General features: G+C 40.1%; 1 protein-coding gene and 1 long non-coding RNA gene across 2 annotated transcripts; both read right to left on the reverse strand.

Moving 5' to 3' along the window:
- Window positions 1-341: 341 nt before the first annotated feature.
- On the reverse strand, window positions 342-10,674 carry LOC131203480 (uncharacterized). Its single transcript, XR_009156403.1, has 3 exons — window positions 10,571-10,674; window positions 5,716-9,807; window positions 342-2,900 (listed from the first exon to the last, which is right to left on the reverse strand). It is a non-coding gene; the product is annotated as an uncharacterized LOC131203480 (long non-coding RNA).
- A 44,164-nt stretch (window positions 10,675-54,838) lies between these two features.
- On the reverse strand, window positions 54,839-120,464 carry CXXC4 (CXXC finger protein 4). Its single transcript, XM_058193413.1, has 2 exons — window positions 119,270-120,464; window positions 54,839-60,454 (listed from the first exon to the last, which is right to left on the reverse strand). Exons 1-2 carry the CDS (start codon window positions 120,413-120,415, stop codon window positions 60,410-60,412), a joined length of 1,191 nt encoding a protein of 396 aa, XP_058049396.1. The 5' UTR covers window positions 120,416-120,464; the 3' UTR covers window positions 54,839-60,409.
- Window positions 120,465-144,179: the final 23,715 nt, after the last annotated feature.

Raw genomic sequence — 144,179 nt, forward strand, 5'->3', positions numbered from 1 at the left:
GTGAATCTATGCCTGATTTGTATCCTTCCCACCTACATAGCCCTTTTAATGGGGAAAAAAAAAAAAACCAAGAAAGATTATTTTGGCTGCCTTTTCTTTTGCTTATTTTCTTTCCCCTTGTCTTTTTTTAAAGCATATGACGAGATTGCAATAGTATAATGGCAAATTGTTCTGAAAGCAGCCTTAAGATCTCAAAGATACAATCCTTTGATCAGACACCACCACCACCCGATCACTTCCTCTTTTCTTCACAATCAATATAAGTAAAAAATTACAGAAGAGTAAATTAGGATAGGTTGGATTCAAATTTAGGTGCACACAAATGGTTGGAAGTAGCTTTGCCCACCCTACCTGTGACTCCAGATGTCCTTTCCAGAGCTGAGTAGAGCAATGATGATATCATATTGCACAATAAATTATGCTCTTGTCCATGGTGAATATTGATGAATTCTTCTTAAGAAGGCCACAATGGGCAAAATTCTGTGTCTCATGCTGTCTACTTTTTGAAGGTAACTTAAAACCAGGCACTTTCCCCTGCACTTTGGTAGGATAATCATGTTCCCGGGACACAACATTGAATAATAAGTTTGAGAAAGGATAATCAAAATAAATATTTGTCATTTATCATTGTCTACTATTTTTATTGTAGGGTGGTTTTTTCCCCAAAAAACTATGGAGCTTTTGGGGTTCTTTAAAAGATAGAGTAGTATATAAAAATATATTATCGCGTTGTCTTTGTTATTGTGCCAGATGCTTCCTTCTTTTTGCTGTGACATCTAGTAGGATACTGGAACTGCTATGGCCTTTCCCTCTGCACTCTCCAAAAGTTGCCATCCCTTCTCACATGTATTATGACACACTCATAGCTAACTCACCCTCCCAAAACAACAGGCAAGGTTGTGGAATGGGAAAATTGAGGTGTAGGAAAAAAAGGAGAATGCCTGAAGATTGACAGGAGATACCTTCTCAGCACATAGTGAAGAATGAAGCAAGTATGAGCAAATGTGTTTATCTGATTGCTCTGTTGTTTCACATTTCATAAAAGCGGTAAATCCATTTCCAGTTTGCCACATCTTTACATGAGTTTATAGTTGCAAAATAGTTGTATTTTCTTTCAAAGGCTACTTTTAAAAAACATTTATTTCAAAATTAAATTACAACTCTGAATTAATTTTTATAATAATAATGATTATACAATTGTATTGCAAATTTTGGAAAAGGAAAAACAAAAATCCATGTGGTAACTATCTTCTGGGTTATTTACAAGATTTGGGCTTAATTCAGGCTAGAATTTATGAAGATGGCAGGTTTCATGTTGGATTGGTTTTTGGTATTTTGTATTCAACAATTTCTAAACTTAATTACAATCAGTATCCATTGCATATGCTGCTATAATTTTGCATCATTTTATCTATTACAAATAGCACTGGCACACATTGGCACATATGCATCTTAATTCACAGCATACAAGAAATCTTGATTTGATTGCATATTTCTTTGTTTGCATTTTTTTATCTCCATGTACATGTGCAGTGCACATCGATTGTCTCCAAGAAAGGAAAATAAAACTCAAGCTAAATTTGAGCCTAATTCTGTGTGCTCAGTGACTTGAACAAAATCCTAAAATCAATACATGGAAGAAAAAGGCTAGCATGTTGATGATACCTCAAAGTCATGATCTAGTAATTCAGAGCCTTATCGTGCAAAGGAAAAATAAATGAAATTGAATATTATTGTCACCAGAATTATAAGCAGACCTTACATAGACCATATATTATTTGTGACCATTTCCCCAGAAATGTGTTAGGGGCAGGCAGAAGGCAAAGTAAACACTCTTCTAACCTGCGCAGTGAAGAAACTAAAGTTGGTATACATCTTCTTGGATAAAAGAATAGAAGAGATCACCCACCTCTTTGTTTATAATTAAAGACGTCCTGATTCACCAAGCAAAACCTATGATATTACCAAGCATGTATGTGCATTTAAAATATGAATTTTAACATCAACATAATTCATGCATACAGGCATACAGGCAGAAATAAAATTATAGTGCATGTAATTTGACTTTGACCCATTATACTAAGAACTTAGGTCAACTTTAGATTGCTGAAAGCTTTGGGGATTGGTGTATATAGATTTTCGCAATGCCCCAAACCAAAGATTTACAAGATTTATTATTTACAATAATATTTTGTATTATTCATAGTATAGCAGTGAATTCATTAGTAACCCAAACACTCTTGATAAATATAAAATATAAGGTAGAGTTTTTTTCTGCAGTTTCTTAGTTTGCATTTTTAATTATTTAATTTATTTAAAAATATTTAAGATTAAAGATGTTTTGTTAATAAGTTATGTGTGCATATTTTAGATGCAGGTTCAATCACGCTAAAATCAGAAAACATCAATACCAATTTTCACAATACTTCACTGATTAGAGAATAGAAGTTAAATGTAGTTTATAAAATGACCAAAAATACTTCTGCAAATTTTGGTTCAAATCTGGATTTTGAGTTCTAATTCTCTAGTACTAAGAGAAGGGATATCGGGACGCAGTGGCTCAGTGGCTAAGACGTTGAGCTTGTCAATCAAAAGGTCAACAGTTCAGCGGTTTGAATCCCTAGTGCTGCGCAACGGGGTGAGCTCCCGTTACTTGTCCCAGCTTCTGCCAACCTAGCAGTTTGAAAGCACATAAAAAATGTAAGTAGAAAAATAAGGACCACCTTTGGTGGGAAGGTAACAGTGTTCCATGCGCCTTTGACATTGAGTCATGCCGGCCATATGACCATGGAGACGTCTTCGGACAGCGCTGGCTCTTCGGCTTTGAAATGGAGATGAGCACCGCCCCCTAGAGTCGAGAACGACTATCACATATGTGCGAGGGGAACCTTTACCTTTACCTTTAAGAGAAGGGATATAAACTTAAGAATTATGCAGCAGCATCAACACACAGTTTTAAGTATAACATGGCATGGACACATTCTATGCTTTCTCACATTCTGTCTAGATATACTAATCCCGACCCCTGATTTGGCATAACTCTTCCTCTTCCTCGTCTTCTCTCTTAAATTCCACCAAATTCTCCCAGACGTATTACTTCTTCATTGTGGTTTTAGTCTCTAACCTCTCTTAGTCACCAATATTTTAAAAATCCAATTCAACTGCACTCTGAATCTCTGAATTATCTGTCACTTTTCTTCAGAATCTTGTAAGTTCTATGATTGTTTTTGCTTTTCCAGATAGAGTCAGAAATAACTGCCATGAACAATAGGAGATGAGAAAAGTTTTTTTTTTACAAGCCATACTGTTACATCAGAACGACTTTCTAGGTCTTCAGCAGCACCCAGATATCATACAAGATATCCAACAAGAAAATCTGCATCTGGATTCAGAGACCAACATTGATGCCACACTGTATAGAAAATGGGTCAACTCTTTTCAGCTGGTGGGAGCTCATTTGAAATGTGGAGACCATGTAGAGAATTCTCTCACAAAATGGATGCTAGGGAGAAATTGCCCATTTATAAAATGGCTCCCTGGTAGAGAATTAACTATGATAAAGTATTGATTGATGGGAATGCTATCTATCATTTCTTCTAGTTTCCTGTTCTTCTGCAAATTTATCCTGATTAATTGTTTTATTTAGGTAGGTAAACACTTTTCCAGACTTAAAACTGTAGCACAGTAGTTACCATTTATATATTATAGTATCCCTTTGGTGCTCAGAGGAATTCTTGGAAATAAAAATGATTCTGGAGGTTGTTTTTCTTTTTTATTTTCAAACTAAAAGCATCTCTTTTAAATATTAAAAAACAGAAGGGGCAAGGAAACTGGTGCTCATTGAAGTGAGTACTGAAAGAATCATATAGTCTCATAAACTACATTGGGAATCTCAATTATTAGAGTTAACCAATGATAGTTAATTGGGAAAGAGGGGATGACTTGCAAAAAATTAGGACATCTTCCCAGCCTTTCTCAGAAAACAAGAAAAATGCACCCCTTTTCCTCATCTTGATGGGAAAGTAAAATTAGAAATTAACCACTGTAACCAATATTTATCGTTAATATTACTCCTCCTCCTCTTCCTCCTCCTCCTCTTCCTCCTCCTCCTCCTCCACCTCTCCCCTTCGCCTTCCACTTCTCCCTCCCCTTCCCAGAAATTTAAGTCCTTACATTGTTAAAAAAAATTAATGTATTTAAATGTAATTTAATGTTTTATTGGCTAATCTCCAATCAGCAATATAGTGAGCACTAACAGTAAATTTTGGTAATTCTGTTGTCAACAGATATACTTCTGTACTAATTAACTTTTTTTTTCTTTTTCCCTTTTGCTTGCTTGTTCACTTCTTTTCAAAAATTAATCATTCTGTTATGAGTGGCAAAAATATCATTCAGCTTCCAAGATATTCAGGCTTCCTATGAACCAATCCAGTCCTTTCAATCCTGTGACCAAGTACGTGTATTATTACCTCATCCACTAAGTAGTTGAAGGAATCTTATCTTTACTCAGTTTTTTATTCTTACAGCCTTAAACTCATTTCATTTCTGCACCAGTGTACTAGTTTTTTTTTTCTAAAGAGAAGCGGTTTTCTACACTACTTTTAAATATACACTATTGTATCAGTGTTTTCTAATCCCCATATTTAGTGCAAATATTTTCCTTGATATAGCACATTTTTGCATATTATTTTCGCACTCTTCTAATATATGCCTAGTTGTTAAATCTGTTCTTGTTTTTCATTGAAAGACCTGCATCACAAACCTTCAGTAGTGTAACTACTGAGTTACATTTCAGTTAGCCTGCTGGTTTGAAAAGTGAGCATTTGGTGATGTGAACCTATGCAATCGGTCCCCTATCCCTAATCCCAGCTGCTGAGCTAGAAGCCATTGTGCCATCTCTTGTGTGCTGTATTAGTGATGCTTGAATAGCCCTGAAAACAGGCCAGCAATTCTTTTTTTTCCCTAATAAGCTGCCCCAATGATGCAGAGAGTAAAACATCTGGGACTGGAAACTGCAAAACATAAGAATCTCCTTCACAATTTTTCTCAAAATTGTCCTGATAGGGAATTGTCCCCATCAGGACAGGTGAGGAAACTTCAACTGCCTTGCAGAATTTCTCAAATCACGCCCATTCTCAGAGTTAATAGAATAACAGAGTTGGAAGAGACCTTGGAGGCAGTGGTGGGATTCAAGTAATTTAACAACCGGTTCTCTGCCCTAATGATTTCTTCCAACAACTAGTTTGCCAAACTGTTCAGAAAGTTAACAACCGGTTCTCTCAAAGTGGTGCGAACTGGCTGAATCCCACCACTGCTTGGAGGTCTTCTAGTCTAACTGTCTGCTCAAGCAGGAAACTCTATACCATTGTAGACAACTGGTTGTCCAATCTCTTCTTAAATCTTCCAGTGATGGAGCATAACTTCTGAAGGCAAGCTGTTCCACTGGTTAATTGCTCTCTCTCTCTCTTTTCTCTAGACTACACATATATTTATTTATTTATTTATTTATCATACTTTTATACCGCACCATCTCCCGTAGGACTCAGGGTGGTTCACAGGCATATTAAAATAAGACAATATAATAAATAAGCAATATAAAACCCAATTAAAACTAAATATTATAATAGCCAAATCACTAAAACGGTAAAAACTGATTAAAAACCAATTAAAATTTAACTAAAATATTTTATTCTTAGGCTAGTCCAATTCTTATACCTGTTTGTCATATGTTTTAGTCTCCAGTCCCCTAATCATCTTTGTCGCTCTTCTCTGCACTCTTTCTAGAATGGTTGTCTTCTGAAAAATTTCCAGTGTTGGAGCATCTACAAGTTCTGGAGGCAAGTTGTTCCACTGGTTAATTGTTCTGTCAGGAAATGTCTGTTTAGTCCTGCGTTGGTTCTCTCCTTGATTAGTTTCCATCCATTGCTTCTTGTCCTCCTTCTGGTGCTTTGGAGTATAGGATGACCCTCTCTTCTTTGTGGCAGCTCCTTAGATATTGGAACACTGCTATCATATCACCCCTAGCCCTCTTGTTTTATTAGACTAGAAATAACCAATTCCTGCAACCATTCTTGAAAACTAAACATCCAGAAAGCACTCACGAAAAAGTTACTCTACAGCATGGGACGATGTGCACATCTTGTCCACGTCCTCTTCTTCACCTGTAAAGGACTTCACAGCTAGTAAGGGGAATAGTTCTTTATCTCAATCCACATAGACTGACTGGATCCTTAGTACATTTGGAGAGGATGCATGGAATTATTTCCAGCCTCAACCTTTCTTTCTGAAGGTTGGGTTGCAATACCTTTGGTTTCACAGAAATTTAGCCCTTTTTGTGGAAGCTCATTTCATTATTCAGTGAACCCTTTGCCGACCCTTGGATCCCCACTATATAATTTATGTTTCTTGATATAATTCAACAGCATCAGCTTCTGATTTATGTTGCTTCGTTTCTAAATTTGAGCATTTGGTTACAAAAGCATGTTTCTCCCCCTTGTGATTTATGTACTTTCACCCAAAATGCATGGTCTCTGCTGCAATAGATGCATTCCTATTACGCCTCTGATGACACCTTTCCTGGGAAGAAGGTGAGAGAACCCAGCCTGGGGCCAAGTCCTGAGGTTAATTGCAATCAATTCACCTTCCATGCAATTACACTTTCATCTGCGCTGCCTGTGAAGTGAGCATGCTTAACATGCTATCAGCAGGGAAGCAAATGTGCCTTTTTCTTCCCCCTCCCTTTGAGCCAATAAAGCCAGCTGAGGTATACTATTACATACGGAGGGAGAGGGAGGTTTTGACTCCCTGCTTTTTAACACGTTCATTGAAAAGGCACTGAGAATAATTAATTACATCCCCATCAGGCCCCATTTAGCGCCAGGCTGATTACTGCACAATTTTGGAACAATATCGAAAATAGCGGGTAAATAAATACAAAAAGAGAGGTGACATAGCCCTTTGACTAAAATGAGCAGCTTGCTGTAAAATAGCAGGCATGGGAAAGATCTGCTGGTGTTTTTTTATGGAAGAACTTGGGGAGAAATGCTTAGCATCCATTTCCCCATAGGACTGATCTATGATGATTTTCCTACTCATCTTATTTCTTATACTAAATAGTATCCATATTAAGAAAATGTTTCAGGTTCTATTGACTTTGCTTTCTGGGTATGTGTGTGTGCATCTGAAAGTGGAGTTTTTAAATTTCTATCTGACCATTTCCTTATTTTATCCCAAACTTGGACAAGAAATTAATGCAGTGAGATTTAATGCAGTGAGCAAAAAGTCCACCAAAATTCTCCATCAAGCTTGAGGACAAAGAATTTCACTACAGAATTTCCAGGCAGTTGGACTCATTATTATTTAAGATATGATTACTGAAACACTTGTCAAGCACTGGATGAAGTAGATGCGTTGCAATTATGAAATATTATGAATATCTTATTTTTGCAAAAATATTTATAATAATCTGTTACCAAATTTAAAACCTGATGTAAATCTTCTGAAGGAGGAAGAGGAGAAAGAATATTCCTAAAATAGATGATTCTGTTCATCATTGCAACCTTACTGGTGCAATGTAGCTTTATTGACTAGACTGAAATATCCATTTGGTCTACTGGAAACGTTATTTATTTATTTATTTACTTTTGTCGACTTCCCTGAGAAAGGGTTTTTTTAGTTATATTTCTGAATAGAGAATTATTTTTAAAATATTTGTTTATCTATCAAATTTATATAGCAGTCCATCTCACCGAGGGGCACGCACAACCATTGGTAAAAGGTATAAAAACAGCAACTTGAAATATTTTTTAAAAAACCCTAATAATAAATATTCTAAAAAGTCTAAAATGCAATCAAAGTGGAGGGAGAACAAGAGATGGCCCCTTTAACAATAAGCCATCTAGATAAGTCTCTAGCTCCATGAGAATCCCAAGCTTGGTCACATATCCTGGTCTTGAGGGCCTTGTGGAATATTAAAAGGGATACACTTAATCTAATTTTGGGGAAAGGATGCTCCATAAGGGGTACAGCACAGCAAAAAGGCATGTCTATTGGGACCCACCAAATGTGGATCCAATGGTACCTGCAGCATGCTTTCTGATGGGGCAGGCTAATATAAGTGGAGAAACATAGTCTCTCACATCCATGCCATAAAAGACTTTAAAGGTTGAAACTAGCACCTTGAATTAGACACAAAAGCAAACTAGCAACCAGTCCAAGTTTTGGAACAGAGTTGTAACATGCACTCTTCTAGGAGCACAAATAAGACCCTGCATGGCTGTGTTCTGTACAAGCTGAAACTTCTGAATACTCTTCAAGGACAGCTTCATATAGACTGCATTGCGGTAGTTCAATCTGGAGGTGATTAGGGCATGATTGACTGTAGGCAGGGTCTGCTGATCCAAGAATTGGTACAACAGGTGAACAAGACAAAGCTGAGCAAAGACCCTCCTAGCTACAAATGCCACCTGTTCATCAAGCAGGACTCATTAGTCTAAAACAGGGGTCAGCAACTTGTGGCTCTGGAGCCGCATGTGGCTCTTTCATCCCCCTGCTGCAGCTCCCAGTTGCCAATAAGGCTTTCAGTTAAGGCCAGGTAAAGGAAAAAGGATGCCATGTTAGGCGGAGACTCTATGGTGGGGAAACTGGACTTCTGGTCGGCAGAGGAAAAAGGACGCTGCGCTAGGAAGAGACTCTATGGTGAGGGAACTGGACTTTTGGCTGGCTCCAGAATTGAATGGGGGGCTTTGGTTAGGACCTTTGTGGCTCTTTGGGTGTTTAAGGTTGCCAACCCCTGGTCCAGAAGGACCCCGCCCCCAAAGTGGCACATATGCATATACATATATTTTGAAGCATGTGAGAATAGGTTAATAAATAAAACTGTATTTCTTCAAGCAATCAGAATACATTGATAGCTTTGGTAGGGGCTCCAGGGGTCTAATCTAAGGCATTCTATGGTGAGCTATGATACCTGAGCCTCAGGTTTACAACCCTGCTTCAGTACATGGCCTAGGCCTAGGTTATCAAGTCTCCACTTTCAAATTTCGTCTGATATTCTTTTAAAATATTGAACCAATGTGTTTGCTGGAGAAGCTGCAACCTTATGATCAGATCACATACTAAAAGGTATCACATAGATATCATGCTATAGCTTCCCTCTAGAGATAAAAAATATCAGAATAATTATTACTTCTCAATAATAATTGAACCATCTGAATACCACCTTCCTTTCTTCCTGTTCTTACATTCATTTTCAATTCCATCCTAATCATCCCTTCCTCCACCAATCCCAACGTAACTCTTCATTGTTGTTGTTGTTGTTAGTTGCAAAGTTGTGTCTGACCCAACATGACCCCATGGACAGTGTTCCTCCAGGCCTTCCTGTCCTCTACCATCCTCTGGAGTCCATTTAAACTCATGCCAACTGCTTCAGTGACTCCATCCAGCCACTTCTTTCTCTGTCATCCCCTTCTTCTTTTGCCCTCAATCTTTCCCAGCATTAGGCTCTTCTCCAGTGAGACCTTCCTTCTCATTAGGTGACCAAAGTATTTCAGTTTCATCTTCAGGATCTGGCCTTCTAAAGAGCAGTCAGGGTTGATCTCCTCCAGGACTGACCGGTTTGATCGCCTTGCAGTCCAAGGGACTCACAGGAGTCTTCTCCAGCACCATCATTCAAAGGCCCCAATTCTTTGGTGCTCAGCCTTTCTTATGGTCCAACTTTCACAGCCATACATTGCAACTGGGAAAACCATAGCTTTGATTATACGCACTTTTGTTGGCAGGGTGATGTCTGTGCTTTTTCGCGTAACTCTACACAAATAATTAAATGAGAATGAAATTTCACACTATGCTGGGAAATCTGTGTCTGTCTTCCAAAGGCTATGTGTTTGAACAAAAAGCAATTATGCAATGAGACATAGCTGCTTCATTCATTCAAGAATGCAGAATTTTATAGATATTGATTCCTATTACTTGTCTGTCTTGATTTTGCCCAACACTACAACACTCAGGTACTTAGATGGAGGGAGTATCAGGGAGACAAAGAAAAGCTTATTTTAAATATGATTTGGGGGAAAGGGTTAAAGATACTTCTGTTTTTGAGTCTTTCCTCATGCAAATCAGCACCCTTTATCAATGGATGCAATACATTTAGAGTCGGGATAATGATCAGAAATAACCTAGAATAACATACCATTTGAATCTGAGGAGAGATTGTATGGGAGAGATTTACTGATAACATATGAATCCACAAGGTCAAAGATAAGAAATTCCTGTGGGTTATTTTTTTTTTTAAGCTCTGCTAAAGACAAGGGAAATACACGGTTCCTATCAGTAGCTTCCTTCATACAATAAAAATTGAAAAGCTGTTTTACCAGTTTGCTGTCTTTACTTGTCAACACCAGGATATGCACAGAGGGCAATTCCAGGGTATCTCGGTCACTGATCTTGGTTAGACATTTAGTGCTTTTAACCGGTTGTCTTTTTCCTCAACAACTGCACAATATCCATTAAAGATGATTGGATGTTGTCTGCATAATCCATTTTACCGGAATAATAGACGCCATAAATTTACCTTAGATTATCGACTGTCTTCCAGCTTGTTCCAATCACTCAGATCCTCTGAGACTGTAAAAACATATGGGAAGTTTCTGTGTTGTTAGGTGCAGTGCCTCTTATCACAGAGGACACAAAGGTAGGAATGTGCAGGTGGTTTCCCATTCAGCTCCTAAGCAGCTCAGACCTGCTTAGTTTCAACAAGGTGAATCATATATGCTGAGACCATGCCCATAAAAAGGTGAAGCAAACTCATGCAGGATGTTTACCCATGCCAGAATATCTGATTGTGTCAACAAGCCCAGTTGCATTAATATGAGTACCTTCTACATAAAGCCTTATTGCTGGTCATGGCAATAACAATTGCATTTAGACCTATATACTGCTTCACAGTGCTTTGCAGCCCTCTCTAAGCAGTTTACACAGTCAGCATATTGCCCTCAACAAACTGGGTCCTCATTTTACCCACCTTGGAAGGATGGAAGGCTGAGTCAACCTTGAGCCTGGTGAGATTTGAACTAACTGCCAAATTGCAGTCAGCCATCAGACAGCAGAAGTAGCCTGCAGTACCGCACTCTAACTTCTGCGCTGCCATGGCTCATATATGATAAAAGTAATTGGATAATGAAACTATCCAATTGACACTGAGGATCAGAGATCCTTTTGTGTTCTTCAGCCAATGGAAAATAAATTTTCTTCTTCTTCCTGGTTTCTTCCTCAGAGGAAGGGTATTCAGTTTATGTACATGACTCTCCTCTATAAAGCCTATAAAAAGAGCAAACTCTTCTCAGGTTCATGAAAAATTCTTAGAATATAGTCCCGAGGCCAAATTCTAAAGCCTTTGGGGACTGCACTTGACAGAGATAAGAATATACAGGTAGTCCTTGACTTACAACCATTGGTTTAGTGACCATGGAAAGTTACAATGTCACTGAAAAAAGTGACTTTGACCATTTTTCACACTTACAATGGTTGCAGCATCCACATAATCATTTGATCAAAATTCGAAGGCTTGGCAACTGGCATGTATTTATGATGGTTGCAGTATCCTGGGATCATGTGACAATCTTTTGAGACTATTTGATAAGCAAAGTCAATGGGGAAGCCAGATTCACTTAACAACCATGTTATTAACATAATTGCAGTAATTCACTTAGTAGTCACGGTGGCACTGTGGGCAGGCTACTTCTGCTGACTGCCGACTGACTGCAATTTGGCAGTTTGAATCTCACCAGGCTCAAGCTTTCTATCCTTCCGAGGTGGATAAAATGAGGACCCAGATTGTTGGAGGCAATATCCTTGCTCTGTAAACCACTTAGAGAGGGCTGTAAAGCACTGTAAAGTGGTATATAAGTCCAAGTGCTATTGCTATTGATAATAACTATAGCTTTCTATCCTTCCGAGGTGGATAAAATGAGGACCCAACCCAGATTGGTGGAGGCAATATCCTTGCTCTGTAAACCACTTAGAGAGGGCTGTAAAGCACTGTAAAGTGGTATATAAGTCCAAGTGCTATTGCTATTGATAATAATTATTGGAAGAAAGTTTATAAAAGTCACTTAATAACTTTCTTGCTTAGCAATGGAAATTTTGAGCTCAATTGTGGTCATCAAGGACTACCTGTAAAGCAGTTATCCAATCTCATCACTGGGATTTCACAGAACTGTAATCCTAGAGAGCAACATTTTAGGGGAGAGTAATCTAACATCTAATATTATCGATAAAATCATCCTATACTCTAGTCCATCTACATCTGTATTTTAATTTTCTGAACTCCACCATCCAATATTATATGGCTGCTCCTTAAACTTTTAACTGTTTCCTAAAATTGTATATCACCAGTCATCTTCAAATTCTTCCTCAAGCTCAGCTTTTCTACTTTCCTTCCGTTTCTCAAGATTTATTTTTTATTTATTTATTTATTTTATTTGTCACAACAATATATATGCTACTGTATTTCATCTAGCACTTCATCTAAATAGATTTAAGAGCTAGGCTAAACTAAAGATTTCACTGGCACCAATAAAGAGAACTGCATGGGGTCATGTCTTAAAATGTAGACATATAAAAAGCAGAAGTAAGGACTAAATGCTTATAGTTTTGTGCACGGTAGTCCAAAACTGGTCTCAGCTACCACAGACTAATAATTAAGTGCAGAAAATAACAAAATGGAGTTGTATGATGCAAACTTTGTGTATTGTATTTGGTTTTGTCCTAAAAGGACGTCACATGACTATTTTGTACCCTGTGTCTCTTTTTGTTAGCCCTTTGAGGTAATCCAGACAAAAAAAAAGAATACTAATTCTCTCTCCCTTCCACACACTTTTGTTTTACCCCCTGGAAAACTGGGTGGGTCTCTTTTGAAAGGCTTTCCATGTCCTCCCTCCTTCTGTGGACTGAGATATCTTTTACATGCTGGTTGTCTAATCTGTAGCTTTTCTTTCTATTTCCCAAGTCATTGCCACAAATCATTACACTTTTTGTTACCCTTTCTTTATGCTAAATTTCAGACTCTTAAGCTCTTTGGACTGTACTCTATCTTCTTACACTTTGCAAAGCACCGTGTACCCTGAATCATGATTATAAATAATGAATCCAATCCAATTCATCCAATAATGAAACAACCAAATTTTGAGATCTAGTTGGCAGCAATTCTCAAGGTAGCTTTTTTTCTGAGGAATTTCTCAATGGAGAACCTGCTTACCATCCTCTTCCTTCTCCTCTCACTCTAATTGTCCTTTGTGTCACCCAGAAATGATTTTCACATCCTGTTGTCTATATTGAGGACCTATATTGAGGACTTGTATACTGCATGAATCAAGAAGAGGGCCATGAAAATATTTACAGATCCCTCACATCCTGGACATAAACTGTTTCAACTCCTACCCTCAAAACGACGCTATAGAGCACTGCACACCAGAACAACTAGACACAAGAACAGCTTTTCCCCCGAAGGCCATCACTCTGTTAAACAAATAATTCCCTCAACACTGTCAAAGTAGTTACTAAATCTGCACTAAATAGGAATCACTATTAATCTTCTCATCGTTCCCATCACCAATCTTGTTACGTTCGGGCAATGAAGAGACAGGAGACCAACGAGTAGCAACAGCTCTTTAGTTTATTGTGACCCAGCAAAAGACAACCGGCAAAAACCCCTCTTTAAATACTCTTTTGGCTGCGGCTTCAACCAATCAGCAACGTGCAATTTCCCGCCCAAAATTCCCTCTCGAAGTTCAAAATACATTACACTCCTTCCCTCCCAGAACGCTTTGTACCTCTATTTACATAATCTTTACATGTTATCTCTCTACGTAGTCACGCAGGTAGACAGGGCGTCTCCTAACTCTTTCTGACCTGCGCAGTTCATTTTCTGGGAGAGAGTCGAGCTGGTCGGAGGGACTGTTTGTTCCTCCCCGCTCCTCCTCTAGGCCGTCCGGCCCTGGATTATTGGCAGACTCGTTCCTGTTGCCTTCAGGAGGAACCGGTTGGCGTCGCTGGACTTCATCGGAATCAGATAAGTCCTCCGCTTGCCTCGGGTTTGAGTCAGCTGCAGATTCAAACAATTGGTAGTCAGGGCCTGGTTGTTTGGTTTCTAATCTGGTTGGTATACGTTTTCTTAGCTGGTCTATGTGGCGTTTCCATACCCGGCCGTCCTCCATGTCGACTACGTATGATTTGGGTCCGGTTATGCCCAAAATTTCCCCTTTTAACCATGTTGGGCCCTCGCTATAGTTGTGTGCCCAAACTAGGTCACCCACTGTCATTTCTCTGGTTCTTTCCAGACTACCCTTGTACCCGTCTGGGGTATAAGTTGGGTTTAGTCGGTCTAGCGGGCACCTAAGTTTCCTGCCCATTAAAAGTTCTGCTGGGCTGCGGCCAGTTGTTACACAAGGGGTCCTATGTTGGACGGCCAGGAAAGTGTCTATTTTCGTTTGCCAGTCGCCTGGACTTATCCTGGATAGCGCTTCCTTGGTGCTCCGAACGAAACGTTCTGCAAGTCCGTTCGTCGCCGGGTGGAAAGGCGCCGAGAGGACATGTCTGATACCCTCTCCAGCACCATCGTTCAAAGGCCCCAATTCTTTGGTGCTCAGCCTTTCTTATGGTCCAACTTTCACAGCCTACATTGCAACTGGGAAAACCATAGCTTTGATTATCGCACTTTTGTTGGCAGGGTGATGTCTGTGCTTTTCGTAACTCTACACAAATAATTAAATGAGAATGAAATTTCACACTATGCTGGGAAATCTGTGTCTGTCTTCAAAGGCTATGTGTTTGAACAAAAGCAATTATGCAATGAGACATAGCTGCTTCATTCATTCAAGAATGCAGAATTTTATAGATATTGATTCCTATTACTTGTCTGTCTTGATTTTGCCCAACACTACAACACTCAGGTACTTAGATGGAGGGAGTATCAGGGAGACAAAGAAAAGCTTATTTTAAATATGATTTGGGGGAAAGGGTTAAAGATACTTCTGTTTTTGAGTCTTTCCTCATGCAAATCAGCACCCTTTATCAATGGATGCAATACATTTAGAGTCGGGATAATGATCAGAAATAACCTAGAATAACATACCATTTGAATCTGAGGAGAGATTGTATGGGAGAGATTTACTGATAACATATGAATCCACAAGGTCAAAGATAAGAAATTCCTGTGGGTTATTTTTTTTTTTAAGCTCTGCTAAAGACAAGGGAAATACACGGTTCCTATCAGTAGCTTCCTTCATACAATAAAATTGAAAAGCTGTTTTACCAGTTTGCTGTCTTTACTTGTCAACACCAGGATATGCACAGAGGGCAATTCCAGGGTATCTCGGTCACTGATCTTGGTTAGACATTTAGTGCTTTTAACCGGTTGTCTTTTTCCTCAACAACTGCACAATATCCATTAAAGATGATTGGATGTTGTCTGCATAATCCATTTTACCGGAATAATAGACGCCATAAACTTACCTTAGATTATCGACTGTCTTCCAGCTTGTTCCAATCACTCAGATCCTCTGAGACTGTAAAAACATATGGGAAGTTTCTGTGTTGTTAGGTGCAGTGCCTCTTATCACAGAGGACACAAAGGTAGGAATGTGCAGGTGGTTTCCCATTCAGCTCCTAAGCAGCTCAGACCTGCTTAGTTTCAACAAGGTGAATCATATATGCTGAGACCATGCCCATAAAAAGGTGAAGCAAACTCATGCAGGATGTTTACCCATGCCAGAATATCTGATTGTGTCAACAAGCCCAGTTGCATTAATATGAGTACCTTCTACATAAAGCCTTATTGCTGGTCATGGCAATAACAATTGCATTTAGACCTATATACTGCTTCACAGTGCTTTGCAGCCCTCTCTAGTCAGGGCCTGGTTGTTTGGTTTCTAATCTGGTTGGTATACGTTTTCTTAGCTGGTCTATGTGGCGTTTCCATACCCGGCCGTCCTCCATGTCGACTACATATGATTTGGGTCCGGTTATGCCCAAAATTTCCCCTTTTAACCATGTTGGGCCCTTGCTATAGTTGTGTGCCCAAACTAGGTCACCCACTGTCATTTCTCTGGTTCTTTCCAGACTACCCTTGTACCCGTCTGAGGTATAGGTTGGGTTTAGTCGGTCTAGCGGGCACCTAAGTTTCCTGCCCATTAAAAGTTCTGCTGGGCTGCGGCCAGTTGTTACACAAGGGGTCCTATGTTGGACGGCCAGGAAAGTGTCTATTTTTGTTTGCCAGTCGCCTGGACTTATCCTGGATAGCGCTTCCTTGGTGCTCCGAACGAAACGTTCTGCAAGTCCGTTTGTCGCCGGGTGGAAAGGCGCCGAGAGGACATGTCTGATACCTCTCCAGCTAGATACCCCTCAAATTTCTTTGCCGTGAATTGCGGGCCGTTGTCAGAGACTAGGGTGTCGGGCAGGCCGTGTGTTACGAATAGATGCCTTAGGACTGTGATTACTGCTTCGGCCGTTGTGCTTTTCATGAGGATTATTTCCAACCATTTTGAGTAGGCATCTACCACAATTAAAAAGGTCTGCCCATGGAACGGCCCCGCAAAATCTATGTGAATCCTGGACCATGGCCCCTGGGGTTTCTCCCACTCTCTAACTGGGGCTGTAGGGGTAGCGGCCTCGATTCTTGGCAGGATTGGCATTTCCCTACCCTGTCACTAATGTCCTTATCCATTAAGGGCCACCATACATAACTCCTCGCTAAACTCTTCATTCGCACAATCCCTGGGTGGCCCTCATGCAACAGTTCCAACACATGTTCACGTAATGTCTCTATATGATGCCCTAGCCACCTGCTTGGATGTGACTGGGCCAGAGTCCAAAGAGTCGATTAGTAAGACGGGTGTTCCCGGGGTGGGGTCCTCAATTGTCTCTGGTAGAGGGCATCTGCTCAGAGCATCCGCATGCCCTAAGTCTTTTCCTGGGCGGTAGAGCAATTTGTAGGAGTATGCTGCTAGGAAAATAGTCCATCGGGTCAGCCTGGGGGAAAGTGCCACGGGCGTAGGGCAGTCACCCGCTAAAAGCCCTAGAAGGGGTCTGTGATCCGTGACTATCTCAAAATTTCGTCCGAATAAGTATTCGTGAAATTTCTTAACCCCGGAGACTATGGCCAACGCTTCCCTATCTAACTGGCTGTAGTTCCTTTCCGCCGAGGACATAGTTCGGGAATAATACGCTATAGGGGCTTCTGTTCCATTTGGTAATCTGTGGCTAAGCACTGCCCCCACCCCGTATGGTGAAGCGTCGCAAACTAGTACTAGTGGCAACGTGCCATTGTACTGGATGAGGAGGCTATCGCTGGACAAAAGGTTTTTTACCCCTTCAAATGCCCTAGCCTCTTCTTTTCCCCATGACCACAAAGCTTTCTTTGCTAGCAATTTATAGGAGTATGCTGCTAGGAAAATAGTCCATCGGGTCAGCCTGGGGAAAGTGCCACGGGCGTGGGGCAGTCACCCGCTAAAAGCCCTAGAAGGGTCTGTGGTCCGTGACTATCTCGAAATTTTGTCCGAATAAGTATTCGTGAAATTTCTTAACCCCGGAGACTATGGCCAACGCTTCCCTATCTAACTGGCTGTAGTTCCTTTCCGCAGAGGACATAGTTCGGGAATAATACGCTATAGGGGCTTCTGTTCCATTTGGTAATCTGTGGCTAAGCACTGCCCCCACCCCGTATGGTGAAGCGTCGCAAACTAGTACTAGTGGCAACGTGCCATTGTACTGGATGAGGAGGCTATCGCTGGACAAAAGGTTTTTACCCCTCAAATTGCTTTGCCGTGAATTGCGGGCGTTGTCAGAGACTAGGTGTCGGGCAGGCCGTGTGTTACGAATAGATGCCTTAGGACTGTGATTACTGCTTCGGCCATTGTGCTTTTCATGAGGATTATTTCCAACCATTTTGAGTAGGCATCTACCACAATTAAAAAGGTCTGCCCATGGAACGGCCCCGCAAAATCTATGTGAATCCTGGACCATGGCCCCTGGGGTTTCTCCCACTCTCTAACTGGGGCTGTAGGGGTAGCGGCCTCGATTCTTGGCAGGATTGGCATTTCCCTACCCTGTCGCTAATGTCCTTATCCATTAAGGGCCACCATACATAACTCCTCGCTAAACTCTTCATTCGCACAATCCCTGGGTGGCCCTCATGCAACAGTTCCAACACATGTTCGCGTAATTTTTCTGGAATAACTACCCTATCCCCCCATAACAGACACCCCCCTTGAACAGACAGTTCTGATTGTTTTTTCGCAAATTCTTTGAAACGCTCGCCCGGCACAGCGGGCCAACCCCTTTGCATCCAACCGATCACAGTCCTAATTGTAATGTCTCTATACGATGCCCTAGCCACCTGCTTGGATGTGACTGGGCCAGAGTCCAAAGAGTCGATTAGTAAGACGGGTGTTCCCGGGGTGGGGTCCTCAATTGTCTCTGGTAGAGGGCATCTGCTCAGAGCATCCGCATGCCCTAAGTCTTTTCCTGGGCGGTAGAGCAACTTATAGGAGTATGCTGCTAGGAAAATAGTCCATCGGGTCAGCCTGGGGGAAAGTGCCACGGGCGTAGGGCAGTCACCCGCTAAAAGCCCTAGAAGGGGTCTGTGATCCGTGACTATCTCGAAATTTCGTCCGAATAAGTATTCGTGAAATTTCTTAACCCCGGAGACTATGGCCAACGCTTCCCTATCTAACTGGCTGTAGTTCCTTTCCGCCGAGGACATAGTTCGGGAATAATACGCTATAGGGGCTTCTGTTCCATTTGGTAATCTGTGGCTAAGCACTGCCCCCACCCCGTATGGTGAAGCGTCGCAAACTAGTACTAGTGGCAACGTGCCATTGTACTGGATGAGGAGGCTATCGCTGGACAAAAGGTTTTTTACCCCTTCAAATGCCCTAGCCTCTTCTTTTCCCCATGACCACAAAGCTTTCTTTGCTAGCAACTTATGTAGCGGCTCGGCTACTGTTGCTTTATTCTTTAAGAATTACCGCGTAGAAATTAACAAGCCCCAAGAATGCCTGTAATTCTGTCTTGTTTTTTGGGGCTGGGGCCTTTCTAATGGCCCGTACCTTGCTCTCCGTGGGGTGGATTCCTTCCCTGTCTATCCTGTAACCTAGGAATTCTACGGATTTCACCCCAATCTGGCATTTGTCTAGCTTAACCTTCAGCCCCGCTGACCTAAAAATTCCCAACACCTTTCTTAGTTTTACCCCGAGTTCCTCTAAGTTTTCAGCTGATACCAATACATCGTCGAAGTATGGTACCACTCCTGGTAGGCCCTGTAATAATCGCTCCATTAGGTTCTGGAAAAGCCCCGGGGCCACGCTAACTCCGAACTGGAGTCGCGTACATTTGAAAGCCCCCCGGTGCGTGACGATTGTCTGCGCCTCAGCTGTGCTGCTATCTACAGGTAGCTGCTGGTAGGCTTGGGCCAAATCTAGTTTGGCGAAGACCTGCCCTTGCCCTAAAGAGTGTAACAGATGTTGCACCACTGGAACGGGGTATGCACTTTTCTGCAACGCTTTGTTAAGCGTTGCTTTGTAGTCAGCGCAAATTCGGACCGAACCGTCCGGTTTGACTGGGGTTACTATGGGTGTCTCCCATTTTGCATGGTCGACGGGGACTAATATTCCCTGGCTTACTAACTTGTCCAATTCCCGGTCAATTTTAGGTTTTAGGGTGAAAGGGACCCTCCTAGCCTTTAACCGAATAGGGGCAACCTGGGGGTCGAGGTTGAAAGAAATAGGGGTCCCCACGTACTTGCCAAGGCAATCCCTGAATACGTCCTCGAACTCATTCAGTAGTTCGTCTCTGAGGATGATGCCGCTCCTGTGGACCCCGGTCACTCCCATACCCAAAGCTCGGAACCAGTCCAACCCTAGCAAACTCGGTAGGGTTCCGTTTACTATGGTGATCGGCAGGGTCTTTGTGAATTGTCCGTATTTGACTTGGACAGATGTAGCTCCTCGAACAGGGATCCGATTCCCCTGGTAGTCCTGCACCCTCAACTTCTGGGTTTGTAGCTGACGTTTAGCGATCGCTGGCAAGTCTCTCACGATGGTGTCCCAGGACATAATTGTGATTGACGACCCAGTGTCTACTTCCATGGGACACGGCACCCCTTCAACGTAGACTTGGGTAAATATCTTCTTCTCTAGTCGTGTCGATGCGTGGCCCACTCTCACAGTGGTCTGGTTTAACTTCACGCCCTTTTTAAATGGACCAATCCCTGGCCGCTTCGCTGCTCCCGCGCTCTGATTGGTCGGTTTAAATTTTTGGCGGAAAGGTTGGGGGGCTCGGCATGCCCGGGCTATGTGTCCTTTTTTTTCACACCGCCGACAAACCGCATCCTTGAATCTGCAGCTTTGCCGTTGGTGTTGCCCCCCACAGCTCACACATTCGTCCCGGTCACCTCTCTCCAGCCTCCCGGTGTGGAACACTTCTTCCTCTTCCTCACCGTCCGATTCGGCTTGGACTTCCTCGCTATGGACCGGTGTAGTCTTTGTCCCGGCACCTTGCGCGTTTGGCTTTTGCAAGGTCTCCGCCGCCTTGGTGGACATTTCATGAGCTCTGGCTTCGTCCAGGGCTATCGCTAGGGTCAGGTTGCTTTTAGACAGCAGCCGCCTTTGTAGTCTGATGTCTCTGACCCCGCAAATGAGCTGTTCGAGTAAGGAGTCCTCCAAATCTCTGTACTCGCAGTGGTTTGCGGCTTTCCTCAATGCCGCCATGTACACACTTATGGATTCGCCTTCTCGCTGTACCCGTTGCCTCAGTTCGAACCGTTGGACGAACTTTGAGGGTACCGGTGCGTAGTGCGCTCGAAGTGTTGTTTGTAGTGTCTGCCACGGTACCGATTGTACCGGCGTTGGTTCTGAGAGTGACTCTGCCGTATCGAAGACCTCTGGACTGCAGTGGCTCAGGAAGTACGCCCGCTTCCGATTGTCCGAGACTCCCTGTAGTTCGTTCGCTTCGAGGAAACACTCGAAACGAGCCATGTACGACCCCCATTTTTCCTTGGCTGGGTCGAATGGCGCTGGCGGCGTGTAGCTGGACATCGCTATTTTCCGCCTCCGCAAACTGGCTGGGTTAAGGAATTCCTGGTTCCTTCAGCTCTTCCTTTGGATCTCACTGCCCCAACATCCCACCTTCGTCGCCAATGTTACGTTCGGGCAATGAAGAGACAGGAGACCAACAAGTAGCAACAGCTCTTTAATTTATTGTGACCCAGCAAAAGACAACCGGCAAAAACCCCTCTTTAAATACTCTTTTGGCTGCGGCTTCAACCAATCAGCAACGTGCAATTTCCCGCCCAAAATTCCCTCTCGAAGTTCAAAATACATTACAAATCTCTTTCCACTTAATGACTGTATGACTAACTTTGTTGCTGGTAATCCTTATGATTTATATTGATATTGATTGTTCCTGATTGCTTACTTGTGCCCTATGATTATCATTAAGTGTTGTATCACTAAGTGTTAAATTGTACCCTATGACCATCATTTGTGTTGTAAATGTTGTACTTTGACGAAGGTATCTTTTCTTTTACGTACACTGAGAGCGCATGCACCAAGACAAATTCCTTGTGTGTCCAATCACACTTGGCCAATAAAAAAAAAATTCTATTCTAATTCTATTCTATTCTATATGATCATCCATATCGCAACCACTGTGTAGCCCAACTCATTCTCATCTTCCTTCCCTCCACAACATGAAACAGCTGGGGTTGCCTGGATGTGCCATAGGGAACCCCAAATCTTTCCAGGCCTGAGATCAGCCTCCTTTTACCCTTGCAGATAGATTGGAAGCTCCCTTCACTTACACTTATCAGAAGGATTTAGTGGCGTTTATTTTATTCCCAATGCCTTCGGTCCCCCTTCATCCCCTACCATCCCTCTCCTTTTTCTTATGTCTGGTAAAATGAATGAATGAATGAATGAATGAATGAATGACTATAGAGCCTTGTCATCAAAACACCAAGAGAAGAAAGGGAGGGGGGCATTCTCCAAAAGGTCCAAGCAAACAAACTCTTAATGCCATAAGCATCTCTCTGCTCAGCCCTGCTCTCTTTACATGAAGCTTGGGAAGTATTTTTCTGAACTGCCTGAAAAAAAAGGCAATGTACAGCTGAGGGATTGAGGGAGTTGGACTCCAGGAAGGCACAAGATTGTTGTGCTTCCCAGAAAGGTTGAGTTGTACTCCCCCACCTGCTTTAATGAGAATGCATTAAGCCTTTTTCTTAACAGCTCTGGTGCTTTTTTTTTTCCTCTTCCTGCAAAAAAGCCATTGAGCTGCAACTCGTGATGCAGACTGGTGATTTGGAGTGTGAGATATATTTATGTATAATAGGAAGGAGAGATGCCTTTTTAGACAGTGCAGACAGGCTCTCCCTCCTGCACAGCAGGAACTGAAGTGGGTCTACTTCTCCGGAAAGTAAATGCATGTTTGTTGGGCTATGTCCCCCCCCCACAGCCTTCCCCACCAGCACAATTTTCCCTTTCTTGCTTTTCTTTATAAAAGCACCTCTATAGTCTTTTGGTGGTAGATACTGCCAGCCTGTAGATCTGCAGACCACACACATAACAAATGCGCAAATATAAATCCCTACGCAGTTGTGTATGCTCTTGCATTTTATTTCCACGAACACCAAACTCTACAGCATCCTAAGAAGAGAAGTAAGAGTAGCAATAGTAATATTGGAAATCATAATATACCATGAAAATTAAACTATTTTTTATGCTGCTATCTAAAGATGAATACTAAATAGGTGTAATGGATTACCACTTCCCGCCCCAATCATGATATGGAAATTTCATGTGACTTCTTATTAAGTAGTCCGGTTTATTCCTTCATTTTATCCATAAAAATTATTCAACACTGCTGTGAAACGTGGATTTTTCTTGTACCATTAATGCATAATGCTCTCTAGTTTTATTTCTGTACTACCCTGAATTGGAGATTTATCAAAGTTGGTTGATATCACCGAAAGTTTTGTTTTGTTTTACTTGCTGAAGGTAAGTCTGACTTTGAATAATAAAGTAAAGCAAAGTAAAGACATAGGGCTAGAAATTATGAGTTCTAGTCCTGCTTTACGCACAATGCCAGCTGGGTGACCGTGGGCCAGTAATTGTCTCTCAGCCCTAAGAAGGAGGCAATGGTAAACCATTTCTGAAAAATGTTCCCAAGAAAACTGTAGGAACTTGTCCAAGCTATTTCAGAGAATTGGACAAGACTGAACAGAAGAGGAAAAAGAAAAAAAAGTCTGATTTCAATCAAGGTCTCTTTATTCTTTAATGTTTGTTAATTAAAGCTGTTCTGGGTCAGGGATAGGCAACTTTCAGGCTTATGAGTTTTTTTAAAAAAAAACAGCAACACCACCTACAATTCAATGGAAAAGAAAATGAAGCGAAGGCTTGTGAGCCCAGTAAATAATTTTGAGTACTGAAACTAATCCCCTTCATGGATTACTGCCTTGTCGTGGTGAAGGGGCTTGCGTAGCTCAATGAAGCTATGAGCTATGCCATGCAGGGACACCCAAGATGGACAGGTCATAGCAGAGAGTTCTGACAAAACGTGATCCACTGGAGAAGGAAATGGCAACCCACTCCAGTATCTTTGCCATGAAAACCCCATGGACAGTACAAAAAGGAAAAAAGATATGACGCCGGAAGAAGCAGTAGGCATGAGCTTAAATGGACTCCAGAAGATGTTAGAGGATAGGAAGGCCTGGAGGAACGTTGTCTATGGGGTCGCGATGGGTTGGACACAACTTTGCAACTAACAGCAACAACTGAAACTAAATGATGTTTCCAACCCTTTTCAACTAAAAATCTAATATAGTTTGCCTCAATTTTTGTATCGCTTAGTAAATATGTATTGCTTTTTGTTAAACTTATATGCGAATTCTTGTTCTCTACTACAAAACTGCTACAGTGCTGTTTCTAGATTTTTCTCCTGCTGACCTTAATCTAAAGAGGAAGTATTTTGAGATCCCGTTTTAATTTCTAGAATAGAGTTGGCAACTGTCTAAGAAAAGGATAGACAGATATTGTTTGGATTCCTTCATGAAAATGAGGTGCCAAGTGTGGCATTTTGGCTTTTAATCCCAATAATAAAGAGTAAAAAGGAAACTTCCCAAATGCAGCTATTTCTATTCAATTGATTTTACCCAAGCCCAAGCAGGGAACAACAATATAGAAAAGGTGCAGGTCTCAGTGAAAAATATTGCCCATTTCTCCCTCTCTCTCTCTCTCTCTCTCTCTCTCTCTCTCTCTCTCTCTTTCCCTCCCTCCCTCCCTCCCTCTTTCCCCCCTCTCTCATATACACTTGACAGACAAAATCAATACAAGATTTTATGCCACTGGAAGTGAGCCTCCTACCACTACCAGTAATCCTTGACTTACAATGACAATTGAGTCAAAAAATTATTTTGCTAAGCTAGACATATGTTAAGTGAATTTTGACCTATTTTACGACATTTCAGTTGTTAAGGGAATCATTGCAGTTGTTAAGTGGTTAAGTGAATCTAACTTCCACATTGACTTTGCTTCTCAGAAGGTCACAAAAAGTGATCACGTGACTCTTGGGCACTGCAACTATTATAACTATGAGTCAATTACCAAGCGCTTGAATTTTGATCACATGCCGATGGGGATGCTGAAATGGTCATAAGTGTGGAAAACAGTCACAAGTCACTTTTTTCAGTGCCATTGTAACTTTAAACGGTAACTAAATGAACTTTTGTAAGTTGAGGACTACCTGCGTATCTTCCGCTCTACCATCTCAATTATATGCTTATTTTGCTGCCTTCTCTTTCTCCACTAGGCATGTTTTGCTGGCTGATTTCTTCATTTTTCAGATTAGTGATAGTCAGCAAGGAGACAGTCTCCAGATTTCCAGAACTGTTTTCTCACTCAAACTGAATGCCCCAGCTTGCATTATGACTATTTTGCTATAACAATCGCAAAAGCTGATTAAAACATAAGGTATGTTTTAAGTTGCTTTAAGTCATGCTTCAAACATTTATGAGGTGCATTGCAGCAAGGTCTGACACAAGCACATTTGGAGTCTGGGACACCAACCAAATCTTGTTCCTTATGCAGGGGTGTCAAACTGGCAGCCCGCAGGCCAGATGCGTCACGCACAGGCCACGCCCACTCCAGCTCAGCAAATGGGAAAAAGTCATGAAACGTCACGTGACGGCAATGTGACGCCACGAGTTTGACACCCATGGAAAAAAGGGCAGTTGAAGTAAGCATTTTGGAGATCTGACTAGTAACATCTGAGGGCACTTTCTTACAACAGCAAATGCTATTTAACATGAAAGATTTATGGTTGTACCAAAACAACACTCGAGGCAGTAACTATGGTAATTTAGACACAGTCTTGGCAGCATGATATTGGTGAGATGGACTACCTGAGATACAAACTTATCATAGAGGTGGCCTTGTCAAAAAGAAGATGCTGTCAAATTGTGGTTCTTCACTGTATGATTAGCAAAGATATATTTCACATCCACACTGTGTTTTTGTGTACTTTGGAATAATGTGATAATCAACTAAAAGCAAGATCAGAGTGTGATAATAATAGTGAGTATGCATGTAAATATTAGACAAAAGCAAGGCAATGAAATTAAAAGTTATGTAGAGGAGCAGCTGAATTCATCTACAGAAGCTTTTTAAAGAAAACCCTCTTAATCATGTGACAGCTCTCAAGCTGGCCTTATTAATTATGCTGACCTTATTTATTGAAGTTCCTCCCCATTGTAGAAGTAAACTACTTTTTCTACTCCAGAAACATTTATCCTCCTAAACTTTTAAATATTTTTAGTTCCTTTTAAAAATATAGAAATTATCCTGGAATAATTACTATTATCATTTTAAATAATGCAAAGCAAATCATTGAATTGTTTAAAGATTTTATCTGAGATAGGAACAGGAAACAGAAGAAAGGAACTATTTTTAAAAAGGCTTTATCAAAATGGGCATCTACTTCAAAACAATACAATACAGAGCAATTTTATTTCTCCATCCTTAACCCCTAAAAGTCTCTCCATTTTTTAAAATAAATCAAAGTGCCGTTTTGCAACTGAAATACGCTGAGGAATTAGTAGCTCAGTTGTTGCTGTAAAGATTTGCTGCAGATTTTATTGTTATTAATTCACCCCTAAGAATTTAATTTATCCCTTCCCCCTTTTAACAGAGCAGTGGCACTGCCTGTCTTCTTTGCCTCCCTTCCAACTTCTTATATATATTAATATTTCATTTTAATAGGCAGGAACAGGTAATTCTTCCTGATATTTTGTTATTTCTTATTGCAGTTTATGATAGGAATAATAAAGGAAACAATTTCATTCTTTATGTAGTGTGTGTGAATGTCAGTGTGAGACAGAGAGCATACATTTTTGTTAATATTTTTTAATTACTTCCATCTAAGAAGTCATCTTCTCAGATAATTGTTTAGGACGTGATGTCCTATCTTTTTGCAGATAAACACCATGACAAATAATTTTAAAAATCAATATATCAAAATCCATACCCATCTACTTGTCTCCAGGTAGCCACTTCATCCATGAATTAAATGTCAGATGTTTGGAATAACTGGAAGCAGATTCCCACCCCCCACACTTCTAATTTTGAGATGTAGAACTCCTTCTTCCACCTTTCCCAAGAAGAGGTATTTCTGAAAATACATTGTCTTGATTTTCCTAATGCAGGGAAAGTAAAGACCTCCATACTCAAGCTGAATATTTTAATTGACAGGGAGGAAGAGAGCTGGTTATAAGGCTTAAATGGGATTTCCCTTCTTGAAGATCAGAGAGTTCTTATTTTTGTTTGCTCATTTGTTTAGCCTGTAAAAATTAACCTTTCCAAGGGCAGTATGTCTGACTTAAACACCAAGGGTTTGTGTGGATATATTTTTTATTACATGTCTCTCTTTAGAAAAAAATTTTTTAATTCCCTTTGTTGCCTGACTTCATTCTTCCATTAAAGTGTGTCAATCCAAGATGCACTCCTGGCATCTCCCAATCTTGACAAGTATCACTTTCAATGATAGAATCACAACAACTCTGTATAATAAAATAGTTTTTTTTAAGAAAACAAACAAATAAACCAGGGAGGTAATTAAAATCATTTGTGGTTGTTTTTTCCTGTTATGTTTGTTTATCCCATGTTCACCAGGCAATGCTTGCTACAGTAAAGCTTTAAGAAATCCGAAAGGCAAGTGGTTTTGAGGGTGGGAACAGGGCCAAACAAAGTAAATGGGATTTGAATTTCTAAGCATTAACTAGATTGGTGCATTTTCTCTGCACCCGTCCCTGTCATCTTAATCTCCCCAACACAAGGAAATCTTCCAGCTAGCTAGAATATCTTCATTTCAGATGACGACACCCCACCCCCACTTCCCTTCCATTTAAAAAGAAGGGGAGGAAAGAACCCCCTCTTGACTTCCCTTGCTTTAGAACAAGGGGCATTTCCTTCCCCAACAGCGTTAGCTCACTGAGATGCGGAGTTAAAAGTAAAGGGGAGGGGAGAAGCAAGGAGAGAGGACTCTTCCTTCTGCCACCCAGAGAAGGAAGAGCTGAACGGATTATAAAAGTTTAGATTAAAATGATATAAAATCTACCATTTGGCTCCAACACTAGTGTCTTGGTCCTCTGGAGCTAATCTGTATGCACCCTGTGACCTTCTCGCAGCGAACCCTGCTAAATATATTATTCCCATGGGGGCTTTCACTGCTGCTTGGTGTCAGAAATCAATATGTATGAGGCGCGTGGATGGGAATTTCTAATAGATCTGCCTGGCCCTGCGCTGCTTTTCAATATCTGCCTTGCACTATTAGTGCCGGCTCGGTGCCTGTGAAATAACCGAGATAATCTTTTAAGGTGCGCTGTTAAGGTGGAACCTAAATGTAGCTGTTTCAATTATCTCCCCCGCGCTCTCTCACGCACCCGTAGACAGGCAGGCCAGCCCCCTCGGCAATTAGAAAGAGGGTTCGCCTGGGGTGGGTCACCTTGGGTGCTGCTCGGCTTACTAATCACACCCACCGATCAATAAATTAATCGATCGATTGATGGTTTTAAAAGCACTTAGGGTTCAAATATATTAAGGGCACCCGCGCTGTAGGATTTGGCTTCCTGAAAAAAATGTTCTCTCTCTCTCTCTCTCTCTCTCCCCTCCCCCCTTTCTCCCACTCCCTCCCTCCCTCCCTCCCCCACCTCTTGTGGGCTTGTTGGAGAAAAGAAACCCACGTTTTAATGAGGGAGGGAACTTCATAAAAGGGAATGTCGAACTGCGGGTGTCAAAGAGTGTGGGAAAAAGATGGGGGAAGGGGTCCCAGTCCCCGGGTGTCAAAAAAAACCCAAACACCTCCAAAAGCTGCCACGTGAAACTGGAGAATCCATCCATCAGATCCGAGGAAGCGATCTGCCGTTTCTTTATTACTATTGTATAAATGTCCCATTTATGCTTTTTACAATGGCACGGATGAGATCTGCCCATCCCATTCCTTGCTTTGGAATATGGAGCGGAGGCGGGGTGGGTGGGGCGGGAGAGCTATCCAAATTAATACATATTTTTGACAGAATACATTTATTTCAAGCTCATCAGTTATAACCTCCCGTCTGCCTGGGTTTGCTCTAACGAAACCAGAATCGTCAATAATGCTCCCAACTACCCCCCCAACACACACACACACACAAAACGCGAGAATATCCGATTCTTGCTTCCCCCACCAACTCCCCCTTAGGTCCGGAACTGTTTGAGGCCTGAAAGGTTGGAGGGGGAAGAAGAGGGAGCGGCGCTTGGTGCTCTTTTCTTCCCTCGCTGGCTGGCTCCCTTCTCCTCCCTTTCTCTTTTCACTTCAATGCGTAAAGGAAGCTGTTCCAGCTGAATGCACAGAGGTGCGGCATATAAAAGCAATAACTTGGAGGCAGGGAGAGGATCTCTCTCTCTCCCTACCCCCGTTATTGGGAGGAAAGGAGGGAGGCAATCACTAATCCGCGCATACTTTTATCTGGCTTTTGATAAGCAGCAACTCAGCAGCCGAGTTGAAAATCCTTGCTGGAGATGACACGGAGAGCGAGAGAGGGAGGGAGCGAGCGAGCGAGCGAAAGAGAGGGAGAAAGAGAGGGAGAGAGGAAGGGGGGGAGATGGCGCTCGGCTTCGGAATGACTTTTCAGTCAGTCGCGTTTGGCTTGGTGTCCTTGTGAGGCTGTCACCCGACCAGAGGTTGATTTGGCACCCCGCCCTACAGATTTCCTCTTTCCCCTCCTTCCTTTCCTTTCCTTTCCTCTCCCTCCCCATCTCTTCTCTCTACACACTCCACTTAGCACATCACAATCCACCTGACAACTCTCAGAAAATCCCCTGCCTGCTTGTCTGGCCTTATTTAGTCTCGGTGTGCGCACACTATTAGCCAGGATGTGGCAAGCTAAGGACAAAAGGGCTTGAGGTGAGAGAAGAGCTGAACCTAAATAGAATGAAACAAATTGGAAAGTTTTAGGAACAGAATGCATCACCCTTCAAATTCCAGTCTCATCAGAGTGATGTTTTAGCTTTGAGGCGGATTTCCTATTTCACTTCTCAATCCCAAATATTTTCCCTTGAGAAATAAGAGCTCGCTATTCCAGAAGATGTGTATATATATGTGTGTTAGCTTTTCTCATGATTAGAGTTGGATTTATATTTGACAGAATGTTACCACTTGGCCAGGAATTTAAGACCAACTCTTTGTTATCGGTAAATATATGAAAAACAATAATGCATGTTAATGGGCCTCTGGTGGCTCAGACTGCTAGGACAGTCTGTTATTAACAGCAGCTGCTTGCAATTACTGCAGGTTCAAGTCCCACCAGGCCCAAGGTTGACTCAGCCTTCCATCCTTTATAAGGTAGGTAAAATGAGGACCCAGATTGTTGGGGGCAATAAGTTGACTTTGTATATAATATACAAATGGATGAAGACTATTGCTTGACATAGTGTAAGCGGCCCTGAGTCTTCGGAGAAGGGCGGGATATAAATGCAAATAAAAAACAAACAAAAAAATAACAACCAAATATCTGTGAGAGGAGGCAGAGTTAGTCAACCATTGTCCAGAAAAAGATGATGTTTTAAATTTTCATTTTAGAACAAACTATTCTGAAACTTGTGCTATAATTGCTGTGTCTTCTTTACTACCCTCTATGGAACTACACACATTTGTATGTAAATTTTCTACTTTGGTTCCTGTTGATGAATTGAACCTTGTTCTGACTCCTATTTTATCTTCTAAAACTTTGGTGTTTGCATACATACCTTTTAAGATTTATTTTTTTAAAAACTGACCGAGTCAAATAAAACCTTTTCTTGTTTCACTGGTATACTTATTTTAACTTGAAATTAGTAACATACTGTAGTAAAAGAGATCTCAAAGTGATGCAGAAATGGGAAAAACTGAGTTTAACATTGGAACTATGAGAAATTAAGACAAATTAAAATCGATCCATTCTTATTACCCATTGTGTCTAGAAAATATATATCTTAACTCTAATTATCTGATTCAGAATATAGGCTCTCTCCCCCCCCACACACACACACAACACATGACTGCATTAGAAAGCAAGAATGATTAAAGTTATTTTCTGGTTCAGAATGTAAAATAGATTTCTGTCTATCCGAAGTAGATTGCTGTAAATGCATCCATGAAAATTCCTTAGTACATCCCCTTATTCTCCGTGAACTCACAAATAAAAATATAATAAATCCAGCATTTATGGGGAATTGGATGGTTCAAGTTTGGTTTAAGAATTGGTTGAAGTCCTTTTAAGTACCAGGGTTTTGAAACCGTCCTTCAGCATCTAACCAACAAACTAAGAAGGAATAGGCTCATTTGATCAGAGCATCCTTATTATTAAAAAAAAATTGTCTTTTGAAATTATATATCAAATCATTTACTTAAATAAATCAGCATATATTGAATGTATGCTGATCTGTCATCTTTTTTTTTTTGTCCTTTTCCTGGGTGTTAAATTTGCTTTCCTGGGCATTGGGGTGTGGGTACAATGTCATCTTCTACTCGCCCTAGAGCAGTGGTTCTCAACCTTTATGGTGCTGCGACCCCTTTAATACAATTTCCCACGATGTGGCGACCCCTGAAGATCTCAGCGTGCCTCAGCAGCCGCAGAAGGGGAAAAAAAGCGGCAAACTGTTTTTTTGAATTTATCGCGCCTAAAGCCATATTGGCTAGCAATCTGAACTGCTTGCGATTGCCTTGAGGACAGAGGCATTAAAGTGGAGACTCCTCCCCTATTAAGTTTATTGCGCCTGAAGCCAGATTAGGCTAACGATTGGGAGTGATTGCAGCTGGCTTGAGAGGGAGACATCAAAGCAAAGATTTTTCTCTTTTAATTCATCGCGCCTGAAGCCGAATTCGGCTAGCGATTTGAAGAGCCTGCAGCTGGCTTGTGGAGTCAACCATTGGAGTGCGATTCTTCGACTCGCAAGTATACTTCCCATATTTCCGATGGTCTTAGGCGACCCCTGGCAAATCGTCATTCGACCCCCAACGGGGTCGCAACCCACAGGTTGAGTACTGCTGCCCTAGAGGGTAATGAGAAATTGTTTCCTAGAATCTCAATATCCTATATAGAAGCAAACGGCTTTTTTTCTAACTTCATCCTTCTTTCTAAAAGGTTCCTCTATACCTTTCCCTAGAACTTAAAACACTGGTTTCCTTTTCACCATTAGATTGCTTTTTCTATTAAGAGTCCATTGACCAGACTTGTGAACATTTCTCTCTCCTTCATGTTTCAACCCAGTTCTTCAGTAGTGAAAAGTTGCTTCTGAGAAGAATTTGGAGGTAGATACTTGCTTGCTAAGTTCCTGAAAGAGAAACCTGAGCCTAATGAAAACCAAGACAGATAGACAATAATGTTAGCCTGGTAACAAATGAAGTGAAGAAATTGGAGAAGATGAGAGTTTAGTCTCTTGAGGTAATGCTCCAACTGGGACATAAACCTTCTTCATAATCCAGCCCAAGAGAACTTTATTCTGTTCCTATCAAATAGATACTTTTCATATTTCTGCAGTTGGAACTCAGCAAGAACATTAGCAAAGCTGGTTGATAATTGTTACCACAATTTCCAGTGTTGAGTAGCCCAGTGGCATAATGTTAAGACATTTAAATTTAGAAGCTAGAACAGTGGGGTTGAACAATGGGCCAGAACACACAGTTATAGTTGGTTGGTTTGAGATTGCAGCCTCCTGCATGAGGCAATCCGTGCTGTGATTGGTTGCTTGGTTGGGGAGGGGGAGTTTCTCTTTCCCCCTGCCTTTTTCTTCTGTGCCCTCTGTGTGCTCTGCAATTTACCTCATGATGTAGTGATGTGCCTGACTATCCTATTTACTGTATATAGAGATATAAAATATATTTATTTATCTAAAGCTACAGGTTCATGTCAGTGTCCCTCATTCGATTTGGACACCAGCTGCGCAATTGTCATTAGTTAGTTCATTTAGGAACAGACATATTCTTGCCTGTGTGAAACCATTTTGAATTCTGCTTCCAGATGACTAAGGAAAAACAATGCTACTTTATTACTGTGCTGAAGGGCAATAATGTGAGAGCCATCCTTTTCATTGTCAAAAGATGTTGAGGTGGAAAGAGACTAGCTTTTGAATCCTAAACTTCGTGCAAATGTTTGGCCACTTTAACTGATTGCACTGATGCTTTGCATAGTTGGCATGTTTTATCCTAAGATTTGTGGTGTTAAAATCAGTTAAGATTGCTCAGTGCACCAATCTCTTGGTGAAAAGAATCTTGAAAAAATTCAGATGGCTTTCAGGACTTCTATTCTTTAACGCTAGTTAAAAGTGAATCTAGGGATGATTATTCAGCAGCCTGCAAGTCATATGAACTTTAAGTGATCTAAGAAATTGTTTTCTTAGAGATTGAAAACAATGTTAAAAGCAACAAACAGAGTGTTCAGAAGCTTCAGTTTCTCAGAGCTCCTGTGGGTTTTTGTCTCTGAATCCAGTTAATTGGGAAAGAGTTTATTTATCCAAAATAAGCCTGTGACTGTTTTGTAGTAAAACTGACCTTTTCTTGCCTTTACTGGTTGGGATTTCATGTTTGCATGACACATAGCTTCTCCTTTGACCTACTTATGAAAGTCATGTGAACAGAACCTATCCTATGAATCTTTTGTTAATCCAAAAGGCATTATTTAATCCAAATGGAAGACATGCAAAATCTCTCTCTCTCTCTCCCTCTTCCACTCCCATACTCCCTCACTCACTCATTAAAAGTAAAGGACTATGTCTCACAAGATATCACACTGTTATCACAGCAGCTTAGTAAGAGGGATGGCCTGGTAGCTGAAATCTTCTAGGCAGAGTGCTCTTTTCACAAATGACAGCCCTACTAAAGGCTGCATTCTCACCAGACCAGTGGTTTAATGAAAACCAGAATATCCTGATCCTGAGAAAGAGGTTAGTTTGGAACGGGCCCAAACTATATGTCCCTACCAGCTTGAGACTGCAAGTCTGGAAGCACAGCCACGACTTCCGACTGGCCAGTCACTTCAGCTTCCTAAAAATCCTGCACTTAGCCTGGAGGCAATTCTGGTGGGGAGAACTATGTAAAATGTTGTGCTACATGTACAACTATGACGATGAGGCCAGGAAAACCTCCTGGACTTCTCCAACAAGGTCCTGGGAGGAGATTGCTATGGATTTTATAGTTGAGCTCCCAGAGAGCAGAGGAAATACGGTCATTTGGACTGACTTATTCTTTAAGCAAGCCCACTTCACTTCCTGCTCAGGGCTACCCTCAGCCAGGAAACTGGCTAAAATTTTCATCAAGCAGATCTACCAACTGCACGGAGTGCCCCACAGGCTAATCTCAGACAGAGGCATTCAATTCACCACTAAATTCTGGAGGAAATTCCTGAAATACATCGGATCGATTCAAGGATTTAGCTCGGCTTTTCATCCGAGCATAAACAGGGCTGTGGAACATGCGAACCAGGGTAGAGCAGTACATAAGATGCTGTGTGGATTACCAACAAGAGAACTTGGCAGATCTGCTGCCTTTCACGGAAGTGGCTTACAACAACGCAGTGCATAGCAGCACCGGACTGACCCCCTTTCAAGTTACTAGTGCATGGAATTCGTTCCCATGCCCGAGTTGCCACAGGAGCCACCCTCATCCATGACTCTAGCCAACTAGATGGAGTTGTTCAAGCAGGGTTGGGAGAACACCAAGAAAGCACTAGTGGAGGCAGCGGAAGTGTAGAAAAAACAAGCAGATAACTGCTAATCTCTTCAACCCCCGTCTCGGATGGGAAATCACGTTTACCTGTCCACCAAATACATTAAACTGAAATTTCCCAGCAAAAAACTGGGCCATTTTCCATAGTGAAAGTAATTAATCCAGTAACAGTTCAACTTAACTTCCCACGTCTATTAGGGAAAGTGCATCCAGTCTTCCACAGCAGTTTACTGAAACCTGCTGTTAGTTCAAGACTGAGACCGCAAGACCGTCCAGTGCCTAAACCAATGGTAATGCCAGGGAAAACCCATTATGAAATTAAGAAAATTTTGGACTCTAAACTACATAGGGGTCCCTTGCAGTATTTATTCCATTGGAAAGGATACCCTTTGTCTGAGACTACTTGGATTAATAGCTGGGATGTGAAAGCAGATAGGTTGGTAAAATAATTCCACGATAAATTCCCTAATAAGCCAAAGGGTCCTTCTTGGGGGGGGGGGAAGAGGCACTTGGACAACTGGACTAACCTCCTATACTTATCTCGTTTCAGGATATGCTCATTGCCTGAGGAGGGGCAGCCTGTCAGCCCTCGAGGACATCTTTAACTTTGGATCTTCAGGGCTGCCACACTCGATGGATGGATGGGCATGCTGTGGGAAACAGGAGGGAGTTTGGATGGAAACAAGGTGAGATGTATAGCCATAACAACATTATTTTCCATGGGAGTCAAGGACATTCAGCCTGCACCTGAAGAAGCATGACTGGGAAAAAACTCCAGTTGGGATGGTTACCTGATTGGTCCATGTGACGAACATGTGGGTGCAGGGAAAGTGACTTTGACTTTACTTTGGGTGGGGAAAAACCGGGGCCTTTCAGATTCGGGTTTTCCCAGATGTGCCAATATGACATGATTGAATGGGGGGAAAAAAAGGACTCCGTAAGTCTTTCTGCAATAAAGTGAAAGAATAGGGGTCAAAACATTGCCATTGCAACTCTGTAGTATTTTGCCTCCTGGTAAGACCTTTTCTTGTGTTGGGAGAAATATCCATCTGGTTCAGTTCCAATCCAGGAGAAAGACACTGGAGACAAAATGGAGACTGATTGGAAAGGGGGTTTAATGATGAAAGAGAACTACCAAGCACATGGTTCTCTGGTGCAGTGAACACACCAAGTTGACTGTGTGTGTGTGGGGGGGTGTTATACATTCTCTTGGGCTTTGAACTTGAACTTCCGGTTCCTGTGCAAGAACATGTATTCTATTGGCTGTTGTCAGATTCCTATGGGGTCATGTTTGACTGAGCTCCCAGGCTTGGTTGAAATTTGCTGGGTGATGCAATGTCCTTAAGAGATTGTGCTGTGTGGTGAACTCTGCTGCTAGATGGGTTGATCCTATTATGTTCAGGAGGGTCATGTTGCTGAAGGTCTTATGTCTTCTAGATACCCTGTTCCCCCCAAAATAAGACATCCCCTGATAATAAGCCCAATCGGGCTTTTGAGTGCATGGCAATAAGTTCAAAAAAAATATAAGACAGGGTCTTATTTTCAGGGAAACATGATAGGATGGCCCAGTCTTTCTTAATGGACAAATATCTGCTGGGTGCAGGGAGTTTCTCTCTCCCTTAAGATTTTTTATTTCTCTTTAAGGGGAAATATTTTATCCTGCATTTTTAAAACATTTCTCAAAATATTTCATTCTTCTAGGAGGGGTGGCTTCCCTCACTTGTAAATACCATTGGCCTGGGTTTTGCTGTCATTTCTTTCTCTCTGATGTTACCAAGTGGACTGCTTTTGCACACTGTTTTTGAAGAAAGAGATCACTTGGCTCTTGATTCCAGCTAGGGCAATGAAGAGCCGAGGCTTTATAATGCTTTATGATATGGACCCTGGCATAAAACTCCAGTTCTAAAGCAGCTTACTGGAAAATGTGCAAATTACTCTTAGCTCAGCTTTGCAAGTGGACCCCAAGACATATTCTCTTCCTTGCTTTGTCAAAGTCTGTGTGGCTTTGTCAAAGTGTGTATTCCTGGCTCATATTGTAGGTATCATAAACAGCCACGTCATCAGTGTTTCCAGGTGAGGAGAAAGATAATGTGCCCAGCTGGATTCATCCGGTCCTGGAACTGCTCTTGTTATGTTACCTGCTTTCAAACCCTACCAGAGACAAAGAATAATGGTTTATCTTCTCGATCCTCCTATCTAAAAGTTTACAAAAGGCTTAACGTATCTCATATTTGCTTTAGACAGAATTTGAAATGTATACAGAAATACAGGTTTTGAGTTCTGTAAGATGGTCTTTCTGAAAATACTCTTAGAAGAAACTGCAGTTAGTTACAGATTTCTGACTTGATCCAGTTGACACAGCTTTCATTGCCGGTTGAATATTGTGCATTAAGTCTGAAAATATTCCCTTAGCTGCAGAAATCACAAAAATAAAGAATAAAATCTTAAAGCTGGAAGTGAACCCCAAAGATCATTTAATTTAATGCTTGGTTTCTGCTTGTAATCATATTTTAAAAGGATCACCTTCTCAGGAAAAAAGAGGGATATGTTATTAGTACATATGTCCTGTAATTTCATTCTGTAACTCTCTAGATGAATGTAAAGTTTAAAAAATCAGCTTGCTTTAGGCTAATAGACTGACTTATACAAGCTTGATGCAAGTGAAAAACTCCTATTCTAAAATTAAGAATCTAAGAGCTTTTGAATTTATATGAAATGGAAATCTAGCACTGGTGTTTCTTAGCTGCAGCCTTGAAGAGATTGTTTACATTAGGATATCTTGTATTAATCATTGGCCAGAGACATATAACTAACATTTGCAACTGAGCTGCATCTTTGATTTGAATCATATTTATTATAGCAATTGAAACACTCACTAGTTCAATTTTTCATAGGATTTATCTCATCCTAAAGTGGTCAGAAACCTTTCACAACAATGGTCCAATTAACCCTTCCTCAAGGCAGATAATAACAGAATCTTGAGAGTCTGATTGTTCTGTTACCTCCTCCTCTTTTTTATGATTTAGTAAAGGGAGAGCATCTGCCACATCTCTTAGTGGACTTAAAAATTGCTTCTGCTGCGTTTGCTTAGGAAATAGATCCTGCATATCTCTGTTAAGTTTATTTTCCTTGCTCCGTACAAAAATGCCTTCTGAACACCCTCTGGGTGGAAGACATCTCGATTTCATGGGGGACCTCACTGCAGAGGGAAAGTGCTCTACAGAGAAGGTGTGCTTCCCAGGCCCAAGAAATAACGATGTTTGAGTGAGAGGATCTAGAGTGCACCAACTTTGTAGGTTTTAACAATTAGGCAGAGGCTGCAGGAAAAAGTGGTGCCTCAGGTAATCGGGTCTCATGCTATATATGGCTTTATAAGTGATAACCAGTTTTGAATCACACCTACAAATATACTAGCAACCAGTGCAACCCATAAAGCATGAGCATGCCAAGGCTTATTCACCACTGCTTTGTTATTATGTTCTGTACCAGTTGAAGTTTCTGAGTTTCATCCATACGAAAGAGAATGCATCCAAGAACATCCATATGTCAACCACATTGCAATAATTGAGCCATGAGGAGACAAGGGTTTGAGTAACTGAGGATCACCCAATCCAGGTAGAGGTAAAATCGGTATACCTGATGGAACTGTACAAAGACTCTCCCTCCAAAAGGTTCCAAGAGGATCAATTGTCCAAGATGACCCCCAGATCACACACCACTTCTGAATGGGGAAGTGTAACTCCATCTAGAAATAAAGATGGAAAATACCTGAACCTAGACAGTCCCAACAATAACGTCAACTTGGTCTTGGTAGGATTGAGTTTGAGTCAGTTCTTCTCCTTACAGACCTTAATTACAGATCTCTCAACTGATTTTTTACAAAAAGTTCCCTAATGATATTGATATGGATCAATGATTCCGTGTTATTCCCTTTTTGGATTAAATGCCGTAGTATTCTTAGATGTCCTACAATCAAACATTGGAATATAAAAAGAATAAAGCAGAACTACCAATCCTGTAGATCTAACCTGCTCTATGCATTTTATCATTTTCAAACACACTTTGTTCAATGGCCATGGGCATTTTCAGTTCAACATCAATTACCTGATCAATGAATGGCAAAGAACTGTGCCCCTTGTATGACTGAAACTGGAATCTTGAGACTCAAACCCTCTGAACACCATGCTTTGTGGTAAGGAGGGAACGATTAAATAGGGTTCTACTTTCTGCCTATAGCATTTTTAAAATGCCTTTTAAAATATTTTTATTTCATTCTGTGAATCCAGGGTCCTACTGTATGTTCAGTACCATCCTGTTTTTTCCTTCAATATTGCCATACTTAAGCTCTTTGGAAAGAAATAATCTTGCTAAATGACAGAGTACATTCCCTACCATTTAATAGCAAATAGCATCTCCAGTAGATGGTCAAATTAGCAAATTATAGCATAGACACCAACTTGACAACCTAATTGCCAGGAAAAACAAAACAGGACTGAGTAATGTTTTGATGTCTGGGAACCATAATATGCTTTGGGGAAACCAAGGACCTCAGTCGGTTGGGGACATTATGTAAATGTGGTTGGTTTTGTTCCCTAATTTGTGTGGGGGAAATGTGTGTGGATTTATTTGCTTAAATGATTAGAGATTATTTTAGGGCTTCCTAATTTCAGTTTTTGAGGTTTGTTACCTCAGAATGCTTTTTCAGGATGTCATTTGCTATTGAAAAGGGCATGGCAGAGCTTTCAAAACTGATCAAAGGATCATGTGTAGCCCTGAGGTTGTATGTTCTTGGAGTAGACAAGGCTGGCTTAGATAGAGAATTGTAGTGATCCATCATCAGATAACTGTTGGGGGCGAGTTATTGGCCCCAATGGAAAGGGTGTGCAACTTGGGTGTCCTCCTGGATGGGCGGCTGTCGTTTGATGATCTTTGGCGGCCGTCTCCAGGAGGGCCTTTCACCAAGTACGCTTGGTCCGCCAGTTGCGCCCCTTCCTTGACCGGGATGCCTTATGCACGGTCACTCACGCTCTTGTCACTTCTCGTTTGGATTATTGCAATGCTCTCTACATGGGGCTGCCCTTGAAGTGCACCCGAAGGCTTCAGCTAGTTCAGAATGCAGCTGCGCGGGTAATAGTGGGAGCCACTCGTTGCTCCCATGTAACACCACTCCTGCGCAGCCTGCACTGGCTTCCTGTGGTCTTTCGGGTGCGCTTTAAGATTTTGGTTACCACCTTTAAAGCGCTCCATGGCTTAGGGCCCGGGTACTTACGGGACCGCCTGCTGTTACCTTATGCCTCCCACTGACCCGTACACTCACACAGTGCCGTCTCAGGGTGCCGTCCGCCAAACAATGTCGGCTGGCGGCCCCCAGGGGTAGCGCCTTCTCTGTCGGAGCTCCTACTCTTTGGAACGAACTTCCCCCTGGTTTACGCCAATTGCCTGATCTTCGGACCTTTCGCCGTGAGCTGAAAACGTATTTATTTATTCAAGCGGGACTGGCTTAAAAGCTTTATTAAATTTTAATTGGGGTTATTTATGAATTTTAGGGTTTTAAATTGATTGTTTTAAATTTCGGCCATTTATGTAATATGCTTGGTTTTAAGTTTCTGTTTTAATGTGTATATTGTGGGGTTTTATTATTTGGCTGTACACCGCCCTGAGTCCTTCGGGAGAAGGGCGGTATAAAAATCTAATAAAATAAAATAAATAAAATAATAATAAATAAACTTTTGTGTTCATTGGTTTAGCTTCACATTTTATGTATGAATAGTTAGTTGGAATGTATAAATCAGGCAAGATCTGCTTCCAATTTGTGATTAAATCCATGTTTGCAATTCATTTTAAAAGACCTAAGTCAACTGAAATTGCTTCAAGGGTTCAGTTCAATGGTATGATTCAATTCAAAGTATTTATCTAATTCAATAAGTATATGCCTATATATGCAAAAAAATCCATCTGATCTTTGAAAATACTTGAAAGCTCCTCATCCACTGTGAAGCTTCAAATTGATTTAGAGATATAATTAGAAAATTCATCCTGAAGGAATGACTTATTTGACACAGCTTCAGATAGAAGCTTTGCACAATTCTAGCAGCTAGAATGACACAGCATTTGTAACACCTAGCTAGTATTGGCTGATTAAATAAACAAACAAACAAACAGACCTTGACCTGAATAGTGCCTGGATGAAGAGACTTGCAAGACATTCTAGACTGTAGGATAGGACAACTTGCCATGGCCAACTTGCCACAGGACAAGAGGTACATTAATATTTTTTTACAATGATGGAATAGAATTATTAAAGAAGGGATGCCAAAGGAGGAACAAAATGAAATGTGAATGACAAAAATTAAAATAATTATCTTCAATTGAGCCTTTACTTTTACAAATCTATCACGCTATTCCCTTTGAAGGTAAATAACATTATTCAAATTGTAGGAAAAGTGAGAATTAGGGGGCATAATAATGAGATTTTTTTAAAAAACTAAAGTAAAATCTAAGTTACATAAGTACCTTTGCTATCTCCATAGCTTTCTACTTTGCAAATGATTTTTGCTTCTCATCCTTGAAATGTCAAGTTGACTTGACTTCAAAATGAGGTAAGCCAGTACTATTTTCTTTCAGAGTTCTACTGTTCATTTTTATTGAGCAGGTCTTTGGAATCTTCCCTAAAGTTGTAGCCTGATGGCATCACTGTGTATGCATAGAAAAAGTGACACATCATCCCTCACAGCAATATATATGGGGTTTTTATGTTTTTCCCCCCAATATGGATTTTCTTTTTCAAAGTAGGGTTATTCTCTCTTGCTTTCTAATATATCATTTTTCAGGGCTATCTAGGTGCATCTGGTAGTAAAGGATGATCAGCCTAGAACATTCATAAGGATTAATGTCAGCTGGTTTGGATAAACAGCAGGGCTTCCAGGCTTGTAAAGAATTTCTGTTTATCTTCATTCATTATAAAATGTTTCTAATAGCAGAGCAGTTGTGTCTTCCTGTTGCCATTTCTGTGAGAGGAGTGTTTAATAAGAGGACTAAAACTGGCTTTCAAGGAATAGGGGAGGGGGGAAAAAGAATGGGGGGGGGGAAGAGCATAGAAGCCAAAATTCTCTTCTCCTTTGAATGTTTATATTTCACAAGCCAAACCGGGCAGGCCCAGACTGAATAATTAATCGTAGCTTTGTTTAACCTCACACATCTGCAGTTTTAGAGTGAAATTGTCTGAAATTCCATTCTAGTGAAGGAGCCTTGACTTTTGAGAGGCTGAACAAATATGAAAATGAAAATAATAAAATAATAAAATGTGGGACTGGCTGTTTAGTATGTCATGGCCTGCATTTTGAGGAAACAGAGGCAGATCGAAGAAGATGGCTGGTAATACAGTCACTGATTTAAGTAAAAATGGAAGAGAAAGTTGGTTTCATTGTGCTTATTGTTTGAAATATCAGGGCAAAGAATACCATTGTTCTAAAACTACACAATGATTTTAGGAATGTTAACTTGGTCCTGAAAGCTTTTCACATGTTTCTTTATAGCCTCAATATCACACATTGAGCAGCATTAATATTTTCACAGAAAGGTTAAACAGAAATATAATATCTGTTCAAAGAATTTGCTTGAAAGTCCAGTAGCAAATATATTTACCACATGTGTACTAACTGAAGAACAGGGAAATCAAAACACTAGGAGAGTTGTATGATTTTGGTGTGAAGATTTACAGATTATTTTAACAGTCCAGTGTATGTTATAGGATTGTGATAAACTCATGATACCTGGTATAGAAATCTAGAGGGCTTGGAGAATACATCCCATGAAAAGGAGACTAATGCATGCCATCAAAACTGCCACAAAAATACATTTTATCTGAAGAATTGGTATAGAACAGCTGGTCACAACGGAAAGGAGAAAGCACTGTTCATTTAAGTTCCAAGTAAGCATGTAAAGGACTGAATTTCACATCCTTTGTTATTAAGGGGAAGTATCTCATTTCACTCCCATTCTGTCTTCTCTTATCCTTTCATACAGAGTTGTGAATATAACTGAATTAACATTAGGACATCTGAAGAACCAAAATGCATTGTTTTATATATACCAACCATTGTAATGCAGATATAGTTCAGCAACCATGAAAGCATATGTAAAGACTATTGACATTGCAAATATGTACATCATGATTTCTCTGAGGATTATTTCATTCTAGTGCCATATCTTTATTGCGTATATTACATAGATCAAATGATAATGACTAAGCCCAAACTGCCCACTGACTCCATAATACATGGAAATTTGATGTCTCTTATCTAAATCTAGCACTTCAACTAGTCCATTTCTATCACCTCCTTCAGCATCCTTCAATTTATACCCTGCTGTGTTCCATGCATGTACATTCAAGATGTGTATGCCCCATTAGTTCCCTAAGAGTGCATTCATTTTCATTTTATTCTTTGCAAACACAATGGAAAGTCATAGTGATTGACAGGAAGCACCTAATGTATGATATGCAGGAACAGAATCACATATAGAAAGTAACTCATGAAAATGTGTATATGTTCCTTCCCATTCCCCTCCTCGGGTAGCTATATATAGATGTACAGTAAAACCATACTATTTGGATTCCAATGAGAAATATGTTTTATTATTACAGCCATAGGGACTTGGGATGTGTTTGTAATTTTTGAAAAATATCCCAAAAACTTCACGTGCTTGTCTTTGGAGTGTGTTAACATTTATCAGGTAAAGCAGGAAGCCCTGCTTATTTTTTATGACATGGGAGTTCGGGCAACGTTCCCATTTGACTCTGTGATTTGAATTGGAATAACACTGTGTTTAGAATAAAGCAGCAGCACTGGAAGCATAAACTAAAGCTTGGATTAATGCTATGAAAGTTTAACCCCAAAATGGCAGAGACAATGTCTTATAGCACTATAACCATCTTATAGCTCTATTTGATTTACAAAAACATAATAGACCCTGTCCATGTGACTGACTCAATTTTACAATCTTTTTTTGTTGTTGCAATGGTTGTTAAGTGCATCACTATGATTGTTAAGCAAATCCTTTGTTCACTGAGGCACAAACATAAATCATGTGGGATGATGCAAACAACCGTATGCATGGTCCAGTTGCAAAGCATTTGAAGTGTGGTCACTTTACTGCGGTGGCCGTCAGAACTTCAGATGTATTTAGAAGGGGTTAAGATATGGAAATTCAAATGAAATTGAAATTGAATAAGATATTAATAGAAATTAAGAAAAAGATGATGATTAAGAGATTAAGATAATGTTTGTATCTGAAAAAGGTGGTGTGAAAAACAAACCTGAAGAAATATATTGTTTTTGGTAAAATGGTAAAATGATTAGTAGGGAAATAAGAAATGATAAATTGGTCCACCTTAGAAAATAATTGACATTAAGAGATAAATGTGAAATATCAAGCTATAATAAAAAAAAATAGAAACTAAGGATGGAAATGACTATGTTTAAATTAAAGGGTTTCAATAGTAAAAAGGAAATAAGAGAAAACAAATTGATGATGATCTACAAATGTGGTGATTTTGAGAAATACATGTGAGAAATGGAGAAATAAGATAATGAAATGGAATAAGATTAAGACTGGAGGTTAAGGAAGGTGGTAATATTGATTATATATTATATATTATATATTAAATAGAAATAAAAAATAAAAAAGTAGAAAAAGAATATTATTGCAGAAATTGAAATATATAAATTATATTTGGGAAATACTTATATTTATAAGCTGTATAAATTTTGATTCGATCAATACTCTATTGAGAAAAAATGTACTGTTTGTATGTTTGTTTGTATATATATATATATATACTGGTTTTCCCAGTTGCGATGTATGGCTGTGAAGGCTGAACCATAAGAAAGGCTGAGCGCCAAAGAATCGAGGTCTTTGAACTCTGGTGCTGGAGAAGACTCCTGCGAGTCCCTTGGACTGCAAGGCAAACAAACAAGTCAGTCCTAGAGGAGATCAACCTTGACTGCTCTTTAGAAGGCCAGATCCTGAAGATGAAACTGAAATACTTTGGCCATCTAATGAGAAAGAAGGACTCATAAAAGAAGAGCCTAATGCTGGGAAAGATTGAGGGCAATAGAAGAAGGGGACAACAGAGAACGAGGTGACTGGATGGAGTCACTGAAGCAGTAAGCATGAGATTAAACGGACTCCATTTTAAATGGAGGAATGTTGTCCATGGGGTCGCGATGGGTCGGACACGACTTCGTAACTAACAACAACAATACATATATATGTATGTGTGTGTGTGTGTATATATATATATATATATATATATATATATATATATATGTAGGTCTTTGGTTATTCGGGTTTTCTCCCGCGTAAAATTGGAAGTGTCTTGGCGACGTTTCGACGAAGTCTCATTCGTCATCTTCAGGCTTCAAATTCGTGCTTCTGGGAGCAATGTGTGACTGCAGCTGTTTCTTCCTTTTTAACTGCTAGTGGGGGTTTGAACTGATTGGGTGGGAGCTTGGCTGTGCTCTGATTGGATGGGGGGGGGGGGTTGTGCTCTGATTGGCTGGGAGTGTGTCCTGTTTGGGTGGGGGCTTGTTTGTGCTCAGTTTAGTCTGTGTTGCAGGGGGATTTGAGCTGGTGAGCTGCATTGCTGTTGTTTGGCTTTGTGGTCGTGCTACATCTTCATAGTGGGTGTCAGTCTGCTGCATGTATGGATTGGAGGGGTTTGAAATGGCTAATGTTGCAGCTGCGGTCTGGCTTCTGGTCCTTGGTCGTGCTTCATGATCAGTGTGGGTTTGGGTCTGCTTTCTGGGTGGATGTGCGGTGGTGACATCCTGTGTGGACCTCGTGAGTGTGGGTCTGGTGTCATTCCTCGTGTTAGGGACTCGTTTGTCAATAAGGGCGGGTTTCCAAATGGCTGGTAGGCGGAGGTATCATCTCGTTTGTTCATGCTGTGTGGGCGTTTTCTATCTCGATGGCTTCTCTGATTATTCTGTTGTTAAAGTGTTCAGTTTTGGCGATAGTTCTGGTCTTTTTAAAGTCAATATCGTGTCCTGTGACTTTAAAGTGTTGGACCAGGGAAGAAGTTGGTTCCTCTTTTTGAATGAGTTCTTGTGTTCTTCAATGCGTGCACTTATTCTTCTGTTGGTTTGTCCAATGTATGTGGTGGGGCAGGCGGTGCATGGGATTTCATATACTCCTTGATTTTCTAACTCAATTTTGTCTTTGGGGTTTCTTAGGATGGTGGATATTTTTTGGTTTGTGCAGAATGCTGTCTTGATGTTATGTTTGTGGAGGATCTTGCTGATTCTGTCTGTGGTGCCTTTTATATATGGGAGGAGGGCTGTGCCATTTTCTTGTTCTCTGTCTTGGGTTTTAGTGGGGGGTTCTTTTTGGATTAGTTTGGTAATCTTATTTCTCTGGAATCCATTGGATGTTAGTACGTTTGTGAGAGTGTGTAGTTCAGTTTTTAGGTGTTGTTTGTCAGCTAAGTGGTTTATTCTAGAGATGAGTGTCTTGGCTACGGAGTTGATCTGTGCTGGGTGGTGGTGTGAGAGTGCATGCAGATAGCGGTTTGTGTGTGTTTTCTTCTGGTAGATGGTGTGTCCTAGGGAGCCATTGGGTTTCCTGTAGACTAAGACATCCAGGAAGGGAAGTTGGTTGTTAGCTTCTGTTTCCATGGTGAACTGTATTTTGGGGTGTAGGCTATTGAGGTGTGTGAGGAAGTTGTCAAGTTTTTCTTTCCTGTGTGGCCAGATTATGAAGGTGTCGTCTACATATCTGAGCCAGAGTTTGGGTTTGTGATCAGATTTTTCTAGTGCTTGGGTTTCAAAGTGTTCCATGTAGAGGTTGGCAATGACAGTGAGAGGGGTGATCCCATGGGTGCTCCTTCTATTTGTTTGTATTTTTGTCCATTATAGATGACAAATGAGTCATCTATATTAACAAATATTGACAAACGAGTCCCTAACACGAGGAATGACACCAGACCCACACTCACGAGGGCCACACAGGATGTCACCACCACACATCCATCCAGAAAGCAGACTTAAACCCACACTGATAATGAAGCACAACCAATCCATACATGCAGCAGACTGACACCCACCATGAAGATGTAGCACGACCAAGAACATGAAGCCAAACAACAGCAATGCAGCTCACCAGCTCAAATCCCCCTGCAACTCAGACTAATCTGAGCACAATCAAGCCCCCACCCAAACAGGACACACCCCCAGCCAAAAAACCCCCATCCAATCAGAACACAGCCAAGCTCCCACCCCATCAGTTCAAACCCCCACTAGCAGCTAAAAGGAAGAAACAGCTGCAATCACACATTGCTCCTAGAAGCACGAAGCTGAAGCTTGAAGATGACGAATGAGACTTCATCGAAACATCACCAAGACACTTCTAATTCTACGCGGGAGAAAACCCAAATAACCAAAGACCTACATACAAACACCCGCAAAAACCTCAGAAAACAAATATATATATATGTATCTATAAGAACTTCAGAAGAGTTCCTTTTGGGGGAATCCATTGTAACTTCAAATGGTTGCTATGCTATGGGACCAATAACAAGTCCAGGACTGTCTGTATAGTTAAGAAATTAACCATGGATGCTCATATTGTTATTTTTCTTTCTCATAGATGGACAGATTCAGTGAATTTAGCATTCAAAACAAGATCCCAAGTTTTTGCATATATCATAATTAAAGATATAGGAGCTCATCATTTTGTAGAATTATATTAAAACTTGCTTGTAAGTTCTACATGAGTTGGGAATATTCTGTTATGGATCTAAATCTGCCAATAAAATGTACCACTATATAAACTAGACTTAGTAACCATATTTTTACAGGGTGGCTCAGGGGCTAGGATGTTGAGTTTGTCGATCGAAAGATCGGCAGCTCGGCGGTTCGAATCCCTAGTGTTGCCGTGTAACGGGGTGAGCTCCCATTACTTGTCCCAGCTTCTGCCAACCTAGCAGTTTCGAAAGCATGTAAAAATACAAGTAGAAAAAATAGGGACCACCACGTAACAGCGTTCTGTGCGCCTTTGGCATTGAGTCATGCCGGCCACATGACCACGGACGTCTTCGGACAGCGCTGGCTCTTCAGCTTTGAAACGGAGATGAGCACCGCCCCCTAGAGTCAGCAACAACTAGCACGTATGTGCGAGGGGAACCTTTACCTTTACCTTAACCATGTTTTTAATAACTGTTATGGAAAGCCATGGTTTTTTTTTCCAAAATCTGTCTGCAATAGTAAGATATCAATATCAATAAATCAATATTGCTAAGGTCATGTTACAAAAATACAATCAACTGAATGTAATATATAATGCTTTGCACGAGATACTATACCTGCAAGCAAAGTCATTATAAAACAAGTTGAATCATTGACAGGTACTATTGAAAGAATTGGAAGATCTGGACTGCTTTTCCAGATAAAACTCTTATTATGCAATTACTCTAGTTTTGTCTTTTCTTATCACACCCAAAAATATGCACACATATACCTGCCTGAGTTCAAACAATGGAATGTTTATGCAATATCTTTTAATTGAGATGATTAAAAGTCTATCAATTGAAAGTTATCATCAGGTGGCATATCCCTTCCACCAAATAATGTTTCCCTTCCCAACAACAGTTTATATCACACGGATGACCTCCATAGGGCCCAATTTTCCTAGGATTCATTCCAGTCCTTCCTTCTTATCCAAATAATTATACTAATAATTGTCTTTTAAGGAAGAGTTATGAATCCAATTAGAATTTGATTAGTTACCAAGTGAGAATTTAATGATGATCACTATCTCTGAGCAAGCATGTGGAACTGTGCAGGATCATGCTATTAATAATTGCTGAGAAGTTCCTTGGAGAAATGCTTCTTAGAAAACTGGCTACCAGTTAAATAACATTGAAGCAGTTCAGTTTTTCTTACAATAAATTTGTCTGGGCAGCCACCGAGTTCGTGTGAATCCATGGTGTTTTTCCTGATGTGCAGCTCAAGCATTATATTCTCTTTTTGAGAAAACATGAGATTACACTGAGAGCCAATCTGGTCTCATGAATAGCATGCAGCACACAGGGAATATTAGTTCAAATCAAAGGAAAGCTACTTGGGTGGCCTTGAGCTATTCACCATCTGGCTATCCCAATTTCCTTTCTGCTGAATAGAAATAAAGCAGATCTACCCATACAGTTGTAGAGAAAGCCACACACAAAGGTTATAGAGGACTCAGCACACCAGAGCCAGGAATGCCTTCTAAATTATAAGATGAGACAAAGCTCTATACTGTTAAAATTGTGTCTTAAAGCAGTGTTTCTCAATCTTGGCAACTTGTCAGAACCTCAGGTCCCAGAATTTCCGACCTAGGCTAGTTGAGGAATCCTGAGAGTTGAAATCCACATCTTAAAAGTTGCAATGGTTGAAAAGAAACACTCTAGAGCAGCGGTCACCAACTGGTGGTGGTCCATGAGAAAATTTTGGTGGTCCGCAGAAAAATTATTTGCATTTTTTTTATATTGCACTAAATTAAGGGTCCTCAAACTATGGCCCCTGGGCGGGATACGTGCAATAAACCTTTGTGTTCCTGCAGAGAGTTTCCCCTTTTGGGGTCTTTTTGTATGGGTTGGAGGGGTGCAGAAAATCCGACTCGGGGTCTGCTTCAGGCTCCTGGTGCAGAGCTTTGGGCAAAGGCTGGAAGAAACCATCGCTGGTGGCGAGGAGCTGAAGGGCTTTGTTCCAGTGGGACTGCAGGCCTGGAACTGGGTGACCATCTCAGCCTGCTGAGCCTCCAGGTGCAGGTACCTGGCCTTGCACTCCTGCAAGTCTTCCCTCTGCTTGGAAAGCCTATGCTTATAGTCCTGAGTGAGGTGTTTCTGCCAGTCTCCTTCAAATGATTTTAGGGGTTGAACCCTAGATTCACACAGGTGAATTGATTCATCATTGGGATAGTAAATTGGAGGCAGTCATTGGATTCAGATGCCTGGTGACACACTACCTCTTTCTTGTTTTTGTTAGTCTTCCAGTATAACAGAGGGGATGAAGCTTCCAACTGACCCATTGGACAATGCCTAAAGGAGTGACAAATCATAAACCCCTGTGGAATTCAGCCTCCTTGGGTTTTCCTACCTTGTGGGATGCTTGGCCGATAGTTTCAGTCATATGGAACACACAGGGAGGCTTTGATATGACATATGGGGAATGCCTTGTTATTTCTATCGGAGGTGGGTGACAGACATTGAAAGAGATGGTAATTTTTGTTGTAAGATACTGTAGTCTGTGGTGGTAATAAATCAGGAATCTGGTAGCACATCTTTTGACTAACACATTTTAACAAAATGCATAATCTTTCATGAGTTGTAATTCACATCATCAAATGTATACAGTAGCTAGATTAATGTATGATTAACACTGGGATGAGCCTGGAGGACAGGGAATTCTCACCCAAGGAAAGGGAGAATCTCACAAACAACAAGAAACATTAGGGCAACCATGTTTATATGGGAACTCAGTTGTATCCTATGCCCTCACATTTACTCCAACAGTACTATCACAGAGCCTGCAAGATTAGATGCACATTCACATTCTCTTCCTCTAATGTGATATATGGCATCGTCTGTCAGCAACGTCCCTTTGGATTCTCTGTAGGACAAAGGGGACAAACTTTGTGCAAAAGAATTAATGAACACAAGTTTGACATAAGGACCCAGAACAAGGCCAAAGTAAAATCAGAGCATTTCACCCTCCCAAGAACTCTATGGGGCAGATCTCAGGGTGACTGCTTTGACAAACTTGGGAGTTTAACAGCACCATTAAATGAGAGCTTGATGAACTCAAATACATCAAAATATTTCAGGTAATCCCAGAAGGTCTCAAGACACTTAACACATTGCACTTGTTAGTTGATCAGGTATGTATAAACTGTTTCACATGTAACCTGCATCTCCATAACCACCTTCCTTTCCCTTACCCTACATCACCCCAATTTAAATTCTACATCAGTGTAGCCATTTTATGCATCTGATGAAGGGAGCTGACATTCTTGAAAGCTTATGCCTGTTAACAAAATATATTAGTTGAAGAAGATGCAACGCCCTTCTGATTACTGTGGCAGATTAACCTAAACACAAAGCTTCAACATAAAATCTCAGCAGGACTAGAGATATGCACCCCAGGAAGCGATTTGACATTTAAAGCTTGAAAAGAAGTGAGAGGTCCTTGCATCCCAGTGTCCCTGGGGATAACTCCTCCTTGGTAACCAAACTGCTGATGTAAACCAAATACCATTGCTACCATGATGGCAAATGGAGAAGCTGGCATCAAGATCCTAATGAATGGTAGTCATCGGTAGTTCAAATAAAAATAATCATTGGCGATATAGCTCGGCGGGAGAAAGTGAAATGGGCAAAATAATGAAAGATATCAAAATGAAGTCAAGGGATTATTTGAACAGGATTTTATCTTTATTTTATTTATATTGCCTTTATTATTTTTATAATATTCAACAGTGAGCAAATAAAATAGGTATAAAATAGATCATAGAAATATAGCACATGTAAAATGTTGAAAGTTCTATGTCTCTAATTTGTAAGTGCATCCAACACAAATAAAGAAAGGATTGTTTTTATAAATAACTCAAGGTGGAAAATATACCTAATACTCCTTCTTCCTCCTATATTTTCCTCCAACCATACCTGGAAGATGGGCTGGGCTGAGAAATCATCCAGCTGGCTTTCCTAAGGCAGGACTGGAACTCACAGTCTCTTGGTTTCTAGGTTGGTGCCTTAACCGTTAAACCAAACTGCCTCTGATGCAATCATTAGTCCATTAACTATTTCTAAGGGGTTGTATCCTTATGTAAAGAGCTGGAAATATGGTCAAAGATTTAACCCAACTCCCCAAATCCATTCCTTGCTCCAGAATCAACTTTGGTCTTGAGACATCATTAGTTACATTTTCTGCAGTTGCCATAAGATTAAAAAAAGTCTGATCCTTTACCGTAAGAAAGTTGCCCATCTTCCTATAGGGCATGGTAGAACAGATGTTTAGCATATTTTGGATCCGGGCTCATTGTTAAGAGCTGTCAAGGGATATGAGCTGTGGTGGCACAGTGGATAGAATGCTGTATTGCAGGCTAACTCTGCAGACTGCCAGGAGTTCAATTCTCACCGGCTCAAGGTTGACTCAACCTTCCATCCTTCCAAGGTTGGTAAAATGATGAACCAGATTGTTGAAGGCAATATGCTGACTCTGTAAACCATTTAGAGAGGACTGCAAAGAACTATGAAACAATATACAAGTCTAAGTATTTAAGTCTGCTATTTCTATTGCTTGTTCGAAGGTGACTTGGGCATAAGTTTTAGGTATATTGTTTTAAGTTTGTTGGTATTGTGCCTCCACTCCCCCCAAAAAAACTGAAATAGAGATTTTTTTATTAGCACTGACAATTTCTCTAGATGAAACTGGCAGGATGTAAAGCATGGGTGTAAAGAAATGTTCCTGACTTGCACTAACCTCTGCAATAAAAATGAAACTTCAGACTATTCATACTTCACGCATCCTATAGTTTTCTTAATGTAGTCTGATCCAACTTGGCATTTTCTAGATATGCTGGAATTGGACCACATGGCTGGGGGTATTATAGGAACGGAAACTGATTACATCTAAAAGCAATAGATTCTGGAAGGCTGTATTAAAGGTTTTAAAATTAGTACCAGACATCTGCTTAACTACAAAATCCACCAAATCATTGATCCCTCAAAAGATTTGTGTTTTTGAGAAGAGTGTTATGGCATTGGATACTGCATAAGGGTTTTTAACTTGATGTATTTTATTTTTTGTGTTCCTGATTGTTAGCTGTCTGTCGTTATTGTAGATCAAGGGTAGTCAACCTTTTTATACTAACTGCCCACTTTTGTATCTCTGTTAGTAGTAAAATTTTCTAACCGCCCACCGGTTCCACAGTAATGTGCCGTGTATCGTTGTCTGCGCATGCCTCTTGCACATCGTGGATTGGGTTGGGGGGGTGCCGGCTACCAGCTCTGCTTGTCTGTTACAGCTGAGTGATGTGGGGAGAGAACCGCGAGCTATTCTGGGACGAGGCTCATTTGCTTGCGGTCGCACTATAGCGCCATTTAGTTTCACTTATGTAACGTGAACTAAACTTATGTGCAGGCGATACAAATAGTATATTTTCAGAAATTTAAATTGTCACGGGGAATTTTATGAAAACCTAATGAAAATGTTTTTAAATAATGCTATGAAATTTTTTTAAAAAGTCAATTAAATTAAAAAATAGAAAAGTGCTTCAGTATCGGACAAAACCCCTACCGCCCACCATGAAAGCTGGAACACCCACTAGTGGGCGGTAGGGACCAGGCTGACTACCACTGTTGTAGATGATACTATATGGGTGGCTATACAACATTTTCACATAAATACTTAAATATGCATTTATTTTTCTGAACATTTTTAAGTTCACTTCAAACACGTTGAGGGTTGAAGAAAAATAACTGAATCATGTTATCTTTGTCTAAACTTTTAACAACAAACAGTTGCTGCTTTTATTCAGTTATTGCTTGATGGGTCATAATAAAAATTAATAATAACAGATTGGTATAGTAGTTACAGCATTGGATTAGAAGCTGAGAGGCCATGAGTTTTAGCCCTTTATTAGGAATAAAGCCAACTGGGTGACCTTGGGCCAGTGATTCTTTCTTAGCCCCAAGAAGGCGGCAATGGCAAACTACTTCTGAAAAACTTTGCTTAGAAAGCTGCAGGGACAAGTACAGAAAGTGGCCAGGAATCAAAAACTCTCCCCCAGAAAGGGTGGGGGGAGAAGAACCATTTGCTGTCATTGGGTTTCAGAAGCCTTAAAGATATATCCCAAATTGACTAGATCACTTAGATCAGGGGTGTCAAACTGATGGCCCATGGGCCAGATGCATCACACAAGGCCACGCCCACCCCAGCTCCGTGCAGGGGAAAAAATGTCATGAAATGTAATGTGATGACAATGTGATGCCGCGAGTTTGACATCCATGACTTAGATCAAGGACTGTATGAAAATCTTAAAAACCATGTGAAATTGGTCCATGTGTTGGTAATGACTACAATATGGATTTATGAGGGGAAGAAACTGTTTTTTTCTACTTTTTGAAATTTACAAGCCAGCAAATGATTAGGACTTTGTACTAGGAAGCAGTAAAACAGATGCAAAGCGCTAACACTATTATTGGAATGGTGTCATCATTAACCAAAAGTATTTAAGAGGAAAAAATGCCAATATTTTTTTCATTTTTTATCTAAATACGGTAGCATTAACAAAAAGAAAGCCGAGTCTCTGCATATATATTGTGTGATTAATTATATGATACTTCTAACCATGAATCTGGATCAATAAATTCATTATGACTCAAAGATTTGTTTAAAACTTTATGTACTTCTTAGAAATCTTTTGGTGATGTCCCAAAGGTGCTTTTTCAGGAGGCAACTAGACTTTCTTGTTTTTTCTTTGAAGTCATTTTGATTCTCATCCAAGAAGCTTCTTCAGCTCTGACTGGATGGTGGGGAATGGAAGGATTTATATTAATAAACCTTTCAAAGAAAAAACAAGAAAGTCCAGTTGTCTCCTGAAAAAGCACCTTTGGGACAATCATGACCTGGATAACCAAGAATATATAGACTTTTAGCTATCCAATTTGGGATGAACAACTTTCGAATGGTGTGGGAGTATGAACGGATTTCCGGAGAAAAAAATGCAGACCACAGGAACAAGGAGCACTACTCAGTGACCCAGAAGACACAGATAAACCTCCAAGTACTTCAATGACCCTCAAATGAGGCAAATGACCAGCTATCTGTAAGGAATATAAATCCTTCTATTCCCCACTTTCCTGTCGGAGTGAAGAAGCTTCTTGGATGAGAAGCGAAAGGTCTTCAAGGAAAAAACAAGGAAGTCCAGTTGCCTCCTGAAAAAGCACCTTTGAGACAGCCATGACCTGGATGAGTGGATCTCTATAGACTTTTGGTGATGCAAACATCCACCCAAATCCAATAAACAGTAAAAATATTATACAAATATTGTACCACAGATTTCTTGCATTTTTTGAATTAGATATGAACCTTTTTTTTATTTACATTTATATCCTGCCCTTCTCCGAAGACTCAGGGCGGCTTACATTGTGTAAGGCAATAGTCTCATTCTATTTGTATATTTATATACAAAGTCAACTTATTGCCCCCCCAACAATCTGGGTCCTCATTTTACCTACCTTATAAAGGATGGAAGGCTGAGTCAACCTTGGGCCTGGTGGGACTAGAACCTGCAGTAATTGCAGACAACTGTGTTTAATAACAGGCTTCTTACAGCCTGAGCCACACCGCGGCCCTTTTGAGTTATTTTATTGTGATGGCCCTCAAAAAAATATAAAGTTGATTATTTAAGATCCTTACAACAAATCTGTCCAGTGGAAGAAAAAAGAGATTTTAGAGTACTAAATTCCTTTATTTAACAACACAGAAATATCACAAAAACAACTTTACTGGGCAAATTGAATGTTTTTATACAGTTTTGTACATGCCCCATTAGTGATTTGAAATAAATACACCATTTTCCAAAACTGCTTTTTCATAATTGCACAAGCATACATACACTTTACACAAGATCTATTAGAAAATTTAATAGATTACTGCACAGTTCAGAAATAGGAGAACAGTGTGAATGGTGAATGTTTTTGTGGTCTATGTTTCTGCGCACGAGAAAAAAAAGTAAACCTATTTCTCTGTAACTGTGAATATGGAATACTTTCTCACATTTGAGGTGTCTTTTATGCACCAGGAAACAGCAGACCTCAGTGTGAAACTGCCAAATTTAATCAAAACAATATCTGAAACATTTAGCTGTTACACATAACCAACAATTTCAGTATCACTATGCATCCAGCTATGATCAAAGGCCCACTGTTGATTTGGTTGGATGTATTTCACCCTGGATAAAATATTCATTTAATTATTTTTCTTATTATTAATTCATTATAGACATAGCCAATTTAAAGATTCCTTTTTACAGTTAATTTTATGAGGTACCTAAAGGGGTGGAGTGGAGGAAACACAAAAAGAAATATGTTATTTCTCTTATAGAAATGACTAATTCATTCTTGAAATGTCTGTGGATAATGGAACAGGTTTACCTGGGCTATGGTACAATTTGGCTTAACTGATACTCAGGTATATCCTGTTGACTACATCCTGAGCATATCAATATTGTTAGGCAGACACAGAACTCCTGCACAAATTATGTTATGCTTCCTTTCTCACTTCAGTAGAGTAACAATCTTGGCAATTCCATCACTGGTTCCTGCAGAGTTGTCCCTTTTTCAAAAGTAAAGGAGTACTCTGGCAAAAATATGAAATTTATTATTTAAAATATTTTACCCTGCTTTTCTACCACAAGGTACTGCATTTCATATCATATATTTTTTAAATTATTTACAGCATATCCTATTGAGATCTACTTAGAAGTTCCATTGATTTCAATACATTTTACCATCAAGTAATTGCATTCAGGATTGCACCCTTAAGGACATTGTGTGGTAAACACAAATAAGATTCAAAACTTTAACTATAATCAACATTGCAAATAATTTGTTATTACACAAAGAGGAAAAAAATCTGAAAACTTATTTCTTTTTTCAAAACGTTTGCAACCAAAATACTTTAATGCACAATGACATACAAATGCTGTTTCAGTGAAATGATTTTTTTTAATAAAAGCTGCAGAATTCTACCACCCAATTAAATGAAATTTGTGGGAATCAAAGTAATTGTATTTATATTTTTATGCAACTGATATTTTTAACAATTCAGATTTGACATGTAAAAAAAAATCACAATTACAATATACAAATTCATCAGCTTTCTAAAAATCAAAATGAAAAAAATCCAGGAAAAAAAGCACACTGATACATGCAACATCTGGATATTAAACAGTTAAGTTCATTGCTATGAATCATTGTACACCAAAAAGAACCTAAACTGATATTTTTGTCCCCCTCCTTCTTAACAGTAGAAACAAAAATTATTCAAAACAAGGCTAGCTGAACACCGAGGTGGCAAATGATGTTTCCAGCATTTATGATATTGAAACTTAGTTTTCTTTTTATTTATTTATTTTGAATGGGGGAGGGGAAAGAATGGCCCCATATAACTCAATTTTGCTCAATAATTAGCACAGAAAAACCTCAAATGACAAAAAAAACAAAAAGGAAAAACAACCATCATGTTGATTTCAGGTTCAAAGTACTTGAAGTCATGAGGTTGCATAATGAAGTTATTATCCTAACATTTTGGAATGGGGAAAAAAAAACTCATCTAGGATGATTTAGAACTAAGAAAGGGTACTATGTTACCCAAATGGACATTCCTATGAGTATTTTGGGAAGCCTACCTACTGCACAGGATATTCTGTATTATGTCAACCACAAATGTTGCAGATGCTAAATGTAGTCCAATATCCTCTCTTTGGCCAAGAGTAAAAGCTGCTGGAGCACACCTCTTGGTTTCTGTGGTGTAGCCAATCTGAAGAGCCAAATGCTTACCTCACAGGAGACAAAAGCATGGGTCAAAGAAGACATCAGGTGCAAATTTTAGGGATTAAGAGCTTTGAGGCTGTATCCTAAAGCTTCCTGAAGAATAGTAGCCAGAACATATTAAAGAAAATAAGATCAGGAATAAAATAGTCATATAATTAATTGCCTCACAGTAAAAATTAATTATTTTCTGTGATTATATGGTTAGAACTATCTATCATCTAAAAGATTTTTTCCAAATATAATCCCTTCTAATATCACTCAAACTTGGTTCGATTTTTATTCTGCTAACAATTCCTGCTAGTTCTTGGTCGTTCTCCCAATCCTTCACAAATCAGTGTGTACATATATAAGTATTTGCATGTGTTTGCATGTCAAAAGAAAAAAACAAAGAAAAGGTAAAAACCCTTCTGAAAGTTAAGGTATCTTCACTGAGAACATTCAAACAATTTCCTTGCGTTATAAATAATCTTTTCTTTTATATAGTAACAGATCTTCACAGAAACACTGTATTCATTCATTCAAACAATAGAAAACTCAGCTAAGATTTTCCAAAAAGGTAAAAAGTACCATTATAAAAAGAATATGAAAATTGCCTATAAAAATTAACATGATGTAAATCATAAAAATCTGTGCATTTAAAGAGCATCTTTTGAATATCTAAATTCTGCAGTTTCAATGGGATTTCCATAGATGTCACTTTCTCAATATTATACCTCATGCGCTTGCTATATAGGGGTGGGGTGGGGAGAATCAGATATTCTCTTACGGCTAGATCACAAATATTTCTATTTTAAGTTAAACAGTCGTAAAAATGATAAAAAGGGTATTTGTTGAAAACAAGTCAGAGAGGGAAATGATTCATAGTAATGGCCTTTTCTGCTCCTTTTAAATCGTAATACTTTGCTACTGGCCAAAGTATCTTCATGCTTGCTTTGTGATAAAATAAAATATAACAAACTGCTGAAAGAAAAATGCTATGTAGATATTTCAACTTATTACTATCTTTGTGTACATTAGAATTATGCAATGAACATTTCATATTCTGTGACAAGATGTTCCACAAGTGGAATAAATTTTGCAAAGTACTAAGCTTTGCATATATTTGAACCATGTATTTTTCTAATGGGAAACGTTGGAATATAGTTTCTGCAATAAAGATAAATAAATAAGTATAAAGACTCAATAAGGAACTGCACACAGAAAGGATAGATGTCCAATATGATCCTGTTTCTGTACTTAAAATTATGGGATTAAAAATATCTTCACCAATGTATTATGTGTTGTAATGAGAAAAATCTACAATTGTTAAATATGACAGGGCTATTATGAACAAATGAAATACCCAAAAGTATGTTGGGGAAAGTTAATGTCAGTAATAAAGAATATAAAAATTGGAAATGTGTATTCAACAAGTTCTATGTTCTAAAACTCTGGTAAACTGCCAGTCTGTTTTCAATCCCATCTTTCTGGCAATCACAAAAGTTATACAGATTTTTTTTTAAAAAATTATAAAAAGAAATTATTTGCTGGTAAATTGCAGAATCCTGAACAAGTTCTCTAGCTTCCCAAAATCCATTTTAGATCAATTGAAACCATGCAATTCCCTTAACACCGTACTCCTCCTATCACTTTTTTTCTGCCAATCAACTATTTTGCAAGCCTACATTTTGATGAGGTGGCTATAGTCATGAAGAAATCTACATAGAGATTTTTTTTAACTGTCCCACATTCATGTGTTATTTCTGAATAGGGTAATAATAAATTAAATGTCTGATCAGAGTAAAGAGAAAAAGATCACAATCTATTTTCAACTTTCAATTCTATTAAAAGTGCTAACATTTGAGAACACCTTAAAAGACATTCTGAGTTTCATGTCTTTGAGACAGAAGAAAAGATGTAACCTCACCTACATTTACAAACTAGTCTAAGAGCTAAATATTATAAATTGAGAAAAATAATTTCAGGTATCTTTTTCCCCTAATAAAAGATCTATAAAGCAACCTCTAGAACAGAGATGGGGAATGATTTCCCCTTTATAACTTGTGGACTTCAACAGCATGGCTGGCTCAGGAATTCTGGGAGTTGAAGTCCACAAGTCATAAAACAGCCATTATTCCCTATCCCTACCTCTAGAAGAAAGTAAATACATTAACTGAGAGATTTCCTGTTCCTCTCAACATACGAAATTGTTTTCATTTTGTGTAGCAAACCATTCTGCTGTAGCTCTGCAACATTGAAACTGTACTGTATGTCTGTCTCTACTTTAAATCAGAGGTGGGCAGCTAGAGCCCCTTTATGACCTGTAAACTTCAACTCCCAGAATTCCTGAGCCCAGGAGTTGAAGTTCATAGGTTATTAAGGGGTCACAGTTGCCCACCCCTGCTTTAAAAGCCATTTTATAGGAAGTGCAGTTTACTGACTTTTGTTAAACTTTTCTGAATCAATGGGCGAGCATAATTGTTCCTATAAGATAACGCTTATGACGATTAACTGTTACTGCCTGTATCTTCCCTGTCATACAACACGGTGTCCTGGGAATATCTGAAAGAGACATTATTAAATCTTTTTTTGAACAACTTTGCTCCAGGTAGTAATAGCAGAGTGTATAGTAAGAATACACCTGAACTGGTGCTGATGATGATACTGGACAGCTGGCAACAAAAAAAAAAGGGGGGGGTAGATGAGGAAGATTCTTAATGCTTAAATTTATTGCTCCAGATTTAATTTGCAGAAACACATTGATGTGAACAAAGGGTTAATCTCCATAGTTGGTCAGATGTGATTGTCTCCTCGTGTCTAAACACACAAAATACAAGCGGCTATCTGTACAGTTTACAGTACCAAAACACATATCATTGGAAAAATGAAGTAGAGATATGGTACTTTGTCAAGATACATTATTTTATAGCAGGGGTTTACCCAAAAGTATAATTTTGTTTTTAACAGCCACTTTAAAAATAGACAACAAGTTCACTAGTTATAGCTAAATTACATCAACAAAAGAATTGGTGTACTGAATGTGAGCAAACTGGCCAATTGTCAGGATCCCAGATATGGTGGTCTCCGGATAAGACAGTAGCCCTCAAAAGCTGGTTAATGCTCTCTTATAGGGAGTGTTGTCTTACTAAGAGGGCCTTTCAAGAGGAAACTGAATGTCATTTAAGACTTGAGGAACTAATGCCCAGAATGCAGCTGCTAAGAAATGGCAGAAGCTTTGTCTAAACAAGATGAAACACAACAGGACATGCTGTCAGACGGTGAATATGATGGGACAGAAAATAAAACAGCACTATCTTATGTTCAGGCATTTCAATGGGGGGAGGTTCTGCTTCATCAGATACAGCCTCTTCAAATGTACTGTCTTCCCTCTTACCTGGAGACCACTCTACGTCATGATTTTTTTTTCTTTGAGGAAACCCCTATACATAAATGAAAACAATATTCTTCAGTGGTAGACTAAGCGATTTCTTAAAACAAGACTTTAGCTTGCCTTTCACTTCAGGCTGCCTTGAAAATAAGATATGCTACTGCTTAAAAGAACCATCGGAATGCTTCAGCGCTGGGAACAGGTGTTCTCTACAAAAAAGAAGCAAGAAAACAAGTTAAGCTTTCTTTCCATTGCATTGTAAAATGTGCTCTTCTGTTTCTATTAATTGTTTTGTTTTTGGCTTTCTTTTACATGTCAATTGTGCTTTTAATTGTCCCAGTTGTATGCAGTATTTCTTGATGATTAATGATTTAAAGAAACAGTCATTTTAGCACTATATGTCTTTTTTGGATTTTAAAACATCAATGGGTGAACTATTGGCAATTACAGCAAGTGGTAAATAAGCATGGAACAGAATTGTATGTTTTAGCTGTTAGTCTAAAGTTTACCAACTGGAATCAGCTAATGATATAGCGGCCTAAGTGGTGCACCAATTATTTATATCAGTCCATGAGTGATAGGCTAGGTTGACCTGAACATTCAGGCACAAATCTACAATAGAATGAGGTAAACATTTTGAACACAAAAAGAAAATGGCACAAGTATCTACCCAACAGTAAACAACAAACAATACTTTACAGTTGAATAAAATAAGAGTTATGACATATAAACAATCAACATAAGACCACTCTTGAAAGATATTTTTCCCCAAACTTGCAGTTTTTATTATTATTATTATTAGTAGTAGTAGTAGTAGTAGTAGTAATAGTATTAAACCAGTGAAAATTCGCTTTTTGCCAGTAGAAAGAAAATCATCCAAATCTCTAATCCATTTTCCTTCACTTTTGCAAGAAAAATAAGAAAAAATTCAAGGCGTGATCTTCTCTCCCAAAAGTTCATTTCAGAGGTACACAGAACTTACTTTCTCCTATTAATCTATAGCTTTTCCATTTGGGAGAAGTACATTGATATTATAATTCTCAGTCAGTTAAAGGCCATATTGCTAGTCCCAAGACATCTTGAAGGTGCCAGGTGGAAGGCACTGCTTTATAGCAAAAAATCCTTCTAACTTATTTGATAGTTTTTTTAATCTTTCCTAGCTGTCGTCCAATCCTTCCCCAGAGCAACCCAGCAATGTAGGTTGAACTGATCAAAAGCACCTGGATTAAAGTCCCAGGGAGATTCCGTGACTGAAATTCCCTGCCTACTCCTAATCCAATACTTTAGCCACTATATCACTCTGACTTTCTCTTTGTTCATTTGAACTAAACTGTGATTTGGCTGCTTGATCTTGTACCAAGTCCAAAAGTGGTGGGGGCTTTGGGGCAATTTTTAAGATTCCATTAAATCCAGTTTGTGGAAAACTGATAGGACTATCCTTAGCCTGGAGCAATTTTGTATGTCATTGTAGGTATCTTCTGAGGTGAATGATGGGGTGTGCTTTGGCTTTCCCTTTATCCTTTATCTTCTCTATGTTTGAAGGAGGGACATCTCTCTCTTCTTGACAGATCTCTCTGCTGGCAGCACTTGAAATCAGCTAGCAAAATGTGGCTTCAGCTGCCAGAAAGATTTTAGCTGCCAGAAGCAACTTTTGCCTCATCCTAAATACCAAATGGCATCCCTTTCAGTTAGCTGTGTGCTCAAAGATAAACGCTTTGTACATTCCCTTCCTTTTCTCCTACTGGTTGCCAAGTATAAGAGGCCCTCACTTGCTATCTATGTACAGCTTTGTTTCTCCTGATTGGCTTAACTGCCAATATTGTTTCGTACTACATGATAACTGCTATGTGTAGAGAGCAAAGCAAGGCTGGCTGAGGAATTCTGGGAGTTGAAGTCTACAAGTCTTAAAGTTGCCCAGGTTGGAGACCCCTGTAATATAACAATCAACAGCACCAAAATGTGCTGCTGTGACTGGGTGATGGAAGCCCTGCCCATTTTTAACGTGGACTGAACACAGTGCCTGATATAAATGGGGCAGAACTTTGATCTTCTACATCCTATTCCTAAACTACTTTTTTTTAATTTACACTGTGAGGGTATAATAAACAGAACCCACACGTTATGTGCAAAAGACATACTCTCTTTTATGACTGCAGACTAACTTACCCCAGTATTTTTCAGATATGTTTGAGTACACCTTCCTCAGTTCCTTCTTAGGAAGGAGGAGGGCAATAGAATATCCGTACTGAATTAAGTGGGACAAGGTATTAGATGGACATTTCCTCTGGAATGGAGCTGTAACACAGTATTAGGAAGAGTATTACCATCACAATGAAAGACCACAAAACAAGTTGTACATTGTGTTGGAAATTCTGCATCCAGAAGAGTGGGTAGATATTTGTTCTATCTGAGTCATAGACCAAATAGTGGATATAAGTCTGAGCCTGATCTCTCTAATAATGAAATTCCAATAATGTTGCCAATTAGATAGGGAAGCTGAAGGCTTCTAAATGTTGGCAAAATACCTATCCTGTTTGATCAAGTCCACATGGTCAGCAACATTTGGAAGATCGAAGGTTTTTTGTTCTGAATAAATTCTCATTAGAGAGTTTTGAACTTCTTAACTAGATCTCTTCAATGGTTGAGGTGGAAAGAAAAATTCCAACTTTAGCCTCTTGTGTCTCATATTTGCAACTCTTAAGTCACCTTACCTAGAAAATACCTTGGAGAAGATGAATATGCAGTAATTTGCAACAGAATACTTAAACAAGCAGAATTATTGACCTCACTCCATTCCTAAGAGGACCATAAGGGGCGTGCATAAGCGTACAAACGTGCCTACCGTTCCTGTCCTATTGTTTTTTCTTTTCTTCTTCCTATATATATGCTTATACCTCCTTATATTTACTCATATATGTGTTTATATACTATATAATCTTTTTGTATGATACCTACATATATTGTTGTGACAAAATAAAATAAATAAATAAATAAATAAAAAATAAATATAGTAGATTATTTCTAAAATCTTTGATGATGTTTATATCAACTTACAAATGAAAACAATTAGAATGCAAAATAATTCCTACTGATTTAAAAAGAGCTTATCTCAGAATAAATTCATGTAAGATTGCACTATTAGTTAAACTTATTGAAGATGGCATCCCACAAAAAGTATTTTAATAAATCTCTCAGTATGTGTAACTTAAACTTTTAAATAGAGGTTTCAAAAATCAACATTCCTTTTTGGACATGTGGTGCTTCATTGATTCCCCAGAGAACCAACATCAGAGGATGTTATCTTAATAAAGCAAATTCCCACTCTCATCACTAATTCGTAAGTCATTATTTTATATATTTTCCTCTTTAAAATCAACTGAACTTAAAACGTATTAAAAAACTGAGGAGGAATTTTGGATTGCTGGGCCCTTTCTTCCAGTGCATTCCTGCTGCTTTCTTTAAAGTACAATTTTAATCAACGACAAATCAAGATTAGATAGCAGGAAATCATGAAAGAGAATGAAAAAAGGATGGAAAAGTGCTTGAGCCAAAAGTTCTTCAGGTCAACTTTCTGCAACATAAGTACTCATAAAAGATGAAAATCTCCATTCCAAGGATTCCCGTTAGCATGTCTATAACCCTGGAAGTTTAAGTTCAAATAGTTATGAAGGGTATGCTGGTTGGGGAAGTTTGTAATAGGCTCAGGGACATTACATTACCAAAGTATACGTATGCATTATGTCTGAATAAAGCTAGGAAGTTAAAAGAAACACACGTGTCTACTCCTTAATGCAATATGTGATAAACTAATGACAGGGTTTCTTTAAAAGTTCTTAAAGGATTTATTCTCATTTTTCTACTTCCAAAATAGAAACAGTTAATTTAGTCTCCTTAGTAAAAAAAATAAGAAATGTAAACTTCATTCATAATTCTATATTGTAAGAAAACTTCCAAAGAAACAATTAAAACTTACCAAATATAGAATAATCTTCTGCCAAGAACATAAACTGGCAGAAGAATATATATAACTCTTATGATAAGAAGTTTCATATTCTGCCATAAAAGAAGTTGCATTTTCTGCTAATATTACTTTGCATATCACAAGAATAACTTGCAGGATAATTCATTTACTGTGTGAACTAAAGGTAAATTAGTTGGTCCAACTAATGGGACACCACGCTACAAAACTCTGGAATCAGTGAAGTCTCTCAAATATGCATTTTATGCTAACTTAAATTTCTACTCTCTTTTAGACAAATCTATGCAAAGCATGCTATAGTAAAGGTAAACCTTCCTACAGTCAAACTAAACTCTTGATGCATTTATAAACATGTCCATATAGTTTTTTTGGCAGAACAGAAGAGATTTTCCATTGCCATTTTTACTTCAGTTTTAAAAGACCTGAAGCATATGTATTATGGCTATTTTAGTCTTCTCAGAAATTGAGCTAGTTAGTCTAAATCACAGGTATCAAAGTCAATTGTGTCACGTGAACTATCATGACGTATCACAATGTTTTTTGCCTTTGCGGAGCCGGGGTGGGCATGGCCTATGCATGACACATCCGGCCTATGGGCCGTCAGTTTGACAGGCCTGATCTAAATTGAGTCATAGAACTTCTGGAATCAACATTCTGCCAGACGTACTCCCAAACTGAGAATTTAATCTTTCAAAGGTAGTCTGACTCCCACAAAATGGGCTGATATCAAATGATTTTCACTGTTTATTCGTGTGGGCAGCAATAATTACAGGATAATAACATGGACACAATATAATAGGAAGCTTTGTTGCTCAGGCTCCAGTACAATGTATGAATGTTGTGTAAGAACTTGGCAATGCTCTTCTTCAGCAGCCACTCATAAGAGATATTCAGGAAAATTATAGTATTACTTGTTCTTCAGCCACAAATTGATCCTACAGAATCATCTGTGATAGTGTTCATAGCAATATACTTATAATACTGCTTTACAGTGCTTTATAGAGCTCTCTAAGTGGTTTACAGAGTCAGCATAATGCTCCCAACAACCTGGGTCCTCATTTTACTGACCTCAGAAGGATGGGAGACAACTTTGAGCCAGTCAGGATCAAACTCCTGGCAGTGGAATGAAGAGTTAGACTGAACAAAACTATCCCACAAAAACAATGTTGCTCATTTTTTGCTTCCTTTTTTAAAAAGGTAAGCTTCGTCCATTGGGATTCTCTCAAGAACAGCAAAGCCAAAGGACCACAGTTGCCAAGACTTTTTTTGCATGGTAAATTCTTAGTTTCCCATCTCTTTTTCTTTTTTTCTTCAACAAACTAGAACCAGCAAGTTGTGGGAACGCAGCAGGACCTGCTAGCTCTTGGTAATGCACCCTCAATTTCAAGCAGCGGCTTGGAGAACACAAGTGACAGCTGGAAACTTTTCAGCTATGTTGTCTGTTTAAGCTCTGATGTGTTGTAAGAGCTTCATGAAATCTAGGCTTATTATCAACAAGAGGAATTATAAGTCTTATTGTAACACCCTCGTTAAGAACCATTGTGGTGCAGTACCTAGAATTGCCTTCCATCTAGCGGAGGGATTATAAGACTAGAAATACAGTACACACAAATAGTACTAGCTTATAAAAGGTTCTATATGACTGAATTTCCATGAACTTTAGCCACACAACCAAAAGGAATGTGGTCTAACAAATCTAATATCCACATATCAGGCTAAAGGAAGCTACACTATGATCCAAAAGATACAGACAAAAATCCTTTATCCAGGACAAAGTTTCAGAGATTGTTAATCTGCAATTTCAGTAATTTTCTTTTCTGTATACAGATGATTTACAGTGCTTCTAGATGTTAAAATGTGCCCCCTGTGTCTTCCCACTGTTTCTCCAATCCTTTTTCTCACCTTAAGAACAATGTTTTAGGGCCATGATGGCAAACCTATGGCACATGTGTCAGAGGTTGGCACGCAGAGTCCTCTCTGTTGGCACGTGTGCCGTCGCCCCGATTTCCGTGGCATTTCTTTTATGAGCTTCTGTTTCCCTGCAAACGATGAAACAGAAGCTCACGAAAGAAAAAGATCTTACCTCTTGCCATACTGTCGGTGTTGGGAAGCCCCGCCTCCCGCCGGCCACTGGTCTTTGGGTCTCTGCTGCGCATGGGCACATGTCTGTGCACGTCTGAGCACATGTCCGTGCATTCGCATGTTTGCATGTTTGCACATGTTTGCACGACTGTGCATGCACGCACATTTCTGTGCATGCGCACATGCTTGCATATCCACGCACATGTCCGTGCATGTACCTTTCAGTTTGGGCATGCGCATAGTTTGGGCACTTGGTGTCTAAACAGTTCACCATCACTGTCTTAGGGAAAGATGGTCAAAATAGCTAAGAAATGCAAAGTGCTAGGATTTCTGGACACACCCATTAACTCATTGACTAGATTTGATAAATAGAAAGGCCAGGGGTCTGCAAACTTGGCTCTTTTAAGACTTGTGGACTTCAACTCCCAGAGTGGCTGAGGAACTCTGGGCATTGAAGTCCACAAGTCTTAAAAGAGCCAAGTTTGCAGACCCCTGGGCTAGACACACGAGAAAGATGAAAGACAGGGTTTCAAACTAGTCTAAAGTTAGGGAGTTGTGGATGAAACTCCATACAGCACGGATACAGCTTTTCCACATAACAGCTGCAAGAGAGCACAGCTTAAAATAGCTGCTCTGCTGCATACTGCAACTGTCCTGATTTATTATTTGGCTGGTTGAGAATTGGTTGCCATTCTTTATTTTCATCTAGAAACTAGAATAAGTTAGTTAAGAAGTTGAATTCCATATGGGTCTCTACAAGGTTACGCTATTCACAGTAATAAAAGGGACTTGCTTCTAAGAGAAAAAAGGCTAGTATTAGAGTGTTTGTTTTGCAGACTGAATTTTTGCACCCAATTAAATACATAAAGGCCCTTTTTATTTTAGCACCATGCACGTAGATACACATACATACACATACACACAATGTGGAACAGACACACAGCATCTCCAAAACTCTGCAGAGTTTATTATTAATAATAACAAAACTCTTGGTCTTGAAACTGAACATAGCTTTCTTTTCTGATTCTCAGTTTAAAAGTAACACCAGTAAAAGTCTAGATTCAGAGGAAAAAAGGGGGGGGGGAAGCAATGAGGTCATTTAAACTCAATTCATGCCATCAAATTATTGGATTTTTCCAGTAAAATGTCAGATTCTAAAAACTGAAAGGAGAAGAAAATCTACCCACTTTGGTGGCCGAGCAAACCAACATGGGATGTGAAGGTGTCCCAGTTTCCTGGTTGTATAAATTTACCAATCCCCGCTAAGGAATCAAAGTCTTGATGAGATTTCAGTTAGTTTCTGGCTTCTGGGCTATGCTTGCAGAGGGATCATTATCCTGAGTGACAGGAAAGATTCCTCTGGAAGTGAGGGGGAGGGAAACCAGGAATAAAATTGGAATTGATCAGCATTGTTTAACACAGCCTTCCGTGTTCTGCAGGTGCAGATACTGACAAACAGCGGGCTTGTCCCCCAAAGGATTCCTCAATAATCCTGCTGTTCAGTTACATTGCAAAGTGTGGGCATTCTAGAAAATTTAGCACAATGTGATCTTGATAACCTTTAAGCCGCTGATTCTGTCAGCCTTCCCCAGCCTGCAATCTTCCAGATGTGCTGGGATTGTAATTTGCAGTCCCCTGTCATCCAGAGATGCCAAGTTGAGAAAGATTGCTCTATTTTTTTGCCTTTGTTTTTCCATTTTAACAAAAAAGGGCATCTTCCCTGAAGGTAGAAATCAAAGGAAGCTGTATTGGAACTACATTCCGACATAGGCTCTAATATTGGCAAAGTGATTTGGGTTTATGTCTTTGTCTACCACAATTCAGAGAAAAAGATGCAGTAGCAATACATCATAATTACCATATATACTCACGAATAAGCCCATTTGTGGATGAGCTTACCCTTGAAATGTGAACCAAAATACCATGAAAAATATGCCATGCACAGATAAGCCAACCTGCATTTTTCATGGTATTTTGGTTAAAAATTCAAGGGTCTGCTTATCTGTGAATTGGCTGATCTGCAAAAATATATGGGAAAAATATATGGGAAATAAGTGTCCTTTAAAAATATATTGCTCTATATACTTGCAAATAAGCCTATCTATGAATAAGCCAATTTTGGGGGTGCATTTTGGCACTTAAAATTTTCGGCATATCCACAAGTATTTGTATTATTATTTATTTACTTTATTTATATACTGCCCATATCACTATCAAGTGACTTGATATCCGGCAAGCATATATGGTGGTGTTATACTTCCCCTCCCTGCTTTGTCAGTTTCATTCACGCTGATGAACACACCCAAAAGTTATTTAAAGAAGCAGAAGAAAATGTTGGTGAACTCTTTAAGGGTGGAGCCTATGATTTCCATATGACCCTGACTTATAAGAGGGTTGAAAGGATACATGCAAATGACTTGTCTTTTTTGTTTTTGACCATGGCCTGCACCTCTACTTTTTTGACACAAACCCTGTCCATGGTACAGTCAATGATCCAGCAATCTTTGGTCTTTCTGGTTTCCCATTATTAAATTAATTATCATTTCACTTTTTAGATGAGGAACCAGGAGCAACCAGGTACGGTGGAAACAAAGGAAAAACACAGTACAAAATACCTATAGATACATATGGATATTCTAAAGACATGAGAAATGGAAAGAAAACAAAACCCTTTCTTTAGGGGAAGAAAATTTGGGGAGTATAATGCAGGGGTCTCCAACCTTGGTCCCTTTAAGACATGTGGACTTCAACTCCCAGGGGCTCTGGGAGTTGAAGTTCATAAGTCTTAAAGGGATCAAGGTTGGAGACCCCTGGTATAACGAATATAATAACAGCCACAGTAAACTTAATAATAAAATAGCATTTTGTTATTTGTGCGTCAATGCTATATAACTCAGATTTTTTTTAAGAACTATTGGAATTACATTTGGTGTTAACATTTTCAAGTCCTAAACTTCATAATAAATCCACTAAGTCAATTATTAGTTTTTAATATGTAATACTTTTATTTTTAAAATGACAGTCAGGAAGATAGCAACTTGATATGTCCAGGAACACTTGTTTTTTGTCGGATAATGAGGACACGCACAGACACACGCACACACATATACACACTCCTTACTTATGCTTGTGCCGCCGGAGCCGCCGCCAGCCCCGAGACTGCCGCTGCCGCTTGTGCCGTCAAAGCCACCGCCAGCCCCGAGACTGCCGCTGCCGCGAGTCGCGCCGCTTCCATCGCCGCCCTCCATCATCGCCCTTCCTCACTGCTTCTAATTTTAAATTCCCCACCAAGGAGAAATAAGCCCAGCAGCATTTGCATCATCTCTAAACAACCAGGATTTAAAAGAATTAAAAACCACCTATCCCCCAATTGGCAGGACTGCTGCAGGACCACTGGTGAGTTCCTAGGAGATTCCAGTCTTCCAGCCTCTATTGAATTTTTGAATCTCCTGCCATTACGGCCTCCTTTAAAGAAGCTTCTTCAACCATCTAATCTCACCATTTTAAATTTCCCGCCAAATCTCACTGTTACCATAGTGACTCCCCATTACCATAGCAACTGCCAAATTGATTACCATTTAAAGTTAAAGAGAGATATATAAAATTAAAGATAATTGATTAAGTGACAGATACTTAATCATTACAAAAAATGGAAAGAGTGTGAAATAAAACAAAGGAATAAGAAAGATTATCAGTATGCCAGCCAGAAAATCCAACGCTGATAAAATCTTAGAAGCAAGATTAATAACTATTGAACAAAACTTAGATAAAAGATTACAAGCTATTGAACAAAACCTAGAAAAAAGAATACAAAATACAGAACAAAACTTAGAAAAAATTTTTTTATCAGTTATTGAACAAAGTTTCACAAACTTGATAAAACAAATTTCAACACTAAAAAATGAAAACTCAAATGATCCAAATCTCTTCCAAACTCATCTATCATCACAAAATACACAACCTAATACACAACCTACAACTCAACCTAGACAACAAATTAATACAACACAACCTAAACATCAAATAACTACTAACCAACTAATCAGAGATGCAATGGAGAGAGGACAAAAAATAAATAATGCAATATTATTTGGACTTGAAAACACTAACGAACCAGATATCAATAAGATTCACAACATCATTGGAAATTATAACTCATCAACCATCTTCCCAAATGAAATAATTGCTGTCTCCAGAGATGGACCAGAATATAAAAACAGCGATGGGTCAACAGCACCAAGATTTTGTAGAGTCACATGCATAAATGAGGACAGTAAACGCAAATTCATCTATACTATAAACTCAATTGCTAAATCCAACCCTACCTACAGTAAACTTAGATCACGTCCTGATCTATCCTTTCTACAACGGATACGTTCTCGTGAACTTCGCACAGAACTTAAAAGAAGACAAGACAATGGTGAATCCAACCTATACATCGACTACCGTGCTGATTGCATAAAAAATAAAACCTACAATCAAAAAATCACCTCCAAACCCCCCATCACCCATAACAATCAACCAGCCATCCCAGTATTCAATCAAGTACCCATCACCCTACCACCCATTCAACCAACCATCTTACCAGCCATTCAACCAACAGCCATCCAACCAACAATCCAAGCAGCCATCCAAGCAGCCATCCAAGCAGCCATCCAACCAGCCATCCAAGCAGCCATCCAAACAGCCACCCAACAATCCACTCAACCAGCCATCCAATCAACCAGCCATCCAAACAACCAAACTACCATCCAACCATCTATACAACCATCTGTTGTACACAACCCCCAACCTACTAACATCCAAAACTAGGTATGCACGCCCCTTACCTCTTCAACACCAATCACTTCAGATCTCAAATGCAAATTGATAAATGCAAGAAGCATAGTCAACAAATTACCTGAATTTATCCTCTTATTAAACAGTGGCACATTTGATATCATTTTTGTTTGTGAAACATGGCTGAACTCATCCCTTCCTGACTCCATTATCTCAAACAAAGAATATCAAGTCTATCGATCAGATCGTGAAAACCGAAGAGGTGGTGGAGTGGCTATCTTTTACAAAAAGTCACTGAATCTAAAAAATATCCAAGTAGCACATAAACTCTTTTCCTGAAACTATAGTATGCGACCTATCCCTTGACACTACTCTTGATTCTTACTATGCTACAGAACCCTGACTATGACATTACCCATGCAAATATGCTAACCTCAATGCTAACATGGGCTACCTCTTGCCCATATCCTCTCATCTTCCTGGGTGACCTAAATCTACCTCTCATTAACTGGACAACTAATGAATGTTCAACTGACCCAATCCATACTACACTATACAACGCTGTTACAAACCTAGGTCTTGAACAACTTGTAACTAACAATACAAGACTCAACAACTGCCTTGACCTCATCTTCTGCAACAATTCAAACTCAATTTACGGACTACAAATTAAAGAACCTTTTTCCAACAGTGACCACTGCATGATTGATTTTCGTCTCAATATACGTCCATACTTAAATCGTCATAACAACAGTACTCCCAACTACAACTTCAAAAAAGCCAATTACGACCTTATAAACAACGATCTTTCATTTCTGGACTGGCAAAATCTGTTTGCAACCTGCATAACCGCTGAAGACCACTATAGAGTCTTCCTACTTGTAATCAATAGAGTCATTAAACTAAATGTACCACAAATGACTAGCTTGACCAAGAAAACAAACTACCCATATCAATAAAAAGCTTCAATCAAAAAAATCCTCTGGAAAAGAAACAAAAAGGCTATGTTACAAATTTCAAAACCGCTACAGAAACATATGCAACCAAATAAAACTGAATGCACAAATTACCACACCAAGCAAGAAGAGAACCTTCTGCACAAATTCCAATTGTGCCTTTTATAATTTTGTCAACAATAAACTTAAAGACTCAAGATCCATCCCACCACTAAAAGATTCTAACAACAAAGAATGCAATGACGAAACAGTCAAAGCAAACCTCTTCAACATTTTCTTTGGCTCAGTTTTTGTTAACTCCGATAACACATATCCGACATTCCACAAACGAACCAGCAATGACTATGATGATTTAACTCATATAGATTTCACAGAAGACAACGTTGGAAAAGCTCTTCACAACTTAAAACCATCGCTTTCTATTGGACCCGATGGACTATGTGCATACTTCTTAAAAAAACTTTCCATTAATATAGCAGAACCCTAAGTATTATCTTTGATAAAGCTTTCACTACCAGTTCTCTTCCCAAACTTTGGTCACTAGCCACAGTCATCCCTATCTTCAAAAAAGGAGACCCCAGCTTAGTCGAAAACTACAGACCGATCTCCCTTTGCTGCGTCACCTGCAAAGTCATGGAATCTATCATCAACCAATCCATTACCTCACACTTAGAAACTAACAACCTACTCTCCAACAAACAATTTGGTTTCAGGAAAAATTAACATGTAACTTACAACTTCTCCACTGCAAAAACATATGGACTTCAAATCTAGATCAAGGCAAATCAATAGATGCAATCTACATAGACTTCTGCAAAGCTTTTGACTCAGTAGTACACGATAAACTTCTCCTAAAACTAACATCCTATGGCATCTCAGGACCCCTCCACAAATGGATATCTGCTTTTCTGTCTAACAGACAACAAGTGGTCAAAATTGGCAATGCTTTATCAAATCCTGTTCCTGTCAAGAGTGGCGTTCCTCAAGGCAGCGTCCTTGGACCAACACTCTTTATACTATACATTAATGATCTTTGTGACCATATCTCAAGTAATTGTGTTCTCTTTGCTGATGATTTCAAACTATTTAACACCACAGACAGTACTTCTATCATTCAAAACGACCTTGATCATCTAACTGCTTGGTCTAAAATTGGCAGCTCCAAATTTCAACCAGCAAATGCTCAGTCTTACATATAGGAAAAAGAACCCAAAACTAAGTACATACTAGATGGACATTACCTTACAGACGACCCCATCCCGTTAAAGACCTTGGAGTTTTCATGTCAAATGATCTAAGTGCCAAAGCCCACTGCAACTACATAGCAAAAAAGCTCTAAGAGTTGTAAACCTAATTTTATGTAGCTTCTTTTCCAAAACACCACACTACTAACCAGAGTATATAAAACATTTGCCAGACCAATTCTAGAATACAGCTCACCAGTTTGGAACCCTCACCACATCTCTGACATCAATACAATTGAACGTGTCCAGAAATATTTTACAAGAAGAGTTCTCCATTCCTCTGAAAACAATAAAATACCCTATCCCACCAGACTTGAAATCCTAGGCTTAGAAAACTTGGAACTCCGTCGCCTTCGACAAGACCTAAGTTTAACTCACAGAATCATCTATTGTAATGTCCTTCCTGTTAAAGACTACTTCAGCTTTAATTGCAATAATACTAGAGCAACTAATAGATTTAAACTTAATGTCAACCGCTTTAATCTAGATTGCAGAAAATATGACTTCTGTAACAGAATCATCAGTGCTTGGAATACTTTACCTGACTCTGTGGTCTCTTCCCATAATCCTAAAAGTTTTATCCAAAAACTTTCTACTATTGACCTCACCCCATTCCTAAGAGGACCATAAGGGGCGTGCATAAGCGCACAAACGTGCCTACCGTTCCTGTCCTATTGTTTTTCTTTTCTTCTTCCTATATATATGCTTATACCTCCTTATATTTACTCATATATGTGTTTATTTACTATATAATCTTTTTGTATGATACCTACATATATTGTTGTGACAAAATAAAATAAATAAAAATAAAAATAATACTAAAGAGAGGGGGAGGCTATTTTGAATGAAATAAGCACATTCTAATGTATATCTTTAAAGGCTGTATTATGAATAATTCCTATAACTTATATTGAAAAACAATACATCCCACCCATCTTTTTAATATGCTGTTCAAATATATAGCAGCCAACCTGTTGCCCTTCAAATGTACTAGGTTCACAAGCGCCAGAATTCCCAGTTAGCAACTGACTAGACTCTTTTTAAGTTATTATGCCATTATATCTGTACAACACTAAAGACTTGGGGAAATAGGGACTTTCTGTATTGACCCAGAACAAATCATAGCATACCAATTCAGACATGGAACTCTTATTATCAAATTATTGTAATTCCTTTTATTTGTTCTATTTAATAATGCCTATAATAGCTGAAGTTATCCTGCAATTTACACACTCACACCAACACAAACATCTGTTTGAACTGATGTTCTTCTGTATAGGTTTTATTTAAAATAGCATGATTATTTGTATAGTATAAAGAATTTTTAAAGTGCTCATTTAATATTGTCAAGGATCACAGGGAACTGGTTGCCTATGATTTGTATAAAATAAATGAGATAAGCATAGCTCAAAGGCAGGGTTGTTGTCTAAGTCCATGGAAACTACTAATTACTTTTTTTATAAATAAATAACACCCAGAAAAAGATCTGTGTGTTTCAGATATGCACTGATAATAACAGTATATGCACAAGTACATACTCAAAAATAAATGGCAGGAATGCACTACATTGGTTCTTGTTTCCCATAAATTTATTTCAATCACCTGCATTAAAGACATTAAAAATCCCTATATAGCCGTGATGGTGAATCTATGGCACGCCTGCCGGAAGTGGCATTCAGAACCATCTCTCTGGGCACGCGAACCATCCCCTGTTGCTCTTCTGAGTTCCGGTGCACCGGCCAGCTGGTCTTCACTTGCGCGAAAGCGCAGAAAACGGGAGAGTAGCCACCCAGTGTGCATGCGTGCAGTGGGCAGCTGTTCTTTTGGTTTCCAGTGTGCACATGCACACCGGCCAGCTGGTCTTCATACACACAGTGCGCCAGAAACCAGGAGATCAGGTGGCTGGTGTGGACACATGCCCCAGAAACTGGAAGAGCAGCCACCCGGCACCCACATGTGTACTGGGAGGCTGCTCTCCCAGTTTCTGGCACGCGAGCGCATGTGCTCCCATTTTGGCACTCAGTGCTAAAAAGTTTAACCAACACTGCTATATAGTATAAGACTTCTTGTTTTAGACCAAATATCTTATACAAGATCTTTTCACAGATCTTGTTAAATGTGATTTCCCCTCACTTAAATGAAAAGGTCAGAAAAGCACGCAGGGTATCATATATAATAACTATAGACACACATACACTTTTTTCATTGAACTTCAGGCAAATATTTAGAAATAGTTTCAAAGTTCTTTTTACCTATAAGGAACAATAAAACGTACATCAAGTCTGATACATTTAAAGCAGTAACATCCAAGCCTCCATCTGAAAACCGTACACCCTGAAGAAATAGCCAAAGGTATCAGTAAACTAGCATCACAACAACAAAAAAATCTTCTGCATTTAAAAATCAGTTTCCTCAACAGTGTGGTATAGGAAAACCTAATCCTCACAGCTGAAGAAAACTTTCTGAAATTGGAACACAGGTAACAACATGGTATTAAATAAATCTTAGTGGAATTAATCGTAGCAAATGTATTTTGATGAGCCTGACTACACAGCCCTGGTGGGACAACACATCTGGAACCTAGTGCTCTTTACACTGGTAGACTTTCACAGCTTATTGTCAGCCACACCACAACATGATTCAAAGAAATTGCCTTGGGCAACACATTGCAGAGGGGTGTGACTTTTCAGCATTCAACCTTATGTTGTTATAAATATGAATAAAATGAGACTGTCAAGAGAACCTCAAAGGGAATAGTGGAGGCCAAAGACTTCACAATACTGTGTGAAAAGGTATTCTACATAGCAGATTTCAACTGCCGGGCCATCCCCCTTACTAAGTTGCTGTGATTACAGTGTGGTATCTTATGAGACAGAACAACTGTACTTTTAATGGCACTTTGCATCTCTCCCCATTTGGATTAAATAATGTCTTTTGGATTCACAAAAGATTCACAGGATAGATTCTGCTCACATGACTTTCATAACGAGGTCAGAAAAGGTATGTATCACGCAAACGTGAAATCCCAGCTGTAAAGGCAAGAAAAGGTCAGTTTTACTCCAAAACAGTCACAGGTTTATTTTGGATAAAACCGCTCTCTTCCAGTTAACTAGATACAGAGATAGAAACCGACAGCAGCCCTGAAAATTGAAGCATTTTAAGCACTCTTGCTGTTGTTTTAACATCGTTTTCAATGCACACAAACACATATTCTACCAAGAAAAACAAGGAGGAGGGTGGACAAATAAATCTACACCCATTGTAGGGTTCTCAACACCTATTACACTGGTCTGCAGATTTTGGGAAGTTATCAACCTCTGAGATAAGATGTGTTAGTTTTACATATTTTGATTAGATGAACCTGCACCTCTATAACTGTCTGGTTTCGTTCTGCAACCCAACAAGACAGATACAGACTTCAGAGGATAATTAGAATTGCAGAAAAAGCAATTGCTACCCACCTGCCTTCCATTGAGGACCTGTATACTGCAAGAATCAAAAAAAGGGCTGTGAAAATATTTACAGACCCCTCACATCCTGTACATAAACTGTTTCAACTCCTACCCTCAAAACGACACTACAGAGCACTGCACACCCGAACAACTAGACACAAGAACAGTTTTTCCCCCGAAGGCCATCACTCTGCTAAACAACTAATTCCCTCAACACTGTCAAACAATCTGCACTACTATTAATCTTCTCATCATTCCCATCACCAATCTCTTTCCACTTATGACTGTATGACTGTAACTTTGTTGCTGGCAATCCTTATGATTTATATTGATATATTGACCATCATTTGTGTTGTAAATGTTGTACCTTGATGAACGTATCTTTTCTTTTATGTACACTGAGAGCATATGCACCAAGACAAATTCCTTGTGTGTCCAATCACACTTGGCCAATAAAAATTCTATTCTATTCTATTCTATTTCCCTTTGAACTGTGGTGTAGTGAGCATGGGGAGAGATTCCACCAGGATATCGCAGGATGGAGAAAGGATTCCAAGGGAATTGGAGTCCATCCATGCTTGCCGATTATTGCTGGAATCTCCCCAGGGATAATCCTATTGCAGTTCACAAGAGAAGAGCCAAAAAGTGCAGTTTAGATACCGAATAAAGATGGAACCTTGTCATTTAATCTGATGTTAGAGCTTGTCAGTTTTTCATACAACAAGCAATAAATGAATGGGAAGTTATGTTATTGGTATCAGTAAAAAAATAAATTTATAATGATTGCTGCGGCACCATTCTCATTACTATATCACATTTTGCTGAAAAGTTATGGAGCATAATTGCACACACCCCTCATAATTTTGAATTATTTTGATACAATTTTGACCTGAAGATGTATCTTGGAAACTGGAGCTAATTAATACTCAGGACTTAGTTTTCCTTTATTAGTAACCCAATTGTGGTAAAATTAAGCTACTTTTATTTCTGACGCTTTCTCCTTGTAGACCAGTTTATTGAAACAGCAAAAAGAATACATGATCGTTTGTGGAGACTGAGATAGGATTTAAAAGAAATTGCATTATATTTTGCTGTTGATCATCTGCCACTCTTCTGTTGAGTACCTTATGCTTAGGAATAGTGAAAAACTGAGAAGTGGTGTGATCTGGATTCAGCTACAAGATTGGAAAAGGCTAGCTAGACACTGTGTCTAATCCTCTTTCACTGCAGATCTCCAAAACGAAATATTCATCATAACATGGTTATCCAGATTCTAAACATATTCATTCAAGGAAAGTTCATCAATCTATTTACTATTACTAATGAAACCATTGTTAACATTAGTTTGTCAGGCTAAATCACATCGAATATGTAGTAAACCATAATGACATACCAAAAGATTAATATGCTTCACTCCATGCATTAAAAAATACAATGATGTTGGAGAACAACTGATAACCTTCTATATAGAAAATGTGTTACTAACACGATTTCAACAACAACAAAAGATGCCCTACATCTGTCTTCAAGTGGATAACATCATAATCAAATAGATTATATTTTATATAGATAGATGGAAAAATTGCATGCTGAACTGCAAAACATTGTCATGTGTTGATTGTGGATCAGACCACTGGTTACTAATCACTGAAATAGATATCAGGCTGAAGAAATAAGAAATATCCAATCCTAATGAGTTATAACCCAGCACTTGTTCCAGAATATGACCAATTCCAGATTGCAAATAAAATACTGTTGTGGACCACCAGCGGCCAGCAGAGCTAGCAGTAGATTCGGACAGTGAGGAGGTTGGAGAGGAACATGGGCCAGTCCTGGAGTCCGGGGAAGACTCTGATGGGGGCTCTGCGTCGGAGGCAGAAAGGGGGCCAGGGCCATATGCCAGTTAACAGCTGCCTTCAGAGTCAGACATCAGTGAGGCAGATGAACAGCTGGAGCCTGTTCCCAGTGTGCCTATGCGCTGAGTTGCCAGACGAAGGGAACAGCTGAAGAACAAGGGTCAACCTGGGGAGTAAGGCCACAGGTAGACAATGAATGGCCCCTCCCAGAGGGAATAAAAAAGGAGCAAAAGGGAAGTGAAGTTTGCAGGAAACAATTAGTTCGCTTAATTGGTTCATGACTCCTTGCCAAGTTTTGAAGCTATCGGCCTGGCAGCTCCCCAAGCCAGATAAGGTCTGACTGTAAATTCATCCTTGAAAGACTTTGCTGGATGTGAATGAGAAGAATTCACAGTAACTTAATAAAAAGGGTTTTTTGTCAGGACAAGGAGTCTGCTTCATAGTTTGGGGAAGCCTAGGTCAGAATAGATACAAAGACTTGGGTCCAATAGGATGAGAGCCTGAGAGATTGTGGGAAAAGATGATTATAAAAGAAGCCAAAACATTAGTATCAAGGCCAAGAAATAGTTATGGAAAAGCTTCATCCTTATACTGATAATCACCGATGTATAATCAATTGTTTAGTGACCGGTCAAAATTACAATAGCACAGGAAAAAAATGACTTATGACTGCTGCAGCACCCTTGTGGTCATGTGATCAAAATTCAGACACATATCAATATGCATGTGTTTATGATGGTTGTAGTGTCCCAAGGTTGATGTGATCACCTCTTGCGACCTTCTGACAACCAAAATCAACAAGGAAGCCAAATTCACTTAACAACCGTGTTACTAATTTAACAACTATAGTGATTCATTTAACAATTGTGGCAAGAAAGGTCGTAAAATGGGGACAGTCTTGCTTAGCATTAGAAACTTTGAGCTCACTTGTGATTGTAGGTCAAAGACTACCTGTAGTTTTAATTCATGATTTCTAGTCTTGCCCTCAGGATCAATAGAGAATATATTCGCTCCCTCTTCTATTAAAAACCCTTCAGATATTTGAAGACTATTACCTGATTTTCCCTCAGTAGTTTCTTCTATGGCTAAGCTTACTGCATTCCTCAAAGAGTTTATTTCCAGACTCTCACTGTAATTGTAACTCTCCTCTGAAGTTGGTCCATTTTGCCGTTGTTTCTCCTGAACTAAGGTTCCTAGAAATGGACATAACATTTCAAGTGGAATCTGGCCAAGTAAGAATCTGGGCTCCTGTTGAAACACCCCAAGATAATTCGTGTTTCAGCAGCTGCATCATGTTAGCTCATGTTTAACTTGTGGTCTATAAGAACATCCAGATCTTTTTTTACATACTAGTGCCAATGATAGATTCCCCTCTTCCCATCTATTCTTGTGCCTCTTGTTTTCTCTCCCCAATACAGAGCTTTACATTCGTTGAATCCCCCCCTATTTATTTCGCCCATTATTCAATCATGTTTTGAACCTTCTCTTTCTCCTCTAAAATACTAGCTATGCCTCTCAGCTTTAAAAAGAAACAATCAAGCCTTCTTTCCTGAAACAAGCAAGCAATTATCAAAATACAATTCTGTCTGGAAAATACTCAACTTTTCAACAGCACTTTGCCCTACAAACAGGGGTGAAATCCAGCAGGTTCTGACAGGTTCTGGAGAACCTGTCGTGGAAATTTTGAGTAGTTTAGAGAAGCGGCAAATACCACCTCTGGCTGGCCCCAAAGTGGGGTGGGAATGGAGATTTTGCAATATCTTTCCCCCAGGACTGGGATGGGAATTAGATTTTGCAGTATCCTTCTCCTGCCAAGCCACACCTACCAAGCCATGCCCACAGAACCGGTAGTAAAATTTTTTAGATTTCACCACTGCCTACAAAATATACAGAACACTGTAAAAAAAACTAGGAAACATGTACAAACCAATTTTGATCCGCATACTTCTGTTCTTTTGTAAATTACACCATTGTTTTTTAACATAAAATTTGAATTATTTGCCATAAAAATAACACAAGACACAGACTATTTCTCATAAATGCCTTCACGAGGCTTGTTTGCTGTTAATTTTCTAATAGGATTTCTTTAATTGTCCCGTAATATCCTGTGGGCTTATATTGCTCTACTCTTCAGTGTCATAATCTTCGGTGCATATTAGCATTATTAAGAAATGGTTTCTTCTGTTTGGTGCAGTATTGGCACAATGCGTCATATGATAAGAATGTGGATTACTCGCAAATCTGCATGAAATTAAGATGTCTGGAAAAAACAATGAACCAGTTTCAAGGGATACCTAGCTCCCAGTCTTCATTTACTTAACCATATTTTTAATTTTATTTTTAAGATTTTCAGGGAGAACTAAATTTCAGAGTTCCAATCCGAACGCAGAACTTTAATTGCTAAATGACATTAACACTGTGATGATGCTGATAAAATTTTAATATCATAACCTTGGGATTTCAATCTAAACAATAGTATTATTAATTTATCCAGCTAGGATAATGAACATCTACTGGTATATGGAGACTAACAAAATGTGTGACATGTCACTGTAGAAACACTGAAAGTTACATGTTTCTGTTAGACATTGAGTAAAGTCACAAAAAGATGCTGCCATACATAATGCTGTATTGTAATCACTGCCGTTTCCTATGGCAGCTGCTGTTAAAATACATATAACCTCCTGTCATAAAAGAATTAGCTTGCAGAGATTCATATGATATTAATGATGTAAAGTGGATGTGATCAACTTCATTTTTCAAGTCAGTTCTTAATAGTGCTGAAAAATAAACACCCTTATCCAATCTTCTATACTAGCTCTCCTCCAACCAGCTGCTCTCAAAATGTGATCAACTACAACTCCTAAAAGCCATGCAGGATACAAATTCTTGAAGGCTTCACACTGAGAAAAGCTGTGAACTATAGCTGACAAAAGCAGGATACATTTAAGGCTATCATACAACCCAACAGATCACAGGAGTAACAACAGACTGTTTAAATTGGCTGTGATATATCCTGGGTAGCTTTCTAGGGACCAGGCAGTTCAGCAGCTCTTGGTCTAATTACAAAATGGTTTTCCTAGTCAAAAACCTGAAAATTATATATCCTGGGCAGGGATGAAATGTACTTACCTTCCCTACCGGTTCGCAAATGTGTGCGTGCCATCATCTGCACATGCGCAAAGCCTTCCGCGCATGCACAGAAGCTTAAAATGTCACAAAGAAGCTGCTACCGGTTCGCCCAAGCAGGATAGAACTAGCTGAATTTCACCCCTGATCCTGGGACAGCCTATGAAATTTCCATACATGTATGTTAGATCACTACAACAGACATTGCCAATTTTTGGCAACTATACTTCCCTAATCCCCCAAAGATTTTAACCATTAGATTTTATTGGTTGATTTTAACTTATTTGTGTTTTAATGTATTTGAATAGATTTTTATGATTGTAAGCCACCCAGTTACCTTGTGGTAAGATGGGTGGCCAATAAAATTTATGAATGAATGAATGAATGAATGAATGAATGAATGAATGAATGAATGAATGAATGAATGAATGAATGAATGAATGAATGATAAAAAAGGATAAAAGGAGGGACCAAGAGTTGAAACAATAATCTGTCAACTACACATTGCTTTAGTTTCCCAGGCTGTCCAGGGTTGTTCTTAGAGAACAAAAAAAAATTGAAATTGAATAGAGGAGAGACAGAAAAGTCAATAGCCTGGATTACACACTGTACTAAGACAGAAATCTTTAATCATAGTTTACTGAGAAAAAACATAATTGGTGGCTTATACAACTTGACAAGTCAACACCAAACAAGCAACATTCTGACCTAGCATGGATGCATAAAATCTACCATGAAGTATTCCCTTAGCTAAAAAAATAATTTAGTGTGATCTGGCATCAGAAACAAGACCTTAATTGAATATTTCGTTCTCACTGAAACTAAATCAGAATTGGCCTGCTATATTGAACTATAAAAATGCAGAAGATATCAGATCACTGAAGTGAGATGACAGTTTTCTACATTTTATTTATTTATAGCCACCCATCTTATATGAATCTCTGGTTGAGTCACAACCAAAAGATAAAACAGGTATTTGACAATACAAAAATATTAAAAACACAAATATTGAAATAAACTAAATATTTCTGAAATTAAAAAAAACTTGGCACCATAATTAGCTTTCACATGCAGTCCATAAGTTCATGTGATCAACCTCGTCCTATTTTTATTCAGTTCACTTTAGCAATCCATCTTAACACTGCGTGGTAAGACCATTTGCACCTTTACTATAGACAAGAATACCAAACATAGCAAAAGATATCACCAACAATACACATCCATAATAGGACAGAAAACAATTTGCCTGCTATCAGAGCAACATTTTTAAAAAAGCAACTTGCAAAACTGCAACTAAAGTTGTACGTAATTCCCAATGGAGCTGTAACATTGCAAAACACAGTATATTTTGTGAAATCAGTTGATTTTTACAGGTAGTTCTCGACTTACGACCACAATTGAGCCCAAACTTCCTCTTGCTAAGCAAGACATTTGTGAAGCGAGTTTTGCCCAATTTTACAGCCTTTCTTGTCTCAGTTGTTAAGTGAATCACTGTAATTGTTACGTTAGTAACATGTTTGTGAAGTAAATCTGGTTTTCTCCATTGACATTGAAGGTCGCAAAAAGTGAACGCATGAGACTGGGATGCTGCAACCATCATAAATATGAACCAGTTGCCAAGTGGCCAAATTTTGATCATGTGACCACGGGGATGCTGCAACGGTCATTAAACGTGAAAAATGGTCTTCAGTCACCTTTTTCAGAGCCGTTGAAACTTTAAAATGAATACTTGTAAGTCAAGGACTACTTTTAGTTTTACAATAGATTTCCACTTGCTTTATGAACAAACCAATGTCTTTCAATGCAAACAGGACACATCTTTTTCCCGATTTCTGCAACTATACAGAAACTGTAAAGAAAAAAAGCATTTGCCTATTTTATTTTGGAAATCAATATGATGTATAAATACATTGACATTGCAGAGAAGTAATCTGATCTGTCTTGCTTTTCTCCCTTGATATAGCAGCTATTGTGCGCATGTGTCAGAGGGTGAGCGTATATATGTGATTAAACTAGGAACCACCCCAATGTAGAACAATCTCTGGCTCTTCTGCTTAAAATAAATTTTCTCCAGTTGCTGTTTGCCACTCAGGGAAAAGCTTATAGGAAACACATATCTCTAGGAAGTTTCAGGACAAATAGCAGATTTGGGAGGAAGTACTCTAATTGGATAAATAGTGCAGGAGAATCAATATTTCTTTTCCTGTGCCATGATCCCAAACTTGGCCTTGTTTCCTTTGGAGAGTTCTCTAATCTGTCCCCAAGAAAGTTAGATCGCAGCTAACTTTCTCTCTGTTCTTTCCTTTCTGCTTCTCTCACCTTTTCGCCCCAGACAAATCAAAATAACTCTCAAAACAACCCACCTTGTAGAGGAAAACACAGCTTTCCCAAACAAATTCCCCAAATGTGTTCTGACTACAATTCTCAGACTTCCTAAATGGCTGAACTGCTGGCTGAGAATTTGGGAAGATATGGTTTTATTACATTGGACTAAATGTGGCATTGTGTCATTTATAAAGCAAATTCTCCCATTAGATATTTGTATGAGATGTTCCAGCAGAGTGAAATTTGCATTTTGGCAAACATTTTTTCCAAGAGGATGGACCTGAAGCTGGAAAAAACTGGACTAACCCTACATTTGTTACCAATACAAACTCAAATTATATTGTTACCATGTTAAGCTCAAATTCAAGTAGAGATGGAGAAATTCAGGTGCCTTTTTTTCTTCAAGCACTTAATAATAATATAGTGCTAACTGAAATGAAAGGCTAGTTCTATCTAACTTCTCTAAAGTTCTCAGATTTGGGGGTCAAGGTTGGCTCTGCTCCCCAAATATATTACATTATTGTGAACATGTACCATGTAGAGTTATTAAATATTCCATTCAATACAAAGGTACTCATGCTCAAAATGAATAGTTCTGTAATCAGCACAAGCCTTATTGACTTGAACTTAAATTTAACTTTTTCTCAAATTTAAATTTAACTTTTTCTCAAGATCTAAAGGTCGAGTTGCTTCTGTTAACAAAGTCCTACAGCAGGTTGGTTCTATAGTTCTGGTTTTATTACCATAAGTATAAAGATTTCCCTGTATCATTAATTTTATTTTATTATTTTACAGATTTTAATGTTCAAAGTTTTTAAATAATTTTGTCATCTGTGCAGAAATCTGTGGTATTGGGTGGATTAGAAATATTCCTACTACATACTATAAATAACTATGTTATCAGAGTACATGCTATGGAAACAAAATTGATGTTGTTTGACATATACACAGTCTTCTCACTAATTCCATACTCTGGACGTGCCTGTTCTTGTCTTTCTGTCACAAGCTGGATTTGTACAGCCCGGACTGGTCCAACATAATAATCAGGCACAAAGCCAACTTCCCGGAACAGTTTCAGCAATATACAGAAACAATGTGGAAACTATTTGCACAGTGGGAAAAAAATAACTGAAAAATATATGATCTGGTAAGAATGACAGACAAAATTTAAAGGGATGAAAGGGTAAAAATTATATAGAGACTGATCTGTAAGCATCTCACCATTTTTTTTATTACAGCCAAGCGGTGATTACTAGAAGTTACTAGAAATCAGCATAAATCTATCTGAAACAAGTCTTGTTTTTTGAACAAGTAAATCTTTAGTAGATTTGGGGAATGCTTTGGTCATAAGTAACTGTGCTCTCAACAAAGTACAATGGTATGTCAGTAAACATCATTAATTGGTTCTGGAAGGTGCAACAGGTACTAAAAAATGAGTGACAATCACATGACTTACCACATGACCCTTTATTTTGGCCAGGAAGGACTTCCTGTCTGTCCCTTCTTCTATGTCAGTCTCCTTCCCAGCATGGCTGACTTCCTGTCTGCCCTCTGTGGTCATCCCTCTCTTCCTTTTGCAACAACCTTCCCAGCATGGTCAACTTCTTGTCTGTTCTCTACAACCATCCCTCTTTTCCTATCGCAGCGCATCGAGTACCACGCAAACAAGTATCAGGACATTTTTGTGTCAAAATGTGTCGAGTACCAAATTTGATGGATTTTGAAGCAGTTGAGTATCGAGGTACATACCACTGCATTTGATAGTTTTTCATGACATTCTGATTAGCAAGCTAATTAATTGTTGGCAGAAGGTGTGACAATAATTTATAGCATGCACTCCAAAGCAAATTGTGTAAGTTGTTGTATGTGTATATATTTATATCCATCTATACAAACATAGTCATATACCAGTGGAAACCTGGTGTGACAACCTACAGGGGAAAATCTTTACACACACTTGAATTTGTACTGCGGACAAAAGAAAAAGGCAAACAATATATAGGAGGATGAAGTGGTTCTAGCATACCTAAACACCCAATCAAATTGTATCATTTCTTCCTTAAGATTGCCTTTTATGCTTTTCAAACTAGAGGCTAGAACAATTGTCCCACTGAGTTCTATAAGTCTATTTATCTATTTATTTAAAACACATTGGGGAGGGAGAGGAAAAGGAAAAGAAAGCAGGAGCTTCAGCTGCATACAACTGAATTAAAATCTCAAAGTAACATTAGGCTACTGTTGCAAATCAAAGAATTTTGTATCAATTCCTCATCCCTAATTTGCTAAGTTCCATGGACAGACAACACTCATTTTAGACAATCACATTTAAATCACTGGGAGTGAATGGCTTATTTAAACTGTTTTATTTATTTATTTATTTATTATTTTGTCAAGCATATATAAGATTACAGATGAAAGTATAAACATGATTGTGAATACATAAGCATGATTATGGATACAAGAGATGGCTACGAATAAAAGGGGACATTAGGACAGGGACGGAAGCTGGGGTGAAATGCTCCTGGTTCAGACCGGATCATCCGATCCAGTAGTGAGGGCGGCGGATGGTTTAGAGAACCAGTAGCAAAAATCCCTGCCCCCCTGCCCCCATGCCCAGTTGAGCCATGAGATCATCAGAGGCTTTTTTTTTACTTTTAAAAGCATTTTTTCTTCGGCCAAAAAAATGCTTTTAAAAGGGGAAAAAAAGCCTCTGATGATTATGCAGCTCAGCTGGGATCGTCAGAGCCTTTTAAAAGCATTTTTAACAACTTTTTTGGCCAAAGAAGTTGTAGAAAAAATGCTTTTAAAATGCTCTGACAATCCCAGCTGAGTTGCCTGATCGTCAGAGGCTTTTTTTTCTTTTAAAGGCAAAAAAATGCTTTTAAAAGAAAACAAAAGCCTCTTTTGGCAACTCAGGCAACTCAGCTGAGATCATCAGAGCCTTTTAAAAGCATTTTTTTACAACCTCTTCAACCGAAGAGGTTGTAGAAAAAATGCTTTTAAAAATAAAATAAAAAAGTTGGGCACACCCACCCAGTCACATTACCCCCCACCAAGCCATGCCCACAGAATCGGTAGTAACAGATTTTACATTTCACCACTGGACAGAAGGCATGTTGGAGCGTTTATACATGCCTCTTACAGACCTCTTAGGAATGGGGTGAGGTCAACGGTAGACAGTCTAAGGTTAAAGTTTTGGGGGTTTGGGGAAGAAACCAAGGAGTCAGGTAGGGCATTCCAGGCATTGACCACTCTGTTGCTGAAGTCCTATTTTCTGCAATCGAGTTTGGAGTGGTTTACCTTAAATTTGTATTATGCAATTACATATTATGAACAGTGGTTGCACCTGAACCCTGCATACACACATACACATGGTCAGTTCTTGAGACTAGGTGTGTGATGAGCCATTAGACATCAAATGCAAGAGGCTTATATTAACATCATTTCACTTCCACCCAGAGAGCTGTAAGTCATCAACTTTCCTGTAAGCAAGCAGTGACAAATTAAGGAACATCTTGGCATGTATGAACCAGGTCCAAGCGGTTCCAAAAATAACTAAGGGGAAAAGTGTAAAAGAAAAGCATGCAACAGATCTAAATGGCTGGCCAAAGCCCTGTTATGTTATTGTTATTGCACCGCCAATTTTTCAGCCTGAACGAGAGTTGTTTATATTCTTTCTTAACCAAACCAAGCAGACAAATAGCATACTGTAGATGGGTGGGTAGGTGGAATAATTCATGAAGCCAAGAATCCTTATTCTGCTAGAAATACCCTATCCTGCAAAGTTGGCATATTTCGGAAATAAATGAAACTATGTTTTGGTGGTTCAAACTATTAGCTTTAGAAAATGTGATAATTTTTCCTATATGAATGTCTCATGAATTTCATATTTAGATTTATTTGCTTATCGGTCTTTTACACCAAATTTCTATTCTAACAGGTATTTAAAGTACAGAAACAGAACATTAAAAAGTTAATATAACCTCAAGCCCAAAGAAAGATATGAGTCTTAGCAGATTTCTCTTTCAAATACAACTCTCCTTCTGCAAACCAGAAAGATTAATCAGACAGCAGAAGAATCTTCAAAGGAGTCTTTCCTACAGATCTTAACTGGACTATTTCATAATTGCAATTCTATCTTTTAGAACTCAGATCCTAAACTACGTAAGGTTTCAAGGTTAATACCAACTTCTTAAATTGACCTTTAATAACTAGGAACCAGTACAAATATTGCAGTGTATTTCTGTAACCTTTTCAACAATAACCCCCAGTAATACAGTGCAGCAATCAGGATGAAATGCAAAGAAAACCTGGATAACCACTCCAAATGAATCCTGCTGAAGAAAGGAAATAGATGATACATTAGTTATCATTGTACAGAGTTGCTCCTCACCATAATCATCACTCTTGAATCCACTGATTTACAAGGAATACTACCAGACAGTGAGAGTGTTCTTCCAGGAGGATGATAATCCCAAAATAGACTGGATATCGATCTCTTCTAATTTCAGAAATTCCTCCCTCATCATTTATTCAGGAAACAGGGTACTGCTTCTCTGGAAATGGATAATGAAGCATAATAGAACTGAGTGTCATCAGTATTCTCTATGCCAGGGGTCTCCAATCCCAGCCACAGCCCACTATCAGGCTGTGAGCTGTTGAGCTGTTTGGAACTGGACATGGTGTGAAACATGTGCACGCACACCACCACTTGCGCAGATCCATCTCCTTCCCCCCTCACCCCCCCCGGCGCCAGTCTGCAAAGCCAGAAAGGTTGGGGAACTCTGTTCTATGCTGATGACACCTCATTCCAAAACACAGGTTGATTTCCCTCAGTGAGTTCATGTAGATGTAGGAGAGCTTAGGCCCAGTAGAAAGTACTATAAAACTGTAGCCAAAGCCCTCTTAAACTCAGCAATCAAGCTTTGAACCCGACTTGGTCCTATTGCCTAATCGAAGAACAACTCTTTAAGATGAGGTATTACATGGATTTAAAACATTGATTTAAAGAACTGTAACCTCTTGTTCACTTTTCAAAAGTCTTTTAATTATACATCTTCAGAGAAGCTTTTACTTAATTAAAAATCCATTTTTATTCATGAGAATAGAGAGATAGAATCTAAGTCAAATAAATAAATCTTAATATTTTTGTTTTTAATTTTTTTATTGCACTTTAATAGTTGTACCAAAATACAAGTAAATAAAAGTGGAATCCTCCAATTTATTATATATCGAAGGAGGAGGAAAAGAGAGAGAGAGATAGAGAGAATATAGAACTACTAGGCTGTCTATGACTGGTCCATATATCAGGAAAACTACAAAACCAGGCCTGTATCTTTTTTCTCCATTTCTTTATCAGAAAGCAGCACTATTTTGGCATCTAAAAAACTTAACAAAACCAGTCCCCTCTCTCTTTTCTAGACCATTTCTCTAAACAAAGGACTTAGCCAGACATAGCCAGCCTCAATTCTACATGAACCCATCTGTCTTGGCTGATCTAGGGCAGCTTTATGTTAAACAGTTATTGTTGAAATCATCAGGAAAGTGCCTTCCCAAGGCATCAAAGATACTGATTGCTCATTTTAAATTTCCCTCCTAGAAACTGTTCCCACCCCCTTTGGAAATGGTTTGGTGAAACTGCTTTGTCTTGAGTAAAGATTCAGCCCAATAGGCCCGCCTGTAACTATCCTCTATAGAGTAATGATCCTGAAAAAAGATTTGATAACTGTGTTTAGTTACAGCTATCCCTAAAAGGTAGTATAGCACAGGGGTCTCCAACCTTGTCAACTTTAAGACTTGAGGACTTCAACTCCCAGAATTCCTCAGCCAGCAATGCTGGCTGAGGAATTCTGGGAGTTGAAGTCCACAATCTTAAAGTTGACAAGGTTGGAGACCCCTGGTATAGCCAACTTGTTTTTATACAGAGAAATGGATAAACCAAATTTAGATTTATTTTTAAATTGTCCTATAAAGGCTGGATTTAAATTCCTTCATTATATATGCATTATCTGCAATTATCTTCATTATCTGCAACCCAACAAGACAGACTTCAGAGAATAATTAGAACGGCAGAAAAAACAATTGCTACCAACCTGCCTTCCATTGAGAACCTGTATACTGCACGAATCAAGAAGAAGGCCGTGAAAGTATTTACAGATCCCTCACATCCTGGACATAAACTGTTTCAACTCCTACCCTCAAAATGATGCTATAGAGCACTGCACACCAGAACAACTAGACACAAGAACAGTTTTTTCCCGAAGGCCATCACTCTTGCTAAACAAATAATTCCCTCAACACTGTCAAACTATTTACTAAACCTGCACTATTAATCTTCTCATTGTTCCCATCACCCATCTCCTTCCACTTATGACTGTATGACTGTAACTTTGTTGCTGGTATCTTTATGATTTATATTGATATTGATTTTTTCCTGATTGCTTATTGTACCCTATGACTATCATTAAGTGTTGTATCATTAAGTGTTAAATTTGTACCCTATGACTATTATTAAGTGTTGTAAGTGTTGTACCTTGTTAAAAACAAGAAAAAAGTCAAGGAAACAATTGGCCCATTGCTGGGAGAAAGTGGCAAGAAGATGACAAGCAACAGGGGGAAAGCAGATCTACTTAACTCATATTTTGAATATACAAATAGAATGAGACTATTGCCTTATACACTGTAAGCCGCCCTGAGTCTTCGGAGAAGGGCGGGATATAAATGTAAATAAATAAAAAAAAATTGCATCTGTCTTTACACAAAAGGAAAAAACAATCCAACCTATCAAAAACAGCACCACAAAAAATAGATTAGGAACACAAGTTAAAATAGGGAAGAAAATGGTAAGTGAACACCTGTCTACCCTAGACAAGTTCAAATCACCAGGACCGGATGGATTACACCCCAAGGTTCTGAAGGAACTGGCAGACGAGATCTCAGAACCACTGAACTATATCTTTCAAAGATCCTGGAGCACAGGGGAACTGCCAGAGGACTGGAAAAGAGCTGATATAGTTCCCATCTTCAAAAAAGGGAAAAAAAAACAGATCCAGGAAACTACAGACCTATCAGCCTGACCTTTATACCCGGGAAGATTCTGGAAAAGATAACCAAGCAACGAATCACCGAACACCTAGAAGCAAAGTAATAACCAAAAGCCAACATGGGTTCGTCAAAAACAGATCATGCCAGAATAATCTTATTGCATTCTTTGACAAAATGACAAAATTAGTGGACCAGAGGAATGCTGTCGATATAATTTACTTGGACTTCAATAAAGCATTTGATAAAGTAGATCATAACCTACTACTAGATAAAGTAGAAAAATGTGGGTTAGACAGCACCACCACCAGATGGATTCGTAACTGGCTGACCAACTGCACTCAATGTGTAGTCCTCAATGGAACTACATCCACATGGAGGGAAGTATGCAGTAGAGTACCCCAAGGCTCTGTTTTAGTCCCAGTACTCTTCAACATCTTCATCAATGACTTGGACGAGGGGATAGATGGGGAACTCATCAGATTTGCAGATGACACCAAGCTGGCAGGAATAGCCAACACTCCAGAAGATAGGCTCAAGTTACAGAAGGATCTTGACAGACTTGAACATTGGGCGCTATCTAACAAAATGAAATCCAACAGTGAAAAAAGTAAGATTCTACATTTAGGCAAAAAACACAAAATGCACACGTACCGTATATGTGGTACCTCGCTCAATAGTAGTACCTGTGAGAGGGATCTTGGAGTCCTAGTGGATAACCATTTAGATATGAGCCAGCAGTGTGCAGCAGCTGCTAAAAAAGCCAACACAGTTCTGGGCTGCATAAACAGAGGGATAGAATCAAGATCACGTGAAGTGTTAATACCATTTTATAATGCCTTGGTAAGGCCACACTTGGAATACTGCATTCAGTTTTGGTCGCCGCGATGTAAAAAAGATGCTGAGACTCTAGAAAGAGTGCAGATAAGAGCAACAAAGATGATTAGGGGACTGGAGGCTAAAACATATGAAGAACGGTTGCAGGAACTGGGTATGTCTAGTTTAATGAAGAGAAGGACTAGGGGAGCCATGATAGCAGTGTTCCAATATCTCAGGGGTTGCCACAAAGAAGAGGGAGTCGGGCTGTTTTCCACAGCACCTGAGGGTAGAACAAGAAGCAATGGGTGGAAACTGATCAAGGAAAGAAGCAACTTAGAACTAAGGAGAAATTTCCTGACAGTTAGAACAATTAATAAGTGGAACGACTCTCCTGCAGAAGTTGTGAATGCTCCAACACTGAAAATTTTTAAGAAAATGTTGGATAATCATCTGTCTGAGGGTTTCCTGCCTGGGCAGAGGGTTGGACTAGAAGGCCTCCAAGGTCCCTTCCAACTCTGTTGTTATTATTATTACTACCTTGATGAAGATATCTTTTCTTTATGTACACTGAGAGCATATGCACCAAGACAAATTCCTTGTGTGTCCAATCACACTTGGCCAATAAAATTCTATTCTATTCTATTCTATTCTATTCTATTCTATTCTATTCTATTCTATTCTATTCTATTCTATTCTATTCTATTCTATTCTATTGAGTCTTACTAGTTTATACAAATGGAAAGATGAGGTAGACACTCAATAATATTTGCATTTTTTAAATTCCAACCATTGGGGTTTTTTTTGCCTTGCATCACTATAAACAAACCTATCACACACTAAAGAATGTATATTTTCCTCCTCCTCCTTCAACATGAACAAATTGTCTTGAAGCTTTTCTTTTGCAGGGGTTAGATCAGAATGGGATTTTTTACAGTAATTATTTTGCCTCTCAGTTCCATTTCTAAAGCACTGTAATCAGACAGGACAACACTCTCAATCACTAAAAAAAGATCTTTCACTCACTGAGAAATCCAGATATGTAGAATTTAAGTTGTCTAAATTCTCTAAACCAGATGTATTGGTTATAAGAATATCCAATCTCTTAAACTAAGAAGCCGGGATACACTTTAAATACCATCTCCTTAAAAGATAAGAGTTCTGTGAAAAGTGAGATATTCCAGTATGAATGCCCAAGAGTACTGAATATACAAACAAGCAAACACACGTACATGCATTTTATCCTTTTTCACCTTAAAAGACATTCATGTGGCAACTGGGCCCTCAGACACATGCTGCTCACACCTGAGTGGCCACCTGTTTACTCTGAATTCAGCTGTGCAGCAGCTGGCCACGTACACATAGACAAAGAACCTTTATTCATTGTTGCCTCTAGGATATCAGTTAGCAGCAGAGAAATATTTTAATCTTAGTAGAAGGGATACGAATCAGCACTTTCAGATGATCCTGATCAAACAAAGTAACCACATAACTAGATTCTACAGCAGGCAATGTGGCTCCTTGAAGTTACTGAGCTAAAGGAAGTTTTTAGATGGGAATTGCAAGCAGTTTAATATTAAGTTTTGGGATAGGATTTTGCTAAGGAAAGGATAAGGAAAATTTAAACTTTTGTAAATTACATGAACTTCTATTAAAAACCTATCTTCTCCCTGCCTCTAGATCAATATTAAAGGAGCTCACGTCTGCTTTCTATTAATACATCAATTATCTTATCAAGTTTGACCCAAAGTTAAACAATCTTCCTAAACAATTCAATACTTACCACTTCTGCTATCAGTGAGAGTCACCTCAGTTCTCATTTATTAAGTGATCTCTAGGTGAAACCATGACTGTGTTTACAATCTTTCTTCCGTTTTCCTTTGCTTTCCAAACCTTTGAAGGTTGTAAATACAAGGATTGGTCATTGTTACTTTTTGTCACCAGCAAACAAGGAATGGTGGAAGAGAAGGCAAGGAATGTTACTGTCAAATCTTTGGGCTTGAGTCTTGACTATAGTTTCCAGAAAAATAATCTACTAAGAGCCTCTAGGATTTTTTTCCTTCAAGCAACCTCCCTGACTGTTTAGAAATCACACTTGAGTTTTTAAAGTAATTTGAGAAAAGTCACTGGGATTTATATTTGGCGAAGCGTGCTCAAAATCCTTGTGTAAGCCTTAGCTTTTCAATCTTGGTTCATATTTGTAATCTCAGTACTAAATTGACTTGCTTGCCTACTTATTTAAATGTACCGTATATACTCGAATATAAGCCGATCCGAGTATAAGCCGAGGTCCCCAATTTTACCCCAAAAACTGGGGTAAACTGGGGACTCGAGTATAAGCCGAGGGGGGGAAATGAGGCACCTACCGGTCGGCGAAACCCTCCCTCCCTCGGCCGAGAAGGCTGGCGGCTCCCCCGCCTCTCACTGCACCGCAGGGCTTCCGCTAAAGCAAAAGCCCGCCAAGTTCGCGGCCGGTATAATGTGAAAAAGGAAAAAAACAAACTGAGAAAAGTCACTGGGATTTATATTTGGCGAAGCGTGCTCAAAATCCTTGTGTAAGCCTTAGCTTTTCAATCTTGGTTCATATTTGTAATCTCAGTACTAAATTGACTTGCTTGCCTACTTATTTAAATGTATGTATGCCACCTAGTATTTAAATTTTAATATTTCCCATCATAAAAAGGTGCACCTGAATTTATTTGAAAACCGCAGAAAACAAATCCTGTTATTTAAGATTGATCTATTTTTTAAATCTTCTGTTCCCTAACATGACCATTCCACATAGTATATAAGAGTTAATAATAGCATAATAATCCTAGCTGTGATAAATTATTTCTTTTCTGATTCTCAGTATCTTTTCCCCCTTCCTTCTTTAAGAAAACATTGTATTCTTGAACCAGGCTGCCCACTTTTCCTTACTGTTTCTTATTCGCTCCTAGCTAGCGCGGCTCTTGGTGTACCATAACTTGCCTCTATGGAAATTTATCTGTGGCAGAAGTCTATTTCCCAGTTAAATCCCACAGGCTCATGTTGTGATTCCACAGTTATCCTCAGCAGCTCAAGCCTCAATTTTGCTGCAAAGATCAAAGTCTTTGGTAATAAAGTTGTGCTCCAAGCATTTTGCCCGTGGATTTTTGATTATCCTTCAGTTCTTCTGCATGCTTTCCAAATTCATGAGACAGCATCTAGGGTATTGATGTCTTTACAACTGCTACCATTACTTCCTTCTATAATATAGCCCTCTTTTAATTTGTTTAACATTTTTATGTACTATTTCCTACCTTCCACTTTCCCTACAATAGTGTGTTTATGTGTGTGTGTGGGGGGGGAAGTTGTGTGTGTGTGTGTGTGTGTACATTTATTATAATTGTCATCATCATCATCATCCCAAATCAATCCTCTAGGGGGAAGCTGTGTTCATAGTCTACCATGTTTGTCACATGCAAATTGATAGATAGATGTTTTTTGATTTCCTAGTTCAGGGCTGTCCATCTCGTGGCCCAAAGGCCGAATGCATCACACACTGGCTATGCCCACACCTGGTTTAGCAAAGGGGAAAAAGTCCTGATACATCATGTGACACCACCATGATGACATATGTTTGATACTCTTGCCCTAGTTTAACTGGACTTCCTAATTTAACTTCCTAGCAAACTAACTAGCACAAAGTCAGCCACATCTCAGTTATCCTTGTCCAAAGAAGGACAAAACCTATATTTCTCTACCCCTGTTTCAGCATTTCAATCATTACATTATTTACAGAGAGAGAGAGAGAGCAAACATTAATCGGACCATATTACAGACAACACATAAAATCCTAATTCAGATTATTTTTGCTGCTCTTCAAAAAGCAACATGGGATGAAATTCCATATCCCTTTCTTTCCTTCAGTTTTGAATGGAAGTAATTTTGCTTTCGAGAGCACTGGTAACATCATCAGCTTCTCCCATATAAATGTAACACTACTTTCCCTCCTGAGCAGTAAGAACATGCTCAAAACACATAAAATGAAAAGCAGAAATATTGGGCCTTGAGAAAAATTCCAGCATCCAGATTACAACAGGACCTTGAGTAGAATCATTCAAATGACACAAAATTTCAGGTTCATCAGAACCATATATTCTTAAATTCACACGAATACAGTAGCTGACAAAACATTTCATTACCTCACCTTCATTTTTTTTAAATTACCATAGCTGAAAATGTGAAAAGAAGTTTTGCAAAACTCATCTAGAGATCAAATGTTGCATCCTGCACAGCAATACAGGGTGACCCTATTCAATTCTTTCATCACTCACTTGCACAGTGTGATCTAGTTCAGGGGTCTCCAACCTTGATCCCTTTAGGACTTGTGGACTTCAACTCCCAGAGTCCCTCAGCCAGCAAAGTTGAAGTCCACAAGTCTTAAAGGGACCAAGGTTGGAGACCCCTGATCTACTTCACAAGTACGTGTTCATCGCTTGATGATTTGTGCATGTTTAGAAATCACTTGCATGTATAGAATGATGCATTATGAATATGACCGCTTTCTAATTTCCTGAATAGTGTTCACATCATTTCTAAATAGATCACCTATATGTAAATACACACACGCACACATGTACGTATTTTACACACACACACACACACACACACACACACAAAAGGATGGATTCATTGACCAACTGCAGTGAAGTTGATTGACATTCATGTACCCAACAAGTACTGAGAATGATAGCTTCATCGGTGAACCAGGCTCCCAAAATCTATTCCAAAGTGAAATACTGAGTTGATAATAAGGCTGGCTAATTCAGCAGCATGTGGAAAACATGCTGCCTGACATGCATTTAAATAACCCTTAGAATTTATTCTATAGTAGATTTTCATTTGAGATGAATTTTTTAGACAAACAGTACACTATAATTGCCTGATATAACATATCAACATTTTCTCCTCTTTCCCATTACGTCTCACCCACAGTAATTTATTACCAGAAATGCTGAATCCACACACTTCTCCTTTAGCTTTTTCCTCAAAAAAAACCCAAAAAAACCCCCAAAAACCCACAGGTGGGGGTAGAGTAGGGATTCAACAACTTTTTCTTTGAGTGTTCTTTCCCCTTAAAAACTGATTTGGTTTCCCTTTCACTGCATCTGGAATAGGATTCGTATCCCATTTGGAATAACTTCTTTTATTGAAGGAATCTTCTATCTAAACAAGGACAACATCAGCATATTTATAAAAATGTCTAGATTGTATTTCTCCTGAGACGGGAATGATACCAAATGCTTTTCTTAAAAAAAAACACAATTAAATATTTGTTGTGGACTTTTCAATGAGAGTTTTGTGAGATTGGTCAATGTTACTTTTATAACACGGCAAGCAGTTAAATGGCTATGTAAAACCTGGGAATGAGGAAAGGGAACTTAAATAACTGGATGGGAAGAGCAATTCAATATGCTTCCCACATACCTGGTTATGGATTTTTACAGCCTTAAAATAAATTAATCAGAAGCCCATGGATTTCAAGGACAGGAAAATATTTCCCATAATGTTTCAGAGCAGAAGTTAACAAGCCTGCTGGGATCTTTTTAGCCCCTGCAGAGCTACAGCTTCAGGATTATTAAATGGCTGTCATAGCTGAAGTATGGCGGAACATAACTCAATAAACAAGAGAAAACGTATGATATAGAAGGGGGGGCATCAGATTACCCTGCAAAATTTCAGGACAGGAGTTTGCATGAAACAGAAACAAAATAGCAATGTGGAGAAAATATAAAATAAAAACAAGAAAATGCAAACACATAAGCATGGATACATTAGGTTCAATGCAGTATATAGTTCATTAGGTTTTTTTTTTTAATTAAAAAAGGATAACACTCATGTTTACAAATACTAGAAACCAAAATGCTAAAAGGACAGAGGAGGATCTAAAATCAGGAGAGTTCAGAAAGTTTTGTAGTGAGAAAGAATATAATGGGCTGGAAATATGGCCAACTTTGGCCCTATTACTAAGTGCATCTAGTGCTTGGCCGTATGCTTGCAAGCCCATTTGTGACATCAAAGGTATTGATGATGGCCCTTATGCATCATTGTCCCTCTGAATTTCATTGGTTCAACTGCTCTAAAGTCACACAATGGAGACATGGTTTCTTGTAAGTACTGTTTTCCCCAAAAATAAGACCCTGTCTTATATTTTTTTGAACCCTGAAATAAGTGCTTGACTTTATTGCCATGCGCTCAAAAGCCTGATTGGGCTTATTATCAGGGGATGTCTTATTTTGGGGAAAACAGGGTACTTACTGTAAGATCAAAAACACCATAGAAAATCAAGATGATCTTCTGTCAAATTTAGCATCAGTTAAAATGCTATTATTTATTTCTTCCAATGGTTTCCATATACTTACTTCCCTATGTCATCTGATATATGTTGAATAATCTTAGAGCCTTTTATTGAAAATGGAGAGTACAAACTCTTTTCAAGCTCTTTAAAACTGTCCACAAAATGAATGATCCGATTTTTAATAAAAGCTGAAAATTGTTTCCACATTTATATTGGAATTTCCTTCTGATCCCAGATTTTTAAATGACAACTCTGAAGAACCTCTGTGGATGACATTCTCTGAACAAGCAATTTTAAGATTATTTAAAAGAGACAGAGAAAGAAAGGTTTATTATTTAAAAGCAAAAGAGCTGAGATACCTAAAAAGTCCAAGTTATATTTATAGGACTAGGACTTATTATTGATTCTATACAGCAGGTTTCCCCTACCTGATGTTCTCCAAATCAGTTCCAGATGATTTGAGATAATAATAGATACAAATACTGTTTGTCTGTAGGACAACAGGTTGTAGATGACTGATATATAAAACTGTCAAAACATATAGCATTTTAAAATGTATGTGTATTTTCACGATCACGTGAAATACTTTAACTGAAGAATAACTATGTCTTCTAAGGAGCAACCAAGGATACTAGACCCATTGGATTGTTGTTTCAGACATATACCTCTATCTTAAATTTAAAAACACTGACCATGGTCAGGCAAAAAAATCACTGAGTGAGAGCAATTTCCAACTTCTTGTGGCTTCCACATTGAATTTTCTTGTGGAAGCTTGCAGCATTAGAAACCCTTCCTTCCTCCCTCCCTCCCTTCCTCCCTCCCTCCCTCATTTCAGAGATATTTACCAGCTCATAAGATGCAAATAATTACAACTTCCTAATATCTGGACTTCTGTATAGCTTCCTTAGCACAGACCTCTACTGCATAACCAAAACATATGCTTTAACCCAGTGGAGGACAGCAAGTTTTCCTACAGACCACAACTGTACTGCAAAATTTTTACTGTGTCTACCCTTATAAATATAAAAAATCCTGGAAACATAGTAGTTGGCTAATAAAGGAGTTGGCGTGTCCAGAATTCCTAAAACAAAACTATAGTACCTTACATTTGTAAAGCTGCTCCCAAGTCACATGATTTTAAATGAGCACTTTAGCCATTCTGAGCTATTAGGTGAATGTGTCAAGTGATGTGGGCATCAGAAACATTCATGAGAGCAACAAATACGACATGTGATGAATGAGTGCTATGACATCACAATGCAAACTTTGCAACTTATATGCTTGATTTTGACATATGTATGCAAATGTGAAAGATCAGGGCCTGCACTGGGACATTAACTGTATGTCTTAACATTTTTCTGTCATTGTCACTAGCTTTAGATGACTATTGCATTTGATTCAAATCTTTCCGTGGAATCAAAGTTCTTTTTAACATTTAAGTTCAAGATGTGATAGATCTAATCACATGGATTTACCATATACACAATATATACCATATATATAGTTGAGTGGGAATCAGATCAAGAAATCAATATCTCGAAAGGATCCTAAGCTTTCTCCTATTACAATAGCCATCCTAAAGCTGATTTTACCTTGTTGGCAAACATTTAACCAACTTCTTATAGTTCAGTGTTGCAACATCAAGTTCAAGGTTTAGTATTGGGAAAAAAATGTGGAATCCTGGAGAACCACTTCCAGTCAATATAGGCCAACTTTGCTTAACCTAGTCTTAACTAGCCTAGCTTAGAATTCTTGATGATGCTTCGAAAAAATGGTGCAGAAAATATTGATTTAAATCAGCTAATATTCTAATTTATTTATTTATTTATTATTTATTTATTCGAATTTTTATACCGCCCTATTTCTTGAAGGACTCAGGGCGGTTCACAGCCAGATAAAAACATGCAAATAATACAGATAAAAACAACAATTAAAAAACTTATTAATTAGGCCGAATTAAAAATATCACTAGAATAAAATAATCTAAAACCCCATTAAAAACTAAATTTAAAAACTAAAACCCTAGGCTAGCCCTGCGCAAATAAATAGATGTGTCTTAAGCTCGCGGCGGAAGGTTCGGAGGTCAGGAAGTTGACGAAGCCCTGGGGGAAGCTCGTTCCAGAGGGTGGGAGCCCCCACAGAGAAAGCCCTTCCTCTGGGTGTCGCCAGTCAGCACTGCCTGGCGGACAGCACCCTAAGGAGTCCCCCTCTGTGAGAGCGTACGGGTCAGTGGGAGGCGATCGGTGGCAGTAGGCGGTCCCGTAAATAACCCGGCCCTATGCCATGGAGTGCTTTAAAGATGGTAACCAAGACCTTGAAGCGCACCCGAAAGGCCACAGGTAGCCAGTGCAGTCTGCGCAGGAGTGGTGTAACATGGGAGCCACGAGGGGCTCCCTCTATCACCCGCGCAGCTGCATTCTGAACCAACTGAAGCCTCCGGATGCCCTTCAAGGGGAGCCCCATGTAGAGAGCGTTGCAGTAATCCAAGCGAGATGTCACAAGCGCATGAGTGACCGTGCATAAGGCATCCCGGTCTAGGAAGGGGCGCAACTGGCGGACCAGGCAAACCTGGTAAAAAGCTCTCCTGGAGACTGCCGTCAAATGATCTTCAAAAGACAGCCGTCCATCCATCTTTCCATCGGGGCCAATAACTCGCCCCCAACAGTCAGCCATGGATGCGACTGACTATACCGGGGTGCCGGCATCCACAGCCACTCTGTCTTGGAGGGATTGAGCTTGAGCCTGTTTCTCCCCATCCAGACCCGTTCGGCTTCCACACACCGGGACAGCACTTCGACGGCTTCGTTGGGGTGGCCCGGGGTGGAAAAGTACAGCTGAGTGTCATCCGCATACAGATGGTACCTCACCCCAAAGCCACTGATGATCTCACCCAGCGGCTTCATATAGATGTTGAACAGGAGGGGCGAGAGAATCGACCCCTATGGCACCCCACAAGTGAGGTGCCTCGGGGCCGACCTCTGCCCCCCTGCCAACACCGTCTCCGACCGATCGGAGAGATAGGAGGCGAACCACCTATAAACGGTGCCACCCACTCCCAAACCCTCCAATTGGTGCAGCAGGATACCATGGTCGATGGTATCAAAAGCCGCTGAGAGGTCTAATAGGGTCTAATAGAGGTCTAATAGAGGTCTATCCCTGGCCCTCCAGAGATCATCAACCAACGCGACCAAAGCCATCTCTATGCTGTATCCGGGCCGAAAGCCGGACTGGAACGGGTCTAGATAGACAGTTTCATCCAGGTACTGGGGAAGCTGACATGCCACCACACTCTCTACAACCTTCGCCACAAAGCGAAGGTTGGAGACTGGATGATAATTACCTAACACAGCCGGGTCCAGGGAAGGCTTCTTGAGGAGGGGTCTCACTACCGCCTCTTTCAAGGCGGCAGGGACAACCCCCTCCAACAAAGAAGCATTTATAATCCCCCGGAGCCAGCCTCGTGTCACTTCCTGTGTGGCCAGCACCAACCAGGAAGGGCACGGGTCCAGTAAACATGTGGTGGCATTCAACCTCCCCAGTAACCTGTCCATGTCCTCGGGAGCCACAGGATCAAATCCATCCCAAACAGTCTCAACAAGACGGGTCTCCGACATCTCACCTGGATCCACCCAACTTTGATCCAAACCATCCCGAAGCTGAGCGATTTTGTCATATAGATAACCACTAAACTCCTCGGCACGCCCTTGTAATGGGTCATCCCGCATCCCCTGTTGAAGAAGGGAGCAGGTCACCCGAAACAGGGCGGCCGGGCGGTTATCTGCCGACGCAATGAGGGAGGAGACGTAAAAATGCCTCGCTTCCCTCATTGCCACTAGGTAGGTCCTACTAAAGGACCTAACTAGTGTCCGATCAGCTTCTGAACGGCTGGATCTCCAGGTACTCTCTGGGCGTCTTCTCTGGCGTTTCATCTCCCTCAGCTCCTCAGAAAACCAAGGAGCTGGTTGAGACCTAAGCTGGGTCAGAGGCCGCAAAGGCACGACACGGTCAAGAGCCCCAGCCGCGGCCAGTTCCCAAGCCACGACTAGTTCTTCAGCCGTGCTGTGGGCAAGATCCTCAGGGAATGGCCCAAGCTCTGTCAGGAACCTCTCTGGGTCTATCAGGCGCCTGGGACGGAACCACCGTATTGGTCCCGTCTCCCTGCGATGGTGAGTGGCGGTCTGAAAGTCCAGGCGGAGGAGAGAGTGATCTGACCATGACAACGGCTCAATGACTACGTCTCCTAAAACCAGATCACTCATCCACTGTCCAGAGATGAAAATCAAATCCAGTGTGCCTCCCCCAATGTGCGTAGGGCCATCCACTACTTGCGTCAGGTCCAAGGCCGTCATGGAAGCCATGAACTCCCGAGCCGACATTGATGACATGCCGGTAGATGGCAGGTTAAAGTCCCCCATGACCATAAGTCTAGGGGTCTCAACTGCCACCCCAGCAAGCACCTCCAACAGCTCGGGCAGGGCTGTGGTCACACAGCAAGGAGCCAGGTATGTGACTAACAAGCCCAACTGACACCTATGGCCCCACTTCACAAAGAGGGATTCACAACCAGCAATCTGAGGAACAGTGGTCTCCCTCGGCTCTAGACTCTCCTTTATGACAACCGCCACCCCCCCACCCCTACCTTGGGCCCTCGGTTGAGGGAATGCCCGGAAACCCGGTGGGCACATTTCTCCAAGGGGCACCCCCCCTTCTGTGCCCAGCCAGGTCTCCTAATGCCCATAAGGTCCGCGGAGCCCCCTTGTATAAGATCGCAAATAAGGGGGGCTTTGTTCACCACGGACCGAGCATTGCATAACATCAACCGAAGGCCCAAGCTCTGAGGATCCTGACCATCCGGGGAACAGGAGAGGTCTGAGGGGTCGGAGCGCGTGATCGCTTTCAAACATCGAGCACGCGCTCCCGAGAATCGATATGACCCCCCACCTCCGCCATACCTGCCCCTCCCACTTACCGTCTCAATACAACCACCCTCACCAATAGGAACATAGTCCTCCCCTCTGACCTCCGAACCTAATAAAAAGCCGCTGCGAGCACACGTAGGGACTAGCCCCCCACCCGACGGGTTACCCCCATTACCCAACCTTACCCTCCCACCCCTTAAAAATTCCCTATCTAAAAAACCCCACAGGTTCTTTTTTTTTGCATGCCACCTCTGTGGGTCCCAAAACCCGTCATGGAGGCCGGCCCTCGATAATGTGGAGGGCCTTTCCTGCGAGGCAGGGGCACCTTGCAGGTGCAAGAGTTCACAAGAAGAATAGCGCACGGCAACTGAAGATAAAATCGGCAATAAGGGGGCTCCATCTCCGAATGGCAAGAGTGATGATAAATGGTGGTAGTCCAGAATGATGGTAGTCCCAAATGAGGGCAGGCATAGAGTAGAAAACAAAGGACAGTCCAGATGGTAATCTGTCGAGTGCCTAGTCCGAACATCCTGGTACAGAGGGTGGGGGTGCTCTGGTCATAACCAATGTCCTCCTCCGTCCCCCAAGCGAGTCTGTTACCTACTCCAAAAAGTTCCAATAGGACCAACAACGGCCAAGAATCCCAAAAAGGCCAGGGAGAGGTGTAGCTGATGTTAAACAGTCAGGGGGAAACTGCAAGGGGACCAGTCCGGAATACCTCCATCGCCTCCCCGCAGTCCTCCAACAACCACCTCCAAACATGGTCAGAAAATATCATCCAGGGGGTCCCTCCAATTCCATCACCCCCCTAGTAGATCCTAACCATTCCAAGAGGCTGGAGGACGTGAAGGACGCCAAGTTCGCAGGCTGGCAGCAGGGAAAGGCCGAGGACAACGTGGCAAAGGAGATAGATGGAACATCTCCACTATCGTCCAGATCACAGCAAAAAGACCCGGACAGCACAGCACAGCCAGGAAGCCAAGATGTAGAAACCAGGAGGCAGACCAGACCCCGAAGAGCAGACAAAGAACCGACTGAAAAAATCGGCCGAAAAATCGGCCGAAAAAAAACACCGATTCATCACCACCACCCCACTGGGCCTGAGAAGAAACATGGCCGCCGGAATCCACCACCTGCTTACCCGGCCCCGTTCTCAGCAGCCGTGGGTGCGAAAATGTCCGAAGACCTCTCCCACGGCTGCCGGACAGATGGTAAGCCAGGCCGGGGGAATATTCTAATGCAGAGTATTCATTTTCCCTAGCTGTAACATGTTTTCCACAGAGCAAATAATTTCTGAGAATTATGTAGCTAGAAAGATTGTGCAGGAAAACAAGTGGATTTATTAACAAGAGCCACTGTTATCACAGATTTTATACATGTAAACTAGTTGCATCCTTTGTCTAATCTAGTACATAGTTTTCTTCTATAAACAAGTTATGGAAGATTCTACATTTGGCATTATAATCCCATGTAACAGTGATATACAATTTATACAACTGACACTATGAGATAAATATTTTTCATCTGAATGTGCATTCCAACTAATATAAATTATTAGCATGGCAAAGCTTTAAAAAACAATGAAATCTGTCTTGAATGGTAACTGTGACACCTGGTCTACTGCCTCCAAAAACAGGTTACTCTTAAAGTGAAACTGCTTATCTAGACAAAATATGGTAAGTCATATATATATATATAATGGCTGTGACTAGGGTTTACAGGGAATGATCCATTTGCTCTACCTGTTTGCTATGCTAAAAAGATCACCATAAATAGAATTTGTCTGATTCTAATAATATCCATTTCATAAAAATAAAAGAAGTGAGATCTTTTTAATGAAATTGTTATCATTACGACTGTAAAGAAGGGAACCCACTGGAAGTCCTCTTCAGTTACTGTAGTTTATGCATTTAATAACTGTTTATTAGAGGACATTTTCTACCTGATTAAAGTATTATCACAGTAGCATTCTAATGTTTTCTCCCTATCCACTTCTCTAATTGAAGACTTCATCACTGTTGAAATTGCTTGTGTCTGTACTACTTTAAATGACAGATACATTGGTCACTGCTCCTTCATAAGGAAAATTCTGCAGGTGGGAAACCATCATGCCGGGAGATCGAGGCCAGAATTATTCATTTAGCTTTCTAATTTTCCTGATTCACAGCAAGTAGGCAAGGAATCATAGTCTTGCTAATCCTTACTCTAGAACCGTGATGGCGAACCTATGGCACGCGTGCCGGAAGTGGCATGCAGAGTCATCTCTCTGGGCACACGAGCAATCGTCCGTTGCTCTTCCGGGTTTCAGCATGCTGGCCAACTGGTCTTCACAAGCGCAGGAGCTCCAGAAACCGGAAGAGCAGCCGCCCAGTACACATGCGTGCGCCAGGAAGACGATCTTCAGGTTTCTGTCGTGCGCATGTGCACCGGCCAGCTGGTTTTCACGCGCACATACATGCCAGAAACCGGAAAACCAGGTGCCCAGTGCGCATGCACAAGCCGGAAACTGGAAGATCATCTTCCTGGCACGCCCATGAGCACTGAGCGGCTGCTCTTCTGGCTTCTGGCATGTATGCACACGCTCCCGTTTCAGCACTTGGTGCTGAAAATTTTCTCTAACGCTGCTGTAGAACAAGAGGAAAGTGTTTTAAAACACAAAGAAATTAAGAGTTATCTGTGGAAAATGCAGGGAGACTTTGTGCTAATAACCACAATAGAATTTATTAAAATTGTCTGCTATTTCCTGAAATATAGGACTAGCAAATCATTAAAAGCATTGAGCTAGAAGCCAATCAATGATTGTTGAAATCTGATACAGGTCACCCTAGATTTACGACCACAATTGAGCCCAAAACACTGCAGTTGTTAAGTTAATAATATGGTTATTAAATGAATCTGGCCTATTAATTTTGCTGATAAGAAGGTTGTAAAAGGTGATCACATGACTTAGGACACTGCAACTGTCATAAAAGAGTCAGTTGCCAATCGGCTGAATTTTGATTATGTAACCATGGGGATTGTGCAGGAGTTATAAGTATGAAAAATGGTCATAAGTCACTTCTTTTAGTTCTGTTGTAACTTCAAACAAAAGTGAACTGTTGTAAGTCAAGGACTACCTGTATTAAAGCACTTTTTATTTACCTTCAAATATAGAATGGAATGGAATGGAATGGAATGGAATAGAATAGAATAGACTAACAGAGTTGGAAGGGAACTTGCAGGTCTTCTAGTCCAAGCCCCAGCTCAAGAAGGGGACTCTTATCATTTCAGACAAATGGCTGTCCAATCTCTTCTTAAAAACCTCCAGTTCTGGAGCACCCATAACTTCTGAAGGCAAGCTGATTGAATATTCTAATTGTCAAAAATTTTTCCCTTATTTCTAGGTTAGACCGTGTGGTTAGACCGGTTTACTACTGGTTTGCTGGCTGCGCAGTGCGCACCATGCATCAAATGCAAGGTGTGTGTGCGCAGTGCACACCAAAAGGAGGCATGGGGTAAGTAGAACAGCACATGGGGGGATGATCAGCTGTGGCACACGACTTTCTTTTTGACTTTTAAAAGCATTTTTTTACAATCGATTCAGCTGAATAGGTTGTAAAAAAATGCTTTTAAAAGTAAACAAAAAAGGCTCTGATGATCCCAGCTGAGCTGCCTGATGGTCAGAGCCTTTTTTTAATCTCTTAAAAGCATTTTTTTACAACCTATTCAGCTGAATAGGTTGTTAAAAAATGCTTTTAAAAATAAAAAAAGGCTCTGAAGATCGCAGGGCTCAGCTGAGATCATCAGCTTTTAACTTTTAAAAGCATTTTTTATAAGAAGCGGCAAGCAGGGAAGCAGGCGACCGGGCATTGGGTGGGTATGGGCAGGGGGGGCAGATATTTTGCTACCGGTTCTCTGAACCACCCACTGCCATCGCTACTGAATTGGGCAATCCGGTCTGAACCGGGAGCATTTCACCCCTGGTTAGACCTCTCCTTGATTAATTTCCATCCATTGCTTCTTATCCTGCCTTCAGATGCTTTGGAGAATAGGTTGATGCACTCTAGATACAAATGTATGTGCAAAGGATGTACAAACCCACTCACCATCACTTCCAACCTCATTCTGAACTGCAGTTTACGGGGAATTGTAAGTACATTCATCCAGCATGTTTACGCTTGTCTCGAAAATTAGGAGCTCTGCATTAACACAATCCTCAACTTCACAAGAGTCCATATCCTCATTCAAAAAACAGTGCTTATAATCCTTCTGAAGATGTTTCTGCTGACATACAAAGTTGGAAGGTAAAAGCTGAGGTCTACAAGAATATCTCTATTAGAAATTTAACCCAGATTCAATCACCTGAGTACAGACTATAGACCTCCAACTCTTAAAATGATCCAATAAGTAATCTGCACCAAAAATTGTTGGGTATGTAATAACTTCCAGAATGGCCCAGATGTATATGAAAACTTATGAAGTTATCCTGGCAATGAATTTATACAACATGCAAGTGATACATCTTCTGTACAAACACAGTCAAGATAAACATTTTTTTTATTTTGTTTTGTTGCTGCTGTTGTTCTGACTCTGAAGACAAATTTTGCTGTATATCTGGATGAGTACAAATAGATATTGTGTGCAACTTAAGTATAAAAGGCCTCTGGATAACAGCTGGAGAACTATTTACAAAATTCTTAATACTTGGATGAGTATTTAAAATCTATTCTTCTCCAATCTGGTGACCTCCATACATATCTGACTACCAGAATTCCCTATAAGTACTGGCTTTCTCAATTCCAGTTTGAATTGCAATTCTTAAGAGCTAAAAACCACATATATTAGCAAGACAGTAGACTGTTTAAGACTATTAATCCTATTAATCATGATTATAAAAGTTTACATTCTTAGAGGATACTTTCTCTGCCTTACTCTATGGTTTGAGGAAGTATTTATGTGGGAAGAGAGGTATGAAAGGAGCGAACAGAGAACTCTATGGCAGTTCTTATGACAACAAGACAATGTGGTAGAAGCAGATCTTAAGTCAACATTATGTTGAGGGCCTCATACTTTAGAATGCTATTTCCTATAGCATCTCTTCAAATAGTTTTTATACCACTTTTCAAATGAATATTTTACATTATTTTAACTATTGTTTAATTATTTCATTCTAATAATTTGTAGGGAAAATCACCCTGAATTGTAATTGTATTGGAAACAATATAGAGACATATTATTATTTTTTTAAATAACCAACTATCTTTTCTCACTGTCAACCAACTACTATGAATTATTGTTTATTATAAGACCTCCCAAGATGTTATACAATCCAATATATTGGATGTAATATCATGCATGAATGCTATTAAATATGCATAATTTTTATTAGGTATACAGCAGACATGGGAACTATGATAAATGAATGTTGGCAAATGAACATTAACCTTTTACCTCCCTACACAATTGTCTTTCTGAAAAACCTACTCATTTGCATAATATTAGATTTATATTACATAGGTAATACATAGGTTAATATACATCTGTATAAACTTCAGCCTATAATCAATTTTTTGAATTTCAAGGCCAGATTTAGGATATACATTTAGGTAGCCATCTAATGAATAATTAACTGGAAGAAAGTTTCGTTGCCTTCCTTAGTCCTTTTTCTGCCTAATAGCAAATCTGGACTGCAGACATGTACATGGTCAACAGATGGAAGCAAAAAGGGAAACTACAACTTACTACAGTATTTAGTGGTCATGAAGATCTTTTGACTATAGATATATTAGCCCTATTCACAACTCTGACCTCTATAACCTCTGTTATAAAACACATAAATTTATTAGGACTACGAAAGACTTTTTGTGTCAAGTATATAACAGGTAGGACATAGCACTTTTTTAGTCCATTGATTTTTGGACAGGTTAATAAACTCTGAATATTGCTAAATCAAGTTCTCTTCTCTTATAGAAATCTATTTTAATGAAATAGGGAAATGAAGTTTGATGAGTATTTGTACTCCTTGAGCTATCAGCTTCATCCTGGTCTAATATCCCATAAACATATCAGTAGGAATGCTACGTATAAAACAGAGGGCAGCCTAAGAATCTTAATGAATCAAAACAGACCTAGGGAGTTCTGCCATTCTTAAATGAAGATTGGTGATGATATTTCAAAATAATAAAACATTCATAAGAAGTTATGTCCAATTGAAGAAAACAGGATAGACTCAAATAAATAAATGAATTGGCTTAAGTCACTCATGGGGGCGTATGAAACAGATTTTATTTCAATATGTACATCTTGGTCTTTCTAGTCAAAGTACTCTTAAGGATACCATTGACCAAATCCAAAGAAGTCAGTGAAAAAATAAACTACGCTAATGGTATTTACAAGTCTTACACAACCTGGAAGGAAACTTCTCAACTTGCACATCATGATATTTTGGAAGTTGTATTGAAACTTGATCCATAAGGAAGGTAGAAGCTATATATACATCCTCTGTGGCTCAGACTGCTAATGCAGTCTGTTATTAACAGCAGCTGCCTGCAATTACTGCAGGTTCTAGTCCCACCAGGTCCAAGGTTAACTCAGCCTTCCATCCTTTATAAGGTAGGTAAAATGAGGACCCAGATTGTTGGGGGCAATAAGTTGACTTTGTATATAAATATACAAATAGAATGAAGACTATTGCTAACATAGTGTAAGCTGCCCTGAGTCTTTGGAGAAGGGCGGGATATAAATGCAAATAAAATAAATAAAATAAATAAATAAAATAATGATTCAAATAATCACACTAACAGCTTGTGCATCTATATCTCAGGTTATTTTCTTACACCATGCTCTTTTAGCACTCTGGAGACAACACTTCTGTGAATGGAAAGGACATATCCACTATTGCGGGGGTCTGCAAACTTGGCTCTTTTAAGACTTGTGGACTTTAACTCCCAGAGTTCCTCAGCCAGCAAAGCTGGCTGAGGAACTCTGGGAGTTGAAGTCCACAAGTCTTAAAAGAACCAAGTTTGCAGACCCCTGCACTAGTGGAATACCGACTTAGACTCACAATACTATATTTATTTCGTACATATGAAAGGCAAAAGGCTGTTTTGTAACATTAACCCACTTTCTGTAAAAGTGTAGTAAAAATACCACACGAAGCTAAGAAATTTACTCCTAACAATCAAATCAAGCTCATTCCCCACATTGTGATTTTATACATATTTCCCTGACAGCATGCATGACTGAATTCAATAAAATTTATTTTGCTATAAACCTGCTTAATGGCAGGCTGTATAATATATGCAATGGGTGTACAAAATCAGATAGATTAAAAAACTACACATTCTACATTAAATCCCATATAGCTACAACTAACCTCCTGGGATTATGCCAACAGTCAGTCACCTCTGTAAAATATATTAGCAAATTTTACTGGAATTCACAAGACATTCCTAATATGTCCACCATTCACGTGGAAAACTAAACTTGAATATTGAAAAATACAATTCATGTCCATTTTACAATAAACTGGAATGAAACTTTAAAATTATATGAAATTTTAATAACCTCCCTTGCTCCCTAAGATAGTCAATGAATATAATTCACAAAATTGCTATAAAACTAGCAGATTCATCTGAAGCTAATCTTACTATTAGTTATATAGAGAGATAACTAAACTGTAGGTGTTATCAGGATACATCACTGTAACATGTGGAAAATGCAAGAACAGATTGTGCCTAATAATTTATAATAATATTTATCTGCATGGCTCATTAAGATGTCCTTTTTTAAACAGCCAGTTTTGATGTTATTTCATACAATTTTTTATATAGCTTGACATATTACACGTATCATTGATGTTGGTTCCTGAAGCTTTTGGACAGGATGATCTGATGTTGTTGTCTTTCAAAGTGCTCTTAAGATTTGCTACTCTACATCTCTGCCATTTGCTTTCCCTTTTAACTACTGTTCACCTGTTCAGATAACTGAGTGGACTTGTGTTCACAGGTTGCCATGACCATTTAATTATTGGTTTAACTGTCTAAGTATCAAAAGATGACTGACAATGAAGCAGACTACTTAGAGAGACATATTAAATTTAGAAATCTAAATTTGAAGGTTATCAGCATTTTCTATGAAATTAAATCATGTCACCTGTGGCAGATTATCATTTATTTTCAAGTAAATTTTGAGAATTTGGAGCAGTTCAGCTATCTATATTTTACTGCAGAGACATGACGTTTCATAGGATGCTAAGAAATTTCATTTCAATATTGCAATACATAAGTTGGGCCTTCTTTTTTCAGGATATTTATACATTACAAATGATTGTCAGATATGTGCCAGTAAACAAGTAGTAAATCTAGCAAAAATTGTTATGCATATAACTTTTCTGGGACTTATCTATTGAATTGATTTATTAATTTTAATTATTAGTTATTTATACTCCCATTCAGTCCCACGAGTTTTAATCATGATTTGCATATTTATTCCTAGGGATAAAAAAAAGAAGCCTGAAAGTATTTTTAGCATAATCCTCTATTGTGCTTCTATAAAAGAAACTGAAAATAGAAGAAAACAATGATGTTGCTGAATTCTTTTTATATTCCAATGACATTTATTTGGGAAAACTTCTGATATATTATCTCTTGTATAGGTGCGATCATACCCATATAATTAACATATATGTACCGTATGCATCAGTATGCAGTCTATTGTTTATTTGATTTTATTTGAGAGTGTCATGTATAAATTGAAATACTGTAATATGCTCGCCATGAGATTGCTTTTGAAGATGATTCAACGGGCCCCAAATGTAGCTGCTCAGTTGTTGTTTGGGGTGGGCAGTCAGATCATCTGACATTATTTATCACAGCATCGGTTTCTATTGCATTCCTATGCCCAACTCTAAGCGCCAAGGCTAACTTATCTCATGGACTGTTTTATTTCTAAGTAGAGAAATCTGATGTCAGGGCCGTAACTCCCATTTTTGAAAAATTCTTTTTAAGAAATTTCTGAAAAGAAATACAGTGCTTTTATTTCCCTCATCCCCATCCTGTCAGAACCTATCCTACCATCCCCCCACCATCCAGTCAAAACTCTTGAAGCTTCTTGGATGAGAAGCAAAATGTGTTCTTCTTCCTCAAGGAAAAACAGTCCCATTGCCTTTTGAAGAAGCACCGGCAATTATGACCTGGATGACTGAGAATCTCCATAGACTTTTTAAGAAGCTTGATTATGTGGCTGTTCACTGCAAACTTTTTGTGTTTACCTTTTCTTTCTCTCTGTTTGTTATCAAACAATGGCATTTACCTGAAATGGGTAAAGGTGCCTTAGATAGGGAGATTTGGGGTTTGGTTTTAACTAGTTCACTCTTTTATTAGCCTTCCTGAGGTTGATGCTCAGTAGCTGTATTAGACAAGGCTAAATATAGAATGGTTTTATGATAAAACTTCTTAAATTATTTTAAACTGTTTTAGCATAATTTATGTAGATAAACAATAACACTGCATTCTTGAAGTTAAAAAGTGGAGATCAAATTTCAACGCTCTCTCTTTAAATGGACATCAAGTTCTCTAAATAAGTTAAAAATCAGGGAAGCATTGCAACAGCTGATCAGCAGAGCGCCTATAAATCTGTTCCTGTCATTTAATCTATTTGGTCTGATATTACCAGCTGCCTCACTCAGAAATCTTCAATTCTCCCCACATTTCTGAACTTCAAACCCATAAATGAAATTCTCATGGCTCCATAACATCTGAATAATGATTTGGGTAAATTTACCAATGAAGTCAAAGTTTAGGGTGAATAAATCACACTTTTTAAAAAAAGAATATCTACTGAAGTGGAAGATGTGCATATGTTTAGTAAAATCTGAAATAATGCCATCTACCACTGATTTAAGCAGTCATATATTGTTATAATATATAATGTATGTTGGTGAAAAATGAACACATTGTTAAAAAAAAAACCACATTTACCTCAATAAAATTTGTAGCTAAAATGCACAACAGAAAACACAGTTTTGCTTTGTGACTGATAAATAATAATAGTAACAATAAAAACACATTTTATGGCATTTATTAATCTTCAGTAATAAAAACATGAACCATTCCCTCTCCCAAATGAATTCCAAAAATGATAGAAATACTCTTTCCCCCAATAAAGCTTTTATCAATTGGAACAAGTTATGGTAAGGTTAATCATAAGATTATGGGTATAGGTTAATAACTTAACAATTATATGGTTGTATGTAATGCAATATGAGGAAAAAAACCTAATTTGAGTATGATGGTTGGTTATTTTTCTCGGTATCCAATAGAATAAGAACCAGAGAGCACACCAGTTTTTTTCTGCTGACTTTCTAGTACCTATTTTAATCATATTACCAGTCTATTATTCATAAAACAACCTCCCTATATAGCTGAGTATCATGGAACAATATAATCTACAATTACAGAAAACCAAAAGATGAAAATGTCTCTTTATAACTGATCACTATCCATAGAGCTCAGTGGCCTCACATTGTCAACATCCTTTTTCCAAGGAAAAACAGTTCATTGCCAACCACATAACCTCTTTTAATGTTCTTTTCTTAAGGACAGATTCTATGGCTGCTTCCATTTCTCTTACTAAGCTGAACTTTAGCTATTAGCTCTTCAAGTGCATAAGGGGCGTGCATAAGCGCACAAACGTGCCTACCGTTCCTGTCCTATTGTTTTTCTTTTCTTCTTCCTATATATGTTTATATGTGTATATACTATATAATCTTTTTGTATGATGTTGTGACAAATAAATAAATAAAAATAAAAAAAGTGAGAAAGTTTTAAGGATAATTTATAACTATTAAATAAACTACTATAAACTACTATAACTATTTCAACACACACAACACCTAGGAATTTCTATTAGACTTGAAAGCTAAGTACCAATGGATCACTGGAAGATATCTGAAGCATAACATGAAACTATTTGTCAGTATGATTAGAATGAAAAATAAAGTGTAGTATATAACTATTTGGTCATGGTGAAGGCCTTAATAACAGTAATGAGGTCCAATGAAAGGGAAACTAAAGAGTCAACAGTTAAGCTGTATTTAATATAGAAGCTCAACAGGAAGACAGTGTTTAGTTCCAGAGATGAGTTTTGAAATATTTAAAACCAAGCCTGGATTGCCTGACTCTGCTCCATAGAAGCAGGTTTGGGAAGCAAAAAGCATGACGATGGATGTTATGCAAAATCCCCTTTGGTTTTTCCCTGCATGAAAGAGGCGATAGTGAGCCATGCCCCTCAGTCTATAATTTACAGAAGGAATTATATTAATGTACACTAATGGGGAAAAAATAAGTACTCTCCCTGGATAAATAATGATTATACTTTTTTAAACATACCATAAATTGAAATGAATGCTGTGGATGGGTGTGAATACATAGAGCTGTGTGTGACATCAATCTTTAGTTTGTATATTTACTACTATTGCTTGCATGCATGGACTTTTTATATTATTATAGAATGCCTTTTTTATGGAAAAAACCAAGTGATCAAAGTGTTCTTTGGGTGAGCTTTCACATAAGGAAAAAGGAGTGTTCTTTTTAAAAAAGCTAGGATGCAAGCGACATTTCATTCAAATGTAATTCAGACATCAAGTAGCTGATTTTTGTTGCCTTGTGATTACAAGTAGTCCTCAACTTACAACTCCAATTGAGCCCAAAATTTATGTTGCTAAATGAGACGGTTGTTAAGTGAATTTTGCACCATCTTATAAACTGTCTTGCCACAGTTAAGTGAATCATTGCAGTTGTTAAGTTAGTAGCATGGTTGTTAAGTGAATCTGGCTTTCCCATTGACTTGTGCTTGTTATAAGGTTGCAAAAGGTGATTACTTGACCCTGGGGCACTACAACCATCATACATGTGAGTCAGTTGCCATATTCAATTTTGATCACATGACCATCGGGATGCTGCAATGGTCGGGTGAAAAACTGTCATATAATCAACGTTTTCATTGCCGTTGTAACTTCAAACGGTCACTAAATGAACTGTTGTTAAGTAAAGGACTACCCAGAGTAAGAATTGCTTTTACTTTTTTTTTTTTTTAGGAAAATGTTTGTATTTGTGAACAGAAAGAGAACTGGTTCTGGTTCTGAATTTGTTCAAATCAGGAACCCCTCTAGACTGCGACGACTTGTTACCAGACTACCTGTGGACAGAGACACCAAGTCACTCCAACTTTCTCATCCTGTCTGAAACAAGGGAAGCATCAGTTTAGTCATACATGCTCTGCCAATCTTCGACCGGCTTCCAATTTATTGCTTTAACATTGGATGTATAGTTCTTTATGGGCCTTGGACAATTGTGCTCTGTCTTTACCGCTCAATAAAAATAGGTAGCGGGAGAGAAAGAAAAGAAACAGTAAGTGGAAAATTCTAATTTCAACAGACAATGGCTAAATTTGGACTTCTTACTAACTTGAAAATAACTGCCATTATTTAGACTCAAATAGATTGGAATTTGCAGAGATTTGTTTTTCAACATTGGGAAACTGCAGCTCAAGATTGTGCTTCTGCAACATAGTTCCCCACATTTAAATAAACCATAGCTGACTTACTATTTGGAGGTTCAGTTTTGGAGGTTCACACAAGATGTTGAGCTAGCTGTAGACTGTCTCTACACAGCACATTAATGTATACTAAAACTGAAGTTGCTATTTTGTGATGCTACATTACATGAATTACACCTCTCTCTCTCTGTATGTGTGTGTGTGTATATACACACACACACACACACCTGCACTTGTGTTTGTATACAACAAAGAAACAAGTAACTAAAAAGTGAGGATGTTTTCAAATGTAGTGATATGTATTTTGCTGGCCACAACTGTGGTGCAATTATCCCATACACACGCCCAGGAAATGTTTAAAGATGCAAACTTCTTTGTCGCGAAAAATGTGCTTACAGACTCATTCATGAATGCTATTTTCTCTTATATATATTTCTTTCCCACCCCTTCACCCGTTTATTGACAGGGCAGTGTCTGTATGTTCATTATTAACAATTATTTAATCATTGCACTTTATAGCTTACTTTTTGAGAAACAGAGTAGAAGTCAACCGGATTTTAGTATTTGTTTCAGACAGGGCTGTAAATGTTAGGATGCTTTGCAAAAGGCAGATGCACTGGTGAAAATGAACTCTGAACTCAATCCAAAGTTCTTAAGGATATAAGAGCCATATCGTATCAGACAAAAACTTATCAACTCCATCAACCTATAGGCTGCAGTGGAGGATGGAAAGAGATGATCTAAGGCTAACATAGCATCTCAGCTGCATCTTTCCTTTGTGATACCTTGTAGAAATCAAAGGCACGCATGCAGAGAACCATGAGAAGGTTCAACTTTTTCTTCTAATTTTGCCTAATACTATCCCAAAGATGCTTTTTCAGGAGGCAACTGAACTTTCTTGTTTTTTCTTTTGAAGATGTTTCTTTTCTTGGATAAAAGTCCAATTGCCTCCTGAAAAAACATCATTGGGACAACTATGACCTGGATGACTGAGAATCTCTACAGACTTCCTTCTAATGTAGTTTTCCCTTAAATGGACAGAAGGACAATATTTGCAAGAAGTTGATGAAGGAAGTTTTCTTTGGTAAATATTTCTCCTCTCCTGAATTTTAAGAACCTCAGCAAATACAAGCTTAGAAACATGCCATTTGCTCAGAAATTATCCAGTTAACTGCCAAGGTTGAAATCTGGCATCAACTTGCTTGAAAGTAAACACTTTGCATAAGACACTAACCCACATTAAATTAAGTTATGGTTTAATGACTTAATCTCATTGTCTGGATTTGTATAATAAACTGAACTATAAACTAACCATATAGCCTTGGTTCATGCAAGCAGCTAATCTAAAATATGCTTGGCTAGTTAGCAGTGCAGTCATGAAAACAGTTCTAGTGTAATTTACTTCTGTGCAAAGGTGGTATATCTGTTTAAAGCAACACAAGATATCGTTTTGTTAGACTGAATAGGGCAGTCAGTTTTATCCTTTCCAATTAGTTTTCAAGTATACCTTGGTATTTTTAAGAAATATATCCAGTGGTGGGATTCAGCCAGTTCGCACCACTTTGGGAGAACCGGTTGTTAACTTTCTGAGCAGTTTGGTAAACTGGTTGTTGGAAGAAATCATTAGGGCAGAGAACCAGTTAAATTACTTGAATCCCACCACTAAATATATCCCTGATAAACATGCTGAGAACCGCAGTCTTTCCTTGCTTATAACTAGTTAGCAAAACCAAGATTGGTTTTTAAAGAGGAGTATTGGAAAACTGTGCAAGAGAGTACACTTAATGCACCCAGGAACAGAAAAAAGTTATCATTTTTAGTTATGGTTTAGTGTTCAAATTCAGCATTTACTGTTTATTGTAAAAATCACAATATACATTCTTGGTAATGTTCTATGAAATAAACAGGAGTGTTTGCAACCAAAAATAACAGGTACATTTATATACAACTGATTTTTACCAGCTGAAATATAGTCTGTAGAGACTGTTGCATCAATGTGATATTGGATTAGCATATATGCACAATAAACAGCTATGGAAAATATATGAGGAGTAAGTTATTAAACTTTCCAAAAGGATAGTTCAATTTTGCAAGGGAAGAAGAAAAATTAGTATCACTCAAGTGCTTTCCTTTCCCTCCCTATTTTTTCTAAATGAAATGTTAAACTTATTAGTAACATTAACACATTTTTTTTAAAAAAATCCATGTATAAGTTAACTCCTGTTAATGACTGTTGCAACTCTGAGTTGCTAATTTCAACTTACATCTTAAAGTTCCATAAAGAACTTTATTTCTCAAATCAAACACACTCATCTGATAGGTTCATCTACCTGGTAATACTATAGTTTTAATAATCACAAGGTTTAAATCATTACAAGTTTTTCCTCTCTTTTCTTCCATCTAAAAATAATGCTATTAATCATTTTACATGGTTTTTTTCCTTTGACTGCTAAACTAAATACATGAACTGAAAATCCAGAATATCCCTTTTACTTTTTTAAAGTCTACGAAACTTGAAGACCTTTTCTGGTCTATGATACATTGTCAATTCTGAGTTTTTAAAAAATAAATGCATATACATTTCAAGCACAAATACTCATATTCTTTATCAGATTGTAAAATATACTACAAAGGGCTATTTTTGGTAAGGATGTATCATGATCCAAAGTATTACTTTTGGTATGCTTGGCTAACTTCATCACCAATTGTTTTCTTATAATAAATTATCAAAAAGCAATCCCCAAATTACCTAGTTCTTCATTTTAGATAAATGTAGGACCATTTTAAGATGGGGAATCAGCGTTAGAAAAGTAAACTCCCTAGTTTTCAAACAGAGCAAAATCTACACAGCAAATAAGGAAGGAAAGGATCCACTATGCTGCCAAAATTATTTTAAAATCAAAAAGTTTCATGACTACTAAAGCATTTGGACTTTCTTTAAAAAAAAAATGCCCTTCACCATTACTTTCACATTAAGTAAAAATAGTTTACATGTCACCAAACAACACACCTTGAAATAACAGATAAAAATATAGACCATAGATTCCAATCAATTGAACTTGTAATATACAACTTGGGAATGTGTATTTAAAAAAAAGAGTAGAAGAAATCTTCGTGTAATGATTAAAAAGGGGTGGAAAAAAAATCCCCTCGGGAATTGAGCGATTTCGTGGCATTTTTTTTTCCCCCTTTCCAAATCCCATTTAGACAAACTTTCCGGATATTCCTGCCTGTCGAAAAAAACGGCCCAAGGCCCCGGCCAGGTTTTTATTGCAGAGGGCCGGCCTCCTCGCTCCCCCCTTCCTCCAAAACCGGGTCCAGAGCAGTCCAAATCCAACCCCATCCCACCCACCACCCACGGCTGAGGACGTGTGGCTATGTTTTGTGCACAGTACTACGGAGAGGCAACCAAGTGGGGTGGGGGGCGTGGAGGGGAGGGAGGGCTTCCCCCCCCCTCACAACCTGAAGGAGGCTTCGGAAAAGGGATGCTGCATCTTGAAACTAGACAAGAAGCACTGAAGTGGTGGGGGAAGGGGGTTCACGAGGGACGGCGGGAGGCTGGGAAGAAAGAAATCATCTCCTCTGACCTCTAGCGAAGTGCCAGGTTTTTTCTTTAGCTCTTCACATTTCCTAAATTTGCAGATCTGGTGTCCCGTTTTGCGGTTCCTGCAACTGCTGCAGACTCCACAGTTGATGAGCCTCTTGCAGGGCACGCAGACCCCACACCTTTTCCTCTTCTTCTTGGCTGGGTTGCCGCCGCCCCCTCCTCCTCCTCCCGTGCCGCCGCCGCCGCCGCCCCCTCCTCCTCCTCCTCCACCACCACCCCCGCCTCCTCCCCCTCCTCCGGCGGCTCCCAAGGAGGAGGACGACGAAGAGGCGGAGGAATGGCTCTGCGGGCAGTCTGCCAGATTGGCAATTTGAAACGCGCTGTCTGTGACGGCTGCTGAGGCTGCTGCGGGGGAGTGCAAGGCTGTCATGACGATGACCCCGGGAGGTAATGAGATGCCCCCTAAAGCCGGGATAGCGGAAAAAGTCCCCACGCGCTCGGGGAGATTCATTATCTCTGCTTCGGCAGCGCCGCATTTGAGCTTGTTCATGCAGTCCCCAGCCAAAGGTCTGCAGTGTTCCGGGGCTAAGGTGGAGAGGAAATTATTATTGGCCATTTGCAACGAGGGCTGCTCGGCTGGCGCGCAGCCAGGCTTGCCGAGCCGCTGGGACTCGTTCCGATGGTGCAAACTCCCGCCGCCGCCGCCGCCGCTCCTGCCGGCGGCGTGCAGAGAAGAGGCGGGCGACGAAGCCGGCGGCGGCGCTGCTGCGACCGACGAGGCGGCGGCGGCGACGGCAGCTGCTTTCCGGGCCACGCCGCCCGCCGCCGCGGCCGCCGGGTTAGGCCCGCCGACGCCCGCGCCCCCGCCTCCTGCGCCGCTGCCCCACAGCATGGCGGTGGCGGCGGCCGCCGTGGCCGGGGCGCAGTTCCAGGGGGACATGCCGATGCGGGCGGCGGCGGCGGGGGCGGCTGTTGGGAAGATGGGGGTGGTGATGCGCGCGATCTTGGCCGCCTGAGGGAAGGCCCCGCCGTTGGTCTTGTAGAAGGTGGCGAAGGAGCGGTAGCGCTCCATCTCCGAGTTGTAATCCACAAGGCTGTTGAGGGCGCCGTCGGGCAGGTGGTTCTCCTTGGGCAGCCCCGGCGCCTCGGGGTTGGGCCCCGTCTCCACGCACACGTTGGTGTTCATGGTGCCCAAGGGGTGCGGGTGGGCTTGGGGCAACAGGGTGGGAGGGAAGGAGGAGGAGGAGGAGGAAGAGGAGAGGAAGGGGGTCCGGGAGGGCCAGGGAGGGAAGGGCAGGGCCGGGAGGAGGGCCACTGGAGCCGTCGGGGGCGGAGACGGGGGCTGGGTGGCCGGAGGGGTCGAAGGGAGGGGAAGGGAAGGGGGGGAAGCGGTATCCTCTAATCCTCTTGCGGGGGCATCTCTCCAGACGGCGAAGTCTCAGGCAGCCGGCTCTTCCTTGGCATTCTCAAGCCCGGGCACCGTCGCCACTGGAAATAAAGAGAGTCATTTCGGAAAAGGTCTACGCCAAAAGGGGGGAGGGCAGAGGGGAGGGTGGTGGGAGGAGGAGGAGGAGGAGGAAGGCTGGGGAGAGGGCGGGGAACCCGCTGCGTTTGTGTGCTTTTGTTTTGGTTCGGTTAAAAAAAGACCCACAAGACACGCAGAGAAGAGGCGTACATCAGTCATTGCAACTCATTTGCATAACAATCAATAAAGACATGATCCGGCCACCGCAGCCGCCTCCTTCTCCCCCTCCTCCCGCGGGCGGGCTACCCTCTCTTGCCCGCTTTAATAGCTGAGAATAGCGGGGGAGGGGAAGGGGAGGGAGGGGAAGGGCCGACAAATGCCAAGGGAGAAAGAGGGCAATTGGAGGGCTAAACACATGCAAATGATGGGTGGCGAGAGGCTCCAAATCCTCTAACCGGAGGGCATCTGAACGTTAGGGAAGGTGGGAACAAGCCCGATTGCCGGAGGAAACTATCAAATAAGAGTACAGGAGAGGGGAAACGAATATTCTCCAGGGGTTAAAAATAACAAAAAGTATGGCACGGCTCCCCTGCGCCCCTCGGAGCCTACCCTCCTCCTCAGCGAGGTATAGTTGCACAGATCTTGATACATTGGAACCTGCAGAGATTTGTTAGCTGCCACTTTTGTCCTTTGGGTCTGGGTCTCAGCAGAATTGGTGTTAAGACGTCAGGGCTCTTGGTGAAGGCGATACCCTTCTTAGCCAGAAATTAAGCGCCAGAGTAAAGGGGGGGGGGAATGTGGGGGAAAGAATAGATAGGAAAACAATTTCCCAGGGGCCAACCTCAGGCCTTGCAACTAAACCCTGATCGGTTCCTAAACAGGTTTAATCTCCAGTCAGGAAGGCTGCAGACACCAGGCTCTCTGTTCTCTGCACAGGTCCATACCTGTGGATGTATATGACGAATAAATTTGTATGTTTATGACACACTTCAACAGGGTCAGCAAAGTTTTGTTACCTTTAACCTTCATTTGTTTTTTATGGCATTGTGTGTTGTGTGAACCCAAAAACCCGTTTTTTGAATAATTTATGGGTTAATTTATCAATCAAGCATGGCACCCAGGTTAATGTTCATTTGAAAATATGCATATGCCACCTCATAGAGACTAGAAGTGCTATTCTTAAGGTTTTTGAAGGCTGAACATTACCTGTTCAGTGTAATACAACAATCTGTAGGCTGGAAAATATTATAGAGTTCATCACTCCCAAGTCATACTTAAAATAATTTTTGGGAGGATTTTAGTTTGCAGATCAGGTGGAGTGGTAATATTTAGAAAGTAAAAGAAAGCATTAACCCAGTTGAATATATATATATATATCCGATTTTTTTTAATATACTGTAGATATGTATGTATATTAAAAAACCAGGATATTTTTACAGTATTGTAAATTAAATGCAGAGACAGTCTGGAGGGCCTAAAACAGTTTTCACACCATTCCTACAGGTGAAAAGTACTTATCAATTATACTAATTACTATCATAATTAGACCAACGAACTATTTCTAGCCCAACCTACCAGCTACAAAAGCACACAGACATCTAGCTGAACCTTACTAAAAAAACCTGGTTGGGGAAACTAATCAAGAGGAAAGGAAAGCAAAGGTAAGAAAACACACCTCAGTCTTGTTAGACTAGGAGGTCAGTCTGCACCCTTGAATGCTAAAAGCCTTTAATGAGAACACAGCCACCTTTGCATTTTCACAGCAGGAAAAAGAAAAGGGGGGAAAAAAAAACATTGCTCCCTGGAGGGATTTGGTGGCAAATCCTACTATTCCCACACACAAACACGATTGCAGGTCACCATGCATAATAGAATACTTTTTTTAAAAAAAAACAACACTGTTTTAAAGGAAACTGTAGCAACTATTTAATAGAAGTCTCTTTGTTGGTTAAGGGTAGGTAAAGTGCTGGATTGATAAAAGGTTCTAATGTTGAAAGTAAAGGGTGGGGGGCAAGGCTATGGAGACTGCACGTCCATGCCCTATTTTTCACAGCCTTAAAGTGGCTTTGCTTTCACAAACCTCTTTCCTACAATTCCAACCTCTTCTCTCCCCCCCAGCAGCCCACCTCCCCCCAACGCCGCCAAATCTCCTTAGGTTTATGGCTACCAGAAACGGAGAAAATATAATGGTGCCACCAACCATGTCATTATTGTTTAATCGATGTTATCTCTGGAGCGCAGATAAGTCTAAAGCGCAGCTATTGATCTTTTTTTCAATATTAAAACTATAGCCAGATTAAAAAGAAAATTAAAAGCAGCTCAGAATCCACGATTTTCTCAGTTTAAATCAATGTGACTGTTCATGTTCAATACTGCATTTCTGTTCTGCTACAGACAGAGAGATCAAAGGTCATATTTAACATTCAGGAGGAGGGGCTGGTGCAGATTAATTAATAAATTAATAGAGCAGCGCCTTTTATTGCTGAAGCTTAGCATTCATCTACTTTAACAATCCCAGCGGTCCAAGAGGCGGAAAAAGAGAGGGAGCGAAAGAGCGCGCATGAAGGGGGGAAGGGAGAAGAGAGAAAGGAAGGAAGAAAGAAAGAACCAAAAACAATCACTTACCAGTCTCTGTATTTTGGGGGGGACTGGGGGCTTGGATTTGCAGACGTTTAACCCGCCTGTTTGTCTTTATTTAGTTGCACATCACTCCCTAACACAAAGGAGAGGGTAAAAAAAAAACAGAAAAGAAAAATATCCCGAGGTGTCTTTCTTTGGCCGCTCCTCAATTACAACTTTGATACTTGTAAACAAACTGTACAGGGCGGTGATGCGGGTTGGGGGTGGGGGAGGCTTGGTGGGAAAGAAATAAAGACTCCGATCCACTAAGCAAATACCTGTAAGTGCCTCTTTTTTCTGGTTGCAGAGAAAGGCGGAGGGAAGGGAGGGGGAAGAGGGAAGAGCAGGCACTGAATGTGTGTGTGAGTGTGTGAGTGTGTGTGCGCGCATGAATGTGTGAGAGCGCTTGGCGGCGGCGGCGGTGCTCGGTGGTCTCTCCCTGCGCGCTGCGCTCCGTCCGTCTCTCCTGTCGCTGTGTGCGATGGAGGGAGGGTGGCAGCCGGGGGACTCGCTCTCCCCCTCGCTGTTTGTGCGTGCCTGCGTGTGTGTGGTTGCAGGAGGAGGGGAAGGAAGCGAGGGGGCGGAGGGGAAGGGGGGGCGAGGAGTGAGAAGGCTCCGCAGCGCCGAGGAGGTGAGGAGGATGCGGGGATGTGGACACCTACTGATGATTGGCTGCAAATCACACCGGGAACAAGAGCCGCGCACGGGCCACTGCTCCTCTTTTCCCCCCACAAATCCCCTCCCCGCCTCTCTTTCCCTCTTCTTCTCCTCCTCCTCCTCCGACGCAGCGAGCGGCCACATTTCGCTGCCCCTCCTCTTTCGGCCGGGAGAGGGTGGGGAGATAAAGCTGCCTGGAGGCTCATTTGTAAGGAGCAGCCACTTGCCGCGCACTCCAGCCTCTTGATTCCCCATTCACTTCCCTCCGTGCGTGCGTGCAGAGAGCGCAAGGGAAGCCGGGGAGGGGAGGGGAGGGGAGGAGAGGAGGAGGAGAAAGGCTGTGCTGTTGGCGGCGGCTGGGTGGCTGCCGAGGGAAGACTTAGGTGGGGGAGAGGCGAGAACCCCCCCCCCCGACCCCAGGGAGCGGGGAGGTCCTTGTGGCTCCGCGAAGGATGCTTTCTGCGAGCGCCCTCTTCGCCTCGCTCCCCGCCCTCTCGCTCCCCGCGCAACTATTTGCTGGGGGCCTCCGGGAAGGAGAAGTGGTGCCTCTTCAGTAGACCAGGAGAGGTCGGAGCGCGGAGTCTTCTCTCCTCCCGCGCCTTCTTCCGAAAAGCTCTCGACAATCCCTGAATTCCAGGCGTGGAAAAAGGAAAGGAGCTGGGAGCTAGCAGGAAAAGGAGATTTTCTTTCGCGGGCGCTTTGTGCCAAAGGCGTATTTTGAGACTCCCGATTCTCCCGCGGTGCATCGCACCCTGAGAGAAGGCAAAAAGGCAAAGTGCTACCTTAAACGCTAAAGGAGTTGTTTTTTGTTTGTTTGCTGTCGTTCATCTTGCCGTTGAAATACAAAGGCTAAACGGTTCCGCCAGCCTGAAATGCAAAGTCGTCTCGTGGCGAATTGTTGGGAAGTGAAAGTTGTGAAGGTGATAGTGACCCTTAGCTAAGGCAAAAGTAGCCAAGTTTATTAGCCAATAAACAGCCCCGCGCTTAGGTTGGTAGTTCAAAGGTGCGCGTTAGTCTCTTCAAATGAGGTTGGCTGTTTTCATGGTTTTACTGAACCAAAAGTTCTTTAATTTTGAGAAGGATTAGGAATATGATAACTACAGAGATTAATGTTTGGGTTTTACTTTATGCCCCTTTTTGAAAGCCACCTGGCAACATTTAGATGACCTTGACTGATGACTAACCCCTAAGCAGTCAGACCTACTTAGTATATGGATGGAGAATTCCAGTGGGGAAAAAAAGAATAGGCTAGGAAGGGAACTGAAAAATAGGAGTCCAGAAGGCAATGGCAAACTTTATGTATTAGGAAATCATCAGCAGTCAGATTGAATACCTACGAGGCTTTTCCTGGGCTTAAATGCAAATTAAATTAAAAAGATATACTAGTCAGTTATTTCTGTTTTAAAAAATTAATAGGAAAGACAAAAACAAGCTGATTTCAGAATTGCATAGAATAATCTTTTTACTATTAAAAAATTGTGTCTGTAACCTTCAGTTGGATGAAAATGTGAAGGTAATAGGGCATACATTATTGAAGCAAGGTAACTCAAATAGACTAATTTACAAATTACATGGACCCAAGACTCCCATGGGAATGAAATTTGGGGAAATTGTGGCTGTTTCAGGACCATCTTCCATACACTTCACCGAAACCTGTAGGTTGTGTGGCACCTCCACCTGTTTATGGCCCCTGCACCTATATAACTGGCAGCAATTTCACACCAGTTGTTTTTGCAAACAGGTGAGCACTGCAACACTGCTGAAATCAGCTGCAGTTATCATGATTTCTGACAAAGGCAATGTGGAAGCCAGCAGGAAATTGGAAGTCACTCCTGTGATTACTGATTTTTTTGCTTGCTCCTGGTCTTTCTGTGTCTCTGTTTAGATAAGGAAATATCTCTGAAAAGATAAATCGCAGGTTGTCTGGTGTCATTCTAATTTCACTTAAATGTGCAAAGTATCATGTGATAATAACCCAAACGATTGTTACAGACCATTAGCCATATCTATACACTTAGTAGTAACACTCATGGAATCAGTAGGTTGTAGTTGGGGTGGGGGGAGGAAAATGATTCTTTCCCCAGGTTCCCATGGACCTCCATTGTCACTTATTTTAATTCCTAGCCTTCAAGGCAGTTTCCTTCACTACACGAAAATACTGCTCTTGACTTGCTAACCCAAAATTATGCTCTTAATCTTACCCCTCTCTTGTAAGACCTTGATCCTGCTCAAGATTCTAGGGTTCATCTATTTCTTATTCTCTCCTTTTATCCTGAACCTATAACCTACCCGGTTTCCCTGAAAATAAGACCCAACCGGAAAATAAGCCCTAGCATGATTTTTCAGGATGCTGATAATAAAATTGTCAGCAGACGGAGGCTTTTAGTGCTGTATTTCCCCTAAAATAAGACCTAACCAGAAAATAAGCCATAATGGGTCTTTTGGAGCAAAAATTAATATATTTAATTAAAATATATAATTAAAAGATGCATAATGAGTCTTTTGGAGCAAAAAATATATTCCCTGGTCTTATTTTGGGGAAAACACGGTAGTTAATATTTTCTTTCCCCATAATAGTTTTCCTTTAATTTCTAGATTTTAAGATGAAACCGACCTGAAATGAACATGCCTTATACAGATGTAATTTCCCATGTTTCTCATATAATTCTCTGCTTTCTTGTTTTCTTCCTCAGGTCTCCTTTTCTCGTTCATGTTCTAGCCTCAACTCTAGTCTTCCATCTTTGTCCTTAAACCCTTCCCCATAACCCCCCCATTAAACCTGCCTTCCCATGCTTGTCATTTCTCACCCCATTCTCTATCATTGTCTCATTATCTTCCTTTCCCAGACACGTGCATTTTTCTTGGCCAGGTTTCATTAGGAGAAGTGCAATTCTGCAGACCTTACCAATTACTCTTAAAGTCTACCATGATTACTCAGACTTCAGGTATTTAATATACTCAAGCTATTTTATTTGCCTTTTGAGATGTTAATCAACAAACAGTCAAAAGGTTGTCTGTTCTTTCACTATAAAATACAGAAGCCAGGCAGCAAAGTGGGAAGATAAGTTACGTACTGGAGTCTCAACCTGTGCTTCTCACAATCTCAGCTGGCGGATTGATCTTTAAGATCTTACCTTTAATGAGGAAAACATTTTTATGCTCTATGCTATGTCTCATTTTACTTCTGTACATTATTTTAATAGTAATTTTATTAAACATTACAATTAAAAAGATTAAAATGAATATAAGCTGAAAAAAATAGTATGGAAAAGAAAAATATAGTAAAAATAGATATGTAAAGAAATGACTTTCTCCTTCATCACAACAAAGATAAACAATTTTAATAACTTCTCATTTCATAAAATACAACAAATGATGTTTTTCCCATATATCTTCTCTTATCTATAAACAAATCCTTAGAGCCTCATCCTGATTAGCAAAGATACCGGGCTCATATTACCATATGTGGTGGATGTGGGTAGAAGCTAAAAGATACTGGACTAAAATCCACACGTGGTTGGAAAAAATGATAAAAAAGCACATAGATTTTAAACCAGAGGGTTTTTTATTGGGGATTATGCCTGAAACATACAATAGAGAATTGAGATATTTGACTGTGAATGTAGTAACAGTGACTAGAATTGTGTTTGCTAAGAACTGGAAAAATGAGAAAATACCAACACAAGATGAAGTTATTAAGAAAACAATGGAATGTGCTGAAATGAGCAAATTGACATTTGCAATTAGAGAACAGGAAGATAAACAATATCATAAGATATGGGACTTATTTTACCAATGGTTAGATAAAAAAATATGGTAATGAAGTTTGATATAGGTTTCTATAATACAAATAATGCACAGTCACTCATGCTCTTGTTACCTCTCGCCTGGACTACTGCAATGCTCTCTACATGGGGCTCCCCTTGAGGAGCACCCGGAGACTCCAGTTAGTCCAGAATGCAGCTGTGCGGGTGATAGAGGGAGCTGTTCGGAGCTCCCATATAACACCAATCCTGCGCAAGCTGCACTGGCTGCTGTGGTCTTCCGGGTGCACTTCAAGGTGTTGGTTACCACCTTTAAAGCGCTCCATGGCTTAGGACCGGGTTACTTATGGGACCGCCTACTGCAACTGTTTGCTCCCACCGACCCGTGCGCTCTCACAGAGAGGGACTCCTTAGGGTGCCGTCAGCCAGGCAGTGTCGGCTGGCGGCCCCCAGGGGAAGGGCCTTCTCTGTGGGGGCTCCTACCCTATGGAACAAACTTTCCCCTGGACTTCGACAACTTCCTGACCTTCGGACCTTTCGCCGCGAGCTTAAGACCTACCTATTTTTCCGCGCAGGACTGGCATAGAATTTTTAGATGTTTTTTATGGGTTTTTAAATTTTAATGAGTTTTTTTAGGATTTTAAATGTATTTTAAATTTGGGCCAAATTTAAATAAGTTTTTTAGCTAATGTTTTATCTGTATTGTGTGTATTTGATTATTGTTTTTATTTGGCTGTTCACCGCCCTGAGTCCTTCGGGAGAAGGGCGGTATACAAATTAAAATATTATTATTGTTGTTATTATTATTATTATTATTATTATTATTATTATTATTATTATTATTATTATTATTATTATTAAGAATTGTCAAAATATACAAAAATAATGTATTATTATTGGTTTGATTTAGGATGATGAAATGAATGATACTATATAAGTTAAGTTAAAATTCAGAATTTTTGTATGAAGTGGAAGAAATACTTATAGTTAAATAAATGACTAATGGACCAAACATTTGGATATATATTAGATTGGTAAAATGTGAAATTAGATAAATTATAAGTTAGGAATATGGTGAAAATGCACAAAAGATTTGTAATCACCCAACAGACTGTTGTATTTGTATTGAAGATGCTTTTATGTATGTTTGTCTTAAAAATAAAAAAAAACTTTCAAAAAAAAAAGAGCCTCATCCTGATCCTCTGGTGGCTCAACAGACTAATGCAGTCTGTTATTAATAGCAGCTGCTTGCAATTACTGCAGGTTCAAGTCCCACCAGGCCCAAGGTTGACTCAGCCTTCCATCCTTTATAAGGTAGGTAAAATGAGGACCCAGATTGTTGGGGGCAATAAGTTGACTTTGTATATAATATACAAATGGATGAAGACTATTGCTTGACATAGTTTAAGCCGCCCTGAGTCTTCGGAAAAGGGCGGGATATAAGGGCCGTAATAGCTCAGGCTGGTAAGAAGCCTGTTATTAGAACACAGTAGCCTGCAATTACTGCAGGTTCAAGCCCGGCCCAAGGTTGACTCAGCCTTCCATCCTTTATAAGGTAGGTAAAATGAGGACCCAGATTGTTGGGGGGGCAATAAGTTGACTTTGTAAATATAAAATAGAATGAGACTATTGCCTTATACACTGTAAGCCGCCCTGAGTCTTCGGAGAAGGGCGGGATATAAATGTAAATTAAAAAAAATGCAAAAAAAAAATTGGCAAAGTCCATTAAGAGTCACCAGATATAACAACATATCTATTTTAACCTTGATCAAATAAATAAATTTTATATTCCTTCCTTTTAACAATCTTGATCTTTAATGTCCTTCAACTTACATCCTTCAAATAATGTCAATTTGATTTGTTTATTTATTTATTTATTTATTTATTTGATTTCTATACCGCCCTTCTCCCGAAGGACTCAGGGCGGTGTACAGGCAAAAATAAAACAAACAGTGCAATATATAATTTAAAATGCAATTAAAAAACTTATTTTAAAATTGGCCTGAAAATTAAAATATACAGTGAGCTAAAAACCCCATTTAAAATTAGTTAATAAAAATTTTAAAAATTTGATAAAATTCAATTTAAGACAGCCCCGCGCGAATAAAAAGATGTGTCTTCAGTTCGCGACGGAATGTCCGAAGGTCAGGTATTTGGCGTAAACCCGGGGGAAGTTCGTTCCAGAGTGTGGGAGCCCCCACAGAGAAGGACCTTCCCCTGGGGGCCGCCAGCCGACATTGCTTGGCGGACGGCACCCTGAGAAGTCCCTCTCTGTGAGAGCGTACGGGTCGGTGGGAGGCATGTGGTAACAGCAGGCGGTCCCGTAAGTACCCAGGCCCTAAGCCATGGAGCGCTTTAAAGGTCGTAACCAGCACCTTAAAGTGCACTCGAAAGGCCACAGGCAGCCAGTGCAGTCTGCGCAGGAGCGGTGTTATATGAATACACCTATTCATAATGTCAATTTATAAATAAATAATGTCAATTTGATTTGTTTTCACTTTTTCTTTGTGCCTTTTCACAAAATTCTTCAAAGCTTGTATAGATCTGTTTTGTAAATCCACTATAGAAAAGTTATCCTTTTTTTGTTTGTTATTTATATATCCTTTTTAATTATTAAGACATCTGCTAGTTTCATTTTTATATGCAGTGTAACATTTTTTTCCATATCTGTATTGTATCCTGTAATTTTTAAACCCACTTTTCAGATCAGTCTCAGGCAGTGGTGAAATTCAATTTTTTTTACTACCAGTTCTGTGGATGTGGCTTGGTGGGCGTGGCGTGGTGGACGTGGCATGGTGGGCGTGGCAGGGGAAGGATACTGCAAAATCCCCATTCCCTCCCCACTCTGGGGCCAGCCAGAGGTGGTATTTGCCAGTTCTCCAAACTACCCAAAATTTCCACTACCGGTTTTCCAGAACCTGTCAGAACCTGCTGGATTTCACCCCTGGACTCAAGATTGTCTGATATATCTTGTTCTTTTCCTTAATATTTTTTGAACGCAGTCTATCTACAATGACAGATGCTTTTAAAATTAACTTTTCGGTTCATTGTTCAAAATATCATTGGTATGTCTAATGTGCTGACTGCTATTTGAGCGAAAACGGCTTGCCCTTGTCTCCCAGTGTTCTAAACCCGCTGGAAACCATAATCTTGCCGTCTCCTTGCAAGAAGCAACTGTCCGAATCACTTACAGGAGATCTCAAGTTCTCTCTCTTTATCTGGAGGGGAATTAGGAAGAACCAACTCTTCATTCTGCTATGGTTGTCGGCTTTGCTTTTAGCAGAGCCATCTTCAATTCGTCATTTCTTCCCTGGCACTTCACTTTTGCCCTAAAATTTTGAGTAATTAATTTATCCGTACAAGTTATAGCCCATTTTCCTGCAATTCTAGCTAGCCTGGGCTTTGTTTGCTTTTAATCAGGAGTCAGCAGACCATCATCATCCTGTTGGCAGCCCTCCAGCCTCCTGAAATTATACTACCAAAATTGTGATTTTCATCTGTGGTGTTCTCTTCCGAAAAAAAAAATAAGGGTAGGAATAAAGGCAGGAGGTGCCTGAGAAACAATCCTGAAAGCCCATGTTATGCCATCAAAGTTCAGCCTTATAAGAGGCAACACTTAGGGCGCTAAGCAAAGTCAGTAACAGAGTTGGAAGGGACCTTGGAGCAATGGTGGAATTCAATTTTTTTTACTATCGGTTCTGTGGGCATGGCTTGGGCGTGGCATGGCTTGGTGGGTGTGGCAGGGGAAGGATACTGCAAAATCTCTATTCCCACCCCATTCTGGGGCCAGCCAGAGGTGGTATTTGCCGGTCTTCCAAACTACTCAAAATTTCCACTACCGGTTATCCAGAACCTGCTGAATAGCACCCCTGTCTTGGAGGTCATCTAGTCTAGGGATCTCCAACCTTGGCAACTTTAAGACTTGGGGACTTCAACTCCCAGAATCTGGGAGTTGAAGTCCCCAAGTCTTAAAGTTGCCAAGGTTGGAGACCTGATCTAGTTCAACCCCTTGTTCAGGAGACCTGTACTATGGATTTGAACCGCTGAATTGCTGACCTTTCTGATCGACAAGCTCAGTGTCATAGCCACTGAGGCACCTAGTCAGTGTCGGAGAGAGGGAGGGAGGAAGGTACCTAGGTAGGCAGGTAGGTTGGAAATGTAAAGAAGGGACTTTTTTATTATTTATGGTGGATGTGTGATAAAGCAAAGAAATATTGGAGTAGGGTTCATATTTTAATACAGAAAATTCTTAAAGTGAATATAAAGAGAAAAGCAGGCACTTTTCTTTTAGGTTTAATGGAAAAAGACCAGGAAAAAAATTTGTAACTCTGATGTTATATATGTTGACGGCAGCAAGACTACTTTATGCACAGAAATGGAAGGTCACCTCAATCCCCACAATGGATGAATGGCTGCAAAAACTGATAGAGTTAGCAGAGATAGCTAAATTGACTGTTTCGATCAAGGAAAAAAATACAAATATTTTTATTTGTAGTTGGAAACTGCTTCTGGACTTTGTGCTTAAGATAGGAGAAAAATGAAACTTTGATTTTGGGTTTCACCGATTAGATAGATTGGTTGTCATAGAAATGGCTAGTAAATACAATTATGTAAAAGTAAAAAGTTGAGGTTTGATGTTAATGCCTTATTCTATTGCACCAAAGGGAGTCAGAAGTCAGTGCCTTTTTTCTTTTTTCCCCTTTTCTTTCCCTCACTTTTCCTTTCGCTTTTCCCTTCCCTACTTTCCCCACTATTTACTTTTGTATTTTCTTTGTATGCTGTATTATAAACTAATAAAAAATTAGTTATCACATTTTAGGTACCTCGATTCAAATATTGTTACCCTATGATGCATCATTTTGGTTAATTGATGCCTACAGACAGATAGACAGCAGAGTTTTAGTACAAAGATAGAAATGCTGGGGACCAAATGTGTTCTCCATCCCCCCCTACCTATTCCCATGGCTAATTATGTAATTTAGCCTGTACTGTAATCATTTGCACATTTTCTGGGAGTAAACCCCCTTAAACAATGAGACATTTGTATAAATATGTGCAAGATTGGCCTGGTGGTCACTCTTTATGAAACTGCACAATTCAGATTGCTCACTTGTCAGCAGACATGTATAGATCAGTTTTCTATTCGGGTAAAAGTTAAAGATTAAAAAAATACCCATTTAAACACATATATAATGCTTGAGGATAGCCAGGTTTAAATCCCTATTAGGCAATAAACTACACTAGCTGAACTTGTGCTGGGAAGAAGGAAAGAAATTCACACCATCCTGATCTGTTTGGAAAAAAATAGTTTTGAATGTAGGAAAATAGCAAAAATAATGTGGAAATGAAGTATTCTTTGCAAAAAGTAATATTAATTGTGCATTGATTCAAAATATATTTTGTCATCAGTACAACAAGCGTTTAGTAAAGGACATTTAAAGCACCATCAGAGCATTGAGGAGGACAAGCAGCTTATTAACACTTTAGCTGCACCCCCACTAAAAACAACAACAACAACAAGAAATGCACAAACACTGAAAAATTCACTATTAGCAGCCCCTTCTTCCACCAGCATTCTCCTCAGTAAATTCACTGAGCTCAAAGAAGTTGGACCTGGCAATAATCTGAGCTCTTTTCTGATCACAATGATTGATTGCTGTTGTTAAAGTTGCTGGAAAATTTGACAGGTCTAGAATCATTCTCTGAAGAGCAAGCATTACAAGAAGAGACATTCATTAACAACTTTCCTTTGCAAATATTTGTTAGTACGTTTCTTCATACCGCCAGATTCAACTTTGAAACTTGTTGGGAAGCACAAATTAGAACCGGAACTACAACCAAAACAACACACTCCCTCTTTGAAGGTAACAAAAATGGAACAGAATATAAAAACCGATTCTACATCTTGTCAACTTCATGCAAATACTAGAGTTATCTAGAACTGGTGGCTTTATAGGATTTAGAGATTGAAATACCAGTAGATACAGCAAGGAATAATGTACAGAATGCCAAGAAGAGAAAGTGGCTGGAGACAAGAAAGTAGAACGGCATGGGAGCAAAAAGCATATAGTTCCTAAAAACTTTATCTGTGTCGTGTCTCCCTCTCCCTCCGATAACCGGGTCTGGGAAGTCTGTATCAAGTGTGGCCACAAAGCCTCTGCAGCTTTGCCAAATTCCTGTCAGAGTTCTCAGGGCAGGCAGGAATCCAAGGTGTGACTTCAGCAAACCAGATGAGACTTTGCTTGACTCAAGGAATGCCAAAAAGCAGATCCTTTATATAGGCTATGGGGTGTGGCTCCATGACTTAGCACTTATCCAGGCCTGCCCCTCCCTTCCTTCTGCTGATGTCGCCTCTCAGATCTCTGGAAGCGAGGATCCTCCCACTTTACATTGTATTCTGCTGTTTGAGAAAGGGAGGGGTCAGAAGGACTAGGCCCGGGTAATTCCAATCCGTGGCTGACTTCCTCTGATGGCTGCGTGTGAGTGAGGTTTGTTTGTTCATTCCTCCAGGCATGGGGCCAGGGCTGTGGGCTGGAGGCATGCCAGGCCATTCCTCTTCATTATCAGACTCTGAATCTGATAGCAGGCCCGGGAGGAGGAGGGAGGGGCCTGGCTGAGGAGAGGAGGGAGGACGAGGCACAACAATCTGAAGTTAGAAAGTCTCTCATTGGAAGCAGCTCATTCAGTGGTGGGATTCTACCGGTTCAGGAGAACCATTAGGTCTGACTTTAAGCTGTGAGCAAACCTGTTCGCTCCAATTTTGAAGTAGGCCCTCCCGCCCCTGTGTTATACTCAACTATATTTCCGTTTCCAAAGCCCAGGTGATTGGCGCGGCAGGGTGGATTGCCACACCTCAGCTATTTTCCTTGCTGGCAGCAATGTGGAAGGTGAGTTTTCTCCAAACTGCGCGCGCACACTTAGTGAACCAGTTGTTAAACTAGTAGGATCCCACCTCTGAACTCATTGGATTTACCTGTCATCAAAGGAAATCCATAAGCTATTCCATAAAAACATAACGGCTGAAGAAGGTCTGTGCCAAGAAAGAAGACTTGTTCTCAGAAAAAAGAGATGGTAGATCTCCAGATTTTAGGAGACTAACATTTGTTTTCACCTCACTATGTTTGTGGAGATTCCCAGTCATCAAGGTCATGGTTATCCCAAAGGTGCTTTTTAAAAAGGCAACTGGACTTTCTGGTTTTTCTTTGAAGACATTTTGCTTCTCATCCAAGAAGCTTCTTCTTCCTCAGAGCTAGAAAAAAAAATCCAGAATTACCATTTTTATCATTTTAGTGTCATGTTTTTGCAGGAAACATGGGTGAAAAAATAACTAATACTCAATAGATATTGCGCAGTTTCACTAAATGTAATAGGGTCTTTGGGTTGGGAGGACAGCCAAGTAATTATCTTTTTTGCCACTTTCAGCGACACCCAATTTAAATAAGCTAAAAGAGAACAGGGACTTACGTGCAGGTTTTTCATGAGAAACATGCTCATTCATTTGATGAATAAAAAGTATGTTACTCATTAAATAATTCATTTATTTATTTGAAAGGAAAAAAATATCTTTGAGGAAAGAAGTGAACTATAATGAAAACTGATATATTCTGTAAAATATCATTTTTAAAAACGTTAAGTTTATATTTTTTAAAAGTTTGAGTTCCTTTCTTGCTTTGTCAGTTTTAAAATTTATTTACTATTGATATTTCTATGCCACTATATTCCAGACAGCTGTGAGTGACACACGACAAGAAAACAAGAGAAGAACAGTAAAAAAATGTACATTAATGTAGCACTAAACAGGAGTGATTCTAAGAAAAACTTAACATTTCCAAAAATTTGCTCTCTTAGAGCCAAGTTTTTATTTTTTTGCAAAACTCATTAGGGAGAAAATGGTTCTTATATGTGAGGACAAATTGTACCATAGGAGGAGCATACAACTGGGAAGACTTTTATGGAAGTCTCAATGACATTCCTTCATAGATCTTTAATGGGATGGCTTGTCCAACAGAGCCCCTTATTGGACAGGCATATTCACTTCTAAGCAGGCATTGTATAAACAGCCATTCCCTGAGTAATGTGGATTTTAAATGTGATAACCAGCACTTTGAATTGCACCCTAGAATTTGACTGGAAGTCAGTGGAGTTCTCAAAATAAGAGGTGTTACACAATTCAATCTCCAATCGCCACCCTGCCTGTGACACTGCAAACTGGACCAGTTTAAGCTATATGGTCTTCAGGTATAAACTCTGTGTAAAGCAAATTGCAATAGTCCATTCATGGGGGGCGGGGGGTGATGGGGACATGAATAACTATGCCCAATGCTTCTGATTCAGGAGTGGTTGCAATTGGCACCTGAGATGTAATTGTGCAAAGTCTCTCCTGGCCATGGTCTTAATTCTGCTGCTCGAGACAGCAAGTCCAGCAGAGCCCTCAAGTTGGAAACCAGTTCTATCATGGGGAACATCATTCTATCCAGTATTAAAGATGATATATACCTCTGGAATCCAAAGGTTTCTGCACCCATAGCCAGTCTGTCTTTCTATGATCCAGTCCTAGTTTGTTCTCCATCCAGGTCTTACTAGACGCCAGACATCAAGTCAGAATCTCCATTGCATCACCTGTCTCACCAGGGACAGAAATGCATAACTGGGTATCATCCATTTATTGATGATACCTCACACTTGTCAATATAAGAACTCGTACAGCACTTCATGTTGACAGTAAAGAGAAAAGGACTGAGACCCAAAGGACATTTTGGATTCAAAATCCTGGAGTCATGAATCCCATAGAAGTGAAATTTGGCATATTTTATAAAATGTTTTATAACATAAAAATTATTGAAGAGTTTATGGTATAATACAAAACACAGAATATAAACGATACAAATAACATACACGATGGACTGTGCTGTACAAATATGGGCTGTTTTCAATGCAAATATATCTCTAAATGTATCCCAGCTTTTCCAGTGAAGTCAATGCACTAGAACCTCTGCCATTGTTGAAGATGTTGAGGAATCTGATAAGGAAATATTTCTGAAAGGATGACTCAAGGGGTCACAGCATGCGTACATGACATCCCCCCATGCCCTGTTTTGGGCCTAGCAGGCCTCCCTGAAGCTGCCTGGGACCAAAATCTGGCTGCAGGTGGGTGCGCCACCTTACCCGCCCCTGTGCATGCGCGCTCAACCCCTGCCCCGCTTGTGACCCCCTGCCCCCCCCGTGCATGTGCACACGTTCCTGCATGCACGGCAGAGACCCAAAAATCAGCTGGCTGGCAGGAGGCACATGCCCATGCACAGTGGAGCTAACCTAAGGCAATGGCTTGCATGCCCGCAAAGATGGCTCTGTGTGCCACTTGTGGCACGTGTGCCATAGGTTCGCCATCATGGATCTATGATATGGAGGTTTTGCCATCTAATAGACATGCAATAAAATAGGAGTTTCAAATACACGTACGGTAATCATAGTGGGTCCATAGAGAGTCATAGGATATACTCAGTTCATGAATGAATCTGTGGGCAGGTGCTCATCCCAACAGATATTTTTTTTGTTGTTTACATTTATATCCCGCCCTTCTCTGAAGACTCAGGACGGCTTACAGTGTGTAAGGCAATAGTCTCATTCTATTTGTATATTTACAAAGTCAACTTATTGCCCCCCCCAACAATCTGGGTCCTCATTTTACCTACCTTATAAAGGATGGAAGGCTGAGTCAACCTTGGACCTGGTGGGACTAGAACCTGCAGTAATTGCAGGCAGCTGGTTTTAATAACAGGCTTCTTACAGCCTTGAGCCACCACGGCCCTTTAGATTTTAGTCAGTTTATTACATTATTTGTCACTAACCCCATTCGACCAACTCTAGCTATTGTACAAAGACATAGAAAAGGGAGTTGTTCAAAATGAGGATACACTCAGAAAGAAAAAACCTTCTCTTTTGAATAAGCTTATATATGTTATCAGTTGGAGGGTTGTTAGAAATGGAATTCAGCTAAATATCTTAATAATGTATTATTCGGGGATGATGTTTTTTTAGTATTTGGATCCCAATATATTTAGAACTGTAGAGGCAAATTCAGAATTAGGCTCAGAAATGAGTAAAGAACTCTTATTAATCATTCATTCATTATACCTTCCCTTCCTACTTTGGCAAATATTCAAGATGGAACTGTAGTATTAATCTTGAAGAATTGGAATGTTTCACATATTTAAACCTGTCAAAATTACAATACTGTAGCAAAATTCTGAACCAAATGAAGATTCAATGTCATTCTCAAGGGAAACTCAACATATAAACATTACAGTTTACAACAGCATGAACATCAAATTGTAGGACTCCATCTATCTACACAACAGCTTCCATTTTAAGGTTCTTTTTATTCTTATCAATGATTGTATCCAGACTGACATTCATCATGAAAGTGATCAGTTGTGAGGACAGTTAACTCCAGCCCTTCAGTTGACCTCACCCAACAAGTATATTTTTTTAAAAAAAGAGAGAGAGAGAATAAGAAAACATTGCAAGAACCTTATAGGCTAATTACTTGAAGTTCAATGTGAAATCCAATATTACTTTTTCTGACTTTGCAAATATATAACTCACAAAGTTAATTATTTGACGGAAATCAGCATCAAGACATAGTTCACGTATCACTTTACACTGTGGTTTATTGGTTTTAAGCAGAACTGAGTTCATATAATATGCTAAACCATCGATCATTGTAGCCAGACTCATACAAGACAGCAAGCCAAAATCAAACAAACTAGTATCTTCTGCAACACATAAACCTAAACCTATCCCTAAAAGAAATATGCAGAAAGAAGCTACATTAATATATATCTAAGCATAATATTTCCATTACAAAACACAAATTTTGTCCCATAGTAACAGGCCTTAATATAGAAAAAATACAACATCAATCAGTTTATTTATTTTATTTATTTTATTTATTTGATTTTTATACCGCCCTTCTCCCGAAGGACTCAGGGCGGTGTACAGGCAAGATAAAACAATACAATATACAGATAAAATACCATTTAAAAAACTTATTTAAATTAGCCTAACATTAAAAAATTTCCATACTAAAAACCCCGTTTAAAAATTGATAAAAGATAAAATTCAAGACAGCCCCGCGCAAATAAAAAGATGCGTCTTCAGTTCGCGACGGAATGTCCGAAGGTCAGGTATTTGGCGTAAACCCAGGGGAAGTTCGTTCCAGAGTGTGGGAGCCCCCACAGAGAAGGACCTTCCCCTGGGGGCCGCCGGCCGACATTGCTTGGCGGACGGCACCCTCCCTCTCTGTGAGAGCGTACGGGTCGGTGGGAGGCATGTGGTAACAGCAGGCGGTCCCGTAAGTACCCAGGCCCTAAGCCAGTTGAACAACATAAAGTAGAATGAAAGATGGCATCCATACAGACTCAATACTACCTGCCCACCTGGTTAAGTATTCTAGTCAGAGACTTCCATGCGAATTGCTAATCTCTAGAAAAAAATTGTTTTGAATGAAGCTGGCACAATGAAACAATTCTGCTCCCAGCCACCATTGTCCTTTTAGAACAATAAAAGAGTTCTGGAAGTGGTATTGCAGCTGCAATATTCCAGATCAGAACCACTGCATTCTCCTTTTTTCGTTATGTTTTCACTAAGGCCTAGCCGCTCATTTGTATTGCAGATGCTGGGATTATTGTGTGCTCACAACACTTTCTCCTTGCATAAAGCCCTGCAGAGCTACATTTTGAGAAAAGGGCAATTGCTTACTATTCTGATTACCGTAAACCACGGATTTTGCTCATTGGATGCTTAGATCTGGCCCGCAGGGTTGCCCTGGAAACAATGAATGACTGGCCCACAGTGTCTCTTCCAGAGAAAATGGAGTTTGGGGGACCTGCGTGTGACCCTCCCGAGCTCTGTTTTCAACTGTAATGACCTCCTGCAACCCTCTGCCAGCGAAAATGGAGCTCCATTTTCACTGGCAGAGTGCTCAGGCCAACACAGGCACCCCTGACATGAGTGACATTCAGCTGGCCGTCCCCACCCTGGCTACACCCACCCAGGGCCCCCCACCAAGGTCAAGCACAACCCTGATGCGCCTCTCAATGAAATCGAGTTTGACGCCCCTGCCCTAAACTAACACAAAATAACTTATATGTAGAAAAGAGGAGTATTGGCATGGATGCAGAAGGTAAGTCAAGTAGTTGCAAATACACCTGGCTTTGAGGATGTACAAACATACCAAACTCAAACTTTTATTTCTGATATCAGCAAGGTGGAGATTCCGTTTTACACTCAGATGAAGAAGAATGGCTAACTGCTTGAAAGTGAACATTGAACTGTCCTTTATAACATCTCCCTATAAAATTTTATGCATAATAACAAAGTTTACTTTATGCAAAGGCATTGCTGAACTGTATTCTCTTGAATCAATTCTATAATACACATTTTTGGTCATTCTGTACAAAATCAAAACCATGTGGAAAAGAAGGGCTGGGCTTGCCGATCTTGCTAACCTATATTCTCAGCTGGGAGAACTTGTTTGCTTAACATCTGAAATTTCTGCCTGCAGTTTGGAACCTTGATTAAGTTTCAGTTCATAGAGGCTATTAAGCTTCTTTGTGTCTGACCTAGGTAGCAACGCCAGGTAGATTCAAAATTCTGTTATTATATCCTGCAACAATAAAGTAGCATTCTTCAATCCCTATGGTGCCTTTTTTCCTGACTTGGCCTACTTCAAAAAACTTACAACAATCTTGAAAGAATGCCTAAAGTTTTCTGTCTTTTATGAAACAAAATCAAGGCAGGTTATTTTGGGTTTCTTTTTCACACCTCAGCTCAGTCTTTGGGCTGTGTAAACTCTTCTCCAAGACCTCTTGGAGAGGCTCATTCCTGCCTTTCCCTTTTAACAGCTCTATATATTCCACAGGGTACCCTTACGCAAACATTACGTATTCCCAAAATAACATAGCAAGAGATAGTTGGCTGCATGTCATGTCACCCCAGACTGAATGCTGCTGAGTTTTGTTTTTGCATTTCAAGAAAAGATTTGATTGAGATAAAATTGTTTGTTACCCTTTGGCTATCCATAAAAACACACTGGAAATGGCCAGAGCTATTATCGTCATCGACGGCAGCTCGGGAGTTCATGGCTTCCATGACGGCCTTGGACCTGACCCAAGTAGTTGATGGCCCTACTCACATTGGGGGTGGCACTCTGGACCTGATTTTTCTCTCTGGTCAGTGGTTGAGAGATCTGGACTTAAAGGAAATAGTCACTGAACCTTTGTCATGGTCAGATCACTCTCTTCTTCGCCTGGACTTTCTGACCGCCATTCACCACCACAGGGAGACGGAGCCGATACGTTGGTTCCGTCCCAGGCGCCTGATGGACCCGGATGGGTTCCGGACGGAGCTTGGGCCATTTCCTGAGGGTCTGGCTCACGGCTCGGCTGAGGAACTTGTTGCGGCCTGGGAACGGGCCGCGGCGGGGGCCTTAGAGCGTGTCGTGGCTTTGCGGCCTCTGACCTGGCGGAGGACCCAACCGGCTGCTAGGTTCTCCGAGGAGCTGAGAGGATGAAGCGCCGGAGAAGACGCCTAGAGAGTTCCTGGAGGTCTAGCCGTTCGGAAGCTGATCGGACACTAGTGAAGTCCTATACTAGGACTTACCTAGTGGCATTGAGGGAAGCGAGGCGTAGCTATGCCTCCTCCCTCATTGCATCGGCAGATAACCGCCCAGCCGCCCTGTTTGGGTGACTCGCTCCTCCTACACCAGGGGAGCGGGATGACCCGCTGCAGGGACGTGCTGAGGAGTTTAACGGTTATCTATACGATAAAATCGTTCAGCTTCGGGATGGTCTGGACCAAGATTGCGGTGACGCGGGTGAGATGCTCGAGGGTGGTCTTGGCGATATTGTTTGGGATGAGTTTGACCCTGTGGCTCCCGAGGACATGGACAGGTTGTTGGGTAGGCTGAATGCCACCACGTGTTTACTGGACCCGTGCCCCTCCTGGCTGGTGCTGGCCACTCGGGAGGTGACACGAGGCTGGCTCCAGGCGATTACGATCGCTTCTTTGGTGGAGGGCGTCTTCCCGGCCGCCTTGAAAGAGGCGGTGGTGAGGCCCCTCCTTAAGAAGCCTTCCCTGGACCCGGCTGTTTTAGGTAATTATCGTCCGGTCTCCAACCTCCGCTTCGCGGCAAAGGTTGTAGAGAGTATGGTGGCATATCAGTTTCCCTTACACCTGGATGAAACTGTCTATCTAGACCCGTTCCAGTCCGGTTTCCGGCCCGGTTACAGCATGGAGACGGCTTTGGTCGCGTTGGTGGATGATCTCTGGAGGGCCAGGGATAGGGGTTGTTCCTCTGCCCTGGTCCTATTAGACCTCTCAGCGGCTTTCGATACCATCGACCATGGTATCCTGCTGCGCCGGTTGGAGGGATTGGGAGTGGGAGGCACCGTTTATCGGTGGTTCTCCTCCTATCTCTCCGACCGGTCGCAGTCGGTGTTGACAGGGGGGCAGAGGTCGGCCCCGAGGCGCCTCACTTGTGGGGTGCCCCACGGGTCGATCCTCTCGCCTACTGTTTAACATCTACATGAAGCCGCTGGGTGAGATCATCAGTGGTTTCAGTGTGAAGTACCAGCTGTATGCGGATGACACCCAGCTGTACTTTTCTACACCGGACCACCCCAACGGCTATCAAGTGCTGTCCCGGTGTCTAGAGGCCGACGGGTCTGGATGGGGAAAACCAGGCTCAACCCCAATCCCGCCAAGACAGAGTGGCTGTGGATGCCGGCATCCCGGTACAGTCAGCTAAATCCGCGGCTGACCATCGGTGGCGAGTCAGTGGCCCCGATGGAGAGGGTTCGCAACTTAGGCGTCCTCCTGGATGAACGGCTGTCTCTAGAAGATCATTTGACGGCCGTCTCCAGGAGAGCGTTCTACCAGGTTCGCCTGGTACGCCAGTTGCGCCCCTTCCTGGACCGGGATGCCCTATGCACGGTCACCCACGCACTCGTGACGTCTCGCCTGGATTACTGCAATGCTCTCTACATGGGGCTCCCCTTGAAGGGCATCCGGAGGCTACAGTTAGTCCAGAATGCGGCTGCGCGGGTGATAGATGGAGCCCCTCATGGCTCCTGCATGACACCCATCCTGCGCAGACTGCACTGGCTACCTGTGGCCTTCCGGGTGCGCTTCAAGGTTTTGGTGACCACCTTTAAAGCGCTCCATGGCATTGGGCCGGGTTATTTACAGGACCGCCTACTGCTACCGAATACCTCTCACCGACCCGTGCGCTCTCATAGAGAGGGTCTCCTCAGGGTGCCGTCAGCGAGGCAATGTAGTCTGGCGACGCCCAGGGGAAGGGCCTTCTCTGTGGGGGCTCCCACCCTCTGGAACGAACTACCCCCCGGACTTCGTCAGCTTTCGGACCTTCGGACCTTCCGCCGCGGGCTTAAAACATACCTATTTAATTGTGCAGGACTGAGCTAGATTTCAAATTTATGGGTTTTAATTGGGTTTTATTTTTATATTTTAATAATGGGCTTATAGAATAAGTTTTTTTAATTGTTTTTATATTGTATTTATGTGTTTATATGTTTTTTAAGTGCCTGTAAACCGCCCTGAGTCCTTCGGGAGATAGGGCGGTATATAAATATGATTAAATAAATAAATAAATAAATAAATAAATATCGTGAGGGTTGCCGCATTCCATTGGTTAATTGGTCAGATTAAGCAAGTGACCTCCTTTTTTAACTATGGAAAAAGTTGCTCCCCAATTAATCAGGTAGGTTGATCAGTTTTTCCTATTATTTCATGAAAGATGTGGAGGGCCAGAAGCACCTTAGAAAAAAGCACCCTGCAATACAGAAAGAAATGATCTTTGTGACCATATCTCAAGTAATTGTGTTCTCTTTGCTGACAATGTCAAACTATTTAACACCATAGACAATACTTCTATCATTCAAAACGACCTTGACCATCTAACCGCTTGGTCTAAAAATTGGCAGCTCCAAATTTCAACCAGCAAATGCTCAGTCTTACATATAGGAAAAAAGAACCCAAACACTAAGTACATACTAGATGGACATTACCTTACAGACGACCCCCATCCCGTTAAAGACCTTGGAGTTTTCATGTCAAATGATCTAAGTGCCAAAGCCCACTGCAACTACATAGCAAAAAAAGCTCTAAGAGTTGTAAACCTAATCTTGCGTAGCTTCTTTTCCAAAAACACCACACTACTAACCAGAGCATATAAAACATTTGCTAGACCAATTCTAGAATACAGCTCGCCTGTTTGGAACCCTCACCACATCTCTGACATCAATACAATTGAACGTGTCCAGAAATATTTTACAAGAAGAGTTCTCCATTCCTCTGAAAACAATAAAATACCTTATCCCACTAGACTTGAAATCCTAGGCTTAGAAAACTTGGAACTCAGTCGC

This window comes from Ahaetulla prasina, chromosome 8, assembly GCF_028640845.1.
Source record: "Ahaetulla prasina isolate Xishuangbanna chromosome 8, ASM2864084v1, whole genome shotgun sequence".
Classification (NCBI taxonomy): domain Eukaryota; kingdom Metazoa; phylum Chordata; class Lepidosauria; order Squamata; family Colubridae; genus Ahaetulla; species Ahaetulla prasina.

Excerpts from the sequence above, each read along its gene's own strand:
- CXXC4 (XM_058193413.1), bottom strand. The coding sequence starts at position 120,415 with ATGAACACCAACGTGTGCGTGGAGACGGGGCCCAACCCCGAGGCGCCG. Across the intron at positions 60,455-119,269 it reads AACCTGGCACTTCGCTAGAG|AGAACACCTGTTCCCAGCGC; the intron begins GTCAGAGGAGAT and ends TCTTTTTTGTAG.